Here is a 144179-nt window from a genome sequence, read left to right on the forward strand (position 1 = left end):
GTGGACTGGAGGAGCAGGATTCTGAGGACATCCTTACAGCAGACTACTCGGAAGCGGCTGTCAGCGGGCTGGGGGACTTGTCGAGGCAGCAGAGGAGTCTACTTCTCTCTGATCAGTTCCACCAGTGAAGGGAAAGCCGCATCTCCCCCCTCCCTATTAGCTGCCCTTGTTGGCGTATTCCTCTAATTCACCACACAAGGAGACTGCTTTCTAGCACTCAGGTTGCCCTCTAATGGTTCCTTCACTGCCATGGAAAGTTGTGTTCTGTTCCCAAAGGGTCTCAGTTTCTGATAGATTCATACAATATTGGGGGACAGACATAGTAGAAAAGAATAATAGTAGTTATGTTTCAAATGCCTTGTTTAAGTTGATCTTTGGAAATAAGATCAAAAGGGGGAAATGTGGAGAATTTAAGATTTTATCACCTGATATATAAGAAGTGTTAAGTGTTTTTCAAAAAGCCTTGTTGCAGTTATAGGCCATGAGTTTCTGAGGTAATCATCAAAATAACAGGGGAACTCCAAGAGACATTTTCCCCAGATAGAAGGCAGTTACATTCTTGTAGTTAATGATGCATGTCAGGCAGACCTATAAAAAGAGCCTTGAGAATTGGGTCACACAATTAAGGTCTGAATAAAATGTATGTATTAAATTGTGCTGAGCAATGCCTGTGGTTGCATTATATTGACTTCTCTGTTGTATTCTTTCATGTGTGGGTAAAATGTCTACAACATTGTGTAGTAGTTAGCTTAAAACGTGTTTTATTACTCTGCATAAGGGGGGGGGGGTGCAGTTGTGCAGGACAGGAGACTAGATGGGGGAGGGAAGTCGGAAGAATGTGTGTGTGTGAAAGCAACATAATGAGACAGCGAACACCAGATGTGTTTGTTTTGCTTCAAACTAAGGACTGTTTCCGGATCATCTCGGCTGGCGCGCGCTGATACGCTACGAAAGCCCATCGTTTGTATATGGGCCAATAGATGACCTGTATGGGAGGACCATGCACACAGCTCCTCCCGTTGTTTTTACAATATCTCCTGTTGAGTCCTTGTGTCCGGTCTCTTTTTCTCCTGCCGTCAAGACTGATGATGTTCTCCCGGCATTAGAACCAGGGCTGGAGTAATCCGGATTACTTCGTGATGTTGTGTTATTGTATCTTTTGCCATTAAATCAGCACATTTGTTATAACCTTACCAATGGTTGCTGTGAATTCTTCCTCTGTTAATCTGACCCATTCACAAGGACGCACGGAGGCAGAGGGGGGCCTTAGAGCCCCCGCCAAAGAATGACGTCTGCTACAACAAAGCCAATAGACATGAAAGCCGAGAGACCAAAAGAAATAACGGAAGCTATTGGCAAATATATTTCAACGCCCTGGAAACACTTTCTTATTATTTCTTTTTGTAATATTTTCAAGACATTCTTTTTAGTTTTACAGCTTGATGAAACCTTTTCGTTTGACATCAGCCATTATAGATAATATGGCCATTTGAGTGTGTGTGGTACTGTTTGTGGTTTGTTCTTCACTGTGTAATACAGTTAATTATTCAAAATGTTAGAGTTCCTTATTTTTATACTGAAACCTGCACTACTGTTCAAAATAAATAACAACAAACCTGGAATTATGCATTTGGGACTTTTTTTTGCTTTTTCTTGTTGTACCGAACCCGTACCGAACCGTGACCCCCAAACCGAGGTATGTACCGAACCGTGAATTCTGTGAACCGTTACACCCCTACTACACGTGCTTATTGTAGTTGTAAATGCAATGCCTTGCTGCCTGTAGCACCATCCTTGATGGAGCATATGTGTGGGCTGGACCTGTATTTTACAGGAAAGGAGTGAGCAAAGGGTAGAGTTGTCCATTCTTGTTCTGTTTTCTGTGACTATCTTCCTCACCATGCTGAACACCCTCTCAGACTTTCAGTTAAGAGCGCTACTAAAGAGACGCGCTACCATCGAAACCAGACAATGGTGTACCTGCTGTATTAAAGTCCAAGTGGAAACAGTCGTGAATAAATCAGATTTTGCCAGAAATCGGGAGAAATGCGGGAGAAATATGACCCCGGGAGGAAACCGGGAGAGGGCAATGAAATCGGGAGTCTCACAAGGAAATCGGGAGGGTTGGCAAGTATGCCTATGACGCTGGTTATCAACTCAGTAAATCAACCCAGGGTTTCTCTGTCTGGCCGAGAGCGCGTTCACGTGAAAGGGACGGGGTGAGCAACATTTGACCAATCACAAACAGGGACAAGCGTACTGACAGCGCAGCGTCACACTTCATGAATGTAAACTATAATAGACAAACATGAAGAAGTTAAACTTTAAACATCCATGACTTAAACACTTAATCCAGAATAAAAGCAACATAGCTGCACCTGCAAGGTGAATACAGAACAGCTGGTACAAAAAAACCACAGAGTGTTTGAATGCGTACATTAGTAGATTACCTTCTGTGTGCATGTGTGTATTATGAGACTGTTCCGAGCCCATAGGATACAGTAGCTGCACAAATATTATCTGAGAACTGTGCTGAACTGAAGAGGAAAACAAACCCTGGTTATCGCCTAAGAGATATAAATGGAGACAAAATCCTGTGTGAATTTTCTAGGAAACAAATCAAAGAGCAACACAAGGCGGTTGGCGACGCACTGGATGCAATAACAGACATTTCAACTGTAGAAGTCATGCTTACGAGGCACTTGTTAGAGTGAAAATCCTCCTCACCAGCACACGTACGTTCACACACAGAATCTAACAACCACATCACCTGTCAGTGGGAGCCTCATTAAGCTGACAGGCGCTGGCCTCTCAGGGCAGGCCAAGACGTCAGAGCCCTCTCCTTCCTGTCATGACATGATGGATCTCTCCACCACTGGTTGCCAAGCTGCCACACATATCCACCTTCCTGTAGGCGTTCATCAGGAAACACTTGCTAAGCATCCTGTTCATCTGATGAGAAGCCTAAATACTCACAATACCGGTTTGAGACCAAATCTGACTGCATGTCGAAGGGACGATCAAGATTGCTCTCTTAGGAAGTTCTTCCTTGTGTCTCAATGTCAAAATGTTAACAGGTGTAAATTGGTTTGCACCAATGACTAACTGTAGACTTTACTACTAGCATAGCCTGGTGTCAGGCCCAATTCAAATACATATTTCATGAACTTCTCTGTCACTAACATTACAAATGCTACCGTTGCGACTGCAAAACACATTGGCAGGATGGGTATCGCTCTCTATGTATAACACTGTAAAGGTGCTGAATTATTCAAGTTAAACACACATTTTGTGCTATGTTCATGAACACCTAATGAATATAAGTAATTCCTAACTGTCCTTTGATCATTTGCGAATATTAAAATGTTGACTTTAGCACAGCTTTCTAGCTTGTTCAAGCCATATCGGCAGAATGTTGAACTTAGACAGTTTGTTGTAGCATTGATACTTATCTTTTGGTACAAATCCAAAAGTTCCTGTCAACAGAATTACGAGATAGTTCTTCAATGATTTATTTCATCTTTGATGTAGTGCTGCCTGTCAGGATAAGTGTTAAAATAGCGCAAGAGTAAAAGTTTTGGTGTGGATGGGAGAAACACTCAACAGCTCATCACTAATGACAGCGCCGCCTTTGAAGAATTCCCATACGAGTTTTAGTATCTCAAGACCTTTGAGGAGAACCAATTAACTGTCAGCACCACTAATAATTGAGCCAACTGGAAAGCTGTCAGACAGGGAGAGCTACATGAAGTGAGCTTGTTGGTGGATTGTTGTTGGCAAATAGTTTGCTCGCCACAATAAAGACCTATTGTTGAAACTATTCCATCCCAAAGAGATGTAAAAAGGGAGATTTGGAAGAGCTAAATTAAGTTTATTCTTACAAAATATACCAGGTTTATGAGATGCGAAATCAATAAAACAGATAACGTCATATTTTGGAGTAAGGCTTTATGATTGGTCAACAATGTCACATGATTGGCCACAGACAACATGTTTTTTCCTGCTTCCAACATGCCTTTTTTAATGGATTGTTAATGGGTAAATACAGTATGTCAAGGATATGCATGGTTGGAGAGATGTTTAGTTATTTTAAAGGCCCGGACACACACGATTTTGGCCGTCGATAGATGTATGGCCGTCGATGAGCGTCATGTCGCCCTACTCAGATTGGTGTGTCCCACGCCGTCGTATCTTTTCGGCCGTGCCGACACCTTCCGCCGCCGATTCGACATCTTGAATCGGGAGGCTGTCGGCTAAAGGCCGTCGGCCAAAGAAATCACTCTGATTGGCTGTTTAGCTTAGCGAGTCAGTGCATGAGAAGCGAAACAGAAGTGAGGCACCCAAACAAACTATTAAGAAGGCAAATCTGAGATTTTATTTAACTCCAGCTCTCGACACAGGTTCGGGAAAGCCCAATGAGCTTCTCGCTGTAGAGTGAAAATGGAACGCACACGCTATTTGTTGTTTGTTTATATCACACAGTCTATTCTTCTTCTCTCGGTTATCACGCAGTCTGTCTTCCAGTTGTTGCCTCTTTTGAATGACGAATACTAAAGGTATTCACAGTTTCCAGCTATAGTGTTATATTAAAAAGTTAATTCAGCGTATTTCTATATTCATTTAGAGATCACATGAGATTCCATAAATGATGTGTGCTCATTGCAGTGGCTATATGCTGTATGAGTGTTGCTACTATTTGGCTGCTGGGGTAGTGGGTGATGTAACTTATTGTTTGATTGTTGTACAACAAAATAATAATTGATCAACTATACCTGTTATGTGCAACATATAGTGAAACATCTGTTATGGAAATTGTGAGATCAAATGTATTAACATTGCTGACTGTAAGCTGTATTCTGAAAATGTCATGTCATGTAATGTGGTTTGACTGATTAGGTCAAATCCCTGGAGTGACCTTTGAATGTGTGTGAGTGATCAACATATGTTTTTGCAAGGGGGTTTGAGGACACAACAGGAAGTTAGGATAAGGTGTTATCTGTTTCCCCAACCCAGTCTCACAAAAAAACGTGTAATAACTACGTTGGTCCACGACGTAGGACGTAGTATTTCTACAAAAACGCCTCTGAAATTAGTAAGATCCCTACGTTTTGTTTCACCATTCATTCCAATGGCTGGCGTCTATGTCACGTGATCTTCACATTTCTCCCTGCAGAAAAAAGAAACATGGCCGAACTTCGTTTTATTCTCGGTGTAAAATGCCTATTTTATAGTTAGTTTGGCCATTAAAATGCGTTTTGATGTCATTTGATGCGAGAAATATGAGTTATTTCAGATGATGTGTGCAGTGGATGTACATGATCTTTAGTTTGCTAGTTATTACGAAGATTACTTCAGGAAATTGTATACAACGTTTTCATTGTCACCATGGTGTTTGCTAGGGATGCTGCTATCGATATTATTTCTGTTATGTTGTGTAACTGTTTAATGGTGTTATCTTTATTGCTACCCCCTTCCCCGTCAATGTATAGTGTTGGTCCACAGCGCAAACGTATTAGTTTAACAAAATCCGCATCTAAAATTGTGGCATAGATACGTTATTTTCCCCTGTGCAATTCTCCATTTACTCAACAATATCACATAATTATCCTTGTGATTATTTATTCGTTTGATTAATAAACACAAGTTGGAGTCCGTCAGGACCGAGGGTCGGAGCAGCTCATTTGCTTTACAGAATATTACACCCAGAAGTAAGTATTCTCTCCACTTCACTTGACAAACCCTGTGATAGTCCTCAAGCTCTGTGATTGGAGAGTGTGCCGAGCGTCGAACAGCAATTGAAATGGGATGGAACCACGGCAGACTGTCCAAAACTGGATTTGAACGGGTCCACCGCGTTCCCCCCTCCCCCACCCCGTCCCCATAACTACACATGCTGGCTATTGTGTTTCGCAACATGTTCTCTTTGGCACGTCTCTACTGGGAGTTGTAGTTTTAAAAGACGTTTTCGTATTTCCCATAATAAGAAGTGGCCGTATTAAACTGTGTACATCCCTGGAGGTTTAGGGGATAGGAAACACTCAAATGTAAAACATATAATTAATAAATGGGTGAAAAATGCTTGTGCCCATAATAGGCAGCATTACCCACATGCCAGCTAAGGTCAGAAGAGCTTTATTTAACAGCTGGTCTTATGTTTTTGACCCCTCCTGTTGTTAATTGATGAGCCTGAAACATGCACTTGTCAAGGTTCAGAGGCACATTTTGCAAATATGGCAGTAGCCATCGATCATCTTAAGATAAGATATACTTTATTGATCCCAAGTTGGAAACATTTGCGTTACATCGGCATGTGTAACAGTTGTAAATATGCAGTGGTGATTATTTGTAAATCATTTAGTATAATCACACAAATTCTGTGTTTTATATTTAATAATTCTGTGTTCTTTATTTATTGATTGTTCAATACCTGACAAGGCCGGAGATGAAAAACTTTGGTCGCAGGTTCCTCAACAGTGCAAGTAGTTATACACATACCGTTTCAATCACATTAGTATGCATGAAAAGTGACAGGTGGACACGCCCCCAATTATGCAAATGAGAAAGAAACGCAGACAGCATGCGAGATCAAAGAAGAGTTTTCACCGCTGCCCCTCAATGTGGAGGAAGAAGAAGGAGATGTCTGAAAAACCCCGCATGAAGAGTTGAAATACTCCAAAACAAAATCATCAGAGGGGTCCTTCCCCAGCGTCACCAAACGGCTTGCGCGGTAATACCATCGCCCCGATGGTCCGCTTTTAGTTTCCCAGACGGTGCTTGTCAGGACTCTTCTCACTTCTGGCAGCGGGGGAATATCTCCTTCTTCTGCCTCCACATTGAGGGGCAGCGGTGAAAACTCTTCTTTGATCTCGCATGCTGTCTGCGTTTCTTTGCTTTTCTTTGCAAATATCTTGTACACCGCTGGTTCCACTATGGTTTCTTGATGCACTACTTCTTCCGATACAGTGGTTGCTTGGAGATCTCTGGAAGACACCAGAGTTAACACAGCCCAATCTGTTGTGGTCAGTGTCGCTTTAACACTACGGGGTCCATACGTTTCTCCATTCTTCAGATTGTAGAAGTGCAGTTCATTCTCCATATAGTTGAATACATAACCCCAAACATCGCCATTTTTCAGAGTCCATTCTTCATGAAGTTCTTCGGCTGGATCGTCGAGGCGTCTCTTGGCCATTTTTCTTTTTTTGAAAGGTGACTTGGCGAGTGGGAATGACTGGCTTGTTATTTAGTTTGAGCGTATTTATTTTTTCATCTATTTCCACTCCCTTACTTTTAAATGATCTGGTGAGGAGGGCGGGACTTGTTATGTTGAGTGGGAGGCGGAGCCCTCTGTAAAAGCTGGAGCCGCCATGGAGTGAATGGAGCAGAAACACTTTTCTTTTTTTTTTAAACTTCTCCTTTATGGATACACCAAACATCTAATATTACCCCTATACACCCTCACATAACTTCATATTGGGTTTCCTTATAGTGGTGTAAAGTAATTATAAAAAAAAAGACAAAAGATCATGGGGCAATAGGATATTTTATTATTTCCCTCTTCAGAGAGACTTTCTTATAGTTAATAAAGTAATTACACATTAGTTCCCAATCCCTACAACTAAAGAGAACATCCTTAGTTATCACTATTAAAACCTAAATAAGATATTTTTTAAATGAATATGAATACCCTCTTTGCAAACAGATACTTCCTTGTAGTTAACAGTTCCCCAAAAAACTTGAAAAGAAACATCCTTAGCAAGTACAAATCATTTAAAACAAACCCTGAATCAAATCTAGAGACCACAATAACGTTTTTAGGTGTCTTAGTGAGTGAAAAATAATGGCTGTTTTATTTAGTTTGAGCGTATTTCTTTTTTTAAAACTAACTCCATCCCCTCGCTTCTCACCTCACAGAGAGTGTCTTAATCAACATATAGATTAACATCCCAGGCTTATCTCAAACCCTCACACCAAAGACCAACTCCAACGTGTGTGTGTGTGTGTGTGTGTGTGTGCGTGCGTGCGTGCGTGCGTGTGTGCGTGCGTGTTAATTGTTCTTAAAGGTAGGGGTAGGTCATGTTGGAGAAACCAGCTCGAGTGAGCTAGAATTAGAAAATACACAACCGGAAAACAAAATCTACCACTTCCTCACAGAGCCCCTCCTCCAACCCTCGGCTGTATACGTCTGAACCCCGCACAGATGCTGCATTCGTTTCTTGACTGGCACTTCGGACGGATGGCGGTAAGTTGTCACAGGCTGATTAAACCCAATTCGAGGCGTCTCTTGGCCATTTTACATTTTTAAAAAGGTGACTTGGTAAGTGGAAATGACTGTCTTTTTATTTAGTTTGAGCGTATTTCTATTTTCACCTGATTCCACCCCCCACTATTTGCTGGCGTCATAGCCAAAGGAAGGGGTGGAGAAAAGGGGGAGAGGCGTGGGCTGGGAGGGGGCGGGGGGCTAGACAGTCTCACGCATAACTTCAAAGAGACATCTAGCTTAACATCAAAGGCTTATAACACACCAGTGTGAAATCACACCTGCCTGTTATAACACCTCACATCAAAGGGCAAACATCAAAGGCTAATTAGATTATACAACTCTGAGAGGACAGGGGCCAGACAGCATAACTTCAAAGAGACTGCCTTAATCAACACCTAGATTAACATCAGAGGCTTATATCACACCTACCTGTTATAACACCTCACATTAAAGGACAAGACTACAAAGGGGTGTGGGGGGACAGACAGCATAACTTCAAAGAGACTGCCTTAATCAACACATCAAAGAATTAGACAAAAAAGGCACTACACAGGGGGGCTTTTCACACCTACCTGTTATAACACCCATCAAAGGATCTCGAACAATGGGAGGCGGGACTTAGCTCATTAACATAATGGTACCCAATCACATCAAAGGATCTCAACAATGGGAGGCGGGACTTAGCTCATTTGCATAATTGGGGGCGTGTCCATATGTCACTTGTCATGCGATTGAAACAGTATGTGTATAACTACTAGTGCATTACAAGACATCTATCAATATGTGTGTATACCTCCACCATTAAACTGTCATATTCTGCACATTTCTTATACTATCTACATACATCTTATATAAGAGTACATATAACATCAGTTAAAATAAGTGCTTCAACATAGTTAACATTGCTTCAACATAGTTAACATTGCTGGAGGTATACACAAAGTTTTTCATTCATTGCATAACTACACTGTTTGTGTATATGATATGTCAATAAACCTTAGAAAATCTTGAAATCTTGAAAGGGATGTGCAAAATAGTCATTATATACAGTCTTTAATTAACTATTAGTAGAGAATAACGAGCAATGAATATACTTTATAGGGATCCTATTAATATCTAATAATAAAAATAATGAAATTCAATAACATGCTTTAACCACTAGGTGTCCCTTTCATTTCATTTCAAACCTTTATTTAACCAGATTGGTCCCATTGAGATCATAGATCTCTTTTTCAAGGGAGACCGGCCTTTATATCAGCTGTGCACCTTTATGGTGTAAATACAGCCCATCTACCAATTGGATCAAATATAAAAGTCAGCCGAATTAGTGTTCATACTGCAAGGAGACGTATTGTGTGAAAAGAAATGTAAGATGTTGTTTAATTGATTATATATTTATGATCCACGTCACGTTTTCAGTGTTGGCGGCAGTTCCTCATGTTTGTCTAGAAGTCTTCTCATCAGAGAACTACGGCAGATATGTAATATTTAATGCAGCCGAACTGTGTATTACAATGCCGTTATGTGATGACCTCCAAAGAGAAAAGCAAGCACACTCGGAATAAAGTGTTTTCGGTATGTTTCCGGTATTTGTTTATGACGATGTGATGTGAGATGTGAGACTGGAATTGCAAAGGGGAACATAACGTATCTATGCCACAATTTTAGATGCGGATTTTGTTAAACTAATACGTTTGCGCTGTGGACCAACACTATACATTGACGGGGAAGGGGGTAGCAATAAAGATTACACCATTAAACTGTTACACAACATAACAGAAATAATATCGATCGCAGCGTCCCTAGCAACCACCTTGGTAACAATGAAAATGTTGTATCGACACAATTTCCTGAAGTAATCTTCGTAATAACTAGCAAACTAAAGATCATGTCCATCCACTGCACACATAATCTGAAATAAAAACTCATATTTCTCGCATCAAATGACATCAAAACGCATTTTAATAGCCAAACTAACTTTAAAATAGACATTTACCACCGAGAATAAAACGAAGTTCGGCCATGTTTTTTTTTTCTGCAGGGAGAAATGTGAAGATCACGTGACATAGTCACGTGATCCATTGGAATGAATGAATGGTGAAAAAAAACGTAGGGCTCTTACAATTTCAGAGGCGTTTTTGTAGAAATACTACGTCCTACGTTGTGGACCAACATAGTTATTAAACCTTTTTTTATGAGACTGGGTTGGTCTCCCTGCTGCTCTGTATAGGGTGTGAGTTTTGCATACGGTGCAAGGGGGTCTCAGCTGACCTAATCAAATGTTGTAAATTTGTAATGTAACTAAGCTTTTGATAAGAGAGACTGTTTCACTCAGAACAGGACGTGCTCTTTGGAAGAGACGTCATACTTGCACGCACACGCACGCACGCACACGCACACACACACACACACACACACACAGTAAGGAGATGGGGCGAAACAGATGGAGTCAACAACTGCTGACTCATTGCCTAGGGCTCGCCCAGAAGTGAAATCGCCAATAACAAATAGCTAGGGAGGATCAACCGACACAACCCATCCCACAGAATTTGTATTTAAGCTGTCCCAATGTTCATACTTGGTGCTGTCTTCTGACTGACTGTCCTGGGACGTATCTCACACGGTAGTAGAATTCAGCCCGGAGTGCTCTGTATTGTACTGTTGCAGAGTGCTCTGTATAGTTGCTTTTACCATTAAAGGTGACATGTCATGCGTTTCCGGTTATGACCCGTCCCCTTGTGTGTTATGAAGGTTTTTATGCATGTAAACGGTCTGCAGAGTCACAAACCCTCAAAGTACACCCTGTAGCGAGTAAAACTCTAAAAGAGAAAATACCTCCCCAAAACGCCTCGTTGGAGATACGTCACTGTCCATTTGATTCTTCCGGGGACATCATGATGTCATGTCATCCCCCGAACGAAATGGACCAATCCGTGGAGCCGTTACGTTACGTCCGCGGAGCCGTTACGTTAAGCCCCCGCTGATTGGTCCAAATGGACCAATCCACGGACTTCCTCACACACTCAGTGCATGCAGCTCTGCTGATTTCTCCTCTCTGGCTGCAGGCTGATAACAGACAGTTGGGATTAAGGCGAAATTATCTCTGCAGACCCATTCTCACAGCGTTTATCAACCTTTTTCTTACTCAATATCAAGCCACACTTATTGTTTTTACTTCGGCTGTGACTTTGTGTGTGCTCAGGGTGAGTTTGGCTGTGTTTCGCTGTGTATCGCTAAACAAGGAAATCACACCTCCACGGAGCTTAGCGCGATTCACAACGTCCCGACCAATCGGAGCACACTGGGCTCACAGGGAGGGGGGGGAAAGAGCTGCAACGAGCCGTTTAGTGGAGAGAGTGAATACACATACTTTACAGAGATGCTGTATGCGAAACCAATGTGAGTTTGGAAAATTGCACAGTATAAATCTATTCTAGTAGACCTCAACAATGGAATTATGATCAGTGGAAATGGCCATGACATGTGACCTTTAAAACAGATTATTGTTTAACCTTTATTCTGGTGCTTTGAGTTCCTTCCTTTGTAAATTTGACCAGCTCATCAGTCATCAAGGGACGGCGCGGAGCAGAGGTGAACCTTCCACCACCGCCATTGGGTGGTGCTCCAACAATACACACTACGGCCGCCTGCTGGTAAGGAGAGTTATTGCCACTCACGCATTTGCAGTTCGTACGTGCTACTTGGCCATCGGCTGAAGTCTTAACAGTCGTGTTCCGTCGGGACGTGTTCTTTGGTGTCAGTTTGGTGTGTAGGCCCCTTTAGGGATCTGCTTAGAAAACCAAGACCTATCGACGAAAGTCACGCTTCATTAAATGTGACTTTGTACTCACAGCTTAGATCAATTTCACTACATTGACTACATTGACTTCCCTCCAGTGACTTCTAGTTATAATTATTGAAGTTAGCTTTGTATGTGCGCCTACATAATGTGTGTCAATTCAGTATAGTAATCCACAGCCCAGATCATCAGCATTGAAGAAAATACTAGAGAATAAGAAGGTGTTGCCTTCATGGACATGAATATCAGCTCATACTGCAGTGCTATGAAGATGACAACACATAAGCCTTGCAGTTCATTGTAAACAAATGATAACAAATTAAAAAAAAGAACAGCTGTACATATCAGCATTAAATCTTGATAAAAGCTTCATTTTTTTTAGATATAATTGCTGACAACCAGATGTTGTGGATATCAGAGTTGTACAGCCCCCCAAATAAGAATATATATATATATATATATATATATATCTTTGGCAATTTATTGATGTAGTTAAATTAAATACAGTCTTGCTTTGCAATTATAATAAACAAGATGCAAAAGCATGCAAGTGGCGTAAAGTGTGTGTGTTTGTGTGTGTTTGGTGGGGGGGGGTCCCTTCTTCTTTGCCCTATACTTCTGGTGCCCTTGCTTAAAACACAGCCATTTTAAAATTCACGCTACTGCAGTGATAGACAGAAACATTAAGACTACAAAGTACTCAAAACCCCCAGTTCCTGCTACAGTAGATGTTTCAGAAGCCATTTTGCTATGATGACACACAGACAAGATAAAATAAAAGCATCACTGTCGAGGCTGGAGACTAAAGTAATAATCTTAAAGATTTGCATTAAAATAAATGTAAGTATGCATCCCCAATGAGGTAAAGCAATGAGGATTGAGGCTATGCATCTGCAGTATTAAAAAAAACTGCAGCAACATTCCCAAGAAAAGGCAGTTTGGATCTCTGGGAAATGAGATCCACAAAAACGCACCTGCTATTACTGCTTGTCAAAGAGTATAAAATGGACATCTTTGAGGTAGTAACTAAGCAAATTATTTGATGTGTTTGATTGGTGAAAAACCTCTCTAGAGTCACAATCTGCGTAGTGCCTGGAGAGAAACTATAACTGACTGATAGTAGCGTGTTTATTGGCAGCCTTACACAGAGACCATTAAGCTGTTATGCAAACAGAATTCAACACCTCACTTAAATACTGACAAAGCTCAGAAGCTGAACAAACAAAACACCTCGATCAGACGTTTATATCAGTTCCTACAGAGACATATGGGACATCAAGTTATTGCTGAGATTCTTTCTTCCACACATGTCCAAAGTGGAAGAGCAGAGGCATTGTCAGCTTTGGTGATAACAATCTCAGGCACCTGACACCTCCATCACCAGGTCCCTCCATACAACATTCCTGCATGCACCTTTCTCTGTTTGTATCATCAAAGAGCAGCTGCTGGCAGGAGGCGCCCCGCTGAGATGTTGGACGGAGTCTTTTGACAGCGAGTGCTTGTACCAATTTAATGCTGGCTGCTCTCATATGCGAGTCCCATTGGTGACCTTGTGACCCGGGCACTATAGAGCAGGGGGCTGTTAATAGCTTAGTAGACAAAGGTAATGAGGTTATCAATTAGAAGGAGACTCGCTCTCATTTGTCCCTGTTATGATGTCAGGCTTCTGGGGAAGGGGAGGCTAGCTGTGAATTTGTAATTGTCTCTTCATTAAAGGATCCAGAAGCCGGTGTTCCATTACATGTTGTTTTTTTTTAGAGCAGATGTTTCCAATGCAGCAAAGGTTTCAGGATAAATTACCCAAGACAAGGCGACAAGCAATGATGGCCCATTATCCTAAGAAAGATAAAACTGTATCGTAACAGCGGATCATGAAGTTTCGGATGTTTTATATTCATTGTGGTGTCACCCTCATGCACACGCGGAATATAACTAAAGGTGTGTGTGAATGTGATTCTGCATGGGTGACCTGCCTATAAAAGGTGTGATATGTGTTATTAAAGGATATCACTTAGTATTCCTCTCAGCAGCTGGCCAGGCGCTGTGAGTGTGAGGGTCCCGGGAGGTGAGCAGGCAGAAAAACAGCTCGGGCCAGAGATATTATTCTCTCTCCGCATTCAAAACCTCAGAGGCCAATGTATTATTCACATACAGTACGAAGACAAGGGTTTCTCTTCGTATGAGGGATGGCAAGAAGAAAGAGAGGAAAGAAGGGACAGAGAGAGGGGACGATGACAGCAGACGTGTGAAGAAGAGATACAGATTGAAGGGGAAGACAGACAGTAAGTAACAGAATCAAGAGAGATGAAAATAACTTGGTGGTGGAACAAACCGTGTGCAGTTCAGAGCACCTGTAGCAAACACTTGAGCGTTTCATTTCCCTGATCACCACACCTTCAGTCAGAAGGAAGTAATCAGTGAAATCACCTGCTCTCGTGTTTGGCTCCAACGCTATCCTTCATGAACATGATTTCAATAGCACAGGGATGGAGACCACTGGATTCGACGATAAGTGTTTCTTTGATTGGGGTAGTTTATTTTAAACATTACTTAATGTAAAACATACAAACACAAGAACAGGACCCCTGATTCAAATGTTAAGCTTTATATTCTATAAATCAGACAACTACTATTAAAGCGGTTATAGACATGTTGTTAACAATGGATCACACTGAAGAAACTAGAAGGGCAATTGAAAGATTGTAGATTCCTACCAAAGCCACATTTTTTGTATCCACCCCTCAAAATACAATAGATTATTTTCATTCTTCCATGCTACAGCCGTAGGCTACACACAGTTTTATGAAAATCGTGCCACTTGTTTTTCCATAATCCTGTTTACAGAAAAGCAAACAAACAAAACGATCTACTGTAAAAACATTACCTGGTAAGGTAATAAGAAGATACTTATTACCCCACTCTCAGCTGCAAAGATTTATTGTCTGTTAAAGCACATTGTTTGCTTTCCAGACTGCAACTTTACTGTTTTGGTTTATTCTCACAACAGCATATTTTTATATTCAAGCAAGGTTAGCAGCTAGTTAAACAGTGTAGCGCATTTAGCAGCTTAGACATTACTTTCAATAGAGGCCATACACACAGCTTAAGGTGAGTAATTATTGGAATTACGTTTATCTGGGCCTGTAGGCTATCTGCCGGATGTGTACATACATATGCAACTTTTTGCAAGCAAGTGCGCCATATTAACTTAAGAGGTGACTTGTCAGTGTTGTATCCAGCTCGTTTCCACGGCCCCCTAGTGGGAAAAACACAAATGCATTTGCTTTCTTTCTGGAAGGCCAATGAGGAATTAGATTCTTCCTCTCGCGTCTGAATGCTAAATAAGTGGCTATATTCAGGAAACGGTTAGGTTAGAGCTAGCCAAAGTGACTTCTTCCGACATCTGATTAAAAAAATTATTTTTAGCGCCACCCTCTCATCCTTTGATTGTTACTTCTGGTCCCAACATCTCCAGGTGCAGATGACCAACAACCAAGATGGCAATGACCACAATCCTAAACTCATGGCTTCATAATTTAACTGTACAAACCAATTGGTTGTTCAGTCGTTGCAGTAAATACATTGACTCTAATTACCAACATCTTCCTTTGCTGTTGTCTCAATAAATCTTGCTAAACATTTGTACTGATCCCTCCTTATTGAAATGCTATCAACATCCATTAATTTTGTTTCTCTATCTGCCATTGCAAGCGACTCTATAAACACTAGCTCTATACCCATTGGACACCCAGTGTCTTATTTCTGTGTTTGTATGGAGTTCAGCACAGCAGGGCATTATTTCAAATGTTGCATGGTTGCTTGTAGATACAACTAAGTATCTCAGCTTTGATTGTTCAAGCTAAATATATTAATGTCTCCAAATGAATGTGCTAATGAATATGTTTTGCTGGTAAAAGCTGCATACAGCACATTGAAATTCTGACAGTGTTCCATCCATGTGTCTTTCTCTTGCACCAAAGGCCGCCTACACTAGCTTACCCATTCCCACTGTGTCATGTCTTCATCCTCAGGCTAACCAACAGTGGAGGTCAGTGAGGATTTGTGTCTCTCCACACACACACACACACACACACACACACACACACACACACACACACACACACACACACACACACACACACACACACACACACACACACACACACACACACACACACACACACACACACACACACACACACACACACACACACACACACACACACACACACACACACACACACACACACACACACACACACACACACACACACACACACACACACACACACACACACACACACACACACACACACACACACACACACACACACACACACACACACACACACACACACACACACACACACACACACACACACACACACACACACACACACACACACACACAACCTCTTTTTATTCTCTAATTTTAACAGTCTCTGTGCAGCACATCCACATCTACACAGCTCTCCTAAAAGTATGCACTACACTCCTATCAAATTAAATTAACTTGACTGACTATTCACCCACTTAATTAATCATAATCAGAAAAGGTATATCCGCCTAATCAAAACATGTGTGTTGTATCTGGCATAATCCTCAGTATCCTCATCTGCTCAGCATAGTGTGAAGGGTGAGACGAGGAGACGTTAATTTGGGTTTTACTTCTTGTTTCATTATCCTCAATCACTATGAAACATGACATGAGACTACAGCTATAGATTCCATAGCTCGTTTGATCAGACAGTGTTGACAGATGCATGAATGACTGGCTCCGAGTCCAGAAACGACGGCTTGTTTGTTTGGTTAATGTGTGTGGTGTCGCTGTGCCTTGAAGCCAACTAATATAAACCTCATTAGAAAAGTGTTTTCATATTCGCTGGCTGTGTAGAACATAGATAACCGAGGCGGTGCACACATTTCACACAACATTTCTGGGAAGCAATGCGAGATATGTAGCGCAGTTGAATATAATGAATAATTTGGCTCCTAAATTAGTCAAAACTTTGATTTAAAACCACACATGTCACACTAAAAACTGTTAATTTGGCACATCACTATGCTGTGTTTGTATTAAGTCAGGCTCACACCTGGTCTGAAGGGCAGCTTTAATGACTGCTCGGGCATTAATCGATACTAGTAGCGCTGCAAGCTGATGTTAAATATTTAGCATTCAAAGCTTGTCCCAGTGATGTACTAAGGAAAGGTCTTAGTATATAGAAGCCTTGTTCAAGCTTCCTCCAGAGTGTCAGCAACCATGCCCACCTCTTTTGTCCTCGTCCACACCGTGACTTTGTTCAAGGACTTTTACAACTCCGGTATGATCAACTTCTCCGCACACCAGATTTCCCTTTGTCTCCCTCGTCCTCCCCTTTCGTCAGGCTCCGTTGATCGTACAGATGACAGTATGGACTTTGGCACCAGTGTATCGGAACCAAGAGATGAGGAGAGCAATGAGGGAAGGGGGAGGAGATAGGAGACAAACCAGATGGATATCGAGAGAGATATGGAGAAAGAGAGTCACTCCTTCCCAGAGCCTTTTTAATACCATAATGTCTGCTTTTACTGCCATGCCCAAATTTTTTACAGCCCCTAGGTTAGAAGCTATGGAGAACTTACTAAGCAGTCCACAAGACGTTTTAGCATAGCAGGAGAGGCAGAGATACCTCACAAAGATTGGAAAGGGCCAAAGTGAGGAGGGTTCACCTGGTTGACCCCGTGCAGAAAGGAGGGAAGGAAACAGGCGGCATGTAGAGGAGGCCAGTATCACACGTGTTCAAGGAGAGATTAGGAGGCCGAGTTCATACTTGGTGTCAAGCGGTGTTAAGATTCACACAGAGAAGATGAGTTTCGGATGTCAATGCTTACAGTATGTCATGTCTTGGTAAAACTGTAAAAAATATTTTTAGCTAACCTCTCTAAAGTGTGACCTTCAATCTACATTGTTTAAAATAATGGATTAAAGGTCATGTTGTATGGATTCAAATGTTACCTTTGTTAGGGAATATTTTCCAAGGCTCATAACTTTGACCCAGTTTATCAGTTCAAACTGTCCGCACTGAGCACACGCACCTCGTAACCTTGGCTGCTGTGCTCTCAGTGTTCTGTCTCCCTGTTCCTGCCTGTTGGCGTCAGCTGATAGAGGTGTTATGATTTTATGTTCCTGCCTGTTGGCGTCAGCTGATAGAGGTGTTATGATTTTATCTTGTTATGCAGCATGTTGATGATGCTCTCGGAACTAGCTAAATACATGGGTCTGGGGTAGAGTTCTTCAGAATTGACGTGGTAATACCGTGCAGTTAGATCGTGACTGCTGGGACTTGTGATGTGAATCCTCCGGCCGAAACTCAAAATAAACCATCAGTGTTTGACATCAAAGCTCCTGCTCTTCCCGTGTCTCTTTCCTGAGTCGGTGACTCCCACTGCATTGCTGCTACACAGAAGTTTCCCTTACAACTTTATTTACACAAGTCTAAAAATGTGTCCAAACTGCGAAAGCAAATCATTGATTTTATTGGGTGAGATGCTATAACACTAGTAAGTTCCAAGGCCTATCTGATACACATCCAATTTAATTCATGTGTCCCCGTAAAACATGAAGCATGAAGCTTAGTGATGATGTAGCTACTTGACCTCGCTGTGGCTTACTGTACAATAGACCTGCAAAACGGGAACAAATCTGTAAACATATTGTCACGTCTTAAGTGCAAATTCTACACATCCAGCAAACCCAAGGCAACGTTAGCTTTCATTTGAACACATGTTCACTTCTCTGTCTCTTTAGCTGCTAAATATGTCCACCAACTACCCTTTTCTTTTATCATTTATGCTGCTACTGTAAATAACGTATGAACAGTGAGAGTGGACCAAACATTAAAGGGGACATATGCAACTTTTAAGGATCATCCTAGTAATTTTGGGTTTCTAGAACACGTTTACAAATTGTAATGTAGTTGTTGTTTTTTTTACAATTATTTATGTTATACTGAGAATACATACAATCTATGGAGATTACACATATTTGCCCTTGTATGGCGCAACTTCTGCAAAAGTGATTCTTAACTCTAATGAGCCTGCATGTGACATCGTAAGAGGTTATAGGAATCTGATCGGCTTGTTGATTCCCATTTTTTGTACAACAAACATTTTTACTGGGTTTTCCTATTTCCCAGTTTGGGTTGGTATGCACTACAGAGGATTGACAGCCAATAATATGTTTACTTGCACAGATTTTTTAAATGTCGTATATTATGTCCATCTAAAAACAATGAGCTGCTAGTTGTTAAAAAGCTATTCTAGCTAGAAAGGTTAATATACATTTCATATACAAATATTTGTGCAGTTTTTGTGCAATAATCAATAAGTGTGTGCAGTTTGATGGAGCAGATATGTGCCTTTTACACCCTAGGCAGAACAGGGTTATATAAAACACAGTTTATATGATATCATCCTTCATTTTGAGCTCCTCATGCCATCAAAGGTTAGCTCTGTCAAGACTGTTTGCAATTCCTCAAAAGTACAAAATGACATGTGTTGGCTCTTAGGGAAAATATGCTTTGCCTCTACGAGAAAACACAATGACCACGGCGATTCATTGAAATAAACTGATTCTGAAATATTGCGGTTATAAAGGCTGGTGTGACTCAGCCGTACGAGTACAGCAATATTCTTCTTCTGATTTGCAGTATGTATGAATGATGCAAGACTTTTAATGCCTTCTTTGCACTTTTGATCTCTCCGATTAAATTATTGGGGCTGCAGCCACCTCAGCTGTCATCGCATCTGACATACAGTAAGTAGGCATTAGGTTTCATAAAAGGCTGACATGACACACCCCTTGCTCTGATAGAAGCTGGCACTTACAGTCCGTCTGGGTAGTGTCTACACACAAAAAGCAGCTAGTAGATACTATTACAAATCATCCGCGCAGCTGCCCGTCTTCTCATCCTCACCTATGAATATTAAATTCCTCCTCTCTGGCCTGCTCATCAAACGTCTGTATAAATGGCCACAGAAGGTGTGCTGCGCCCCTCTCCGCCTCCTTCCTCCTCTGCCCTGCTCTCGGCCGATGCATTATGACTGGTAGAGGTGACTCAGGCTGGGCAGAAAGCCACTGGATTGTGGGGTGACATGAATGGAGGGGGTTATTTTAGGTGACACACTGATGAAAAACGAAGCCGCAGACGAAGGACCAGTCATAATGCTGTATCGATTTTGGATAAGACTTTCTAGTAATTTGAATGTAAGTGCCTGTTCACACCAACGTTGTTAAAGGGGCCCTATGATGCTCATTTTCAGAAATTTGAATCTTTGTGATACAGATTTTTGCCGTTTTCTTGTGAATGTGGAAATGTCTCATAACACAACAACTGCTTCACATTATCTGGTTTAAAAGGCTTCCACTAATCCACACTTTGATGGGTAATTCTTATAAGCCCTTAAGGACCCTGGAATCACAGACTGTGCTTCAGAAGTCTTGGTAATGACAGCGATGGATACATGTTGTGAAACAGCTGGTTGCATAATATCAAAGTAGAATGACAGTAGATGTTGTCTTGTCTGAAAACAAAATTCCCAGACAGTTTTATCAAGAAATATAAATAAGTATAGAAAATAGAAAACAATGACTCATGCTTACAGCAAGCTGAAGTTTGTTATGAACTTAGCGATGGAGCTGCTGACCCTGGTGTGTGTTGTTGTTCTGTCATTCCTCAGGTCGCTTCAGACAGACGCTGAGCTCAGTGGCTCAAACTAATTGGCTGCATCTCATGAACACAAAATGCCAAGAGAGGAGCCAGCGTCATGTCACAGATCCTGACAAAAGGCGGTGTATTGAGCGACAAGCTCTCAGATAACAGCCCTCAGCTTCAGAGGAGTGGACACAGGGTAGAAGGGAGGTAGCCCTTCCAGGGCAAGATCCACATAAGCAACATAAGACAGCACCATCTCAAATGTTTGAGAAAAGAGAGAAAAGGAAAACACTTACAATGCTGAGGATAAAATAATGATGGACAAAGCTTAGGACCACAAGTTCACGTGTTAAGGCTCAAAAAATGGAATAATGAACAAGAAAATAGCAGAATTTATTTTTAAAAGACCTAAAGGCAAAGATATTTGAAGCATCTTATTTTCAAGGGAAGTTATTTTAACACATTACTATAATTATTATCATTACAAGAATTGTTATTGGATTCTTGTGAATGCCATGTGAAATGTTTTGTTTATTTACCTAATTAAGATTCACTGACTCATGCACAACAGCATGCTCAGCAGCAGTAAACAATGTCAACATGTCCCATGAGCATAAGCCTTTGTCACACCTTGAGAGCCTCATGAGAAGTGTGACTGTTTATTGCAACAACAAAAAAATACAGGTTTGTTTTCCGTTGTTTTGTTTTAATGCCAAGTGTCCATACCATCCTGTATGCCAATAGCTCAGTGAGCACTGGCAGGGGTCTCTATAAATGTCTCTTTTGCTGTTCTTTCACGTAACTAAGATATGTCAAAATTAGGCCACATCAAATTATTCCAAGAGAGATACATGTGGGGTTCCTCAGTTTATTGTTTTTATTGTATGGGTCCTTGGCTGAAAAATAATTGGGCACCTCTTGCTTAGAAAACCCCAAGAAAGAAAATCCTGTGAAACAGAGGTTATAGTAGAGGGGCGGTTTTAACACTGTAAATAAAACGTAAGCTTTTCTAAAGAATAACAGAAGCAGAAACAATACTATTTTTATTACGATAAAAATATGTTGTTAGCTTATTTTTGAGAGGCATGACAATGGCCAAGGACAGGGTCTTGAGCAGCTTTAGCAAACATGCTAGCACGTTCCTGGTTTGACATTAGTATTCAATCAAAAGTGTCCATGTAGCCTACTGTTGGGTTCAGAATTCCACAAAAGACAGACAACTTCTAAGTTTAACTATGTATTGTAAAGAGAGCAAAAGATATATATTACTTGGCCAAGGACTCATCACGTCTTTGGGAATCACAGGCAGCAAAGCTGTAATCTGTAACCACCAAATCCGTCAAGAGCCTCAAAGTTTCCTCGTGCGACAATACATTATATTAAACAGGGCGTTGCCTGTACATTTATGATTGGTCAAGACCTTATATATACAGTCTATGGTCAAGACTAGCTGAAGAGATACCGCGGTTTAGACTTGGTTCTCTTTGGTTGGTGCGCAGACTCAGATAAAATCTCTTAGCAACACGATCCTCCAATCAGCATTCGGCCGGCCTGTGGAAGTCCCTCCCTACTCTGGCACCATCATACTAATTTGTTTTCTCTAACGTTTCTTCAGATATAGTGGGAAACCAAAATGTTGCTTCCTAGCTTTGCGGGGGGAGCGCGGCTCCCATACAAAGTCAAGGCCGGTGCGATGTGCTGTTCTGACTACCTCTATGTGTTCTCTCAGTTTCTGCACTCGACCTTGCTACTTTCAATATTGCAAGCTAAACACTTTCTCATGTAACTTTTCCGTTTGTTCCTGTCCACCCCATCAAAACTTGGGGGGGGGGGGGTGATTGGGTCCATTTATTCCTAAGTCACAGCACATACAATGAGCACAATAAGCAAATAATGTAATAATAAGAATCTTGTAATGTTATATAAAAATAGACTCCACACTACTGAAGATGTGGCTCCTATTGCCAGCTTCACTGAAAGTTAGCTAGCTATTTTTATTTTCATCTCACTCTTTTTAGAGCTAGCTTGTAAACAATCTCATATCTTTCTCTCCTAAATACTAGCAAACACGTTCAGACTAACCAAGTGTGGGCTAACAAGCAACCACAAAATGCTAAAATTAATATATGATTTACTTACATTCCCAACACAGCCAAGAAACACAACTTCAATGTGATGCTCAAGTTGCTCTCTAACTGGATTTGCTTTAACTTGCTAATACGTTAGCAACAATAACATTGTTTCTTTGAGTGTATTTTAGAAGTCTTTTGTATTATTTCTGGCCCTTGTGGTCAGAAATAGACAATTTCTAAAATGACATAGCTGGAAAGAAATGTGTAGCCTAATAGCTAGCATTAACAAAACTATCTATAGATCCCTAAGCCTTGCTAGTAGGTCAGCATAAAAATTAAGGGGCACAAATTGAAGTCACTGCTTTTTGTTTCACTGCAACAACATGTCAAAATGCCAGTTGCATCTTTTATTCAATATGAAATTACTGTGGTTGTATTGCTGATGAATGCCATGGTGTATAGTTTAGGCCACACTTACCTGATCTAAACGTTAATTTAGAGAAGCTTTGATTTTCATCTGATGCTGTATCTTCAGTAAACTAATGAACTAAGAAAGTGGTATAATGATTTTGTGCTTAGTTAATTAAAATTGTTGCTGTCTGCCGACACATTTTACATTATGAAAGAACAGATGTGAGGCAAAGCTCTCAAAACAGAGTGCAGAGAGATAAAAAGGTAAACTTTGTGTATATAACAACAGCTAGATTTAGGCTTAAAACAATTGCATTGGCCCATTTTAAACAACCTTTCTTCAACCTCTTTTCGTCAACTATCAGCGGGTCCTGGGCCCTATGTACTCAAAAACATGCTATACTATATGAATCAATCTGATATTTACAGATTTTCAACAGGTAGTCCACTTTTTTTTAAATGAAGAACTGAATGTGTATGAGTCCTACACTTTAAGACCCTAAGGATTTACATTTCTTACCATTTTATGATATATACTGTATATATATGCCTTAAGTTACACTGCCCCCCGGAGGCAACATTACACAACCGTTCATTCCTTTGAGTAAAACTTCACTCATATCAAAACGTTTTAACAGATTCTGACCAGATGACAAATACACCCAACTTCCTTTCTCCTCCCTCTCCCCCAAACTGATTACCTCACCCTAAGTGTGGACTAATTGGAAGATCTTTCAACTCAGTAAATAGTCAGTGGCCTTTTATCTTTCAGCTAAATCAGCCTCAACTGTGAGCTGATGAATTAACTACCAAAAATAATTGGGGTCCAAAGTTTTCTCTGTCATTAAACAGCTCAGCCGTTATGAAATTACCATTCTGTCTTTTAATGTCTGTGCCAAAGATGATCCTTTGTTGATCCTTTAATGTTCCCTTCTGTGGATGTAAGTGTTCTTAAATGTAATGTTGCTCTATAAAAACACTTGGCAGACTTCATCTGACAGCTCAAAAAACACAAACTTTGTCTACCCTGGGTTAAAAATAAAAACAATATTCAGTTGCCAGTTATTTGGCATTAGGGCAGGGATATCTAGATACTTTCCAAGGTTTGACATAATTAATTGTGCGACTTTTAAAGCAAGCAACGATGTTTTAAATCTGTAATCAAAAAGCTCCGCCTTCCTGCCATTGCTACGTTTTTCAAACGGTAACAACAGACTATTTTTCTTAGCGGATGCATGTCAATTTAAATCAACACATAGAACTATTTTCTAAAATCAATAAAAACATTTTATAAATCCATAAAAGCATTTCAATTAATATTGGGAGTCATATCGTTACTTTGTTGAGAATGTGGCCATGTAATAAGCGGGATAATGTGCAGCAACGCGGTCATTATGGGGAAAATAACACCCTTCATGCAGATCAAGATCCTGATCTGCCTGTCGGGTGTTCTTTTACCCATAATGACCAAGTCGCGGCACATTATCCCTTACATAAAACTTTGCACAAGTCACAAGGTTTGATAATAATAGAGAATTAAATGGAAGTAAGGCATTTCCTGCCTTGCCAGAGCGATTACGGAGCGTGAACTTCAGACAAACTAAAATTATGAAGAGAGGTTTAAACTTGCAGCGGGATTACTGCTGCTTTTGTTCTGCGTGTAGAAAGGACCCACGTGATAAGGCTGCTGATAAGTCATAATGACATGGTTCCCACAGTTATTTTAAATTAGAAAAGTTCTCCTATATAACTCTCAGTGCCATGTAAAACACTATCACATTTACAAATGGGTTACAGTTTGGACTGGAGAAGTAAGGATATCCTTTTAGTAGAAAGTTCAATTGTCACTTAGTAAACAGTAATTGAGAATACATTCTTATATTATTTCTTTGCAGTAGCTGCAGGAGCTTTTGAAAAATATTCATGAAATGTATCAGCTGATGAGGATTCATAGGTTAATTTTGAAGCTCTGTTTATAAACAAACATAAGCGAGAGATATTTTGTGAAATTGTGGGTATTATCAGAATTGAATCATTGGTGTTCTATCCCGGAGAGGATTTACAAAAGAAGGATGAAAAAAGTTGACAAAACATACTGTAGACTCTCTGCACAGACAATTACAAAGCCAGAAAGAGGAATCAAACACTGATCAGTTGTGCCGGGATCTCATGGTCGCTGTAGATAATTGCAGACCTTTTTTACAAAGGCAGTACAAAGGCGACACACTGGCAGCACACAGCAAAGCAGAGAAGTGACTCAACTATCATCAGTGCTATCTTGTATTTTGTAAAAACATGAACAAGGAATAAGCAGCACATTTCAATCATCTCATTTCATATTCATATAAAACCACACCATTTAAGTAGTAAGAGGGCCCAAAGAGCTATCATTTCAAAATACTCTGGATGATAGTTTGAGCTAAAGCAGATGGAAGAGTGGCTGGTGAGTACTGGGATGTAGTATGTACATTGTATCTTCTTACAATGTGTATTTTTCAACTCCCTCGTCATACTGAAATGGAGACCTTTATTTCTTTACATACAAACGAAATGACATGCAAATGAAGCAGTCCTGCTCAAACTGGTGGCAGGAGCGAGAGGTGACTTTGTATCACCTGGACAGGCCATGTCTAGTTGATTAATTACTTTTCTCCAGTTTTATATTTAGGTAAGCGTGACACAGAACTTTTGGCACAAACACTGTACTCTAACTATGCACAAGGGATATTTCTCCTTACTAGATATGCTAATTCCCGCTATGTTTAGCTAATGAGAGGACAGGAGAAAGAACCTCACCAGGCTTTAAGAGACAGAAGCCCTTGACTGACTCGCTAAGAGGTTGTACACTTTTACTGCCATCTTGGAAAAAACGTCTTTATTTGAACATCTTCTTTAAGTATTGTAGGGGCTGCCCAAATCCTCTTCAAGACATTGGTACTGGCATGCTGCGAGGGGACCGGGTTCTTCCTACATCCAGGACATGGTTAAACCATACACTTCAGCATGTGCCCTTCGCTCTGCAGCAGTGATACAGCTTGCTATTCCCCTGGGAGATGGACCCAGAAACCCCTCAACAAAAACACGCCTGTTTGCTATTCAGGCTCCATAATGGTGGAACGGGCTCCCCATTTATATCAAATCAGCAAAAAGTCTACATATCTTCCGTCTTAAACTGCAAACACACCGCTTTCGCTTATATCTTGGCAAATATATGAATAAAATGAGCACCTGAAGAGTTTAGCCAATTTGAAACTAGTGCACAAGCAATGCGGTTTGGTGATGGTTTGGCTTATTTGAAGGAAAGTGTCTGCATTTGTATTGTTGTTCTGAGTTTGTATCTTTATGGTTTATTGCTCTTTGGATAAGAGCGCCAGGCTAAATGAAATGTATTGTAATGTAATGTGACACAGTAATACAAAAAAAAATTAAAAGTACTAGTTGCTGAAATATATTGAATATGTCACACAAAACCCTTAAAAGCTCCCTGGAGGTTGAGGCTTTCCCTATCTTATATCATTATTATACTATCTGTATCTATCATCCTTAAAGAAAATGCTTAAGAAGGGAAACACCAAAGGCCAATGAACTTGCCTCAGAAGCAGCTGAGTGTGCAGAGGAGCTTGCAGGCAAACAGAAACAGATTGTGTGCATTGAGCAGCGAGTGAGATGGATGCAGCACCAGAAGGTTCAGAAACACTGGCTGAATAATGCGTGCTTCCTGAGAGCTGGTGCTAAATATCAATTATGAACAGCAAGCTGGTAATTACCAATTGATTTCCCTGCAATAGTTGGAGAGTAATTTCTGAATAGAAATGTACAAAAAGTTGGAGGAATCAGTTTATAGCCAATGTTTGACTTGATTGCTTCCATCTTGTAATGTCTCTAATTAACCTTGAATGTAATAAATGTTGGAAATGATGAAAGAATAACGTAAGTTATTATTGTCTACCTTTACCTCCGCCTAAGGGAGACATACCTGTCCTGAACAAAAGATAATACATCCATGTTACCTTGTTGAACAACTTAGTTTGTACTAAAGCACTCAAATCTGTTATATTTCAGCATAACAATCTCAAAACCTAGAAGTATAACATATTTTGAATCTTTTCTGACAATCAGTCGGAGATCTGTTGGCTGTTTTTTAATATTAAAGCAGAAATTTCTTTATATGTATATATCATTTGACTTTTTACCTTCAGTTTGAAACTGTTTTGTTCCACCTTTTTGTTCCATCCTGGAAGGAGTGGGATCAAACCTGGTCATTTATTTCTCTAGAAGGGCATCTAAAGAGAAAGATTTCACAAAAGCAAAAATTAGATGCAGAAATTATAATATTTATACAAGAGGAAGGAATATTGATTTTGAACTCAGTGGGAGGTTAAAGTCAAATGACATGAAATCAAACCCCATTTTTTAACTCTTTATCGTATTCATTTTTTTTTACAAAAAATACCCAAACAACGTATTTAGACTTAATTATGTTCATTCTATGGTGGTTAAGTGGTAGTGGCAGAGTCCACAGACTTCCCCAAATATAATCAAATGTAAATGTACGGTGGCCCTGAAGTGCAAAACGCCACAGCATTTCAGAAAACACTACAGCATTTCACAAAACACAACAGCATTTCAGAAAACACTACAGCATTCCACAAAACACTACAACATTTCATAAAAACACAACAGCATTTCAGAAAACACTACAGCATTTCACAAAACAGTACAGCATTTCATAAAAAACGCCGCAGCATTTCAGAAAACGCAACAGCATTTCACAAAACGCTACAGCATTTCACAAAACGCTACAGCATTTCAGAAAACGCTACAGCATTTCACAAAACGCAACAGCATTTCACAAAACACAAAAGCATTTCAAAAAAAATTACAGCATTTCAGAAAACGCCACAGCATTTCAGAAAACGCAACAGCATTTCAGAAAACACTACAGCATTTCAGAAAATGCAACAGCATTTCACAAAACACTACAGCATTTCAGAAAACGCCACAGCATTTCAGAAAACACCACAGCATTTCAGAAAACATTACAGCATTTCACACAACGCTACAGCATTTCACAAAACGCTACAGCATTTCAGAAAACATTACAGCATTTCAGAAAACACTACAGCATTTCACAAAACGCTACAGCATTTCAGAAAACGCAACAGCATTTCACAAAACACTACAGGATTTCATAAAAAACGCCACAACATTTCAGAAAACGCAACAGCATTTCACAAAACGCAACAGCATTTCACAAAACACTACAGCATTTCAGAAAACACTACAGCATTTCACAAAACACGCCACAGCATTTCACAAAACACGCCACAGCATTTCACAAAACGCCACAGCATTTCACAAAACATTACAGCATTTCAGAAAACGCAACAGCATTTCAGAAAACGCTACAGCATTTCACAAAACGCCACAGCATTTCAGAAAACATTACAGCATTTCACAAAACGCAACAGCATTTCACAAAACGCAACAGCATTTCACAAAACGCCACAGCATTTCACAAAACACTACAGCATTTCACAAAACACTACAGCATTTCATAAAAAACGCCACAGCATTTCAGAAAACGCAACAGCATTTCACAAAACGCAGCAGCATTTCACAAAACGCAACAGCATTTCACAAAACATTACAGCATTTTATAAAACGCAACAGCATTTCACAAAACGCTACAGCGTTTCACAAAACGCAACAGCATTTCACAAAACGCCACAGCATTTCAGAAAACATTACAGCATTTCAGAAAACGCAACAGCATTTCCAAAAACGCTACAGCATTTCACAAAACGCAATAGCATTTCACAAAACACTACAGCATTTCAGAAAACACTACAGCATTTCATAAAAAACGCCACAGCATTTCAGAAAACATTACAGCATTTCACAAAACAGTACAGCATTTCACAAAACGCAACAGCATTTCACAAAACGCCACAGCATTTCACAAAACACTACAGCATTTCACAAAACGCTACAGCATTTCAGAAACGCAACAGCATTTCACAAAACGCTACAGAATTTCACAAAACGCAAGAGCATTTCACAAAACGCCACAGCATTTCACAAAACACTACAGCATTTCAGAAAACGCAACAGCATTTCACAAAACGCAGCAGCATTTCACAAAACGCAACAGCATTTCACAAAACTCTACAGCATTTCAGAAAACACTACAGCATTTCAGAAAACACTACAGCATTTCATAAAAAATGCCACAGCATTTCAGAAAACGCAGCAGCATTTCACAAAACGCAACAGCACTTCACAAAACATTACAGCATTTTATAAAACGCAACAGCATTTTATAAAACGCAACAGCATTTCACAAAACGCTACAGCATTTCACAAAACGCTACAGCATTTCACAAAACGCAACAGCATTTCACAAAACGCAACAGCATTTCACAAAACGCCACAGCATTTCAGAAAACATTACAGCATTTCAGAAAACGCAACAGCATTTCACAAAACGCTACAGCATTTCACAAAATGCAACAGCATTTCACAAAACACTACAGCATTTCAGAAACGCAACAGCATTTCACAAAACGCTACAGCATTTCACAAAACGCAAGAGCATTTCACAAAACGCCACAGCATTTCACCAAACACTACAGCATTTCAGAAAACGCAGCAGCATTTCACAAAAAGCAACAGCATTTCACAAAACACTACAGCATTTCAGAAAACACTACAGCATTTCAGAAAACGCAACAGCATTTCAGAAAACGCAACAGCATTTCACAAAACGCTACAGCATTTCACAAAACGCAACAGCATTTCACAAAACGCCACAGCTTTTCACAAAACACTACAGCATTTCATAAAAAACGCCACAGCATTTCAGAAAACGCAACAGCATTTCACAAAACGCAGCAGCATTTCACAAAACGCAACAGCATTTCAGAAAACATTACAGCATTTTATAAAACGCAACAGCATTTCACAAAACGCTACAGCATTTCACAAAACGCAACAGCATTTCACGAAACGCCACAGAATTTCAGAAAACATTACAGCATTTCAGAAAACGCCACAGCATTTCAGAAAACGCCACAGCATTTCACAAAATACTTCAGCATTTCACAAAACGCAACAGCATTTCACAAAACACTACAGCATTTCAGAAAACGCAACAGCATTTCACAAAACACTACAGCATATCAGAAAATGCAACAGCATTTCACAAAACACTACAGCATTTCACAAACCACAACAGCATTTCAGAAAACACTACAGCATTTCACAAATCACTACAGCAATTTATGAAAAACGCAGCTGCATTTCAGAAAACGCAACAGCATTTCACAAAACATAACAGCATTTCAGAAAACGCTACAGCATTTCACAAAACATACCAGCATTTCAGAAAACGCTACTGCATTTCACAAAACGCAACAGCATTTCACAAAACACAACAACATTTCAGAAAACATTACAGCATTTCAGAAAACGCCACAGCATTTCAGAAAACGCAACAGCATTTCACAAAACGTAACAGCATTTCACAAAACGCTACAGCATTTCACAAAACGCAACAGCATTTCACAAAACACTACAGCATTTCAGAAAATGCAACAGCATTTCACAAAACATTACAGCATTTCAGAAAACGCCACATCATTTCACAAAACGCCACAGCATTTCACAAAACACTACAGCATTTCACAAAACGCCACAGCATTTCAGAAACGCAACAGCATTTCACAAAATACTTCAGCATTTCACAAAACGCAACAGCATTTCACAAAACACTACAGCACATCAGAAAATGCAACAGCATTTCACAAAACACTACAGCATTTCACAAAAGACAACAACATTTCAGAAAACACTACAGCATTTCACAAATCACTACAGCATTTCATAAAAAAACGCTGCAGCATTTCAGAAAACGCAACAGCATTTCACAAAACACTACAGCATTTCAGAAAACGCAACAGCATTTCACAAAACACTACAGCATTTCAGAAAACGCCACAGCATTTCAGAAAACACCACAGCATTTCAGAAAACATTACAGCATTTCACACAACGCTACAGCATTTCACAAAACGCTACAGCATTTCAGAAAACATTACAGCATTTCAGAAAACACTACAGCATTTCACAAAACGCTACAGCATTTCAGAAAACGCAACAGCATTTCACAAAACACTACAGGATTTCATAAAAAACGCCACAACATTTCAGAAAACGCAACAGCATTTCACAAAACGCACTAACAAACAGCATTACAAGCATTTCAGAAATGCAAACAGCATTTCACAAAACACTACAGCATTTCAGAAAACGCAACAGCATTTCACAAAACACTACAGCATTTCAGAAAACGCCACAGCATTTCAGAAAAACACCACAGCATTTCAGAAAACATTACAGCATTTCACAAAACGCTACAGCATTTCAGAAAATGCAACAGCATTTCACAAAACACTACAGCATTTCACAAAACACTACAGCATTTCAGAAAACGCCACAGCATTTCACAAAACGCAACAGCATTTCAGAAAATGCCACAGCATTTCACAAAACGCCACAGCATTTCACAAAACACTACAGCATTTCAGAAAACATTATAGCATTTCAGAATACGCAACAGCATTTCACACAACGCTACAGCATTTCACAAAACGCAACAGCATTTCAGAAAACGCCACAGCATTTCACAAAACGCCACAGCATTTCACAAAACACTACAGCATTTCAGAAAACGCCACAGCATTTCAGAAAACGCCACAGCATTTCACAAAACACTTCAGCATTTCAGAAAACGCAACAGCATTTCACAAAACGCTACAGCATTTCAGAAAACGCAACAGCATTTCACAAAACATAGCAGCATTTCACAAAACGCAACAGCATTTCATAAAAAACGCCACAGCATTTCAGAAAACACAACAGCATTTAAGAAAACGCAACAGCATTTCACAAAACACTACAGCATTTCAGAAAACGCCACAGCATTTCACAAAACATTACAGCATTTCAGAAAACACCACAGCATTTCAGAAAACACCACAGCATTTCACAAAACGCAACAGCATTTCAGAAAATGCAACAGCATTTCACAAAACACTACAGCATTTCAGAAAACACCACAGCATTTCAGAAAACATTACAGCATTTCACAAAATGCTACAGCATTTCACAAAACGCTACAGCATTTCACAAAACATAACAGCATTTCACAAAACGCTACAGCGTTTCACAAAACGCAACAGCTTTTCACTAAACGCTACAGCATTTCAGAAAACATTACAGTATTTCAGAAAACGCCACAGCATTTCAGAAAACGCAACAGCATTTCACAAAACCCTTCAGCATTTCACAAAACGCATCAGCATTTCACAAAAAAATACAGCATTTCAGAAAACGCAACAGCATTTCACAAAACATAGCAGCATTTCACAAAACGCAACAGCATTTCATAAAAAACGCCACAGCATTTCAGAATACACAACAGCATTTAAGAAAACGCAACAGGATTTCACAAAACACTACAGCATTTCAGAAAACGCCACAGCATTTCAGAAAACATTACAGCATTTCAGAAAACGCCACAGCATTTCACAAAACACCACAGCATTTCACAAAACGCAACAGCATTTCACAAAACGCAACAGCATTTCAGAAAACGCAACAGCATTTCACAAAATCCTACAGCATTTCAGAAAACGCCACAGCATTTCAGAAAACACCACAGCATTTCACAAAACGCTACAGCATTTCACAAAACACCACAGCATTTCACAAAACGCTACAGCATTTCACAAAACGCTACAGCATTTCACAAAACGCAACAGCATTTCACAAAACGCAACAGCATTTCACAAAACGCAACAGCATTTCACAAAACCCTACAGCATTTCAGAAAATGCAACAGCATTTCACAAAACGCAACAGCATTTCACAAAACACAACAACATTTCAGAAAACATTACAGCATTTCAGAAAACGCCACAGCATTTCAGAAAACGCAACAGCATTTCACAAAACATAACAGCATTTCACAAAACGCTACAGCATTTCAGAAAACGCAACAGCATTTCACAAAACATAACAGCATTTCAGAAAACGCAACAGCATTTCAGAAAACGCTACTGCATTTCACAAAATGCAACTGCATTTCACAAAACGCAACAGCATTTCACAAAACGCAACTGCATTTCACAAAACGCAACAGCATTTCACAAAACGCAACTGCATTTCACAAAACGCAACAGCATTTCACAAAACGCAACAGCATTTCACAAAACGCCACAGCATTTCAGAAAAACACCACAGCATTTCAGAAAACATTACAGCATTTCACAAAACGCTACAGCATTTCAGAAAATGCAACAGCATTTCACAAAACACTACAGCATTTCAGAAAACGCCACAGCATTTCACAAAACGCAACAGCATTTCAGAAAATGCCACAGCATTTCACAAAACGCCACAGCATTTCACAAAACGCCACAGCATTTCACAAAACACTACAGCATTTCAGAAAACATTATAGCATTTCAGAATACGCAACAGCATTTCACACAACGCTACAGCATTTCAGAAAACGCAACAGCATTTCAGAAAACGCCACAGCATTTCACAAAACGCCACAGCATTTCACAAAACACTACAGCATTTCAGAAAACGCAACAGCATTTCAGAAAACGCCACAGCATTTCACAAAACACTTCAGGATTTCAGAAAACGCAACAGCATTTCACAAAACGCTACAGCATTTCAGAAAACGCAACAGCATTTCACAAAACATAGCAGCATTTCACAAAACGCAACAGCATTTCATAAAAAACGCCACAGCATTTCAGAAAACACAACAGCATTTAAGAAAACGCAACAGCATTTCACAAAACACTACAGCATTTCAGAAAACGCCATAGCATTTCACAAAACATTACAGCATTTCAGAAAACACCACAGCATTTCACAAAACACCACAGCATTTCACAAAACGCAACAGCATTTCACAAAACGCAACAGCATTTCACAAAACACTACAGCATTTCAGAAAACACCACAGCATTTCAGAAAACATTACAGCATTTCACAAAACATTACAGCATTTCACAAAACGCTACAGCGTTTCACAAAACGCAACAGCATTTCACTAAACGCTACAGCATTTCACAAAACGCTACAGCATTTCAGAAAACATTACAGTATTTCAGAAAACGCCACAGCATTTCAGAAAACGCAACAGCATTTCACAAAACACTTCAGCATTTCACAAAACGCATCAGCATTTCACAAAAAAATACAGCATTTCAGAAAACGCAACAGCATTTCACAAAACATAGCAGCATTTCACAAAACGCAACAGCATTTCATAAAAAACGCCACAGCATTTCAGAATACACAACAGCATTTAAGAAAACGCAACAGGATTTCACAAAACACTACAGCATTTCAGAAAACACCACAGCATTTCACAAAACATTACAGCATTTCAGAAAACGCCACAGCATTTCAGAAAACACCACAGCATTTCACAAAACGCAACAGCATTTCACAAAACGCAACAGCATTTCACAAAACGCTACAGCATTTCAGAAAACGCAACAGCATTTCACAAAATACTACAGCATTTCAGAAAACGCCACAGCATTTCAGAAAACACCACAGCATTTCACAAAACGCTACAGCATTTCACAAAACACCACAGCATTTCACAAAACGCTACAGCATTTCACAAAACGCTACAGCATTTCACAAAACGTTACAGCATTTCACAAAACGCTACAGCATTTCACAAAACGCAACAGCATTTCACAAAACCCTACAGCATTTCAGAAAATGCAACAGCATTTCACAAAACGCTACAGCATTTCACAAAACACAACAGCATTTCAGAAAACATTACAGCATTTCAGAAAACGCCACAGCATTTCAGAAAACGCAACAGCATTTCACAAAACACTTCAGCATTTCACAAAACGTAACAGCATTTCACAAAACGCTACAGCATTTCACAAAACGCTACAGCATTTCAGAAAACATTACAGCATTTCAGAAAACGTCACAGCATTTCAGAAAACGCAACAGCATTTCACAAAACACTTCAGCATTTCACAAAACGCCACAGCATTTCACAAAACACTACAGCATTTCACAAAACGCTACAGCATTTCAGAAAACATTACAGCATTTCAGAAAACGTCACAGCATTTCAGAAAACGCAACAGCATTTCACAAAACACTTCAGCATTTCACAAAACGCCACAGCATTTCACAAAACACTACAGCATTTCAGAAAACGTCACAGCGTTTCAGAAAACACCACAGCATTTCAGAAAACATTACAGCATTTCACAAAACGCTACAGCATTTCACAAAACGCTACAGCATTTCAGAAAACGTTACAGCATTTCAGAAAACGCTACAGCATTTCACAAAACGCTACAGCATTTCAGAAAACGCAACAGCATTTCAGAAAACGCAACAGCATTTCACAAAACGCAACAGCATTTCACAAAAGACTACAGTATTTCACAAAACGCAACAGCATTTCACAAAACGCTACAGCATTTCACAAAACGCTACAGCGTTTCACAAAACGCTACAGCATTTCACAAAACGCTACAGCATTTCAGAAAACGCAACAGCATTTCAGAAAACGCAACAGCATTTCACAAAACGCAACAGCATTTCACAAAACGCAACAGCATTTCACAAAACGCTACAGTATTTCACAAAATGCCACAGCATTTCAGAAAACACCACAGCATTTCACATTGGACAGAAAGGGTATTCCTTTAGGGCAGGGGTCGGCAACAGGCGGACCGCGGTCCGGATCCGGACCCAGACGCCGACCTATACGGACCCGGAGCTATAATCAATACATTAATAGGGGATTTTTCGAAGGCTCCCGCTTTTTTAACGCTGATATGGGTGACTTGTGTAATTCGTGGAGAACTGAAGAGTTTTCGTTTTGGGGTTTGGTGAGTCCGTCCGTCAATCCGACTGACGGACAACTTCTCACTTCAAAAAAGAAGAAGAAATCTAGACCGCAAAAATAATTAAACAAGCGAGTACCTGTTTTTCCTGGCCAAGGACAGGTTCCTTGACACAGCACGAGCGTAACGTGTCTTCACGTGGTATATGTCTCGTCTGAAATGAGTGCTGACAGAGAGCACTGGAACGCTGCTCCAGCCCTTAAAATATTGCAATACTCTTAGGAGCCGTACACATGCCGCAGTGTTTGCGTGGCTGTGTCTTTAGTTGTAAGCACAGTGGCGATCTGTTGTTATTAGCATCTGGTTAGCTAGCTATGCTAACGAATTTAAAGAGCTTTTCTACAACCAGGTGGAAGAGAGCTCTCTCCTGAGAGGCTCAAATAACCTCAGCTCAGTGAGGTTAAGGCACACCTTGATATGATCATTATAGTTATTAATGAGACTAAATGAAAAACAGGTATAAAATACTATACGACAGTAACAAAAAAGTTGTTAAAAATAACAAGAATAGAGTTTAAAAGGGGAGTGATTTGTAAAATATCCAAAAAGAAAAATCTGCTTACAGTTCTGTTTCATATGGGTGTTGAGAGATGTATCCATAGATCTCTTAATGTTGCTCTCAAAGTGTACCAGATTGATGCTTTTAACTTCAATATTTAAAAAAAGATGGTGAGATATCTGGATTCAGAGGTTGCTTTTTCTTTGCACAGCATGAAAGAAAGGCCAAATGAATGGGCTGTGATTTTTTTTTTAAGCAGAGGTTGAGTTCAATCATTTGTACGACCCTCGGAGGATGTTGTAAAAATTGAAAGGAAAAAGGTTCCCCACCCCTGCTGTAAATAATAATAAAAACCTTTGATTTTAACTTAACATCTCTGTCTCCTATTGATCTGAGTAGAATAGCCACTTAATTGAAGCATTATAGCACAGGCCTTTGTCAGATGGTATATTACGCTGTTTTTTTCTGCTTCAAATAGTTCTCTCTTTTTTCACCATACCTGTGTTTGCATCACTGTAACCAGTGAGCATAGGGTGACCAGATCCCAACAAACCAAATGTGGGACAAAGAGTATGGTTGTGTGGGACAATGTGGGACAATGTGGGACACCCTCTCAACAGCACCCCCCAACCCCCGGAAAAAAAACCGTAACAAATATATAACAGAGCAGAAAGTGAAGTCAAAATGCAGTTTTTTAATAAAGAAAAGTAAACTAAGGCTAACCAAGGCAGCAGGCATTATTCACTTCAAGTGTTTAGAAATGCATCTTCTTCATTCAACTAGTGTATTACGTGTACAAGTAGGCACAACATAAATTAATAGATAAAATAAAACCAACACTGGCCAGGAGGGAACAGAAACATAATAATACATAAAATAAAATAGCTTTCAGTTTTGTCCATCACAGCAACAGAAGGTGGGCCCCCACATGTGGGGGCCCACCTTCTGTTGCTGTGCTATTTTGTTGCTGTGCTATTTTGTTGCTGTGCTATTTTGTCACCTAGAACCACTGGTGTCTTTGACTCTGTCAAACAACTCTCCACAGAGGCAGGGGCAAGCACATCTGTTATTATGGACGCTGCTTTTGTACGACCACATGACATTTTCGTTACTATCTCAGAGTCTGGAAACATGGTCGGCGCTAGCTTGTTACCAGTCATTTGACCGGTATGAATGGGAGTGTTGCACTGTATGGTAAACACTGGTTATTTCTGCTGCTGTTACCTTGTCTGAGTGGCCATCATTTTTTGGTTTGAGTAGGAATGTCTCCATAGAGTGGGATGTCTCTTTTTGAGCGACACGTTTCTTGTGAGAATCGCATTCTCTGTGTCTTTCGTATTGTCATACTGATATTCTGTACACACTGTGAAGACCACTGAGACAAATGTAACATTTGTGATATTGGGCTATATAAATAAACATTGATTGATTGATTGATTTTGACGTCGTATTTTTGACTGCCATGTGAAATTTAAAAATTACTCTTGCAAAGATTGAAAAAAAATCTCTGAGAGTCGCCCTGCACTGGCTTCACCCACGGGTAAGTGTCTTCCCAGTCTTTGTTGTATGTGCATCTTCTTAGCTGTAGTTTCAGTTTCCTCCATTTTCCATAACCTGCTGCGTCGCCTGCGTTCGTTGTTGTTGTTTGGCGGGTGGGGGGGTGGGTGTGAGTGAGTTACTCTCATTGGTTAACACTGGACCAGCACGTGTGTTACAGTTTGATTGACAGCAAACACAGCCCCCTGGTGATAGCCTTCCCTGCTTTCTCAAAAGCCATTGGATGAATCTGATTTTAAAGAAAAGCGTTTTAGGCAATCAAAATGAAATATGCGGGACATCGTCTCAATTTGCGGGACGCACCAAAAGTCGTGAAAATGCTGTGCAGTCCCGCGCAAAGCGGGACATCTGGTCACCCTAAATGAGCACCTGCATGTGTGTGAGAATGGCCCTGACACCATTTCAGCCCAGATTTACAAACTCCTGGCAGGACAAGCTCCAGCTCAATTCTCACACTGAATTAAAAAAGTGAGTGAGGGACTGCAATATAAGAGGGAAAGAAAGAGAAACTTTAAAACTGTTCAATTGTTATGATGTGTACAGACTGATATTGTTCTATACTCCTCTGAAACTCAGTAGCGTGGGGTGGAGAAAAATGTAGGGGAAGCCAATGTTTTTGGGTCGGGGGGGTGGTCAATAACGTAACCAGATGAGTGATTACAGCGCCCGGTAACATTTTACACACATTTGTATCATACAGATGCAGGACTTGTACACGCCTGTTATCTAAGCGACAGGTCCGCACGCACTCTCCAGCTGAAACTCTCTCGTCTTATTAATTTAAGCATTTTCTTATTAATTTATGCCAACCTCCCCCCACCAATGCAATACCAGCCGCTCAATGCGCAGTGCAGATTCGGTAATTAATAAATAAGAAGCATTCATTCACAAACTAAATCAGGAGACCTTTAAAGTTTTACGTTCACATCAAAGTATCAGTATGCGTTGTGTTGATAATGGACGAGACCCGCCGAGTCAGCGTAAAGTTGAGACGATCTCTGTTTAATGTCTGAATCTGATAACAGATCAAATGATCAGTTTTACATACATTTCCTCCAGTGACTCCTCTCATTGGAACGTTTACAAAAAGGGAAGAGGAAACGTGAGGGACACAATATATACAAAAAGTAAAATCACAAAGAAAGGAAATGAAATTCCTCACAACAATAAACTTCTGAGCACAGCTCTCCGACCTTGCCAGGTATTTAACATTCAATAAAATGAAGAACACAGAATGAAATAATATAAAACACAGAATGTGTGTGATTATACAAGATTAAATTAAATAAACCCCACTGCATATTTACATCTGTTACACTAACACACACGGCAAGTGCAGCAACAGTCCTTGTCTCTGTAATTAGTTCAGTCCGTAGTCCAAAAGTAACACAAAAATATAAACAATCTCATCTATTCAGGTGATCGGGCCCTATGTGGCATGCTATCTGCGGGGCTGATTATCGGATAGCAGCACCCTGTGCTAATTAAACAACTGCAATAAAACAACTACTTCAGACGGAACACCTGCAGCTAAATCCAGGCAAGCAATGCACAATAACCAACAGAACCACATCAGAAATTGCACACATAGCTAGTGCTACACGGGCAGTTCAGGCAACAGGTATGCACAGAGAGAAAGGGGTGTGCATTTCACTCACCCTATTTGAAGAGGAAGGCCATTCTCCTGTCGTTCATGGTAGCGAAGTGGTCAATAACAATGTCATAGAACTTCCCAGCGGCCTTTAGGTCCTCCACAACAACAGAGTCAATGGATATTGTGGCTAGGTTGACAAGTCTGTCCTGTCCACACGTGTTCCTCAGATACGTTTTGATCCTTTTTAGACAGGAAAAGGAGCGCTCTGCTGATGTGCTGGCGGCTGGTATCGTGAGCATGAGCTGGAGCAGCTTGGAGACCTCGGAGAGTGTGCCCTGCTGTAGGTCATCCTCAATAAGAAGCTGTATCAGCTCTCCTGGTGGCTTGTGAAACAACCTGTTGTTGTTCAGCGTGTGCAGCAATCCTGACGCGTCCAAAAAGCTTTAATTTCACAGCACAATCTATATGATTTTTAGATTTACCGTGCCTCTCAATTGCCCGTAACAGGTTGGCAAGGTCGATGAATCCTGAAGTTGCCCAAGGATTGTTCAGGGAGCACGAACCCTTGTCAAAAAGAAGACATGGCCACCAAAATAGACGCTGAAGTTTAGCGCTTCCAGTTAGCCACTCCGTGCGGACATAATTGTCCTCATTGAACGTCCGATTAGATCCCTTATTCCTCTGTGTACACAGCTCGAGTGTGGGCGTTGTCCTGCCATCTGCTTTAATGTTTAGTTGCTGCTGTAGCGGAAGTTTAGTGAAGTTATGCTTAATTAAGTACGCCAAATCTCCTCCCTCCATAATGCTTCATTTGCTTGATAATTTCTAACGGCGGTGATGACAGTTACAGTATTAAAATTGATGTTGATGTGATTGGATGGCAGTGTCCAATCAAATCGCCAGCCGCCAGCCGCCCCTGAAGGGAAGCTAGAGGCGGCTAGCTTCCCCTGGCATGGCCCTGACCAATCACAGGTTGGCAGGGGCATCACGTGGGCCTCATCTGATTGGTTGATCCCTCAATTTTTTTTCACCAAGGGAAGCTAGATTCTGCTGGCCTCCTCTCGCAACAGTGAATGCAATCTACTGTTTCACCATGACATCTAGAGGGGCGCTGTTTCACTCTTTGTAAAATACTCAATGAGAATGGGGGAGAGACGGAGAGACGGTCCGGCAGAAACACACATGAAAGGAGAATTACAGAAACAAAACAGTGTTTTTATTTAAATTATAACTACAATCCGAAAAAACAGGGGAAGCCTGGCTTCCCTTGGCCTCCGGGAGAAAACGCCACTGCTGAAACTGTTAAGTCATGATGTGAAACGGTTAACAAAGAAAAAGGGAAACTCAAGCTGCTGCTACACTTTATTTTATTTATCTAAAATTAAGCACTTTTAAGATGCACACATTTTCAAAAGCTATTTCATTTATTGTCTATTTTATTTGTAAATGCAGCCCGAGAGGAACATTACACATAGCCACAGTATTTAAGTAATGTTAATTGACAATACATATTGTTGTTTATGAATTGTACTTTCTTTATTTGATTGGCAGTCAGTTGCTGATTACATGCAGACGTTGATAAAGCTGCAGCTACTTCAATATATATCACACTAATTCATGAAGCAACTTAGGGTGCGTTCACACCTGCCTTGTATAGTCCGGTTGAATCGAACCCTGGTGCGTTTAGCCGCTTGGTGCGGTACATTTGGGTCGGTGTGAACGCAGTCCGAGACCTCTGAAGTGAACTAAACAACCGAACTCTGGTCCGCTAAAATAGGTGGTCTCGGAGCGCTTGCTTGCGAACTCTGGAGCGGTGCATTGCTGGTGTGAACGCAGTCCGCACCAAAACATAGGAAGCGCAGTATTTACGTGTCACAAGAACGCGGATATCTTCAAAAATCTTTAGCGAAAGAGTCTTTCAAGACATCCGCGGTTGTTTAGTTAAAGAGTAAAGAAGAATTAAGTGTTGAACAGTGTCGTGTAAAGTAAACATTCTCCGTCAGCTACATAAAAGTAAGAACACTTGTCGTCGGTGAAACACCCCTCCTCTGCAGAACGTCTCTCATGGATAAGCAGGAAAAGAACACAGACAGGCTGATCAGGAGCCCAACGTGAAGCGGAGGGATCTAGATCGGCATGAAGGTGTTCTTTTCCCCATAATGACCGCGCTGCTGCACATTATGCCGCTTATTACATGGCCACATTCTAAACAAAGTAACGACATGACTCCCAATATTAATTGAAATGCTTTTGTGGATTTAGAAAATTATTTTATTGATTTAAAAAATAGTTGTATGTATTTAAATGTACATGCATCCGCTAAGAAAAATAGTCCGTTGTTACTGTTTGAACTAACGTAGCAACGGCAGGAACTGCTTCGATAGCGTTTTTGAAGAGCTTTTTGATTACAGATTTGAAAATCGTTGCTTGCTTTAAAAGTAGCACAATTCATTATGTCAAACCTTGGGAAGTATCTAGATATCCCTGCCCTAATGCCAAAGTAACTGGCAACTGAATATGTGTCGCCGTCTGACCTATGTCTGGACCGCTGCGTAAAAAGGAGGGTTTCTGCCCGTTACTTCTCCGCTGTTTTCTTGTCAGTTAGTTTCAGCCAAACTGTATACAGTTAAATCGAACGGACCGATGCTCCATGGCGGAGGCTCCGCTAGAAATTGCCGGGATTTGCGTTTGTACCCCCTTAATGTCTGACCAATGGTTGAACAGCATTTCCGTGCACATGACTTGTGTTTAAAGTTTATAGTCCCTTTGAGTTGTTGCCAGTGTGAACGCAAACCGAACCTTCTGAAAAATGAAACAATGTAACAAACTGTGGTCTGGTGCGCACCAGAGAGCGGACTATTAGGTGTGAACACACCCTTAGACGTTTTATGTTCCGGACCTTTGTATGGGGACATTTTCTCTAAGTGGACCTCGTTGAATTTTAGTTGAAGACCCCTGCTTTAGGGAGAACACTTCTTGTTTGTGATTGGACAGAGCCTGCTGTGATTAGTTGTTTTTGCTGCCAGTCAAGAAATTATGCTTCGTGATTGGTCAGCACCCGACAGCGCAACTTGTCCCAACACATCAGCCGTTAGCTGTTAGAAGTTAGCACACAGAGCTCACAGCTCCTCATATCTGTTCAGAAACTGGACAAAAGTTAAACATGTACAAACCACAGACTGTCTATGTCATGGCAAATACAGTCGCTGCTTTATTTATGTCTGTATGACGTTATTGTGAGTGTGGACGGAGCAGCTACAGGTTAGTTTAGCAACTTTAGCCTGATCGATCCGCCCCCTCTCCAGCACGTCGTGTTTGAATGACAGGAGTAAACACAGTTGACAGCCGCGATGAAACTTGAGCGATTAGAGTGATGCGAAAAAAACATGAATGAATGCTTTATTAATTCATGGTTTTTAAGGGGCTTAGTTATCTCCATGTACATATTATGCTAGACCAGGGATGGGCAACTTTGATGGTGGTGGGGGCCACATAATTGATGTACTGGCCACCAGGGGGCCGCAGATTCACTTGGAACACACACACACAAATTCCATGTGTTGTATGTAATTATTAACAAATATACTAAGTCTGACATCTTCATTGACGTTTTACAATCAAAGGGAACATCCCCCAAAAATGGGAACATCCTCTAATAAGCTCACTAAACAAATATCAGTTCACATAAATGTTATTTCATTTGTACAAGTGGCATGTTTGTATTGAACAGGTTATTAAACAGTGGAATAAAGCTATTTTAAACTATTGGAAAGCACGGAAATGTATGCCATTAGATGACATAAACATGAAGTCATGAACACTAACCCAGACATTAGACCCAGACTCCCCCTCCCTCCTGCGTAAAATTATGAATGAAAAGCGTAGTAATCATAGATAACACGGCAGGGTCCGTGACAGTTTGTTTTCATCTGATTTCAAATAAACAAAGTATTTTTAAGAATATTAAACTTTTTTCGCCAAATTCAGATGATAAATACAACTTTTAAGCTTGTAAAGGCATAATTATAAAAGGCAATTTAACGTCACAGCAGGCATAACAACAGCCGGTGTTTCTTGTGAGGGTTTCCCCGGGAAACAAACACAATACACACAAATGCATCACAGATTATTTTTGCGGTATTTGAAATCATGTACGCAGCTCGCGACGTAACTAGGAGTCTAGTGGACGGTATCAGTACTACATGTAAAACAAATGGAAAAAAATAATATTTTTTTTTAAAAATATTTTTTTTAATTAATTACGTTGTTTATAAATTAATATGAGGGCCGCAAAAAGAGGAGGTGGGGGCCGCCATTTGCCCATCCCTGTGCTAGACTAACCAATATTCGCATCGCTCTAATCACTGGAGTTTCACCGCGGCTGTCAGCTGTGTTTACTCCTGTCATTTACTTTGCTAGCACTTTTGAATGCAGGACTTTTACTGACTCTGGTACTTCTACTTTTACTCAAGTACTGTACATGATCTGAGTACTTCCTCCACATCTGCAGTCAATGCATCAGAGGAAGTACAACTAAGTGTATTAAAGGCTATTTGAAACATTATCAGTGCAGGGATTGACGTATTGACAATAAAACGAAGCTCACAAATATAGTAATACTGCACAGTTCATTCAAAGGTGTTGTACCTGAAGAAGAATCAGAAGCCATTACTGTCATCTCTCTTAGTTCCCGCCTTTGTTTCCATTATTTATTTTTTGTGTATTTCGCGAAGGTCGTCTCAGCTTCACCCGTCTGTTGGAGTTCGTTCGCAGGTGTCGCGAGTTGTTTTCTCCTTTTTATCTGCAGTGCACCCCCCACACAGCCCCGGGAGCCCCCCACCTCAATATGAATATGTTTGTGTCCTATTATCCCGATATTGTACGTTTAGTCGCCCAAGTAAAATGAGTTTAAAGTCCGAACTCATGGAATCTCCATAAGCAACATTAAATGCATAACCGACTGAATGTCAGTTTAATCGACTTCCTCCAATCAGAGACAAGCTGGAGTGACGTCACTTTCACCTATGCTCAGGTGTGCTTTAATGGTGGCTCAGAAGAAATAAGAATGCAACCAAAACCACATTTGAATTTGAAATATTAGTTTTTTTCTTCGTCTTTCTATATTTGTTTAAAACCTTTTTTGTACCCGTGTACCCCTAATGTCAACATGTTATGTGTGTAAAATGTATGATGTTCATTTATTTTATATTTTCCTAAATATATATATATAATTATTTGTAATCAAATGTTGGCTCAGCTTGTACACAAAGAAGGAGCACATTTTTAATAATGGAAATGCCATATTGTGTGTTTTTGCCCCAAAAAGACTTTCATTAATTTAGTTTAGGACATATGTGAAGGTTAATCTTGTAGGTATAAATAAGATACCATCTTGTACCTAGTACGAGATTCATTTAGATTTTGTCCAACAAATAATTGATTTCCAACTTTCCCTTCAGGGCGTCCTATTATATTTTTCAACTTACTTTTCATACTGAAATGTATTAAAAAGAAACACAAAACACCCAAGATGCCAACATATATTAAAGTAGTGTGGGGAAAAACTTCCTTCTAGAGGGCATGTAACAGAGGTGATCTTTGGGGCCATAGATCTCTGCCTCCGTTACGAATTGTGTAGCTTTGTTGGTGGCGAAATGTATGTAGCGTGTGCATCTGTCTGTGTTTTAGTTTGTCTGTCTCTGTTTGCTGGTTTTATGTTGAAAAGTGTTCCCCTTCCCCCATGTCTGTTGCTGTGTTGATTGTGTGCACCTGGTCCTGGTGCCCTGTGTTGTCTTCCCCCCCCCCTGTCTCTAATTGATGATTAGGGTGAGTGAGTATTTAGGCTCTGTTTCCCTGTCTGTTAGGGGGCTGGTAGTGTGCGTGAGATCCTTGTGGTGGCTGGTGACTGTGTTCACGTGGGCAGCAGATTGAGGCTGTGTCATATGTTTATGATGTAATAAATGCCCACACCGGCAGGGGCGGATCTCGACAAATATTCATGGGGTGGCAAGAGAGTGGCAGGAGAATTTCAGGGGTGGCGTCCCCTGGCAGAAGTATATGCTGATTTAATCACAGTCATATCAACAATGTTAACTTGGAAAGCCACACTATTGATATTTTAACTCAATAACATTAGGTGACATTATTGTGGCACATCAGTAAAGCCTATAAATATATAAGGTGTCAGACATCATTTAATGAATTTTAACTGAACAATAACTGAATGAGTTGGTTTCACTCTTAGACCAGCAGGGGTACCAAATCTATGAAGACTGCTGCAATAAGTACATTAATCAACTGTCTCATCGATGTTTGTCTGTATGAATATGATAATATTAACAATCATATTATTCCTATCAGCTGTCAATCACTGTTATGATTCACATATTCAGTGTTATTATTAAATAAACTATATTTTTTGGAGGAGTTAATGATGAATGTTCCTCAAGATGCTTGCTCACCCTCCTTCAAATTTGAAAGACAAGTAATTACTATCATAAATCAAAAGAATCAAAAGAACAGTTCAGCGCCCCACAACTTCATTGCAAACAGTTACAACCTTAACTTTACATCAGAAAGAACAAACATTAAAGAAATGACTAACTGCATCAGTTAGGGTTAAAACACGTGTATTCAGCTAAAACATAAACATCGCTGCAGTTATTATCCAGTGGAAAGTCCTTACCTACTGGCCTAGTTAAATCAAAGTGGTTACTTTCTTTTGGCTGGGCAGTGAAGTTTTACACAACGTCTTATTTGACTTTCTCAGGACTTGAAACAGTTTTTGGGAGCAGACCCCCACAAAGAAGAAAAATATATTTACACACGTAAAGGTCATGATCTTAACAGTTTATTATTCTCATCGACTCATCCTTGAGCAGAGCATCAAGTTGGCATGCCTATAACAGCTGAATGTGGTGATTACCATCTTGTTCAGCAAAACGCCTCACAAACTTATTAAGATTTAAAGCATGGTGCGTTTTGATTCAATGCTGAGTACAGCCAAACTTGACAGGCTCTTCTCTGTCATTGTCGACCGCAAACAGTGGCGGGGCCAGAGCATTTGTGTTGGGTAATCTATGGTAGGGCTAACCCATACAGTGGTGGGGCTCAAGTCAGTATTTGCAATGTAATTACATACACGCTCCCCTTGACAGTGAAACGCCACGCGTGAGGTTTAGATTATTTCCCTGTCTCAATCCAAATTGAACTGTATGAAATAAAAAGGCACATTTGTCTTGTAGTAAATAAAAAGGGCGACCTGGAGCCAATCCTGCAATTTCCCCACAGGTGAAAGAGTTGACATGCTGAAAACCCAACCCCTGCAGGGGGGTCTGGGGGGATTCTCTCCCAGGATATTTTTTGAAATACTACATAAAATACATATTCTGGTAGTCTTTTGAGAAGAAAAATAAATAAATCTATTACTACACTAGATGTTCTATTGAGAAGACGATCACTACATGACAAAAGTTTTCAAAACCGTTTCTAGTCTTCGGTATTTCCAGGCAAGTGGCTACTGAAATCAATCTTACCAACTGCTGTCTGTGCAATTAACTCCGTGCGAGTTGGCGGACTTTATTTAGCTTACTTTAACATCATTTTTCATGGTGGGGCTAAGCCATTTCCACGCTCGTGCCAGGGCCCGCGGAGGGGTTCGCGTCTTGTGCTGCATTCACTTGCACTCGGACATTAGAGATTTTCTCTCAAATGTCCGATGAGCCACAACTTTTCTTTCAAAACAAAGCTGCCAAATGGGGTGGCAGCTGGGGTGACAAGGCCTTTTTCTGAGGTGGCAGCTGCCACCCCGTAGAACCGCCACTGCACACCGGGTTATATTTTTGGACGTTCTGCCTCTGCCTCCTTGGTCGGGCCGCTCAATTGTCAGCATCACAGGACACTTTGGGATTTTAGACTTTGCAGACCATTTACATGCACACAAACCCATATAACATACTACAGGAAAGGGAAATCCCCACGAAGTATAATAGGGCCCCTTTAACTCAGAGGATATACAATTATTACAATGTTTTTGTCATGCCTTAAACCAAGGTACACTGCCCCCTAGAGGTAAACCAATAAAAGTCAATTTCACAACCTTCCATAACTTTATTTATTATCTCAACATTTTTTTACAGATTCTGCTCAAATATGACAAATGTCAGTCTTCTTGAAATTAAGGAAGCTCTTTAAAAAAAAAAAACACTTCATTTGAAAAAACAAACACTTCTGAGAGGCATTCCCCAGCACACAAACTAAGTAATCATTCACATCTGATTAGACATTATGTTAATAAATTAATCAACTATCTGTTATCTGCTATAGCGCCCTACCAACCCACCCACCCACAGAAAAAAACAAAATTCTCTATTCAAACCCAAATTTCCAGCATCTATCGACCACCGCTTTCCTGAGCTGAAACGGACAAAAAGTCGACCTTGCGTCACGCTAAACAACATATAAGAGGTGGAGTGCATGGCAGTAACTCGTGTTTTCTTTTTTAAATATATATAACATGACGGACAATGGTATGAAGCTTGTCCACGTCTTTGGCTGTCTTTTGATGATAGTTATCAGTTACACAATCCCATGTTTGTGATGGAATTATTTAAGTCAATTCAGCTCTATTGAGTTTATTGACAACGGGGTCAAATAAGGGTCAATAAGCATAATTAGAGTAAATGAAATTTGAAAATGAATACAAGTGTTTATTTCTAGATGTAGATCTCAATCATTTCACAAGCTCTAAATTATATTGACCTTTTTTTGTCCTATTTTTTTGTAATATTAAAGTAGACAGTTTAAATATCCTCTTTGTCACCGCAGTGTGTAAATACCCCTGTGTTTCATCTGAATTGACCCACACGCTGATAGGTGACACACGTTACCATCCCTGGTATCCTAAACTCTGTTAAGACTGATATCAAAAGCATTCAAGTGCCTTCAAAACATAAGCAAATGATTTTCGTTGACCTAGATAAATTACAAAGGTATAAAAATGGCTCATATTCTATCACAAATATTAACAATTTTCTTTAGACAATGAGTGCTGTGGAAACAATGGAGGAAAACAACCTGTAAAACTTCAGTCCAGTGAATCTGATGCGCGTCGAGTGGTTTGTGTTGGTCTTCACACGGGGTCAAATCACATCTTTAGCGCACCCAATATTTCTCTAGCATCCTGGGGCATTTATCTTGTGAACTGGGATCAACTGTGAGCCAACCCTCCGTAAACAAGTGGAATATTTAGTGGGCAAAGATGTGGTCTGAGGTGAGCCGTGGTTGGGTCCTTATGTGCGCCGGGCCTTCTGTCTCTTGGCCTGACGTTTGGCTTCGTCCAGAGCAGCGTTGTCCGCGCTGACCTGGGACATGCTCCTCACTCCCTGGATACGGTTCACCAGCTGTAGCAGGAGGGGGATTACCTGCAACAGGAGAGCAAAACATGTTCTTACTTGAAAAATGTAAAACGCACAGTAAGTATTTTTTTGTATTGCAGTGTTCTGGTTAGGATGACTTCAGTTTATCGTTCAGGTTTTCTACCGGAAGCCGTATTGTTCGCAGAGGTCTCCTCTCCAAAACAAACGGACTCAGCTTTTGAATATGGTAAAACATATGAATAAAGCAGTGTCAACTTAGAAATCAGTGTTTCTCCCATGTGGTTTGGACTACGAATGTTTGGTAAGCTTGTTTTTCTGATAACTTAAGATCAAGATGACCGATGATTGAAATATGTTATCATGTTAAAATGTATTGTTAAGAAAGACCAAGCACATTGTCTCTGGAGTTGAAGTATGGGTTATATTTTTTATCGTATACCTCAATATCAGTATTGCGACAATAGGGTTGACAATTGGTGCTTTCATACATTTATAAAACAACAATCATTTGATTGTAGAACGAGGAAAATAGACTATAAAACCACAAAGCGATATATGAGTTATATGGCCCCGCCCTAATGGAGGAGGAGGCCGGGGCGGACTGGCCATCTGGAGAATCTGGAGAATCACAGAACGGCCGGCTCGGTTCGCTGACGGCCGGCACCGCTTTTCATTTTTGATGTCTTTAAACAGCATCATTGAAGTTGCGCTGACAAGCGACAGAGGTCCACCGTTTCCACGCAGCGAGGCTCCCCCCCCCCCTGTTGACAGTTCACTAGCACCCCGCCCCTGGGAGGAGGTGAAGAGGAATAAGTACCTTCTCGTGGTTGTATGCGGCCAACAGGAGCAGCAGGGTGAGGGGCAGAGCGATGTACGAGCCCTGGGCTACATCCTGGTCAGGCACTTTACGCTGTGGGGAAGCACAAACACACAATCTGAGATCAGACAACTACAAGAGAAACTGTGACATATAAGGGCCGACGAAGGAGAAAACTAATTAAATGAAGGGGAATATTCTGAGTAAAAGCTTGGAATAAAGTTGGTTATTTAAATCTCTGAAAGTAAAGTTGTTTTTTACAAGAAGGAACAACATATATTTGTTATTCATCTCCAATACATTTCTTGTATGATTAATGAATCTTATCCCTAAATTGTTAAGTATTGTCTCTGAATATTACCTCCCAGGACTATATCTCGCTATATCTCACTACTAGTCAGGTATCCGGTAGTTAAAAACTGGATATTTGTACACAATATTCTGCAAGTTAAAAATGTCTCCTTACAGTGGGGTTGAAGGTGAGTGTGATGTGCTTGTGGTAACCGTTGGAGGTGAAGGTGACCTGAGGCAGAGTGAAGTCAAACTGGAAGCGGGACAGCGTGGAGTGCAGTATCAGCACGTAGCTCTGTGGAGGAGGAGAGAGGAGACTTTGTAACACACAATAACAACAACAGCAGCATGTCCTCAGTCTATTCAGTTCAGACAAATATACAAACATGTCAACATTAAGAAGACTGAGAAGACTTAAAGGTCACATGTCATGGCCATTTCCACTGATCATAATTCCATTGTTGAGGTATGCTAGAATAGATTTATACTGTGCAATTTTCCAAACTCACATTGGTTTCGCATACAGCATCTCTGTAAAGTATGTGTATTCAGCAGTATTCACTCTCTCCACTAAACGGCTCGTTGCAGCTCTTGCCCCCCCCTCCGTGAGCCCAGTGTGCTCCGATTGGTCAGGACCAGTCGGGACGTTGTGAATCGCGCTGAGCTCCGTGGAGGTGTGATTTCCTTGTTTAGCGATACACAGCGAAACACAGCTGAGCACACACAAAGTCACAGCCGAAGTAAAAACAATAAGTGTGGCTTGATATTGAGTAAGAAAAAGGTTGATAAACGCTGTGAGAATGGGTCTGCAGAGAGAATTTCGCCACGATCCCAACTGTCTGTTATCAGCCTGCAGCCAGGGAGGAGAGATCAGCAGAGCTGCCTGCACTGAGTGTGTGAGGAAGTCCGTGGATTGGTCAATCTCGTTCCGGGTACGGATGACATCATGCGTACCCGGAAGAATCAAATGGACAGTGACGTATCTCCAACGAGGCGTTTTGGGGAGGTATTTTCTGTGTTAGAGTTTTACTCTCTACAGGGTGTACTTTGAGGGTTTTGACTCTGCAGACCGTTTACATGCATAAAAACCTTCATAACACACAAGGGGACGGGTAATAACCGGAAAAGCATGACATGGGACCTTTAAGAAAAATCGGATTTGAGGTTTTAGCACCATAAAACGATCTTGAAAATGTTCATGATTAGATCGTTTTTCAATATAGTTATTCTTGAAGCCAACACTGTTGCAGTTGGTTGTATAACCATGCGTTAATACATTCGGAGTCACAACCCCTGTGAGATGACAGGTTTGACTATCAGAATTTGATCATTTTGCACCAATAAGGTTTTGAATAGTCTATGAGTGTAGCACTATTAAATGTATCCCCAATCCAATTAGCATAGGGCTAACTGGAAGTAAGCCGACTAGGTTGGCTGAAGTCTCTTCTTTGGCTTTGGCAGAATTGACGATTCTGCTAAATTATCAAATAATTTTGGCCAACAGAAAGTGTTGTATATGTTTTTCGCTCATTGACCTATTCTGGTTAAAACAATACAAACCCTTTTTAAAAACCCTATAACATTTATTTCATTCACTTAAATATTTTTTGTACACATTCATTGTTTTGTTTTTTTCTTCTTTATATTGTATTAATTTACCCTGTATGCTAAATGTTTGCACCCCGATGCTGCATAACTAAGTACCCCACAAGGGACAAATTAAGTTATTCGTTTTTTCAGGGTTCAGTCCTAAGAAGAATAATATTAAAACTGTAAATTAAGCACTGTAATGCACTACAAACATTGATCCTGCCCTAATTTCACCTAAGAGCAGAAACACAAGCATACCTCTCCATCTCTGTCCAGCGGAGGGAAGTTGAAGAAGAGGGACTGTCCCAGAGAGATGCTGTTGATCGGGTTGTCCATGTTGTCACTCTTGTAAAGCTTCACCTGGATAAAGAGAAGAAAAACGTCAAGAACTGTAACTGCACATTCCTGCCGTATGAGCCTTGGAGGGGAGTTGCCGATATGTTCAATAAAAATGACCAAAATGCATTAGCCGCTTTCACACCAAGTACTTTGCCGCACTTAGTGCCCCCATGGAACTAAGTACAGATCGCGTTCACACCGGAATAAGTTCCCTGAGGGAAGATTACGCAAATGAAGCCGCTGACGTCACTTCTTCTTCTGCTTTGGGTTTACTGGCAGGCCGCAAATAACTTCACGGCGTATACTGCCACCCGAAGTCCCCGGGGTTGGGGACTGGCTTCAGTAGAAGCTGCTGGGAGTCCCAGCAGCTCCTCCAGCACCTCTTCATCTCCCATGTTTTCTTTTGTGTTTCCATAAGTTAGTCTCTCTCTGTTGGTGCGCGGAGCTAATGCTAATGCCAAGAAATACAATGGCGGCTTCACAAAACTTTCAGAGTTTTCCGGGCGTGGTTTGTAATTCTCCCATCCAATCAGAAATTGGTACTTTTTTCTCCCCAGGATAGTACCACCTCTCTAGCAGGCACTAAAAATGGGGGTAAAAGTTCTCTGAACTAAGTTCTCTTTTTGGTGTGAACCCAAAATTCCAGGTACTATCGGAACTAAACGGGAAAAGTACGGGTAAAAGGGAATATAAGCCCAGCAGTCCTACCGATAGTGTTGCGAGGTGTTCAGGGGACGTGTGGACGTTTCCACTGAGGTCAAACTGATTGATTTGTCTGAAGGCGATGATGTTGACCCCTTCAATGTCATTGCTGCCGACCTGAGGGGGAGACAGAGCTTAGATCAGATACAACCTTAGAAAATGCCAAATGTTAACTGTGGATACAACTTTGCACAAGTCACAAGGTTTGATAATAATAGAGAATTAAATGGAACTAAGGCATTTCCTGCCTTGCCAGAGCGATTACGGAGCCTGAACTTCTGACAAACTAAAATTATAAAGAGAGGTTGAAACTTGCAGCGGGTTTACTGCAAGAAACACAAAAATAAAGCCCCATGTTTTCCACTCAGTTTAAAGTACAACTAATCCAAAAAATGGAGTATATTTCAACTACCCTAAAGCCGTCAGTTATTGCAAGAACACAAAACATTATTTTTCCATGAATCAGTGATTCTAAACATTTAAAAAACGTACAAAAAAACTATTTGCAGCTGTTAATGAGCTCCTGAACATCACCAATGACCCATTATTGTATCCTGACCAGATTATCTCTGTGTACCTTGGGATGGTAAATACAAATGATTGATGCAGTGCTCACATTTCTTTGTTGTTAAATCTGGGAGTATTACAAACAGTTGTGCTTCCAAGCCTTTAACACGTTAGCCTCTCACCTCTACTGCTCTGTATTGTGGTAAGGCCCTCTCTATGTGGTCGTTGCCTTCAGCTCGCAGCTGAATGAGATATTTGCAACCCGGCTGAAAGAAAAAAAATTATAGTTAGAACAATAGCGTCTGGACAGCATTTCAGACATTAAATCAGTTATACGTGCTCAAATGGGGCATACACATTGTGTTAACAAGATTAGCTCACTTTTTGAGAACCTAAGTGTGTTCATTTCGTACTCACCAGCAGACCCCTGAGTCTGAAGCGCCCCTCTTGATCGGTGACGGTGTCCTCGCTGTAGATGCTACAGTCTGCCTGTCCCACCGCCTCCACGGCAACGTCCCTCTCTGCGTCCCCGCTCAGAGACTGCACGGCTCCGTAGCAGCTGAGGACGTATAAACACTCATCAGACTTATGCTGTGGACATGTTAGGCCCCTATTATAAACAGCATCGAGGCACATGTGCATACCTGTAAGCGGTCTTGATGCCAGTGATATCGATACTGAGGTTCTGACCCTCCTCCACTGCGATCATCTGAGACGCCGGCTCAAAGCGGAACTCCTTCATCATGGGCTTGAAGTAGTACTGACCGGGACTCTGAGGAGAGGGAAGCAGAAAAATAAACAGATTAGATTGAGATCCCGTCAACTAGCAGACTGTGAGAGCAGATTAACACACTGCTGGATCCCTACCAGGTTATTGAAGGTGAGTAGGCCGGTGTCCTGAGTCAGCAGGTTGGAGCGAAACTGTCCCCCACTCAGAGACAGGAGGACACCTGAAAGGGGAATACCGTCCTCTGATCTGATCTGCAGCACAGAGGGAAGGAGAGGACAGGTTATAGATCTCACGTCAATTAACTAACTCATCGATTTCTTCAGCACTTTATATTTATACCATATGAGTTTAAATGAATGATAGAAATTGGACATTTTTGGAATCCTAGACGTTTTAGATGTGGTTGACCTAGTCATAAAAACCAATACATCGGTTCAAAGTCAATGCCAAATTTGTCGTAACTGGTAGGTACAATGGTTTTCCATCGACACGGTAAAATCCCAAAAGAAAATAAGCCAATTACAAAGGACAACAAAATGTTTTATTTAAGCTTACAGATGATGTTACAGCAATACAAAAATAGATATTAGAGAGGGAATTACAGCCTGTCGAACCTCCTAACAAAAGAATAACAATATTCAAACTTATCTAAAGAGTGTATGTTGAAGTACATTGGATTTACTGTTTACTGTCGTCTTTAAAATTGTGAAATATAAATACAATTAAAATGTACCTTGAAGGTGACTCCAGCCAGAGCGAACGCCTTGAAGTCTCCCACGGTCCCCTCCACAGGACTCAGGACGAAGCCTTCTTTGCTGGCACTGATGTCGTACTGCCGGTCGCTGTGGAGCGGACCCACACTGAGGAGAGAGGGGAGCACAGCGCTGGTTAGGACTGCAGGCCTAAGATATATTCTATAAGGTCACAATACTTCAAGGCCATCTATGCCACTTAGTTTACGGACATAACTGATACTCTTTTATTAGCCATGGTTTTGTACTGGTGTTTTCTCGTTTAATTTTTTTGTACCCGCTATTGAACTTTTGCTGTACTAGTGTTGTCACGATGCCAACATTTTGGTTTCGATACCGATACCAAGTCAAGAATTGCGATTCCGATTCTTTTTCGATACTTTTCTTAAAAAAAGGGAAACAGTCTTAAATATAATTATTGTGCTTTATTTCACACCATAACACAAACTTTTAAACAATGAGAACAATAAATAAAATAAATGACAAGAATTCGTATTAAATAAAATTAAGCATCATCTCAAACAACTTTTTTGTTTTTCGCTTCTGGCGTCTTTTTTGTCAACAAGCCGAGGCGCAGCGGCAGTTGCACTCCCACTTGCAGCCATGCTCTGCGTGCACGAGAGAGGGGAGGCACTTAGAACGTGCTTGAGAGGGGCGGGACTGCAGGCACGGCTGCAATGCAGGGAGTGGAAGCAGAGCGCTGAACACACACGGCTCTTATTAAAATGGCGCTTTCTCACCGGAGTACTTTCCCCTGTCATTCTTAAAGTACCGATACTAATGAAACGGAGGAATTGTAACGTTTTTAACGGCAGGGTATCACGGTACCTTTCAAGTATCGGTACACCGTGCAACACTACACTGTACATTTCCCCGCTGTGGGACTAATAAAGGATTTCTGATTAAGGTTGAACAGTAGTAATGCATCGTTTGGTTCTCAGACCTGTATGCTCCCATCTCATTGGTGCCCACAGTAATGAGCGGTGCAGCGGCTCCTCTCTCAGTGATTGAGATCTCCACACCCTGCAGCTCTGGAGACACTTTGCCCGCTAGGAAGAGCCCGGCTCGCCCTGCGATGTCCACCAGACGACCCGGACACGACTCTGTGGAGGGAGAGGAAGTACCATTTAGGTATTACAGAATTTGGGATGTTATTCATCGGTTTTCCAACTGATGAGTTACAGTTAAAGTATCTTTAAGTACTTAAGAAGCAGCTACAAACAGACACATATAGACAGTGGATTTACATTGTGTGTGTGTGTGTGTGTGTGTGTGTGTGTGTGTGTGTGTGTGTGTGTGTGTGTGTGTGTGTGTCCTTACCTCCGGCAATGGTGGCCTCTACCTCTGGAGGATAGAACAACAGTTCCTTGGATGAGGGAGTCACTGTGATCTTTTCTCCAGCCCTGCACAGATCAACAGAATATATAAACTCACTGCATCAACGCTTCACATTAGATTCCTGCCTGACCAATCGCAATAGCTCATGTGCCATCTACTATTTGCCAGAATACGAAGAGTGGTGCATAGATTACGTATTAACCCCAAAGTTAGCATTGCAAGGGCTCCCTCGACAAAAAGCAATGGGATCTTCCATTAACTTTTGGAGTGTTGCAAAAAATAAGATCTGTGGCAAACACACGTTTATGATACTTGCATGTTCCTTCAGCAGGATAATGTCCACATATTGATACAACTTTAATGATTTTTTAAGCGTAAAATAAATCTCAAGAAGTATAAAGCTAACATTAGCCTATAAAATATTCAAATGCTCAACGTTTTACTGTGATATATTGTTTCAACAGTTACTTTGTTATTGTTTGTATTATTATTTCTCCATCCATCCATCTTCTTCCGCTTATCCGTGGTCGGGTCGCGGGGCAGTTCCAGCAGAGAGCCCCAAACTTCCTTTTCCCTGGCGACATCAACTAGCTCTGACTGGGGGATCCCAAGGCGCTCCCAGGCCAGCGAAGAGATATAATCCCTCCACCTGGTCCTAGGTCTACCCCTTGGTCTCTTCCCAGCTGGACGTGCCTGGAACACCTCCCTAGGGAGGCGCCCAGGTGGCATCCTAACTAGGTCCCCGAACCACCTCAACTGGCTCCTTTCGACGCGAAGGAGGAGCGGCTCAACTCCGAGTCCCTCCCGGATGACCGAACTTCTCACCTTATCCCTAAGGGAGACGCCAGCCACCCTGCGGAGAAAACCCATCTCGGCCGCTTGTATCCGCGATCTCGTTCTTTCGGTTCTTTATTATTTGTATTCTATTTTATTTTTGACCTTGTGTGAATCTTGTTTTTCACTCTGACCCTGTTGCTGCTATAAACGCCTGCAAATCCCCACAGGGATAAATATAGTTCCATCTTATCTTGTCTTAAACAAACTCCATCAGGTTTGTACGACTACTCATCGACACAGGTGAGCTTAAACCAGACTTGTTTTTGGAATGTTTAGTATTCTCATTTAGTCACTTGTTAGCATCCTCTGTATTTAGACACTGTTTACTTCAAGACTAGGGAATCCTAACGGCCCGTCTACACTACAGGCATCAAAAAATCTTGAAGCTGGGCGTGTCTGAGGCTTGGCGATTTCTCGTGCCCAAGGCGACCAACAACCAATCAGGAATGATTGGCTAGCGCTTGTACTGTTAGATTTGCATACGCATGATTTGATTGGCTGATGCCAAGCATCGAGCCTCAAAAGTTGAACATTGCTCAACTTTTGATGCTCGCGATGCTTGCAAAGCCACGCTCCGCTCCCCACAATGAAGTTCGGCGAAGATTCAAAATCAACTACGTCACCCCATTCAAGTGAATGGGCGAAGCGTTGAAAGCATTTTTCGATGCTTGGAGTGTAGACGGGCCGTAAGTGCTAACTCATAGCCAGCCTTACCTTGCCCAATAGGAGAACTCGTAGTGGAAGGGGCCTGTCAGGTCGTCGGCCTTCTCTTGGATGGGGGGGCTGTCGTCCCTGGCCCCTCCCTCCTCCTCGGCGGCGCGGCGCTCTCTCTCCTGGCGCCGCAGCGTGATCTCCTGCAGCTGCTGCTCGAGCCGCTGCTCCTCCAGGCTGCGCAGGGGCCCCAGCACCAGGGCTGGCTCACTCTCAATAGACGATCTGAAAAGATGGAGAATTTGTAAGAGGATGCGCAGCAGTAGCTTATATTAGCACACAGTGTAGCCATGCTGAGTCATTACTTGATAGTAACGGTGACGTCCAGGATCTTGTCGGTGGTGATGAGCCCGGTCATGTGATGGCGCACTGCAGTGAGGGTCAGGATGCTGGGGGCCGAGCTGTTGGACACAGGTTAACAACAGTCAATTTATTGTATTGCATAGAGGGAAAACACTAAAATAAATACATGGAAATCCTCTCATTACTTACGTATCGTACGTGTAGAAGTCCTGCTCAAACTGATGGCAGGAGCGAGGGGTGACTTTGTAAACACCTGGAGAAACATGTTTAGTTGATGAATTACTTCAGTTTTTATTAATGCTGTCAAAATTATCGCGTTAACGGCGGTAATACATTTTTAAAATTAATTGCGTTAAAATATTTAACGCATGTGCAGAATGGCCCGCCCCATACATCCCACCAGTGGCAGCGCCAGGGTATGGCTGGAGTAGGCTAGACCCATACCAAGAAATGGCTTAGCCCCACCATGAAAAATGATGTTAAAGTAAGCAAAATAAAGTCCGCCAAGAAGGTAAGATTGATTTCAGTAGCCACTTGCCTGGAAATACCAAAGACTAGAAACGGTTTTGAAAACTTTTGTCACGTAGTGATCGTCTTCTCAATAGAACATCTTTGATAATGTCTTCTGGCCAATCAGAATCAAGATAACGGCGTGGTGTTGTTGCAGGAAGTCCCGACGGAGAATACTTTTGCTGTAGTACAGGGGTGCACATAACTGGTACGCAGGTTATGTGCGTAATCTGAAATGCGTACCGTCACTTGTGTCACAAAGCGCATTTGCGTACGACAGAGTTGGTCTCTGTGTGCACAGACAGGGCTGCTGTTAACGTCGGTCTGTACAACGGAATTGTGCCAAAACTATGCCAGCCGGCTGCGGAGGGAGACTCCCCCCCCTTCACTGGAGAACTGCGCGAAAACAGCTGATCACAACGTTCACATTCTGGTCAGGAAGTACTCCACGCCATATCATGGATTATCAAGGATTGTTTCTGAAACAGTACGGAGCTCAAAGGCTTTCTCTCTTGCCAGTTATACCACAAGGTGAGTTCCTTTTTATTTCCTGCTTCTTCACACACATGCTCTCCAGTACAGGTTAGCTCTGAGTGTTAGCGATGCTAATGTAAACACCGACCATATTACGTCCAAAACAGTCAGGCATTGTTTCTGATAGCAACATTTCTGATAGGGCCGTGGGTGTAAAGCCAGCCTGCATTTCAGATATTACGTCATATCGGACGCAAATCTGGATCAGCTCCGTTGTAGCCCCGTTTTTACAGATGTGGGTTCGGAGGAAAAGAGAGGGTTTTATTTTCTGACGCTGCGTGAGTTCCCCGACGCACCGGGGACACATATTTATGTATAAAAGACATCAAAAAGTGCATTTTGCATAATAGGTCCCCTTTAAGCTAATGAGCGGTCAGGGGAAAGAACCTCACCTGGCTTTGAGAGACAGAAGCGGTTGACTCCTTTCGAGAGGTTGTACACGCCGACGTTTTCGGGTTTGCTGCCATCTTGGAAGAACTCCTGTGCAAAAAAACAGATATAATTAGAATAATTGTGGAGGTGTCACCATCTGATACACACATCAGGTACTGATTACTGACCAGAGTGATAGCATGGGAGAGGGAGCAGCGCAGGATGTAGCCAATCTGTCTGAACTCTACCCCCACCACGTCCGAGTCCAGCACCTCCACCTCCACGGACTTATGCTTCCAGCACCACTCCTCGTGAGTAATACTCACTGAAAGGGGAGAACGAAAAATAATCAACACATAGAATAAAAGTAACAGAGACATGTTTGATGAAAGGATTTAAAGGTGCAAATCTGCTCCAAATAAATAGAGGCTTGCATTTAGCATTTTATATTTCCTGCTAGGCTATACATATGCTGAATTCAACTGCTAACGAAAGCTTCTACCAGAGCTACTCATTGATTGAAGTGACACAATATTTGTATTTCACATTAAAATAAACATATCAATTATTTTACTTTCATCTTTTGCCAATATATGAATGAGGGCTGCACAATATATGTAAAAAAAAAAACCTGACACGAGCACATTTGTTTGGTACAATATAATGAAATATGTAAAAATACTGAATCGAGTCCTGACCTTTGTATTTCCCTGGTAAAACGTCCTCAAAGGAGAAGCTGAGGATGTCGTTGCGGCCGGACAGAGCCACCGTCCGCCTCTCTCCCTGCCGACTCACTGGCTGCAGAGTCACAGAGAGGTCATCGCAGGACGCTACAGATCAACCAGGGGACACAGGAGACGGGAAAATATGAACAAACAACCCCATAAATATTTAAGTGGGACGGGAGCCACTAAGACAAAGACAGCACATATAATAGAATTACAAATTCAGTGTATATTATAGGGATGTAACGATAATATCGCGATAACAAGTCCACGGTACGGTATTTTTCACGATATTGAATAATAAAGAAAAAAAATTCAATTTTTTCTTTTTTAATAAAAAAAAAATGTTACTCTTTCTTTATTACATAATAAATCTGATTTGTACAGCATTTTAGTAGGATAGCAGTATTTTAAAGTGTCAAAAACAAAGTGACAGTAACAGACTGGAACAAGAAAACCAGTGTTTTTGTACCTATAGTACTACCAAACAAAGTAGGCATTTTCTTTGTGCCACTGCATCTCACAAATAAACAAGGACATTTAAATCAGACCCTGCAATAAAATAAATCAAGTTTCACTTTAGTTTTTCAAGTAACTCAACTCAAACTCACTAGTCACTCACTCAGCATCAGACAGGTTTTTAGGAATATGAGAATGTCCACATTTCCAGGTATTTATAAGCTGGGATGTTTGGGCATTTACAATATCCCCTGCTCTGGAAAAAACTCTCTCGCTTGGTACTGATGTTGCTGGGACAGCAGTGGTCGCGTTAACAGAATATTTTATTTATCAATGACGGAAAAATCTGAAAGCAGTCTGTCATTTTGACAGATTAGAACAAACTCGGAACAGCGCCAACGTTTCCCCGCAGCGAGGCTCTGGTGTTATGCCGTGGTATGCATGCCCTCCAAAAGGAAATGATATAGTTTCCAAACCGTACTTTGCCATACAGATCAACACATCTGGGAGGTTTTGCTTTACGCTGTGCTCGCTCCCGCGAGGTGCATGCACACACGGCATAACACCGCCCCCCCCCCCGTTGATAGTTCACGAGCGTGCTCTCTCGTGAACAGTTCAGACCCGACGGGTAATAATGGATTATGACGGACATTTTACGATCCTGTCTGTCAAAATGACGGACAGCGAAAAAGTCTAACGCCACCTCAGTGGGACAGAGAGATATGCTTTGGCCATGGGTGCACTGTGCATTGTCTCTCCACCACTTCAAAAACAATACAGTTTTTGCCAAGAAGGTGAGGCTTATTGACAGGGCGAGATATAAATATACTGTTGGTACTTGTCAATGTCTCTAGGTGTGTAAATGTAGCCCTGTAAATACGATGTCCTTTTGTGTTCTGTTGTTTTATGTTCATGTTGTAACCTACTTGCTGCCATGTTGGACAGGTCTCTCTTGAAAAAGAGATCGATGATCTCAATGGGACCATCTGGTTAAACAAAGGTTTAAAACAAAAAAAAAGTGTTTTAAATTAATTAATTTTTAAATTAATTAAAAAAAAAATAATCCCAGTAGATTTTGTCAGTCTCACGACGGTATTGGGACGTTTATTTACCGCGATATTCGGTATATCGTTACATCCCCTTATTACAAAGCCTTTACCTAGACAGTAGACTTTCCCAGAGACAGAAGCCATGAACTGGGTGAAGAGTAGGTCTGTGAGGGGCCGGTCCACAAGAGAGACCTCCAGGGCCTGAGGCTGCAGAGCAAGCCCTGCCTTCATCTCCGCCTCGGGGAGAGACACCTGCAAGATAACAGAGTTACCATACTGCTACATAGGCACTGACATCAATTATATCGCTAGGATACACCTCAAAAGACAAACATTAGATATCTTAGAATCAAGTGTTTGAGGTTAGCTTTGTGTCGATTTACTCCGGGACTAGTTGCTGCGAGAGTCTTACATGGACACTGTAGTCTCCAGGTTTGGCCTGAAAGCAGAAGGCCCCCTGGGGGTCTGAGTCCACGGTCTTGCTCGAGGCTTTGTCTTGGCCCTGCTGAGTCAAGGTGACCTTGTAGCGGCCCTGCTGCTTCATGCCCTCAGGCAGGCGGCTGACAGAGATCTGGCCACACACACTGAACCTGTGGGAACAACATCAGAGGTCAGATCGAGCTAGGAAGAGCGCTGAAGCTGATATTTTTGATATTTCAGGACATGTGTAGTGTAGCTATTTAACATCATTGTTTACAGCGGACAGGCCATGCGTACCCTGCTGTGATGATGTCAGGAAGCTGGGGTGTGTTGGGGGCGATCTTCACTGTGATAGGCTCGAAGAACATGAGCTCCTTGGTGACACGGATGGTGTAGGTACCAGCCGTCATGTTCTCCAGGCGGAAAGAGCCTTCCTCCTTGCTGATGACTGAGGGACACAGGAGCGAAAGACGTAAAGTGAGAACAACGAAATGCACAAATGGAGCACTTCCACAGTTGGATGTTTTATTTATTGCTTTTTGGGAGTTTCTTTGTTTACCTTTGATCTGGTTGTTGAGGGACACAGTGGCATCAGGGACGCCCTCCCCCCCATCACTGTTGAGAACTCGGCCCGTCACAGAGAAGCCCATGACTCGGAAGATTGGCTGCAACAGAAACAGTAAGGCATAAAACATATTCATACTCACAAGATAATGACGGTTATATCTATATGTAGATATATTTTCACTCTTTACCTCCAGTTTCAAACTGTTGTGTTCCACTTTGAAATTCATCCTGGAAGGAGCGACATCAAACGTGATCCTTTCTCCTCTGTAGAAGGGCACCTTAAAAATATGATTTGCATAATTTAGAAGCAGAAATGTGGATATCACCATTTCCAATACAGTTTGCAATGTCCTGAAATAAACCCCAATAATGATACTCTTTATGGTGGCCCTTTATGTATTGCATAATATGTATTATAAATAAAGTAGGGCTGTCAAACGATTACAATTTTTTAATCAGATTAATCACAGCTTAAAAATGAATTAATCATGATTCATCACCATTCGAACTATGTCCAAAATATGCCATTTATTTATGTATATTGTTGTGGGAATGGAAAGATACATGAAAGAAGGCGGATATATCCATTTAACATACAGTATCTATGTTTATTATAACATTTTTCTGCATGTCAAAATGAAAGACAGCCCACACACCTATCAATCATCAAACCGTGGGGTCTTAATTCATTACGTGTTGATTTCTATCAACGGGGGAGTACTTCAGGAAAGTCGACAGAGGGGGGGGGGGCGGCGGCGGCTAGTGGAGTACTTCGTGACCACAGAGTGTGAACGTTGTGATCAGCTGTTTTAGCGCAGTTCTCCAGGGGGGGGGGGGGGGTAGTTTTGGCACAATTCCGTTGTACAGACCGACGTTAGCAGCAGCCCTGTTGCGCACACGGAGACCGACTCTGTCGTCCGGTGATCTAACCGCCTTCTGGAAAGGCTTCACAAGTACGTCGGTACGCAAAAGCGCTTTGTGACACAACTGACGGTACGCATTTCAGATGACGCACATAACCTGCATACCAGTTATGTGCACCCCTGTACCAGAGCCATATTATTACTATTATATGGCTCTGCCCTGTACTACAGCAAAAGTATTCTCCGTCGGGACTTCCTGCAACAACACCACGCCGTTATCAAAGATGTTCTATTGAGAAGACGATCACTACGTGACAAAAGTTTTCAAAACCGTGGCTACTGAAATCAATCTTACTAACGGCTGTCTGTGCAATTTACTCCGCGCAAGTTGACAGACTTTATTTTGCTTACTTTAGCATCATTTTTCATGGTGGGGCTAAGCCATTTCTTGGTATGGGTGTAGCCTACCACAGCCATACCCTGGCACTGCCACTGGTGGCACGTATGGGGTGGGCCATTCTGCACATGCGTTAAATGCGTTAAATATTTTAACGCAATTAATTAAAAAAAATTAATTACCGCCGTTAACGCGATAATTTTGACAGCACTAAAATAAAGTGATTAACTTTCCATTATGTAGATTTAGTAGTTTCACAGCCCTTCAAAATTCTCAGTGGGTGTGTTCAAGTGCACTTTAACATTTCTGACTGTAGCTGCAAAAAAGGTTTGTTGTAGTATTAACAGCACTTGTCAGAGTGAAATCGTAGGGGACATACGTACTAACGTTTTTTCTTTTTCAGTGCTTTTAAAACAAGAGAACAGTTATTTTCACTGAGCTGCCTAGTCGAAAAGCCATTCAGGTCTGGCTCTTCTCCTATGTCTACATTTTGAATACCTCTAAAATAAGAACTTGATAAGAGCTTTTTCCTAGTATCAGTGTAACCTTAATGCTACACAAGTCATTTTAAGGAGGACCTCAGTTTAAAAAAAAGAAAAGGCCCTGATACAGAGGTAATGACTTATATCCAACAATTGTAGTAATTAAAACAACGTTTTAACCTTATAAAAATTAATTAGAGACATATTAGGCCTTTTTCACAAAGCTCACCACGGTGTACTCGCCGCTGGCCAGCGAGAGGAAGACGAAGGTTCCATCTTCCCTGGAGAGAGCGCTGCACAGGTAGAGCAGCGAGCTGTCCCCAGGATCTGCCCCCTCCACTGGGGATGGGTTACAGCCGCCGACGTCCTGAAATCACACGGATAGATATGATGCATTCTTACCTCGTTGTGCCATTTTAAATCCAACCAAAACTTCCATAACATTCCAGGGTCACAGCTGCTCACTGTTTAAAAATGTGAAATGGTTTACCTCTTTCTTGACTGTGGCCGAGTACAGGAGGAAGGTGACCTCTTTCATGGGCTCTCCATCACTGCGGACCTCCCCCGAGACGTCGTAGCCTCCAACCACCAGATTCTCGGCAGCGGGGGCGTTGGCATTGGAGACCACCACTGAGGTGGCGCTCTGTTCAAATAAAACAAATACAAAAATCAGCATGAGAGTTACAGTAAGGGTCTGAATAATAGCGACTACTGCTGTGCGTCATTAGCTATAAACCTGCTGCACTGACAGGGAACCTAATCTGCTGAGCAAAAGGTGATTAATGAAGTATTACATACAGAACTAAAGAGAGCTGATGTGTTCTTCACTGGGAAGTGCCCTACTTTGGTACCCAGTGGCGTTTTAGCACAGTATTTGTCTATTTCCTATGATGTTATTACTGATGTTTATGGAGTTTCATACACTTCCTCAAATCCCCTTGTTATCGTACAGATCTGAATACATCAATTCAAGACAAATAGGCATTATGATGTTATTTTGGAATACTTTTGATCTATTATTTTCGGACAATGACAGGAGGAGGACTTTGTGCCCGATTTATTTTGGAGACTTTTGTCTTTTCATATAGCCAAAATCTGATGCACGTTGCGCAAGGAAAATATTGAAATAAACATATTTGAGTCGAAAAAGCTACTTTGACTTCTTCTGAATGATATGATCATACAATATTAGAGGTTTATGGGGAAGTTGGCTAGTCTATCACTCCACAAATCTACTGCATTGACCAACATTTTGACTGTGTCCAGTAAATTAAGAACATATGAATTCAAAAGCTTCTAAAAAATGCCATGGGAGACATCACATATGACACATTTGTGTTCCATTCAGTCCATGCTGTTAATAGGACATCTGAAGTGAGTGTACAAACCTGCTCCAGAGTCCAAGAAGGATGGGAAGCCGTGATGTCATAATTTCCAGGGAGTACTTTTAAAAAGGTGTACCTGGGTAAGGAAGGAAACAAAATGAAATGTCAAACAATGTAAGAGGGATCAGTTTAGTGATATCAAAATCAAAAAAACATAAAAACGTCAGAGTACTTACTTTCCTGCAGGCTTTGTGACGACACTCTGGAGTTTCTCCTCTGTTCCCACTCGGGTGAGTTTCACTTCTACTCCAGCAGGACCCAGGGGATGGCCTTTACTGAGAACCTGAAGAGAGAGATGCTTTATGCTTTGAATTCATTCCTACAACTGATAATACTAAAAAAAAAAACGTGGTTAATTGATTTTCAACTTGTTATTTATGGTGGCTTCTTTGTGCATATTTATGAAAGGAAGGTGGGCTTAGCAATTGATCGAAATTCGATTAGCGTTAAGACTTCCAGCATTATACAGAGACAAGATAATCGACATGAAGTGATCAGTGTGCGCATTCCGTTGTGCAATGAAGCTATCATTTTGTCTTGTGTTATTATTAATCCAGCGCACCTCTTTCCTTTACAGAGGCTTCTCTTAGAAAGAGGGTCTGAATGTGTTTATGATGTAATTGTTGAAACTCTTCATACATCTGGGCTCTTGATTTTACCCTCAAAGTGCACCAGATTGTCACTTCTATTTGTAAAATGTTTATTTTTTTAAATGCATGTTTTGTGTAAAAAAAGATCTCCAAACTGTACAAAAATAATTGAGATTAGCAAATTGCAAAAAAAAAGCAGAGCCGCCAGCCATGCAGACCTAAACAAAGAGTGTTGGATGTGTGAGGAGCTAATTCCAAGCACTTCTATAATTGTTCTTAAATACCAGTCAGAATTGTAGGTGTTAACCTTTATTTTCATGCAGATAAGCTTTCATAGTCAATAGAAAATTATTCTGATATACAGACAGGAAATCCTTCAAAATGCTCACCGTTCCTGAGACCGAGAAGCCAGTGAAGACAAAGTTGATGTCTTCCTCTTTTGTACAAATGTCACTCACTCCATCCACATGGAGGTCGACACTGGTGGGCTCTGGTGAGAGTTAAAACCCAAGAAGAAAAGTTAATAATGGACAAAAAGAAATGAGAAAATAAATATTGCAAAGAATCTAGACCGATCTGTCTTTGCATTTCCTGGAGTACAAACACATGAATAATATGTTTTGAGCTGTGAGTTTACCGAAGCTCCATCCAAGAGGAGGCTCGATCTTTAAAACAAAGTCCCCCTATGTGAAAGAAACAAGTGTAAAGATTATAATCATCATTGGTAAATAAAATACATAAAATGCTCAAATGTAATGAATATCCTACCTTGTCATACAGGGGGATCATAAAGTAGCCATTGATTGGAGCACAGTCCGTTTGATATTTCAGGGATCCTTGTTTGGTGTACAGTTTAATCTGTGTATGAAAGAAGACATCATTAAATAGTCTAGCATATTTTAACAAATAAATGCCTTAAATACAACTTCGAATGGGAAATTGGTTAATTCATTTGTATCAACTGTCATTCGCACAGACCAGCATATCTGGGATTAAGTTAATTTCACCAATTAGGCGAATGGCTAATCCAATGGAGCCTGTTAATGAGCAGGGATTAGGAATAGTGGCTAGCAACTCCTTGTGCACAGACAAACAGTTTTTTTTTTTAAAGTTTATGAGTGAGAATTGTAACACAAATAAACTGTAATAGGGCTAATGTATCAATGCTAACATAGTTTTGCAGTCAACCACAACTGCGTAGAGAAAACATCCGAATTAGCAGACCAGCATAGCTGCCAAAATGAAAATGTTCCCTTTAATTTATTTTAGTAAGCAACAGAGATACAACTTTTACAAAAAGTAGATTGAACTTGTGTTCATTTCATTCATACTGTCATACAAACACATCTCTGGTTCCGCCTAACCTTTAGCCTACTACGATAAACCAGCTAACGGTTAGCTAGCCGCTAGGTAGCTAGCTATCGGAAGGCTTGCACTCTCACCTCGATCAGAGAGTAATTGATCTCCACGTCGGATTTCACAAATCCCCCGCATGCCACCACTATGTCATCAGAGGAAACTGTCAAAAACTGGGAATAGGTGATACATAATAACACCCAAATAGCTCCCACATCTGCCCGGATCGTAATTCTCAACATTTTCGGCTAACTGATCTCTCGATGAACCAACCAACCAATCAACAGCACGCTGCCTCCGGTTCCGTACCAGCTGAGCTGCTGTCACAGGCGGAGAGCAGCGCCCCGAGCAGCGGCCTCTGTTGGCCGGAGGTGGTATAACAGGTCAAAGAAAGAAAAGTACAGGGCACAGAAGAAAAAAGCCAGTGGAACACGAAGATTATTTCACATCATTTTAAATTTATTTATTTTCCAGTCACCACAGTCATATACAAATGCTTCATAATAAAGAAAAACAGTACTTATTCCAAAGACATAAACTTTATTTTTAGTAATATAGTACCGACACCCATCATCCAAAATATGTTATAAAACTAATTCACAGTTTCGAGTGACCTTTTTTGTTAGATGAAGATTTACTCAAAACCAATGACAGCAATAATTATGCAAGTAAAACATATGTTTGTCTTAGAATAGTGTTTATCACAGCCCTTGGGTAAACTTAACTTGAATCCATTAATTTGTATATTTCAAGATACAAGATTTAGTTGAAGTATCTTGAAATAAAAATATATAGTATATATATATATGCTCCTTTGGTACTTCAATGTATATATTTTTTCTTGTTTGTTTTGTTGCTATATATATATATATATATAAAATTTAAAAAGAAAAATGTGACAGTGATGGTAAAATGAACATGATTACAGTTTGAAATGTAGTCGTTTTTTGCATTAATATACAATCATTATTGATGATAAACAGTAGATGATGACAGACGATGCCCACACTGTTTTGTAAACACGCAAATTAGAAAAAGTAAGAAAACAGTAGTGTTAATACATTTAAAGTGCATACATTTCAGAAAGGTTGTTACAAACTCCAGTGGTTATAATAATGCAAGTCCTTCTCAGAAGGAAGAAATGACAGTACATGCAACAGATTAAAAACACCACAAATCATATTGTTTTAAAAATACTTGAACATTGCATCGTCTTAAGGGTTTTATAATAATCAGATTATCAACGAAAGAACACACAAAAACACACTACATTAATGTAAGCAGGTCCAGAGAAGCTCCGAAGTAGTGTTTTCATAATAAAAAAATAGAAGATATTAATTCAGTTTTCAAATCCAGTCCATCCAGTCTTGTTCTTTTTGGTCTGTATAAGCAGGTAGTGCGTCACACATGTGTGGAGGAGTCAGGAGGTGAGTGTGCCAGGAACACACTTTCATTGAAATTGTTGGAGAAGCTGGTGTGATAGCTGGGGCTGCGGGGCTGGGATTTGGACCCCGGGGATTTGATAGCCGAGAGCCTCTGGGCCTGGCACAGCTTTTGGATCAGGAAACGTTTGTCACGGCCCTCCTGGGATACAAAATGACACAGTTAGTAGTTCCAATTATGGTTATTACTCAAATTACAAACGGCGAGATAGAATAAACCAGAATGGTGAAATAGAATTAGAAAATGTATTTTGCAGAAAACCTACCACTACCAGCTGCTCCCTCAGTTGGTTAATAACTCTCTTGTGAGCTCCAGCTAGTGCAATCACATAAAACATGATCAAACTGTTGGGGGAAAACAGGAAGTTGATTAAACTTCAGCAATAAAGAGTAAAGAACACTTGTTACAACTGTTCAAATGCTGATGGAAACACGCACCATGTGACAACAAAGAAGGAGACAGCGAAGGCCTCTGATGAGAGAGCGAAGAGGAGGGTTTTGATTCCATGGGGTAGCTCGGATACTGTATTTGGCAGCACCTCCCAGGAGGTGGTGTAATTAACGAATGGTCCACAGGCCTGGGAAGAGTTTATTCTGTGCAACAAGGGAAGGGTAAATGAGGATGTATGCCAAACAAAATGGATGCAGCAATGAGCTGTGCTACCATTCTTTAGGTCAGTAAAATGCAGAAGAGATTAATGACAAATATCATGTCAACATGATTACATTTAAATGCACAAGTATACAAGAGAGAAGAATAGACATGATATAACGAAACAGACTGAAAGTGTGCTCTCAAATGTAATACAACAGTTATGTTTCAGAATTTCAGACACTTAAAAAAAACAGAAAAAACAAGAAACGCCACTTTCAATGCTTAGTCATCAGTGGCCTAAATGACCATGTGACAGGCTGCTGAAAAGCAATGTAAAAGGATGTTTTTTTAAACGACGGCTCTGCAATACGGAGAAAATCTAATATTAGTATATTTCTGATCGGATACCCCAATATCGATAGTGCAACGGTATTGTAGGGATGACTATTCGTTCTTTCAAAAAACATTTAGATTATAAGAGTTTTAATAAATATTCATTAGTAACATGAATATAATGGGTAAAAGCAAATAATTGAACAGCTAGAACAGTCCGTAAAGTTCAGAAAATGACCTCACTTTAGTGTAATGCAGCCATTATAACCTGGAAAAGTCACATATCTACGGAGCCCTATGGAGGGTTCATAGAGAGAAAAATAAATAAAACTAGGCCACGTTTTATTAATTTGTGCGCACGAGATGTAATTCGTGGCCTCAATTTAAATAAAACAAGGCCACGTTTTAATTATTCGCACGAGATACTTTCTTATGGTTAGACACATCGAACTGCCCGATTATTACGCCATATTATTGGTTTTATTAAGAAGATGTCCGGTCGCCAGGGCGCGCGCGCGTGTGTGTGTGTGTGTGTGTGTGTGTGTGTGTGTGTGTGTGTGTGTGTGTGTGTGTGTGTGTGTGTGTGTGTGTGTGTGTGTGTGTGTGCGTGTGCGTGCGTGCATTTGTTTTAAGAAGATATTATGATATCCGTTCTGGTGCACTCCGACAGCATTTAGCACTAGCCTACATCGAGATTAGGTTAAACGAACTTCTTTCACTTGGGAATACACATATTGAGTTCGCCAGATGTGTGTAAATTACTGTTCATGGTAATTTGAAAACATATGCCGGTGTCGGACACACACATACACCGAACACACACACCCACACAGAGCTGAGCTGAGCACAAACACACACACATCATGTAGCATTTCCATAGCAACAACAACTTCCTGTCAACAGCGTAAACTCGCCTTCAACATAAAAGCATCTAAATAAAAGAGGAAGTTAACCTAAATTACATTGAAGACATATACAACTGCAAACAAAGTAACAAAAACAATGTAATATCCTTTTCAGTTTCACAGAACACAAATTGGGTTATTTACACATCATGCACCCTGGTGACCGGATATCTCCTTCATAAAACGAGTAATAGGGGGAATAATCGGGCAGATCAATGTGTGTAGAGGTGTGTGTGTGCGTGGCTAAAACGTAGCAGCCTCGATCTCTATTCAGCTGTTCTAATGAAGGTAAACACAGTGAAGGTAAACACAGTGAAGGCGCTGCGTAAAAGACACAGCTCTCTGCGCGCAGATAGCAGATACTGTGAGAGTCGCGGACATGAATTCATAGATCAAAGCAGACTGGTTCACAGACTCTCCCGTTTTGCGAATCCGGTGCTTAAACAAATAGTTCTACACCTCTGGCCGAAATGTCCCTAAAATGAAGTCCAAGTTTGAAATATATCTCAAATAATGTATGCACTGCCATTTCCCACATAAACATAACAGTCTGCGATGAAACGGTTGTCTCCTGTGCGCTCCACTTCCTACTTGGTGCACCGGTTACTTTCTCGTGTGAACGAGAAAGTTAAAAAAAGTATCTTGTGCGCACGAGAAAGTATATCGTTTAAATTGAGGCCACGAATTACATCTCGTGCGCACAAATTAATAAAACGTGGCCTCGTTTTATTTATTTTTCTCTCTGTGAACCCTCCAGGGCTCCGTACATAGCTAATATTACAGTATTTAAAATATCACAGTCCAGCATATTGCCCACTTCACATCAAAATGCACCAGGGATTACACCAGAGCTAAACAGATTCACCAATTGGTTTAACCGAATATTTTTTGGTCTAGCTCAGTAAATCACACTAAAACACAGAATCTGTTGTTCACTACCAAGGTTTTCTGTGTAACAGCATTAGCTTCACTTCCCCTGTCTCTCCTCTGCTCGGCGTGGAGAGGGCCCACAGTTGGTGAAACACGAGAGTAGAGGACATTAATGATCGATGCAGCAGCGATCATTAATCTGTAGTTGATACACTGGTCAATAACAATGCATTACTCACTGTGCAACACTGAAAGAGACAGGCAGGCAGGCCAGAGCCAGGCCTATCAGCAGCACCACTAGGAAGAAGAAGTTGGAGCTGGAGGCTCGGAACGGACGTGTGGCTGGACGGCAGTTGTTCATCAAAGACACCTTCAAACAGGAATCATAAATGTCAGAAAACAATGGAAACTTCTAGAACTTCTGAATATGATCCATGGAATAAAGTAAGAAATATCACCTTTTTAATATAGAAGATAAAGAAGTATTTCATCGTGCAGATGGCAGGCAGCATCGGGCTGTAGAACGTGCCGATCCAGCAGATGGTCTGACCGTAGACGATCTCCAGCACGTTCTGAGGGATGGCAAACTCCTGCTGGCCAAACCACTTCGCCAGGCCGCAGTCACAGTGCTGCACTATCAGTCTGGGTAGCACAGGGCAACACATGGACAACGGGTTCAAAATTACTAAAGAAGAAAGGATGACAATGACTTCAACGTAAAAGTGTTCAAGACATTTGGAGGCCAAAGAATAAAATACACATATATTGTGCCAGCTGTGCAAATAAGACAACGTGGAAACAGAGTTGCACCGATTGACAGAATCCACAAGACTCCAACCAATCCGGACACAATCTTTTTCCAAATTTAAAAACAAACATCCTGAATTTTACCACATGACACACAATCCAAAAAATTCCAATCCTGTTAGCAGAGCTCAAAGAGAGCTGTATGGCAGCAGAATATTGATTTACCTGCTACAAGGTAGGAGCAGTGAGTGACCACACAGATATTTGGAGCATAATAACTGAACGCTGCTTCTCCATGTTTAGTTCTGACTCTGGGGACAGAAAGCTGACCAGTCCCTGAAGACCTGAGAGATCTGGATGGTTCATAATTTAGCAGTAGGTCAGAAATGTATTTTGGGCCTAAACCATTCAAAGCTTTATAAACCAGCAGCAGTATTTTGAAATCTATTCTTTGACACACAGGAAGCCAGTGTAAAGACTTCAGAACAGGAGTGATGTGATCCACTTTCTTAGTGTTAGTGAGGACTCGAGCAAATAACAGTTTTATTTAAAGGTGACTTGTCATGCTTTTCCGGTTATTGCCCGTCCCCTTGTGTGTTATGAAGGTTTTTATGCATGTAAACGGTCTGCAGAGTCAAAACCCTCAAAGTACACCCTGTAGAGAGTAAAACTCTAACACAGAAAATACCTCCCCAAAACGCCTCGTTGGAGATACGTCACTGTCCATTTGATTCTTCCGGGTACATCATGATGTCATGTCGTCCCCGTTAAGCCCCCGCTGATTGGTCCAAATGGACCAATCCACGGACTTCCTCACACACTCAGTGCAGGCAGCTCTGCTGATCTCTCCTCCCTGGCTGCAGGCTGATAACAGACAGTTGGGATCGTGGCGAAATTCTCTCTGCAGACCCTCACAGCGTTTATCAACCTTTTTCTTACTCAATATCAAGCCACACTTATTGTTTTTACTTCGGCTGTGACTTTGTGTGTGCTCAGGGTGAGTTTGGCTGTGTATCGCTAAACAAGGAAATCACACCTCCACGGAGCTTAGCGCGATTCACAACGTCCCGACTGGTCCCGACCAATCGGAGCACACTGGGCTCACAGGGAGGGGGGGGCAAGAGCTGCAACGAGCGAATACACATACTTTACAGAGATGCTGTATGCGAAACCAATGTGAGTTTGGAAAATTGCACAGTATAAATCTATTCTAGTAGACCTCAACAATGGAATTATGATCAGTGGAAATGGCCATGACATGTGACCTTTAAGAATCTATTAAGAGGATAAAGATGTTTTGTCTTTATTGATGAGGACTTACTTTCTGGGAAACTCCACAAAGACGGTGACTGCAAAAATGATGATGAAGTCAAAGATGGTGAGTTTGTACATCTCCTGTCCAATGCGGGTCTCCCAACACTGTGGACAGAAACAGAGGCACATATCAAGAAGATTGGAAGGAATCCTCTGAGACACATCCCAGTATCAGTTCAGTTTCAACCACCAAATAGAATGACTTTTTTATGATCACACATTATCACTGCACCCACTCACATTTAGATTGTACCCATCCTGGTATTAGGAAGGGATGGAAGCTACAATATATATGAAGTGCCCGAGGAGCAGTGTAGCAGTCAGGAGCCTTTGTTTAAGGGCACCTCTCTAGGTACAAGTCCATCCTCTGAACTTAGTACAATTGGAGCTTTGAACCTCAAGTTCTCAAGCAAAGTCTCAAGGGACAGAGCTAAATGATTGACCAAAGAATTACCAAATAAAGTGATCCCTTAGCAATCAAGAGCTTATGTAAATAGTAATATAAATTCAAATGTACTCTTAATAGCTTTAAAACCCCTTTGATAGTTGTAAAAATAACTTTGATCCACAGGTTTGAATGTCGACATAGAGATGCAAACGTGTTCTTTTCCCAAAGAGTCATTGTTCGTTGTGTTGGGATGAAGGGAAATGACTCACAGAGTAAAGCACGTGGTTATAGCCACACAGGCAGGGCTCCTTTCCACATGTAGTGATCTGAGACCAGAGAGAGAAGAGCAGAACCCCGATGCTGGTCAACCGCATGAAGACACACCTGGGGAGAAAGGAAAATGAAAGAATGACGGAACGTAGCTGAGTAAGTGTTTCACAATAGAAACATGTCCACACAGCTACAAATTCTTCCTAAATGCATCGCAATGAGTCAGTTTGAAAAGGAGACGTCACACACACACTCAGGAGGTGAACAAACTATTTTCCAAATCACCAAAGTGTTTCATTTTCCCCCAAGTTGAACACAATCCTGTCATTGTCATTACTCTAAGCATTGGATCCCCCTCTTTGCATCATCTTTTAAAGGCAAATATGCCACTTTAATATAGTGTTTGTCTCCTTATAAAATTACTTTTCAGGCAAATATCTCCATCAAGAGAAAGTAGATGAATGGAAGTCTGCAGTACCTCATGAGAGTGAAGCGGATCTCGAAGGCAGGCGAGTAGTCCTCGTAATTTATTATAGCCGAGAAGAGGAGAGGGGTGATGAAGTTAGCCAAGGTGATGACAATTGAGGGGAGATACTCATAGATGAGATCCACGATGAAATTATCCTGCAACCAAGGCCAAAAAATGATGTCAGATCAAAGATTTTATTTAAATGTCATCAACTTTTTTCTTGCAAATTTGAAAGAAGGAGCTTAGCTTTTACAAAATGCTTTAGATAACAAGGAGAAAAGAGAAAACAGTTAGTTAACAAATGTTTGAAGTGGTGGTCGGATTCCGTTACCTTTTTAGTATCCATCTGGACTTCCTGGGAGAAGATGGTGGCTAGGTAAATGCTGTAGAAGCAACCCATCAGCACACCGATGACGAAAAGGTTGAGGATGAGGCGGATGAGGTAAATCCGGCACCTCTCTTTGCGGGTTCGATCTGCTATTTTCTGTTTGATCCTCTCCTCCTCCAAATCTGTCTGAGGATAGAACAGAATAAGACATTTTAAAGGCTGGCAAATGGATAGATGGAATAAACATTTGCAACAATGTATTAATCAAACTAAACACACTATGTTATAAACTAAAAGCGTCTGCAGCAGCATCCATCCAAAGTTGAATATCAATTTGGTGAAAGGCACTCGACGATAAGACATCCTGAAGAGTCAGATATCTTAGTTGTACTTGTCAGTAGTTTATAGAATAAAATAAAAAAACATTCATTTTACTCAAACACATACCTATAAATAGTACAACCAGAGAAACTGATAATGCTGCAGTGGTCTCTTAAGTTTTTCTAGAGCTGTAGCTTCATACTTTGCCCACGCTATTCTATAATGCTATTTAGGTTTACATTGTACTCTAAGCAGGTCAACGTGATCACCGATGCCCTTATGTTATGTCTCAGTTCATGTTTAAAGGGGTCCGATTATGTTTGTTATTTTGTATTTTTCCCTTTCCTGTAGTGTGTGTAGGTTATCGTGCATGTAAATGGTCTGTAAAAGCTAAAATCCCTGTGTCCCCTTCAGAGGGAGTTTCTCTCCCACACACACTCAGCCCCTGCCTGAAACGCCTCCATTGGACTCCATTGTTTACTTCTGTAACATAGTAACTTCACTATGTAACACTCACGCTTTTATTTGCTAGCACTCCAACAAATTGTATGTGATAGGCTAAGGGGCGGGAGATCTATAAGCGGTTGACCAATCACAACAAAGCCGGCCAGCTGCACAATAATAAAACAAGTTCAACTAAAATGATGAACAGTTGGATGAATCACCCTGAGCTCGTAGAGCAGACTGCTTCTCTTGAGCCTCACTGCGTTCTCGTTGGTGATGCAGAAGTCCCAGCCGGCGAAAATCTTGTTGCAGAAACTCTGGAAACGATCCTCATCCTGAACCAGGTTACGTTTAAATCCTGTGGCAGACCTTGAAGAAAAGTAATCCAAAGTGAACATCACTTCCAGAGACTCAAACTAACTCCACATGTTTAATTATTTAATTTTCAGTACCTTTTAACAATCCAGATGAGACTGAAGAACAGGTAGGCTATGGTGACCAACAGGTAGGCCAGCGGCAAATTGTAAGTGGAATTAGAAAAGTGGATTTTGTCCGCTCTGTAGTAGCCGTAGAAAAGATAAGTCTGTTCCAGAAAGCCCTGTTGATAAAGCACAAAAGAAACGTGAGAAAACAACACATCCCTTTTCTCTCTTCCGGGGGACTTGTACATGTGAAGTGCAATGACTTACTCCTCCAGACAGCAGATCTGTAATGTGCTCATGAAAGATGACCAGCCCTCGCCGAGTGCTTCTGGGATACACACTGCACTCACTTTCTGTAGCAAAAAACAGTAAAGCATAAGACTAATGCCTGCCTTGTTTTAATCTAAACGTTGAAAGTGTCCTCTCACCTAAATTCAGGTTGTAGGTGATATTCGAAACGTTAGGAGCTATGATGATGGGTAACATGACGAAGCTGAACATGAGCACAAAGATGATCAAGTTGAGCATGACCAGGAAGCGCAGGAAGGAGAAGTACGACAGGATCCCTGTGCCGAACATCCCTGGGAGAACCAGTGGAGAGGATTCAATTATCAAAACAAAATTGGTCCATTTTCTGTGAGTGCAATAGTATGTTAACATCATGAGAGGAAATTAATAAAAGTCTAAGGACAATTCATCTGAGAGCTGCCAGAAGGATGTTTTTACAGTTTTCAATTTTATTTTGTTTCGAAAACATAATATTGCCCTGAGTATTTGGAAGGTGGTGTCAGCTGTGTTGGTTTTAAATCATCCTGTTGTTGTTGAATTCATCTCTAAAAGTCTGTCATTGAGTTTGAAACACATTCAAAACAGAGTTGATTTAAATCAGTTTGGATCAGATTCACCAGAACATCTATTAGGATAGTCACCCCGAGCTTTCTTAAGCTTTGGTCAGAAAGAAGCTGGTTTTATCCTTTGTTATTACGATATGGCTTTTAAATCTGCATGTAAGAATGAACTTTATGAAAGATGCAGATCCTGCATGTTCTGAATTTGTATCTTCTTAGTTGCACTAATTGTAAGTAGCTTTGGATAAAAGTGTCAGCTTGATGAAATGTAAGGTAATATGAGCTCCTATTTCATGCCTCACCCTCTATGAGGTGGATGTCGCCCCTCCAGAGCTTCAGGGAGCCCAGCCACTGGTGAACATCGTCCCTCAGCCTCCTCAGGTGCCGGCGGGTGCTGTGCTCCAACTGTTTCAAACTGCTGAGCTCTCGATCTTCCTCCAAGCGCTGTGTGCTAAAAGTGAAACACATTATTGCTATATAATACCCTTTAAACATAGCCAGTAAAATAAGAATGTAAACACTTTCAAAATAGCGTCATTCAAGACAGTGTATAGTGATATTTCTCCCACTTGTCTCTCCGTTTCTCGGCCATGGTCCTGGGGAGTTCCCTGATGGGTCTCTCCTCCGTCTGACTCTTCGGTTTCTCCTCACGCCTGCTGATGGTGCCCACGCCCCATTTCCCACTGCCAGAGGAGCCGATGCGCCCTCTGGAGCTGCTCCTTCGCTTGGTGCCAGCCGTGGACGACTTCCTGCGGTACAGCAGGGACTGGTAGCTGGGGAGCTGGTCCAACAGTGGGTTACTGCTGACCCTTCCACTACGATCAGTGTAGAACACTTGGAAAGGTGGACATAATATGATTGCAGAGTTATTACTTTTGATAATGGTTATGATATAAGGCTGCAAGATTTTGAAAATAAATATTCTTTCATCACTGGATTGAATTAAAATCATTTAGTGACTGACGCTGATTGCTTCAAGATAAAAAAACAATGCTGCAAAACATATTTGTGGGCATTATAAATCCATTGATAAAGCAGCAGTGTTACTAATATTGCTCAAAATCAGGATAGTCCCATTCGTCACAATAATGACCTATCCATGTCAACAGCAATGGGTAATCCCATGCCTTTAATGATACTTGAACCTTCCATAAGTACGTTTCTCGATGACAATAGTTATTAATACAAACATGATGTTACATGGAGGAGGTAGTTTGTGGATTCTTTATTTTTATTCTCTTACAATGTTATATTGTATCCATATAAACTTCAGTGGGATCGAATTTACCTGGGTTATGTGTCAGTGTAATCAATGCTGTGAAAAACTACTACTACTTCTATCAAATCACATGAGGATGTTATAATTTCGAAAGAAAATAAGAAATCTCCAAATGTTAGAAATGACAGGGTATCTATAAAACCAAATCAATGTTTGATTCAGTACAAGATTGTCAGTACTAGCTTATGCCTGTTTATAAGTGAAAACATTAATATTGAGACAAGGTGTTGCATTTTCTCCAGCAACTAACACTGCAGTTAGGTATTTTCCTCCCTTGTTGTGTTTATCCAGCTTCAGAGAATGCCTACCCAATAAGCAGACTCAGCAATAAATGAAAACAACGTAGTTTTGGTAAAGAGAGTCAGACGAAACCAAACAATACTTGAAAAGTCCATAACTTATTCCAAAAACCCTTTAACAAAACATCACCTAGCCTGTCATAGGTGTTGTGCCTGTTGTTAGCGATTATTTGACCTAAATTTGAGGCTAGCGTTACTAGCTTTGTAGCTAATGCTGCGGTATGTTTTAATAGACCCAGCTCACGTATCAGTAGGGATAGCTGCAGATACAAGTATAGCATTAACTTCCAGTTTACCTGAGTCGACCTCCATTGTTTCCTTCTCCGAATAAGAATAGCTATTTGTTGGATAATATTAGCAAACAATGAACCGAGCAGACTTAGTTTGTCAACTGGGAGTTGACTCCGTTGTCAGACTTCCCATAGACCACTTCCTGGATGTGGATACAGGAGCAGCCCGGAGCGCACTCACTGGAACCAGTGGGGCAAAAAGTACTCGGATACTTTAATTGAGTAAACGTAGAAATATTATGGTTTTAAATACTCCATTACGTAAAAGTCCTGAGGTCAACATTTTACAGTAGAAGTATTAGACGTATTATGAGTAGTAGGCCTACTCATTGTCCAGAATGGCTCTTTTAAAATGTTATATTATTACAGATTATTAACCTGTTTTTGTATCACTAACAAATACACATAATATGTTTTCCAATGTTGTAATTTGTCAATGTAGAACATATTTCGGATATTCTGAGTTTTGTGCTACTCTATAAATGTGTGTGTGTGTGTGTGGGGGGGGGGGGGGGGGTACTATAGCCTATACGTACCTCAAAATTGTACTTGAGTACAGCACTTGAGTAAAAGTACTTAGAGACATCCACCACTGACTGTAAATGTATTGTATTTAAATGGCATGTTATTGTATATTTTCTTGTTTCATTCAGTCTTTTATTACTGGTTTAAAATATATATATATATATATTTACATTAAATGGAATCTTTGTTAATAGTTTAAATCCCTCATCTATATAAATGTATGTTATTTATAAAAGAGGAAAATGAATTAACTTGTATGATGTTATTAAAGGGTACTGGGCGTTTTAGTAATGCTCTTATACAGTTGGGACACCCTGAAAGATACATTTAAAATAATAATGGTTCAAACTGATGCAGCACAATGAAAGTTTAACTGCTAGATGGGTAAAAGTCAAACCTCAAAAAACTGCATCGCACATTTCTCAAAATGCAAGTAAATACCACCTTTTGTTATACTATCCCATGACTGTCAAACTCCGTTCCCAACTAAGTTTTAACTATGTCAGAAGTATTCGGGATAATGCAAGTAAACAAATCAATAATATATAGAACATCTTATTGAAGACATTTTACATAATTATACTTTGTTTACGGGAGGGGAAGGAATTCCCCTTTTAGTTAGTGAGTGGGCAACGGTAATAACATCCATTTGGCATGGGCACTTCCTTCTAAAGGACATTTAAGTTGTTGGCAGGTTTCTTTTCTGTCTCTATTCATTTTTCTTTACTATCTTTTTACCACCACATGGGAACTACAGCAGATACAGCATGGACTCTTGGACACACACTGCATGTCCTAATAAGAATGGCAATTACATTTGAACCTTAGGGGGTTTAATTATTTGTGTCACATCACAAAGTGTCCACATGGGATTTACTTAACCCACTCAGAAGCAGTGGACTTTTACCTTTATGAGCTCAGCGAACACTTCCTGGTACCCAGACAGTGCTTGGTTTTGTCTCACGGACGGTGGTGCTCAGGCTGATTCACTCCTCACGCTTGGTCAACAAGGACTACAGAAAAACTAGAAGACATTTATTTCTGCAACTCTCCAGCATTTTGTTCGGACTTTTCTATTGTATTATTTTCCAACATCCCCACACATTAACAAGGTAAGCAGGGTGTGAGAAAAAGTATTTTATCAAGATTTTATTTAATTATCTGGACAGCATAGTATAATCTATGATAAACTACTTTAATTCATACACTATTTGTAGTCCTGCTAGATGAGATTCCAATTTCCATTATTGATGTATCACAATGCAGTTTTCTGTTCATTGTAATTCAGATTTTCCTAGTCTGCCGTCCTTCAGTGGCTGTAGAACCATAGACTTTCCATGTGGTGGAAACCAAACCTAATGTTTGAATTAATGATGATGATGGGACCAGGGGATTAAATAACACATTCTTACCCCCTGACAATGTAGCTGTCACTCTGTGCACAGAAAGGCACTTGGTGTACTTGTTTACTCTGAAGCTGGCATAGGAAGCTTCAATACAACACTCAATGAAGGACTATTCTCTTATTAACATCAACATATCAATAGAGCGACTGCTTCAGGGTGAGCTAAAGTATCGCTGTTGTCTTCACAGAAGAGCGAAAGGATCAATTTGAAGGATCTCATGACAAGTTACAGTAATGGAGGATTATTCAACCCTGCCTACCATGACAGCGAGACTCTGGAAATTGATAGAAGGTTTGTTGCAATATGATAAAATGTGTCTTCAAATGTGCATCAGTGAACTATTTATTCTGAAAAATGTGTTTTTTGGGTGGGTGCTGTTTGTACTCAAAGGTCATATACTATAAAAGAATGAACAGGATGTCTTCAAGGATCAAGCAGCATATGTATATGTATATAACACTCTTCTGTTAAACATTACGGTACACTTTAAGAGGCAAATACATTAGTGTGTTGGTCTCTACTCAGAAACCTTATCCTGCACTTGCTTGTAGGATATTATATCACCTCCTTAAAAAACGCTCAATATTAAGCATATCTATGACACTGATTATAATCATCACTTGGAATTCCAGTTCCTTCCTTGAATTGATAACCTCAGTGCTCTTAAGTGTTATAAACACAAACACTGTGATGTCAATGTTTTTTCTTTATCGTCACACATTTGTGGTATCTAGGTCTTCCAGCAAAACCCCTCTCCACACTAACCCCTACGCCCGGGGTGAGGGTGCAGATGGACATTACTCCACTGGTCAGATCAGCAGTGATGATGCTTTAAGGAGGGTGCCGCGGGGGGGTTGGCAGGAGGAGAGCTGGAGGGGGAGGGAAAGCCTCCCCATGGGCCACATCTCAACACGGCCTAGGAGTCCTTCATGGCAGCATGACATCAGTGAGTGGCCAAGCTACATCTTTTGGACTATGGAACAATAGTAAAGCTGGGATAGGCAGTATGTTTTTTTTGGGTCTTTTGACAAAAATGTAATTATAACCTTGCAGCATATTGTAATTTCAGTGGTCTGAAAGGAAACATAGATTTGCCTTGTTTTCAGGCCTTGACTAGTTTCTTGTCTCTGGTGATGAAAAAGGGTGTTTGTTTTGGCTGTTCTATAAATGCAGTTGCATGTGTATGGCCCTTTAGATATTGATAGCATGATCTAACGGCACAAACTCTTTTAGCAACCTAAAAATTGACAGACTTATCCAAAAGAAAGTCTGACAATTTTCTCTTGCACTTTGAGATAGAGAGAAATGTTGTTAAATGTTTAGCCTATTGCTCACCGTAGCAAAAGACTCAACTGCGGCTAGCACCCAGCAGCTTGTGGCTGCATTTCACATCTAGCTCACATTAGTTTACAGTTGCAATTATTAGAAGGCTTAACAATTAGCAACATTTTCAATCCCACATGAAAGAAGCTAAAACCTCTAAAAACAGATTATCATTTGAAAAGGCTCTGAAGGCCCAAACAAAACAGAAAGGTAGTTCTTATTTAATTGCTGCTTTATAACCCTATTCAAAATCATCTGAATGACGTACAGTTTACTGTATATGTCTGTTCTTGTTAATGGTATGGATGCAAAATACTGCAATATCAATAGAATTACAATACGCTGAGAGCTTTCTTTGGAAATGTTGCCTCTTGACGTCAATAAAAGTCTGCCTATCCCAGCATCAATGTATGACGTAAACACATAATTTGTTGTGCATGACAACTAAGGCTATGTCGTTTTGTTTCTATGTACCTCTTTGTGTTGCTCAGTGACAAGTTTGTTGAAACTTCTACTGCACCTGCTCTCTTTTATTCAGATCACAGTACCTTCCAAATCCCACCTGACTCTCAGTATGATCGATCACTTTCCATCCGCCTTCCTTCCACAACATCAGGTAATGGTTAAACTAAATGTACTCCTTAGATAATAGTTTCTTTTCACAGTTTTGTTGCGCTCTGTTGGCATGGTTTTGTTAAACACACAGTAAAAGTGGTAAAGTGCATTACAAGACAATACTTTTTAATAAATGTGACCTGTTGACTTTGATTATCAATCAAGTTAGCTAAGTACTGGATAATCATTGATGAAAGGTCTGCAAAACAGAACAGTGACAAGGAAGTTGGCAAAGAAAATGAAACAGAGGGAAAGGGGTTGTGGGGAAAATATCGTCTTAATCTGAAGGACACAATATAAAGGTTTTGGAAATGTCTGTTTAGAAAGTGGATATTTGGGTATGTGTGACCGCACCATGTTAATCGCATACTGTAACTAAATCCCTTTAGAATGACTCTTCAGTTTAAGGCAGCCTAATTCTGCCATTGTGATAAAAACAAAAGTCCTGTGACTCATTCTAACGAAGCCTTCTCACAATTTAATGTCATAATATCTTGAAATAACGAGAAACTTATTTCAATTAGCATGTTAGCATTGGAACTGAGAGCATTCTAGCAAGCTAACGTTTAGCTCAATGCATAGCCTAAAGTGTGACTCACAGAGTGAAATTATACTATAATTTAAATGTGAAAGACATAACGTTAACATATTACCTGTGAATAACACTCGTCTCTTGAAATACACAGTTGGCACAGTAGTCAGTCTGCGGTGCCAACTCTGTAGGCTATGATAGGTTTAATCAGGAATAAAGATAAAGTCAGTAGTATAGCACCACAAAAAGCTCACATTGCTACCAGTTGTACTTTGGTGGTACACTATAACTGAAGGTAATAAGTTCAACGTTTGTGTGCTGTAATTAATCAGGAAAAAAATAAACAGACAAAGTAATTCTCAGTCAAGCCGTGGTGGGAGAGTAAATGTTTGCATGTGTGAGCAGCTGCAGGTTTTACATTTAAAAATGCAGACCCTGATAACTGTCATGCTGCTCCTGTTTTTCCCATCTGTCCCGGGAGTTTGCCTGTAGATCTCAAGTTTATTTTGGCAATCACAGCCGAACAACAGAAGTCAATGGGCATCATTCACTAATAAGTATGTTCTTAATTAAGTCCGTATGTCAGATTTATGACATGTTCCTTAACCAAAAATGTGTTTATGCCTGTGTTCTTATTATGATGGATCCCATCGGCCTCTTAAAGTGAAGCGTTTCTAATGTAATGTGTATTTATTTGAAAGGTCCATAATGATTTGTTAAATAATGAAAATAATGATAAAAAAATATAATAAATGCTAAAAAAATATCGTTATTTTAACCATTTATTATACAACTGAATATTTCAAAAAAACACAAAAAACTATTATTTAGCAAACACATGTTGGCAAAACAGACAAATAAATCGCAATAAGAAATTTCCTTTTAGAACGATTGGTTGATGAGGCACATTATTGTCTTCATGTTTGTTCCTCCAGGTAACATGACGATGAGAAGGAGGGGAATATCAATGAGACGGATGAGCATGTTTCCTAACGGTGATCCTAACCACGTAGCCTTCACAGAGGACGCCATAAGGAACGAGATGGAGAATGGTAAGAGCTTTTGAATGTGAAGAGTGACATCTAATCTACATTCATACAACTTTTACATAGAAAATGTTTGTCATCCTGTGTGTGACAGAGGAACAGAACCTGGTAAAAGAGCTTGTTGCCCTATCAACACGAGACAGAATTTGGGCGATTCGGGACCTTCCAATGAGCTTTGATGAGAAGAAACATATAAGGTGGGTTTTTCACTGAGAAGAATATGTTAATTCGCTTCCTTGTTAGACTATGTCTAGGCACAAAGCACAACCTTTACACCCTGCTGGGAACCATAAATATGGAACGCAATGCCAAGGTACACTGTTGGAATATTGATCACTAGAGGAAAAGTGACAGAATTATGCACTGTTCTTGTTTCAGGCCACATTACACAAGAAACTATTAAAATGACAGAAAGTCCAAAGGTTTTTTGGGCACACTACAACATTATATCATTCTGGCAGATCTTCTAGCTCATCAGGAAATATAGATTGTCAAGGCACTAATGTCATTATTGTAACAAATTAACTAGATTTATGATACTTCGTAATCCGCTTATCAATAATAAATAAAATGTATGATAAATAATGAGTAAACATTTAAAGTATGATAATACCTTTCTGTGCAAGATTATGGATTGATTATGTTGAAAAAAACACAAATAATATACGTATAAAATGTTCATGCTACAGAAGAGAACTATAAGGATCAGATTATTACAAATAAAACATCACACTAAATGTACAGACTTTACAATGTTGTTATCTAGCTTATGATTAACCTGCACTGCTAATGTAGAAAGCCCTAAATCATGTTTCCTTTTTATTACTTTAAGAAATGTTTTAATAAAGTTTTATAAAGTAGGTTAAAAAAATTACTTCTACTTCTAACTATATTCTACATATCTTCAACAGGAGCCAAGTGCTGGCATTCAAGTCTGCCAAGAAATCTCGCCAGTTCACATGTTTTGCAGACTGCTCTGAGAACATGTCACTGGTAAGTAAACAACATGCTGAAACGCCTTACTTAAACAACTAAACCATCTGATTCATCACCTATGTGTGTATGCTACACAGTCTTTCCGCAGGTGCGGATATGGTATAAGATCGGCCAGGCAGACCTTGGAGCTGTGGCAGGGCATCATGAAAGAGATCGGTGGCACGTTTGGCACCAGCGTGCTCTCCTACTTCATGTTCCTCAAGTGGCTGCTCATGTTCAACATTTTCTCCTTCCTGGTGAACTTTGGCTTTATTACCATCCCGCAGCTTGTTTACAGCCCCTGGCCCAACATATCTCCAAATGTGAGCTTCAGAGGACTGGAGATACTGACTGGAGCAGTAAGTGGAGGCTCCCACCACAACACATACCTGTAAAGCCACAACTATCCAAATGGTCCCTAAAAAGTTTCAATATTTTTTTACTAAATCAAAAAATGTTATGTTCACATGAAATTATTATGTGTAACGTTACATATGACCCCACAATGATATATAACCCCACAGCTTAATCAAACATTACATTACATTACATTGCATTTAGCTGACGCTTTTATCCAAAGCGACTTACAATAAGTACATTCGACCAGGAAGACACAACCATGAGGAAAACAGAATCATATAAGTACATCAGGTTTCATAGAGCCAATCATTTCAAGTGCTACTCAACTGGCTTTAGATAAGCCAGTCCTTTATTAGTATATAAGTGCTCTGTTAGCAGTTCTTTGTTAGTCATTCTATCGCTCGAAGTGGAGTCGAAAGAGATGAGTTTTCAGTCTGCGCCGGAAGGTGTGTAAGCTTTCTGCCGTCCTGATGTCAATGGGGAGCTCATTCCACCATTTAGGAGCCAGGATAGCAAACCCACGTGTTTTTGCTGATGGGAACTTGGGTCCCCCTCGCAGCAAGGGTGCAGCGAGTCGTTTGGCTAATGCAGAGCGAAGTGCACGCGCTGGGGTGTACGGTTTAACCATGTCCTGGATGTAGGAAGGGCCAGATCCATTCGCAGCATGGTACGCAAGTACCAGTGTCTTGAAGTGAATTCTAGCAGTTACTGGAAGCCAGTGGAGGGAGCGGAGGAGCGGAGTGGTGTGGGAAAATGTAGGAAGGTTGAAGACCAGACGAGCCGCTGCATTCTGGATGAGCTGCAGAGGTCGGATGGCACATGCAGGTAGACCAGCCAGGAGGGAGTTGCAGTAGTCTAGGCGTGAGATGACGAGAGCCTGGACCAGAACCTGCGTCGCTTTCTGGGTCAGCTGGGGACGTATCTTCCTGATGTTGAAAAGCGTGTATCTGCAGCAGCGGGTTGTAGCAGCGATATTTGCAGTGAAGGACAGGTTGTTATCCAGGATCACACCCAGATTCCTTGCAGTCTGGGTCGGGGAGACAACAGAGGTGCCGATGTTGATGGTCAGGTCAAGAGTGGGACAATCTTTTCCCGGAAGGAAAAGCACTTCAGTTTTGTCAAGGTTGAGCTTGAGATGATGAGTGGACATCCACTGAGAGATGTCAGCTAAACAAGCAGAGATGCGTGCGACGACCTGGGTCTCTGAGCGGGGAAAGGACAGAATTAGTTGGGTGTCGTCAGCGTAGCAGTGGTATGAAAAACCATGCGGGCTAATGACAGATCCGAGCGAGTTTGTGTACAGGGAGAAGAGGAGGGGACCAAGAACAGAGCCCTGAGGGACCCCTGTAGTTAATTGACAAGGGTCGGACTCGGACCCTCTCCAAGTAACCCTGTAGGTGCGGTCTTTGAGGTATGAGGTGATGAGGGAAAGTGCAGAGCCTGATACTCCAAGTTCTTGGAGAGTTCGAAGGAGGATCTGATGGTTCACCGTGTCGAATGCAGCAGTGTCATCATCCAACAGGATGATGACAGAGGAGAGGGAGGCTGCTTTAGCAGTGTGCAGTTCCTCAGTGACAGCAATGTGGGCAGTTTCTGTGGAGTGACCTGCCTTGAAACCAGACTGGTGCGGATCCAGAAGGTTGTTCTGATGGAGATAACAGGAGAGTTGTTTAAAGACAGCGCGTTCAAGTGTTTTAGACAGGAACTGGAGGAGAGAGACAGGCCTGTAGTTTATAACATCAGACGGGTTGAGAGTGGGTTTCTTCAGGAGAGGGTTTACTCTTGCCTCCTTGAGACTGTTTGGAAAGTGACCAGAAGTTAGAGAAGTGTTGATGAAATGGGTGAGAAACGGTAGAATATCAGGAGCGATAGTCTGAAGGAGGTTAGAAGGGATAGGGTCCAGAGGACAGGTGGTAGGGCGGGCAGAGGTAACGAGGGTAAGAACCTCACTTGGTGAGAGAGGGGAAAAAGTAGTTAGTGTGCCGGTTGACCGTCGGTCAGGTGATCCAGCGGTGAGTAAAGGTGAGTCAGAAAAAGACGAGCGAATATCGTCAACCTTTTTCTCAAAGTAGTTAACAAAGTCGCTTGACAGAAGGGAGGAGGGGGGAGGGGCTTTGGGAGGGTCCAAGAGGGTGGAGAAGATGGAAAATAGTTTTTTAGGATTGGAATAGGAAGATTGGATCTTGTCTTGAAAGAAAGTGCTTTTTGCCTGAGAGATCGAAGAAGAGAAAGAGGAGAGGAGAGCCTGATATGTTAGGAGGTCGTTGCGGTGTTTGGATTTCCACCGTTTCCGCTCTGCTGCCCGAAGGACGGTTCTATTAGCACGCAGTGCGTCATTTAGCCAGGGAGCAGGAGGGGACTGACGAGCCTGCCGAGATGTGAGAGGACAGAGAGAGTCCAGAGAGGAAGAGAGAGTAGAGAGGAGAGTTTCTGCAGCAGAGTTTGGAGGCAGGAGTTGGAAGGAGTCAGAGCAAGGGAGGGCTGAGAGCACCGAGGAGGCAAAGGTAGAGGGGGAACGGAGGTTACGGCGGACAAGTGCAGGATGCGAAGAGATTAGTTTGTTATGTTTGGAAAGGGGTAGAGAGAATGAAATGAAGTAGTGATCGGAGGTGTGGAGCGGGTTTACAGAGAGGTTAGAAGTAGCGCAGTTCCTTGAGAATATGAGATCAAGGACATTGCCAGCTTTATGAGTTGGTGGGGATGGAGACAGTGAGAAAGCAAAGGTGGTTAACAGAGATGTTAGTTCGTCTATCTTCCCCCGTCTGGAGGTTGAAGTCTTCGAGAAGTACAGCGGGAGGGCCGATTTCAGGGATGTGTGAGAGGAGATGATCTAATTCCTCCAAGAAGTCCCCCAAGGCGCCTGGTGGACGGTAGAGAACAACAATGGTTAATTGTATAGGATGGGTTACTGTGACGGCATGGAATTCAAAGCCCCATAGTGTTAATCAAATATGCAAACATGCAAACAACAAAGTATCTTATTTATTATGTGCTAGTTTGCATGAATTCCCGGAACAGATATCTGAAAGATGAGAGACAGGTTCAAAAGTGTGGTTTCCTTATGTTGACATATTAGAGATAAAGGTTTTTACAGAGGTTACTTTGGATATCTCTTTGTCTTAATCCATAAATCAGAAAATAGTGTCAATGGTTATAAAAAATAAATAAAACGAAAATGTGCCATGTTTTTAGGAATAAAATGTTACACAAAACCGATATATATATATATATTGTAAAATGACACGTATTAGACACTACAGGTTAATAGGCTATGAAGAATAACTAATCCAGGTTCCAATTAACTTCCCTAGTTGATTACTTACATTTGGACAATTATCTTTGTATAAAATATTCTTTAAATGCTAAATATTGGTACATTTAAGAAAAAAATCACAGACAAGTAGGTAAATACACATCGTAACATGACCAGTGTAGGAAAAAACTACTGTTTTTGACTACATTGTCTGGCCTTATGTGAAGATGCTCAATACATATGTATTTTTCCCAATGCAATATAAATGTGTTTTGGTTTCTCCAGGGTTACTTCAACAACACTGTCATGTACTACGGGGGCTACAGCAATGAAACCAAGGTGCATCTAGTGGAGTACAACATGCAGTTGGCTTATTTCTTCACCATTGCAGTCTACATGGTTCTGTGTGGAATTGCACTTATCTTCAGGTCAGTCCAATTGTCCATACAACTATATAATGTAGAGAACATTTTACATTTCCTTAAATTCCATTAAATTACATGAAGTAGTTTCAACTCTATAAAATGTACGTTGTCTATTTTCGTCACGCAGCATGGCCAGCTCATTCAAGACAAACTATGTGCTAGCAGACCCTGCTTCAAACAGTGCATGGCAGCTTCTGTGCAGCTGGGACTTTAATATTACCAACGATAAGGCAGTGAGACAGCGCAAAAACAATCTACGAGTGCAACTCAAGGTGACTATTACTGTGTTAAAATATATCAAGTAGGAGCAGCTCTCAATGCCATGTTAAATATATTAACTAATCTAAGCTTTTAAAGATTTTTTTCACAATAAGCGCTCATCAAACTTCAGACCCTTAGTTATCTCAAAGGTTAATTCCTGTTTTAAAACACAACATGCACCTCGTAATTTTTTCAGGAGTCCATGTCAGAGAATGCCCAGAGGGAGCGCCTAAGCCTCTCTGAAAGTCTGAAGCACTTTGGGGTTTATCTGGGTGCCTGGCTGCTCTCCACTAGCCTGGCTGTCGGCTCTGGAGCTAGCATCTATTATCTCTGCCAATTCGAACAGCAGGTACACAAAACTAAACTGAAACTAAGTTTTATTGTTAAATTGGAATAAGTGTTCTTTGTTTGATTTGTTTTGTTTGATACATAGAGGTTTCTTCGTCTGTACGAGTCTTATTGTTCCATTAAACCAGTATTAACAGACAAATATTCTTACTGATCCCTTTGTTTGCATGCTCTGAGAAAATACGTATCATCGTACTTTATGGCATGGTAATAAAGCAATTGTTCTTTAAATTCAGTATCAGCATGCGTCATAAGATTGCAACTTACTGACAGTTATATGTCGAGTCATTTACTGGCAGTGCAGGGTTTGATTCATTTCTTTGCACACAGTGTTGTCCGTCTAGCAATATGTTGAGCTGATCTAACCCCTTATCCATCTGTTATCTTTATAGCGGGCAACAGATTCTGCCAACTGGTCTCTGCTGCAGGAGGCAGAGACTCTGCTGGTTCCCTTTGTGGTGTCTCTGATGAACCTGGTCGTCCCGCTCTTCTACTCCCTCTTCAACAAGTTTGAGCACTACTCCAGCCAGCGCAAACAGATCTACGCACTGGTAGTCAGGTCAGACAGCAGAGACAAATGAATTTAAAGTGCATACAATTGAGAATTGTAAGTAGTAGTAGAAAGAATTGTTGCGGAATACACTTTTTTGCATTCTTGCCCAGAATTAGACGTGAAGAATGATACCACTCATGACATATTTATCCGTTCAATGCAAAGATGGAGTCAGCAGTTGATTAGCTTAGCTTAGTATAAAGAATATATAGGGGGAGAACCAAAGCTTGTTGTTTTTTTTTCAGTTCTTATGCTTAGCTAAGCTAATAAGCTAAAATAAGCTTACTGGCCGCTGACTCCAGCTTCATATTTACCGTATGCATGGCACAGTTGTATCAATCTTTCTCGGCAAGAAAGTACATTAGCATAATTCCCAAAATGTTCAAGCATCAATCTTGAATAAAATATTTGTTTCTCTTTTCCCACTTACAGAAATGTGTTACTCAAGATGTCCATTCTGACTGTCTTGTGTTATAACTGGATGAATGTGGTGGCTGTAAAGTTTTCGGTATGTTTGACAGGGTTTAACCCAAAAATGTGTTATATCAGTTTCCATCTCTAAAGACAGTCATTCATGAACCTAATGTTTTTCCACAGTGTTGGGAGTCCATGGTAGGACAGGCTTTGTACCGACTGGTCATTGTTGATTTCCTTTTTCTAATGTTGGGATCCTTCTTTGGAGAGTTTCTTAGCAAGTGAGTGGCTTTCTGTTTGTTTGTGTTCTTCACAATCAAATACATGGGGTTGGTTAACCTCACATGTAAATCATATGTCTAATTTCTCCTCAACAGTGTGATTGGGACCAGATTACTTCCACATCTGGGGGTTCCAGAGTTTGACGTAGCCAGAAATGTCCTTGAACTGATCTACGCACAGACTCTGGCCTGGTAAGAGCAATACATTCAACACTTACCAATACCAGAGTCGGGACCAAGTCAAGTCTTCAAGTCTTTGCACTGAAGTCCTGAGTCCTAAACACAATTTGTACTTTCCCAGTTGTACTTTATTAAGAGAGTAATAATATATGAAATATACAAAGTTTGTGAATGCATTTAAAATGTGTATTTATTTGCTCAACCTAAATTAAAGGTGGGGTAGGTAATTTTGGAGAAACCAGCTCGAGTGCGCTAGAATTTGAAAATACACAGCCGGAAGAAATCTGCTACTTCCTTACAGAGCCCTTCCTCCAACACACACGAACGCGCACCTGACCAATGAGGGCACGAGATAAGTTTGTGCACAGATGGAAGGCTGACAGGCAGGTAGGCCATCCAGTTACTTTAGCCGGCCGGCTAAAATGATTGATTGTGCTTTTTACAGTACTACGGCTTCCACAGATGACATATTTTAATGGATTTTTTGTCGAAGTACTTAAGATTTTCATTGCTATCGGGATGTTAAGAGCATTCCGTGCAGGGCCGGCCCTTGGCATAGGCAGTATAGGCGAATTCTAAGGGCGCATTAACCCAACGGGGGCGGACATTTCATAACAACACAATTTCCCGATTTTGGATCAACAAAGTACATCTTATTATCTTAAACTAACAGAACTACGCCTATATTGCGTACAGCGCCAATAAACTATGGCACCCCCCCCCAAAATCAAGTTGAACTGCCCCAGCCTCAGTAAAAACCAGAGGTTTATGTGAAATTGTTTTTTTTTTTTAAATAATGGTTTTAGTGTGCAATTATAGGTTTTCATTTTGTATTCGTGTTAATTTAAAATAAATCAAACTCCCAAAAAACGTATACAGCTTCTGTGTGCTGCGGCCGCAGGGGGGGAGCTTTAGAGAGCTCTCTCCTGAAAGACTGAGAGGCTCTGATAACCTCAGCTCAGTGAGGTAAAGGCACACCTTTATATGATCATTATAGTTATAAAAAAATAAGAGAACAGATGAAAAACAGGTATAAAATACTATATGACAGTACAAAAATGTAGTTATTAATAAACAAGAATACAGTTTGAAAGGAGAGTGATTTGTAAAATATCCATAGAGAAAGAGAAAATCTGCTTACAGTTCTGTTTCATATGGCTGTTGAGCAGTGGCGGTTCTAGACCAATTTGACTGGGGGGGCCAGGCTGGGGCCAGTTATTTTCTGAGGGGGGCACAATAAATGGAGGACGAAAAAGAGAAAGACAGTATGAAGTAATTGCGCGTAAGAAAACAATGCAATACAGTTATTGGTATTTGTTTCATTACACTATTATTATATGCTTAATACCTTTGTGTGCTGTTTGGGTCAGTGTTTACTACAAGATTTTTTTTTAAATGTTGAATTTAAATGCATCAATCTGGTGCACTTGGAGCACAAAATGAATTTATGGATACAGCTCTCAACACTCATATGAAAGGGAGCTGTATACTTTTCAATGATCCAAACACTTTTAGAATATGATCACAACCAATAACAAATAATTTAAACTAGTTTATTCTTATCTTATTTTACCTAGTTAGCATTCTTTATTTTTATTTATGCATATTTTACTAATCACTCCCCTTTTAAACTTTTTTGTTTGTTACTGTCCTATAGTACACATTGGAATGATTTCTTACTTTATTTTTTACAACTATATTAAATAGATAAAGGTTTGCTCTCTCTAGCTCTCTCTCTCTCTCTCTCTCTCTCTCTCTCTCTCTCTCTCTCTCTCTCTCTCTCTCTCTCTCTCTCTCTCTCGCTGGTTCACAGAGGCTGTGTGCTCCTCCGTGGCGATGACGGCTTGCGTTAAAAAAAACAAAAAACATATTTGTAAAGTGGGGGCTATAGAGGGCTTGCGAGATACCAGTAGCTCGCGATCGACGTGTTGGAGACCCCTGCTCTAATGGGTCCGACTAGAATGACAAATATCGTTAGTTACGCCTATTCCGTCAGCCAATAAATCGTTTAATCATAAACCTCGGGGCCACGGGGGTGTCCAAAGTCAGTGTTAGGCCCCCCCCCCCCCCTAGAACCGCCCCTGGTGTTGAGAGATGTATCCATAGATCTCTGAATGTTGCTCTCAAAGTGCACCAGATTGATGCTTTTAACTTCAATATTAAATAAAAATCCTGGGGGAGCATGCCCCCCGGACCCCCCTAGAGGAGGTTAGCCCCCCCCCCCACTTAAATGATAAATCATGTTCAAATAGATAGGAAACTAAATACATTTGCACACATCTTGTGTCCATATCTTTCTGTTTTGGTGGTCATGCCACAACCGTGCATGCGCGACTCGTAGTGAGTGTCTTGTGTACCATGCTGCGAATGGATCTGGCCCTTCCTACATCCAGGACATGGTTAAACCGTACACCCCAGCACGTGCACTCCGCTCAGCCTGCATCAACCAAACGGCTCGCTGCACCATCGCTGCGAAGGGGACCCAAGTTCCCATCAGCAAAAACACGTGGGTTTGCTATCCTGGCTCCAAAATGGTGGAATGAGCTCCCCATTGACATCAGGACAGCAGATAGCTTACACACCTTCCGGCGCAGACTGAAAACTCATCTCTTTCGACTCCACTTCGAGCAATAGAACTATTAACAACGCACTTATATACTAATAAAGGGCTGGCTTATCTAAAGCCAGTTGAGTAGCACTTGAAATGTTTTTGCTCTATGAAGCCTGATGTACTTATATGATTCTGTTTTCTTCAAGTTTGTATTTTGTTGGTCGAACGCACTTATTGTAAGTCGCTTTGGATAAAAGCGTCAGCTAAATGCAATGTAATGTAAATGTGTCTGCATTTTGGGGGGGGGGGGGGGGGGGGCGCCAGCTAAAATCTTGCCTAGGGCAGCAAGTTGGTCAGGGCCGGCCCTGATTCCGTGGAATATAACAAAGAGTGTATCTCGAGCCGGTTTCTCAAACTTACCTACCCCACCTTTAATAGTATTCTAGAGTCAAAAGTCCAAAATTAAGTCAGATGTGGTGTTGAAATCAAAGTCAAGTTACAAGTCTTGATTTTTGTCGAGTCGATATGAAGTCTAATTTTTGATTCACAAAGTCCATATCTCTGCTTACCACCTAACAACTCAATGAATTTAAAGTCAAGATTTGTGTTTCTCTCCTGGTGTCAATGCTCATTTACTATGCATAGTTAGCTAACTGTGAATTTCCCCCCCATAGGATTGGTATTTACTTTTCTCCTCTGCTGCCTGCCATCCAGATCCTCAAATTTTTCATTTTGTTTTACTTAAAGAAGGTAAATGACACTTAATTAATAGCCTTGGTGATTGTAAACTAAACTGCTATGATGACAAACAGCCACAGGGAGATACAAGGCCATCGCTGTCCTAGTTGCTCTTTTTAATGTTTTGCGCTCACGTTACGCTATTTGTGCAGCTGGTTCAATATTTGATTCAAATCCTTTCATCACACTGACAGCATGCTTTATTTTGTGTTTTGGAAAGGACTTAGGTATTGGGATATGTGAAGTAAACAAGTTGGTGTCAATGTCAGAGTAATTTAATTCAGAACGATTGGTAATTTGACTCAGGATGGATCTGGTGTTCTTGAATGTTTCATGAACATGCTGAATGACCTTTGAAGTAATACTATTCAAAGCTCTGATGAGTTCTTCATGTTCTCTATTATGGAGTGAAACAGATATGATGTGGAGGCTGGTTTCGTAAATTTAAAAAACATCATTGTGGTAGTGCAATAATAATGATGGAAAAAGTGTTTTTGTGTGTCATGTATTTGTTCATGTGTATGAGTGTTTTGTTACCACTTCCCCAGGTCAGCCTGACCCAGAACTGCCAGCCTCCGAGGCGGTCAGGCAGAGCTGCTCAGATGCAAACCATCTTCATCGCCCTGCTCTTCTTCCCTTTCTTCGTGGGAGCCGTCTCTATGGTTGCGTTCACCGCCTGGAGGTACGAGGACATGACCTTCAGCCTGGAGTCAAAGGCCCTTTCTCATTTCTCGAACTCCCCTCCTCGACTCCCCTCCTCGACTCCTATCCTCGATACTTAGTCCCGCCCACAGGAGATGCGAGCGGAGGAGCCGAGGAGGGGAACCGAGGAGAGAGGAGGGGAAGCAGCAGGCGGTTAGAGAAATGAGAACTCCTCTCCTCAGTGGTCATTTTAAAGAGACGTCCATTAATGATGACAGGAGGCAGCAGCCCTCTGTCTGATGGACAGATGTGTTCATGATGACTTATATATTTACTTTGATTCATTCACAGTGCGGTATAATGAGACAATAATGGCTACAGATGCGGACACACACACACATATATATATATATGTATCTATTTATATAAATATATACAATTTCAGAATCAAGCAGAGCACTCTCATAATAACGTAACACTATCAGAGACTGGATATATCCCCCCCGCCCTCTCTGGTCGCTACAATGTGGGAAATAAATTACGGGCCAAAAGTTTTATTTACAAGTATTACAAGTAAGCAGAGGACACCAAACCAACTGACACCTGTCTGTCTGCTGCATCGACGCACACACTGTACCACACACACCTACACCACACACACGCATATACAGCTCCTAAAACAGGCTACAGCCGTGGTGTATTTGATTGTGAAGCACTAAATGGTTGTAGAAAAATATCGACTCTTTGTTTGTAGATATCTACTAAACTAAAGCAAAAAGAGTAGGCCTGTTCTACTGAGTGATATATATTATACACACTGCTCTGCTTTCTGCACGGACCTCACAGCTGTTCTCACTGTAAACATCGCGTCGCGATGAAAGCAGTTAATAAAATAATATCCAGGGGATGCATGCAGAGCTGTCATTGGCTGAGATAAGTCCGGCCGTGCGTCACGAGTCTTTGAAACATCTCTGTTGCCGGAAATGCATCCACGAAGCAGCCGTGGAGGACCGTGGAGGACCCATCAGTGTATCCTCGGTTATAGCTCCTCCAGAGAGCCTCCTCGACGCTCGATCCTCGGTCCTCGAAGTGCATTTAGAGAAATGAGATGTCCTTCAACATGGCGCGCTGAAATTCATTTCCGGGTCACTGCCGGAGGAGTCGAGGAGTCGAGGAGGGGGATTTGATGAAATGAGAAAGGGCCAAAGAATATCATTGTACAACAACAACAACAACAACAACAACAACAACATGATAACAAAACAATAACATAGCCGTGGTACACAAACCCCCCTAAAAGTGTTGATTGGTTTTGTCTACCTTGTCTTGCTCTGTAGTCTGACCCCCTCAGAGCATTGTGGTCCTTTCCGGGGACTCAACAGCACCTACAATGTGGTCGAAGTTTGGATGGTTCACCTGAAGGAGACCTCTAGTTCTCACTGGGTGGTTTGGATCTACCAAAATGTCATCAGGAGTGAAATCTTCTACTTTCTTATCTCACTCATCATCATGTAAGTTGATTGTGCAGGTGCCATGTTGCGTATGTGGTGTGTGTCACATTACATGAGATGATGCATAAAATATAAATTAAAAAACAAGAGAGAAAAAATCATGAAAATCATGTCCTTAAAGGGGTCCTATTATGCCAGGTTCATATTTGTATTTTGTGCTTCTACTGTGACATGTCTCCATGCTTTAATGTTAAAAAACATCTTTATTTTTCTCATACTGCCTGTGCTGCAGCACCGCTTTTCACCCTCTGTCTGAAACCAGAGCCCAGTCTGCTCTGTCTCTGATTGGTTAGCTGGCCGGCTCTGGTTTACTAACTTTGCTGTTTAGTAGTTGTAATTATTACCATGTTCACTCTCTCTAATATCAAATGTGGCTGTAATGTTATATGTATCAATAGGACATAAACCAAATCCATGTGCTTAATGTTTTGTTAATAGTAATCTTAATACACTTTCTTTGTAGAGTATAAGCAGGGTGTTACATTTAGCAACTGCATCATACCAGTCACCATTCTGCGGTTGATTTATTTGACTATTTAAACATAGACTGTTACAGACTGGAACAGTGTTTGCATAATGTTATGTCATATTATCATGCTTTCAGGGTCATCATATACATCTTCTGGCAAGTCACTCGGGGCCGCAAGCTCCGTATTCGTGTACTGAGACAACAGATTGTTGATGTGAGTGTTCACTTTTTGATATTTTTCCTTCTTTTTGGTACCGATTCCTTCATTTATTGCTTGGCTGTACATAATTCATCCCTTAACTCTGTCTTTTTCTCAAATCAGGAAGGGAAAGACAAGTCCTTCTTGTTAGAGAGACTCCAAAATCTCCAAAAATCTCACCCTGATAAAAGATCAAAACAGAAGAATCCGAAAAAGGTGTGTTGTAAGGATTCTTTGATGCCAAACTCTCACCTTTCAGCCGGAGATTTGCTATTAATTTCTCTGCATATTTTTTCACATCTTTCAGCACTCCAAACGGAGGCCAGATGACCACTCCTCAGGCGGTCAGTCCACCTCAAACGCCATGGTTCAGGCGTTACTCGCTCGCCAGCAGCTCGAGAAGGAGGAAGAGGAGAGACTCAGCACTGGCGGAGTTCCAGTTCCCTCCGACATCTCCTCCTTCTCTAGTGCTCTTATTCAGGCCATGCAGGCCCGGCAGAGGGCAGAGGGTCAAGAAAGGAATGAACACTATAGCGCAGGTTATTACGAAAGCCCCACAAACACATCCAGCGCTGTCACACAGGCGATGCAAGCCAGACAAAGAGCGCAAGTGGAAGGAACTGATGATGCAAGTGATCCAACTTCTTCTGTGTCAAGTGTTATGATGCAAGTCATGCAAGCCAGGCAGAGGGCAGAGAAAGAGGATAGGCCTCAGTGGGTCCCGGCACCCCCACAAAACCCAGCACCCGCAGGCTCCAGCGCGCTCATTCAGGCCATGTTGGCCCGGCAGCAGGCCCAGAATGAGTATGATGATGGCTACTAAAAAAAGGGCCTTTATTTTACCATGGATAAGTGGGACAGAATTGAAGAGATGACTGAAAAGACACTTTTGATTTGTGTTATCACCCATAGATGAATAGTCTTGGTTGTATATCTATAAATTAGGTGATTTCTCTAGAAATGCAATACATTTTAATAGGACAAGTATAGGTACTGTAGCAGGGCTAGAATATATCGTAGGCCCACCTCTCTATGCACTTTTTTTGTACAAATATATCTTAATAGTATGTTTCTATGACAGTATATACGCCTTGTAATATAAATAAACACTATAACATGTATAGGCCTGATATTGTGCCATTTTGTGATAAGATTTATATATCATACACTCCAGTTGTCAATACTGTACTATATGGATTGAGACCAGATACAAATTCAAAAAGTTCAAAAATAAATGTGTCATAATTGTTTGTCATGTGTTAGTTTATGCCAAAATAAGCAAGTAAGCATGCAAAAATAGTCACCACCATATACAGTTAAATGTAGTTTTTTATTTAAAACAACACTGCCCTCTGTAGGGATTCTGCATACATTGCCACAGATTACACATTACTCTTAATAATTCAAAAATGTTGGCCAGTAGATCAACAACATTTATTTTACCATTAAAATATTTGGTGAAATATAAAAACTTTTACTATTAACTTTTATTAAACTATATTTATATAATATAATAGCAATGACTAAAACCTGTATTTTTAGTGGAGGGGGGCTTTATTATCCAGAATATGTGGCTAAAAAGCTCTATAAAAGAAACATTTCCAAAGCATTAAGTAATCATGTTACTCAGGTCAATACAGAAACATAAAATAAAATGTTAAAAGCCATTCTTTGTACAAAAATACTTCACACCTGTACTTTACAACGTATTTACAATTTGTATATGTAGGCACGTCCTTTACAGTAAGTCTACTGCTTTATTTCAAAATTAATCAAAACTGGGTGTGATGTATGACCAGAATTTATTTTAAAAACATTTACAAAAAGAAAGAGAACAACGTAATGCGTGATATCTATGCATTGAGTCTCAAAGAAATCTACTGAAATTAGCATGCTAACTGACTGTCCTGTTTATGCAACCCAGTCTCACGGCATTTCGTGTTCACCAACACGATTTTTAATCTATTGATTCGTGTTCACCAACACGATTTGCCCCTTTTTTTCGTGTTGCACAGCACGATTTTAAAAGCAATGTATTTCTACTGCCTGCAGCACGACTTTTTCTCCGGTCGGGTCGTGGGAGACCGGAAGCTGTGTGGTTCATAAAAACATGTTCTTACTCAATATCAAGCCACAATTATTGCTTATCGTATCATTTCGGACTTTTGTTGCCGTCTGTGAGGAAAATAAATGGGGCTCAGACAATAAATGGGGCTCAGAGCCTCAGAATACAGAAATCTGTATTTTTAAATATTGTTTTCCTTCTAATTTCACACACGAAAACTTAGATGTCTATATATAAGCTTCTGCAGTGAGGTTCATGGCTGGTGAGGCACTGGCACTGACTCTTCAGGTTTACAAATATTATATTTTGACCTAAATCAAAATATAATATTATTTTCAAAAGCCTCTTTAGTCTGATGCTTCAATTAATTTTAAACAGACAGTTCAACAGAAGGATACCCAAAAAATGTAATTTTATCATTTAAATATTGAATTGTTCTCTCTTAGTAAGATCCCATTTTCAATAAAAAAAATTCGTGTTGCACAGCACGATTTTAAAAGCAATGTATTTCTACTGGTAACGTGTTTCGTGCCTGCAGGCTGCAGCACGTCTTTTTCTCCGGTCGGGTCGTGGAAGACCGGAAGCTGTGTGGTTCATAAAAACATGTTTTTACTCAATATCAAGCCACAATTGTTGCTTTTATTTTAAATCGTATAATTTCGGACTTTTGTTGCCGTCTGTGAGGAAAATAAATGGGGCTCAGAGCCTCAGGATACTGAAATCTGTATTTTTAAATATTTTTTTCCTTCTAATTTGTTATTCTTTTCAAAATAACACACTGTTATTTACTCACCAATAACACACAATTATCCTTGCTTTTATTTATTGGTTTAATTCCATAATCTCTGGCTTTTTTGGCGTCCGTCAGGAACTGAATTTCAAAATAAAAATAACCGGAAACAGACGTAGGCCTATAAGGGACATTTCGAGCATCATTGTGATTGTCAACATTTCTGAGTTTAGGATGGCCGAAGACACTACACTACCCATAATCCCCAGCTATAGTTTAGGACTACAGTCCCCGTAAGGTTACGCAGAGCGTCAAACAGCTGTGTGAAATGGAACGAAACCACGCCAGACTATCCAAAACTGGAATCGAACGCCCCCCCAGAACTACACATGCTGGCTATTGTGTTTCGCAAAATGTTCAATTGGACGTCTCTAGTGAACGTTTTCGTTTTTCTCACAATTAGAAGTTGCCAGTATTAAACACATTGGTGTTATCAAATGTCCATCCATCCATCCATCCATCCATCCATCTTCTCCCGCTTATCCGTGGTCGGGTCGCGGGGGTAGCAGTTCCAGCAGAGAGCCCCAAACTTTCTTTTCCCTGGCGACATCAACCAGCTCTGACTGGGGGATCCCAAGGCGCTCCCAGGCCAGCGAAGAGATATAATCCCTCCACCTGGTCCTAGGTCTACCCCTTGGTCTCTTCCCAGCTGGACGTGCCTGGAACACCTCCCTAGGGAGGCGCCCAGGTGGCATCCTAACTAGGTGCCCGAACCACCTCAACTGGCTTCTTTCGACGCGAAGGAGGAGCGGCTCAACTCCGAGTCCCTCCCTGATGACCGAACTTCTCACCTTATCTCTAAGGGAGACACCAGCCACCCGGCGGAGGAAACCCATCTCGGCCGCTTGTATCCGCGATCTCGTTCTTTCGGTCATGACCCATCCTTCATGACCATAGGTGAGGGTAGGAACGAAAATGGCCCGGTAGACAGAGAGCTTTGCCTTCTGGCTCAGCTCCCTTTTCGTCACAACGGTGCGGTAAAGCGACTGCAATACCGCTCCCGCTGCTCCGATTCTCCGGCCCATCTCACGCTCCATTGATCCCTCACTCGAGAACAAGACCCCGAGATACTTGAACTCCTTCACTTGGGGTAAGGACTCATTCCCTACTTGGAGTGGAGAGTCCATCGGTTTCCTGCTGAGAACCATGGCCTCAGATTTGGAGGTGCTGATCCTCATCCCAGCCGCTTCACACTCGGTTGCGAACCGATCCAGTGAGTGCTGAAGGTCGCAGACCGATGAAGCCATCAGAACCACATCATCTGCAAAAAGCAGTGGTGCAATCCTTAGTCCACCGAACTGCAGACCCCCCCCCCACGACTACGCCTCGAAATCCGATCCATGTATATTACAAACAGGATTGGTGACAAAGCGCAGCCCTGGCGGAGGCCAACCTTCACCGGAAATGGGTCCGACTTACTGCCGAGTACCCGGACACAGCTCTCGCTTTGGGAGTACAGAGATTGGATGGCCCTGAGTAGAGACCCCCTCACCCCATACTCCCGCAGCACCTCCCACAGTAACTCCCTGGGAACCCGGTCATACGCCTTCTCCAAGTCTACAAAACACATGTAGACCGGATAAGCGTACTCCCAGGCCCCCTCCAGGATCCTTGCGAGAGTAAAAAGCTGATCCGTCGTTCCACGACCAGGACGGAATCCGCATTGTTCCTCCTCAATCTGAGGTTCGACAATCGGCCTGACCCTCCTTTCGAGTACCTTGGAGTAAACTTTCCCGGGGAGGCTGAGTAGTGTGATGCCTCTGTAATTGGCACACACCCTCTGATCCCCCTTTTTGAAAAGGGGGACCACCACCCCGGTCTGCCACTCCTTCGGTACCGTTTCCGACTTCCACGCAACGTTGATGAGACGTGTCAACCATGACAGTCCCTCAACACCCAGAGCCTTCAGCATTTCCGGGCGGATCTCATCCACCCCCGGGGCTTTGCCACTGTGGAGTTGTTTGACGACCCCAGTGACCTCCCCCCGGGAGATTGGCGTTGATCCCCCGTCATACTCCAGCTCTGCCTCTAACATAGAGGGCGGAGTTGTCGGGTTCAGGAGTTCCTCAAAGTGTTCCTTCCAACGCCCCAACACTCCATCAGTTGAGGTCAACAACGTCCCATCCTTACTGTACACAGCTTGGATGGTTCCCTGCTTCCCCCTCCTGAGGTGTCGGACAGTTTTCCAGAACAACTTTGGTGCCGCCCGAAAGTCCTTCTCCATGTCTTCTCCGAACTTCTCCCACACCCGCTGCTTTGCCTCGGCCACGGATGAGGCTGCTGCCCTTCGGGCCTGTCGGTACCTTGCAACTGCCTCGGGAGTCCCTTGGGATAACAAATCCCTGAAGGCCTCCTTCTTCAGTCGGACGGCTTCCCTGACCACCGGTGTCCACCAGGAGGTTCGAGGGTTACCGCCCCTTGAGGCACCTAGGACCTTGAGACCACAGCTCCCCGCCGCGGCTTCGGCAATAGAGGCCTCCTGAACTTGGGCCTCCTCCAGACGTTCCCAGTTCACCCGAACTACACGTTTGGGCTTACCAGGTCTATCCAGAGGCTTCCCCCGCCACTCGACCCAACTCACCACCAGATGGTGATCAGTTGACAACTCCGCCCCTCTCTTTACCCGAGTGTCCAAAACATACGGCCTCAGGTCCGATGATACGATATCGAAATCGATCATGGACCTTCTGCCTAGGGTGCTCTGGTACCACGTACACTTATGAGCATCCTTATGTTCGAACATGGTGTTTGTTATGGCCAATCCATGACTAGCACAGAAGTCCAGTAACAAACCACCACTCCGGTTCAGATCAGGGGGGCCGTTCCTCCCAATCACGCCCCTCCAAGTGTCTCCATCATTGCCCACATGTGCGTTGAAGTCTCCCAGCAAGACTAAGGAGTCCCCTTCAGGAGCCCCATACAGGACTCTTTCCAGGGTCTCCAAGAAGGCCGAATACTCTGAACTGCTGTTGGGTGCATAAGCACACACAACAGTCAGAGTTTTCCCCCCCATAACCCGCAGGCGTAGGGAGGCGACCCTCTCGTCCACTGGGGTAAACTCCAACAACGAAGCACCTAACCGGGGACTTGTGAGTATCCCCACACCCGCCCGGCGCCTCACACCTTGAGCAACTCCGGAGAAGAATAGAGTCCAACCCCTATCCAGAAGTAAGGTTCCAGAGCCGACGCTGTGCGTAGAGGTGAGCCCAACCAGATCCAACTGGTACCGCTCCACCTCCCGCACAAGCTCCGGCTCCTTCCCCCCCAGAGAAGTGACGTTCCACGTCCCCAAAGCCAGCTTCTGCCGCCCGGGTCTGGTCCGTCGAGACCCTCCGCTTTCACTGCCACCCTTCTGGCAGCGCACCCGACCCCATCGATGTTTCCCGTAGGTGGTGGGCCCGCGGGACGGAGAAGCGGAGGTGTTGCCCACGTTGCCTTTTCGGGCTGGGCCCGGCCGGGCTCCGTGGCAAGCCCGGCCACCAGACGCTCGCCGACGAGTCCTCCTTCTGGGCCTGGCTCCAGAAGGGGACCCCGGGCTTCCTCCGGGCCGGGTATCCTCACTTCCTGTGTCGTCTTTCATGAGGTCTTTTGAACCAATCTTAGTCTGGCCCCTTGCCTGAGACCAATTTGCCATGGGAGACCCTACCAGGAACACAAGGTTCCAGACAACACAGCCCCCAGGTTCATCAGGGCACACAAACCTCTCTACCACCGTAAGGTGCTGGTTCTTATCAAATGTAAAACATATAATTAATAAATGGGTGAAAATCGCTTGTGTCCATAATGCGCAGCATTAATATATACCCACATGACAGCTCATTGTTACTTTGTAATTCTACTCCACAACAATTCAGAGGTTAATCTGGTATTTTTACTCCACTGCATTTATTTGAGTTACTTTGCAGATTCTGATTAATTATGTGAAATATAAACAACCCTTAAATCAGACTTTAGTTACACGTGACCTGAGTAAAATTCAGGTAAGGTGATTGTCAAGTGCCAACAATCAGGAGAGATATTTGATAGTTTGTGCTTGAGAAGACTAAACATGTATCTGCAATTGACATGAATGGAAACGAGTAATAAAGTATATTCATTACTCGTTATTCTCTACTAATAGTTAATTAAAGACTGTATATTATGGCTATTTTGCACATCCTTTTCAAGATTTTCAAAGGTTTATTGACATATCATATACACAACTACGGAGTAGTTATGCAATGAATGAAACACTTGGGTCACAGGTTCCTCAACAGTGCATTACAAGACATCCATCAATATGTGTGTACCTCCACCATTAAACTGTCATATTCTGCACATTTCTTATTCTATCTACATACATAAGAGTATAATTCATATGTATAATATCAGTTAAAATAAGTGCTTCAACATAGTTAACATTGCAGGAAAGCAATATATTAGACATTAAGTACTTTGTCAGGCTTAATATTTATCTGTAGATAGATACCCCCAAAGTTTTTTTCTTATTTAAAAGAAGACCTTAATCTGTTATTTAATGTTTAAATAAAGGTTAATTCGTTTTTCTGTTTTGCACCTCCTCCTATTAATATCTGTGTACATCCTGCACTAAACTGTTTTATTGTAGAGATCACTTATAGTATCTTCTTGATTTTTTATATTCTATATTTCTATCACAGACCTTCTACTTTCCCCCTATGAAAGTATGTACTCTTCATATTTGTATTCAAATATTCAAATAATATTTGATGAAAAAAATATTAAGAGTACATTATTGTTTTTATGTGTTATATTATAACACATAAAAACAATAATTCAATAACGTGCTTTAACCACTAGGCGGTGCACACAAGGTACACACAGCCATAATAACTTTGTATTATTAGTGTAGGACACGTTTTATTCATGCTTTCACATAATTTTACAGCATATTGCTATACTATTTCAGACTCAGTATTTACATTTTTACATTCAAAGAAAATCAGTAATATCTTTAAAAACTACAGTCCTTTTATATCAGCTGTGCACCATTATGGTGTAAATATAACCTATCTGTGAATTAGATCAAATGTAAAAGTCAGCCGAATTAGTTTTGATACTGCAAGGAGACGTATTGTGTGAAGAGAAATTGAAGATGTTGTTTAATTGTTGAATATATTTATGATCCACGTCAAGTATTCAGTTTCGGCGGCATTTTCTCAGTTTTTCCAAAGGTCTTCTCATCAGGGCTCTATAAATAAAGAACTACGGCAGATCTGTAATATACAATGCAGCCGAACCGTGTATTACAATGCCGTTATGTGATGACTTTCAAAGAGAAAAGCAAGAACACTCGGAATTAAGTATTATTTTATTCTTTTAAAATGTTTTCTGGATTTCATATCATATAAACACCAAATCCCAGCATGCATTGCGGCTAAAACATCCAATAAACGAGCTTAAAACCATAGCTGAGGATCTTGGGTAATCGCTCGAAATGCCGACGTCTGTTTCCGGTTATTTTAATTTTGAAATTCAGTTCCTGACGGACGCCAAAAAAGCCCGAGATTATGGAATTAAACCAATAACTAAAAGCAAGGATAATTGAGTGTTATTGGTGAGTAAATAACAGTGTGTTATTTTGAAAAGAATAATAAATTAAAATAAAAAAGATTAAAAAAATTCAGATTTCAGTATCCTGAGGCTCTGAGCTCCATTTATTTTCCTCACAGACGGCAACAAAAGTCCGAAATTATACGATTTAAAATAAAAGCAATAACTGTGGCTTGATATTGAGTAAGAACATGTTTTTATGAATCACACAGCTTCCGGTCTTCCTCGACCCGACCGGAGAAAAAGACGTGCAGGCAGTAGAAATACATTGCTTTTTAAAAATCGTGTTGGTGAACACAAAATGCCGTGAGACTGGGTTGGTTTATACCACATGTTCCTCAAGAGGTTATAGTGACTGCATTTATTAGAAGAGGAACAGAGGAGGAAGTAAAGCTGACCTGAGTGCTTGTCAATCATGGTAAAAAACAAACGTACCAAGACAGGGTTGCCAACTTCGGGTACCTGGCTAGAGTGAGATTTTGATATCATGGGTTTAATTACACATATGCACACTAAATGACTGCTATCGTGTCAGTAGCGGGACCTTAGCATATATATAGGATATATATACAAATACACAATAAAGGGCACAAAGTTTCATTCACTATTGAAAGTCAAACACATGTTTTTTTCCACTGTTTTATTGTGTGCATAGTAGGGATGCCAGCGATTATTCGATTATTCGAATATTCGTTACAGTCTCCATAATCGAATATTATTTTTAAAAATCGATTTTATTTATATATATTTTTTTTATTATTTAAATTTTTTTTATTATTATTTATGTTTTTTTTTTTTTTTTCTGGCTTAGTTTCAACCAAAATATATATATAAATATATATATGCTAATAATAGTAATAGTATTAATAATTGTAAATGGCCATTGGTCACACCACCAGTTTGTTTTACTGTAAACTTGGAGGAAGCCTGCATGCAGAGCAGACTGCTGCTGCAGCAGCTACACACCGACCCCGCCCCCCCTCTCCCTCACACGTGCGACTAAAGATGAACAAAGCGGCAGGTAAAAAGAGTTCCTCCTTGTGGAACTACTTCGAACTTACAAGTCCAAAGGAAGTTAAATGCAAGCTCTGCGAAAAGACGTTGGTCTATCACAGCTCAACCTCAACAATGCGTTCGCATTTGAGTGCGAAGCACGCCAAAGAGGTTACAGAGAAAGACGCAGCACAGCTGGCCATTACCAACTTCACTTCAAGGCCACGTCGTTGTGATGACATGCTTGTTTGTTGTTTGTGCTGTTAAACATGTTACAGTAAAGACAACAACGGAATTCCTTTTGTCTGATTTTTTTTTTTTTTTTTTTCGTCCTTTTTTTTTTTTCTCCCGTGGGGGGGGGGGGGGGGGGGTCGAATAATCGATTATTATTCGCCAGGGCTGCCGAATAATCGATTTTGATCATGGTCAGTTTCTGGCAACCCTAGTGCATAGGCCTGTCGCGATAAGCAATTAATTGACTTATCGTACGATAAATAAAAATGAACTCGATAAATTGCCATTTACATGAGGATATGATTAGCAGTTTGAAAGGATGTACTTGAATTATTATTATATATTATCATTATGTCAGTGCAGTGGTCTAAAATGGTCATACAACAGTCCCGACAATATTATCGTTTATCACAATAATTTCCGGGAAAATGTATCCAACAAAATTAATTATCGTGAGAGGCCTATACATGAAATACACACACACACAAACAAATCTACAGGCTTACTTTAAACTGCAAAATATATTAATTAACACACTCTCACTCTCATATACTCTATGACTCTATTTTGGCCCAGTAGAACAATAAGCAGCAGACTTTTACTTTTTTATCATTTCTACTGGATCTTAGATCTGCGCATGCGCAATACGGGTCGGAGATTGACCAACCGGCTCCCACTGCTCTGCTGTCTGTTAAAGGTGGGGTAGGTAAGTTTGAGAAACCGGCTCGAGATCGCTAGAATTTGAAAATACACAACCGGAGAAATTCTGCCACTTCCTTATAGAGCCCCTCCTCCAACACACACGAACACGCACATGACCAATGAGGGCACGAGATAAGTTTGTGCCCCGATGGAAGGCTGACAGGCAGGTAGGCCATCCAGCCCGGCTAAACGGATTGGTTGTACTTTTTACAGTATTACGGCTTCTACAGATGAAATTTTGTATGGATTTTTTGTCAAAGTACTTAAGATATTCATTGCTATCGGGATGTTAAGAGCATTCCATGGAATATAACAAAAAGTGTATCTCGAGCCGGTTTCTGAAACTTACCTACCCCACCTTTAACGTTGTTAAGAGTGGTGGGGGCGGATCGACAGCTTGAGCATGTCAACTCAACATTGTAAATAACCATCAAAAACGATCGCCGGTTCATCTTGTTTTTGGCGTGCGAATAGTTTGGGCATCGTGAGAGCGTGAGATTCATCATCATCATCATCATCATCATCATCATCATCATCATCATCATCATCATCATCATCATCATCATCATCACCATCATCATCATCATCATCGAGAGTGAAAGCATGTGTCTCACGCCAGATGCGTGAGAGTTGGCAACCCTGACCAAGAACATTTCCAATTGTGTTGAAATGGGACTGTTTTGTTGCCACTATGGTCTTGCTAAAACTGAGCTACGTGCTAGCTATAACGTAAACTATAGGCAGAAACCTCATGTGTGATGATTGTAGGTGTCTCTTGTAGAGTTACAGCAGTTAGGGTGTATTTTCTGTAAACTTGCTTAGTTAGTGAATGGCTGGTTAGTTGGTATAAACATATACAGTCTATGTCAAACTTTTTGTGCCCAAGGCACACCAAAGGACAAGTAAAAATCTCAAGGCACACCTATTGTGCAAAATAGCCCTTATAACACGTGTTATCACTCATATCATGTAAAATATCTGTATTATGTGCATAATTATTTATTAATGCCAAATAAAATGTGACAAAGACAACTATATTACTCATGAAATATTTATTAACGAAATATTTCAGAAATTAATTTGAAACGTTATCAAATTAGGCTTCATCAAAGCAGCAACACACTCATTTAAACCAGACAGGTCACAACATTAAAAATGAGACAAAGGAAATTCAGCACAGAGAACTGTCAATGCAAGGAAGCTGCATTGTCCATAGTCCTGAACTACAAATTATAAATGTAACATTTCAGCAGAGATGGGGTCGTTACTAAAAAAAAAAGTAATATATTACATATTACTTTAAAAAAAAAGTAATATATTACACTATTTCGTTACTCTCTACATAAAGTAACTCGTTACTTTATTCGTTACTTTACTCGCAGGGCCGGCCCGCCCCTCCCTGCAGGCAGATCACGCAGACTGCTAAAGTTTCAAATGTTCTCTTTAGTTCAGTTTCCATTGTCGCATAAGACTGATCCAGATCCTGAATGTTTTCCTATCTGACCGTGGCTGTCCTCTGTCTCCTGCTATCTGTATATTTTGCGCAGTCTATCTCTGCTCACGCTATTGCGTCGGCGTGTTCTCCTGCGTGTTGGCCATGTGTTGCACTGGAACCAGACACCGCAAAGACTTCAGCCGAGCACGTACAATAACTCTCCTTACCAGCAGGCGGCGGGAGTGTGTATTCGTCATTCAAAACAGGCAACAACCGGAAGACAGAGAAGAAGAACAGACTGTGATATAAACAAACAACAAATGGTGTGTGCGGTAGCTCCACCTTAGCATGTTCTTTGCAGGTGCTTGTTGAGGTTTGACGTGGTGTTACAGCAGTGGATAACAGCTTCTGGCCTGGACACAGTTTGCACCTCACGTCACATTCCTGTCTATTCTTCGGATGAACTCAAAGTAATGGGCATACGTCCTCCACCCCTCGAGAGTTATCGCTGACTCAGCCATGTTTATGCAGCACTGCACGCGGAGATGTGGACGCGCAAGTCGCGCAGATTACGTACATATAAACCTACAAAGTACTGATATAGTAAATTAAAAAATAATTATTTTTGTGTAGTTGTATATTGCAATAATAACGTATGGTTGTCACAAAATCCCACGGCACATCCGGACTTGCCTCACGGCACACCAGTGTGCCGCGGCACACCGTTTGGGAACCACTGGTCTATGAGACTGTATAACGGATGGAACCAAGTTTCTTAAGAGTCACCCACCTGTTACTCAAAACAGCCCCACTCTTACGGCCCGTCTACACTACAGGCATCAAAAAATCTTGAAGCTGGGCGTGTCTGAGGCTTGGCGATTTCTCGCACCCAAGGCGACCAACAACCAATCAGGAATCTCCCGCCCGCCCCCGGCATACAAAGCAATAGCAATGTTAAAACGAAGTAAACTGGATATAAACTCCCCAAACAGGCGAAAACCTACCAGTTTCACCCACTGTATCTACCACCTCCCTCCATGCCTGGTTCCTCCGGTTTGTATCCCGGTAAATAGTTCTGGTCGTAAAGAACCGGGTGATTTGCTACCGTAATTTCTCGTTTGGAATATGAGGAAATGAACTGCGGTCTGGCTCTCCCAGCTTGCACGCGGTTTGATTGGCTAGCGCTTGTACTGGCGGGATTTGCATAAACGGGATTTGATTGGCTGATGCCAGCTTCGAAAGCATCGGGAGCATCAAAAGTTGAACATTGCTCAACTTTTGATGCTCACGATGCTTGCAAAGCCATGCTCCGCTCCCCACAATGCAGTTTGGTTAAGATTCAAAATCTTCTACGTAGAAGCTGCTGCTTCTACTGAAGCCTTCAGAGTAAATCGCCAGAACGCCGACACCTCCTCATCTCCACCGCTCCCATGTTTTATTTTGTGTTGCCATAAGTTAGTCTCTCTGCGTTTCTGCGCTGGGCTAATGCTAATGCGAGGATAATAAAATGGCGGCTTCACAACACTTTTTGGGAGTTTTACGGGGCATGGTTTGCAATCCGCCCAGCCAATCAGACATAGGAACCTTTTTCTCCCACGAAAGTCCCTGCTCTCTAGCAGGGACGGAAAAGGGGGTGAAAAGGTTCTCATTAACTAATTTTAGTTCCGGCTCTTTTTGGTGTGAACGCAACATTTCGGAACTATATCGGAACTAATGTGGGAAAAGTACTGCGGTGTGAACGCGCCTTTTTATACAGGTAAGAAGTTGATATTAGGAGTACTTTTAATACAAAAGAGGACTTATGTAACCGGTCTGTGGAAGCCAGAATTCCTGTTGGTTGCAAGGGGATCAAATACTTATTTCCCATAGTTAAATGCAAATCAATTTGTATCTTTTATATAATGTCAATTTATGGATTTTTTTGTTGATATTCTGTCTCTCACTAGTAAAAATAAATCTACCATTACAATTATAGACTGTTCATTTCTTTGTAATGGGTAAACTTACAAAATCGGCAAGGGATCAAATACTTATTTCCTCCACTGTAGATCATAGACAAAAACTACATTTGTTTTGCATTTATTATTTATTACATTATAGAAAACTGTTTACCTCTAATAATAAACAAAGAACCCTTATAAGGAGAATTGAAAAATAAATAAACAGGCCTTCTTAATTAAACACAGCACTTGGAGAGCACTCTGTACATTTGAAGAAAATAAATACAATTAAAATGGCCCCACTTTGAAATAAATAAAACATATAGCTGCACTGGACCTATCATGCAAAATTCACTTTTGTACGTCTTTTATACATGAATATGTGTCCCTGACTCCCCGGTGTGTCAGGGAACTCACCAAGTGTCAGAAAACACAACCCTCTCTCTTTTCCTCCATACCCAAATCTCTAAAAACGGGGCTGCAACGGATCTGATACAGATTGGAAAATTCTCTGACGTCAGGAACGAGGAGCTCCGGGAGGCCAAGGGAAGCCAAGCTTCCCCTGTTTTTTCGGAGTGTAGTTATAATTTTAATAAATAAATAAAAACACTTCGTTTAGTTTCGGAAATTCTTTGTTGTGTGTTGCTGCCGGCCCGTCTCTTCCCCATTCTCATTGAGTATTTTACAAAGAGTGAAACAGCGCCCCTCTAGATGTTATGGTGAAACAGTAGATTGCACTCTCTGTTGCGAGAGGAGGCTAGCCAAAATTGGCTTCCCTTGGAGAAAAAAGATTGAGAGATTGACCAATCAGATGAGGCTCACGTGATGCCCCTGCCAAACTGTGATTAGTCAGGGCCATGCCAAGGGAAGCCAGAGGCGGCTGGCTTCCCTTGCCTCACAATCCAATCAAATCGCATCAACTTAGTGTTGCAGTGACGCGTCATAAAACCCGGAAGTAAGCTGCGCTCGGGTTCCCTCGACAGAAAGCAATGGGATTTCTCCATAGGATTTTGGAAAATAGCTCGAAATAAGGTCAGTGGAAAACGAACCTGTTAGATAAATGCACGTTGTGTTCAGTCGGATAATATTCACATGTCTACCCTACATTTATAATTTTCGAATCATAAATCGAATCGATAGAAGATAGATAGCGTCACTGCACCACTCTCACCGCCGTTAGAAAGTAGCAAGCAACTGAAGCAAGTGCAATTATGGAGGGTGAAGATTTGGAGTATTTACTCAAAAATAATTGTACTAAACTTCCGTTACAGCAGCAACAACAAATACAATCTGATGACAGGCCGATGCCCAAACTGGAGCTGTGTACAGCGAGGAAAAAAGGAGCGAATCGGACGTAAAACGTTAAAGGTCTCCTGATTTAGTTTGTAAATGAATGCTTATTAGAGTTTCGGCTGGAGAGTGCGTGCGGACCTGCCGGTTAGATAACAGGCGTGTGTAAGTCCTGCATCTGTATGATACAAATGTGTGTAAAATTATACCGGGTGCTGTAATCACTCATCTGGTTACGTTATTATATTGACCACCACACCCCCCCGACCCAAAAGAAAGGACGTATTATTGGCTTCGCCTAATATTTTTCCCACACCACGCTACTGCCTATCAGGGGAATGAGAGCTGCCGTGGCATGGTAACAGCATGGTAACATGACGCTCGTAACACGCCCCTGGTCAGCTGCAGCTCATTTGCCACAGAATCAGCCCTTGCAGAAACAGGGCTGGAATAGAGCAAATAGAGCGAAATGAGCAGTGGCGTTTCTATATGTACAAAAGTGGTGGGGCACAAAAAACTTAGATGTCTATATATAAGCTTCTGCAGTGAGGTTCATGGCTGGTGAGGCACTGGCACTGACTCTTCAGGTTTACAAATATTATATTTTGACCTAAATCAAAATATAATATTATTTTCAAAAGCCTCTTTAGTCTGATGCTTCAATTAATTTTAAACAGACAGTTCAACAGAAGGATACCCAAAAAATGTAATTTTATCATTTAAATATTGAATTGTTCTCTCTTAGTAAGATCCCATTTTCAATACAATTGTGGTCTTACCTTGACTTGAAGATGAAGTCCATTTGCCTATCCTTCTGGACAAAAATCTCTTACTTTTTTGTAAAAGTCCTCCTTATCTTCTTGTAGTTTCAAAAGTCTATCATAAATCTAAATGATGGATTTATGATTCGAAAATTATAAAAGTAGGGTAGACATGTGGATATTATCCGGCTGAACAAAACGTACATTTATCTAACAGCTACGTTTCCCACAGATCTTATTTTGAGCTATTTTCTAAAATCCTATGGAGAAATCTTGTTGCTTTTTTGTGGAGGGAAGCCATGCGCAGCTTACTTCATGGTTTTAGGACGCGTCTCTCTCCTCCTCTTCACAACTTCACACACACCACACTTTTCGCGGCACACGTACTTACAGCCAATCAGCTCTGAATGATGTGAGATGACGTATGGTGGGGATGGCAGCTCTATGCCCCTATGGTCATTATTTTTTGCCACACACATTAAATAGGAAAATACTCTGAGCATGCGCAGTGTAGTTTTTACAGTCACCGTTCACTTAGACAGTGAGAGGGAGGGGCAGGATCGGGTTTTGTCCCACATGGCTCTAAACAGCTCAATAGGCACACACTGTAGACACTAATTAGAAGAACACATACTAAAACAGCAATGTACAGACGAATCAGATGATTAAACATAATCTTAAAATATATATATATTTAAATTTATTTTTTGCATTTTGTTGTAATCATTATTTTAATACTTTCTGGTGGGGCTCCCACCTAGTGACTTGTACCTGCCCCTAATGACCAGTCGCCACTGGAAATGAGGCATGGCTAAAATGCATGATCTGTTTGGTATTTTGAAAAAAAAACGTCACAGACATGTTTTATATAGGTATGGCCCTACAATATATTATTCAAATATAGCATGATAGGTCCACTTTAACTGATTGAATTATGACTGAAGATCGTCAGCTGTCTTCCTCTTCAGTGTTTTTCCTCCAATACGTAAAGGCTGCAGCACCTTTGACAACTTCTCTCCACATATCAATCATACCGGTAAGCCAGCATTATTTGCTGTGAAAGCAGATAACTCAGTCCACGCAGAATTAAATCCTCTGTCGAGCATGAAGATGATGGTGTCCTCTACAGTTTGCTGTCTCTGATGTTAATGAGATAAAATAAGATAAGATGGACCTTTATTAATCCCTGTGGGGAATTTCAGGTGTTTAAACAGCAACAGGGTGAGATTGAAAAACAGCATAGCACAGATTCAAACAACATTAAAGATTAATACAGTTAAAGATACAATTACAATGATATACAGGTAAGTAACTGTTATAATAAGAAATGAATTAAATGAACATACATATTTGAGTCTATATACAGATTAAATATATTTACATGTATGTGTGCCGGTAAAAAGTTATTGTGAAAACAGTGTACATTTTATGTACAGTACTTATGTGTTACATGGTTAACCCCTTGTTGTGCAGCCTGATGGCTACAGGCACAAAGGATTGTCTGAGACTTGGTGCTGTGCCGAGGAAACTGGCAGGTCACCAGTTCAAGTCCCGGCTGGTCCCCAAGACCAAGTACTACCGAGGTGTCCCTGAGCAAGGCACCGTTCCCTACAATGCTCCCCAGGCAGATGGGGCTCATAGCCATGGAAGGCAACCCATCTAGGAGAAGGACACTCTGAATTAAAAACCAGGAGGACTGAGAGGAGTCCCCCCAGTCCTTAAATTAGCATAGTAAAGCCAACCATGTAAACAAAGTCATCCCAAAAATCCTATACAGAGAACCGGGATGACTGGAAGCGACGATGGAGGGCTCGTCTGAGGACGACCTAGAGAGAGAGAGGAGGGATGAGTCTGTGTCTGTGTCTGAACTCCTCATCTTCACTAGCTCTGCATGGAGGGGGGGAGGGGTTATCCAGGATAAAGTCCAGCTTCCCCCTCCTCCTCCCCTCCACCTCTTCCAGATTGTCCAGTTGTACTCCATCTACAGAGCTAGCCTTCCTCACCAGCTTGTTCAGCCTCATCCCTTGTGTTGGTGTTTCTCCCCTAGCACACCACGGCAAAGAAGAGCACACTGGCCACAGACTGTTGAAACATCTGCAGCAGCCTCGTGCACACGTTGAAGGACAGAGCCTCCTCAGGAAGAACAGCTTGCCCCTTCCTGAAGAGAGCATCAGTCAAAGTCAACTTTAAGATGTCAAGAAGTGTATAAAACAAACAATGGATGTCTGATATGAACATTTATCCATGCTGGAAGTAGATTGTAGATGTGTTAGGAGTTAGATAGAGATTATTATCTAATATATGCATCCAATGAGCATTGAATGAAGTCTGTTGCTGATCAGAAGCTGTTGTTGGGGCTGCAAAAACTTTTTTTATTTTTGTTTTGTAGGCAGACCATGCAGAGCAGCCCAATGGTCACCACGGTTCATGTTTTAATAGCATTTTTACAAAAAAAAAGCCCAGATGAGCCTAACATGTGAAAAAATGGCTTAGACCTCAGAGAGCCTTGTATAGTCTGGTTAAATCGAACCCTGGTGCGTTTAGCCGCTTGGTGCGGTTCATTTGGGTCGGTGTGAACACAGACCGAGACCTCTTAAGTGAACTAAACAACCGGACTCTGGTCCTCTAAGGGTGCGTTCACACCTGCCTTGTATAGTCCGGTTGAATCGAACCCTGGTGCGTTTAGCCACTTGGTGCGGTTCATTTGGGTCGGTGTGAACACAGTCCGAGAACTAAACAACCGGACTCTGGTCCGCTAAAATAGGTGGTCTCGGAGCGCTTGCTTGCGTACTCTGGAGCGGTTCATTGCTGGTGTGAACGCAGTCCGCACCAAAACATAGGAAGCGTAGTATTTACGTGTCACAAGAACGCGGAAGTCTTCAAAAATCTTTAGCGAAAGAGTCTTTCAAGACATCCACGGTTGTTTAGTTAAATAAAGAGTGAAGCAGAATGAAGTGTTGAACAGTGTTGTGTAAAGTAAAAATGCTCCGTCAGCTACATAAAATTAAGAACACCTGTCGTCGGTGAAACGCCCCTCCTTACTGCAGAATGTCTCTCTATGTGTTATGTTTTTAACGGACGTTGTCTGATTATATAATCATATGCGCGAGCCGCTAGTGTCTGTTGATCTCCAGACTAAAAGCAGCATGAGAATAACCTGCCGAAAGTGCCGATGCTCCATGGCGGAGGCTCCGGTAGAAATTGCCGGGATTTGCGTTTTTACCCCCTTAATGTCTGACCAATGGTTGAACAGCATTTCCGTGCACATGACTTGTGTTTAAAGTGTATAGTCCGTTTGAGTTTTGCCCGTGTGAACGCAAACCGAAACTTCTGAAAAATGAAACAATGTAACAAACTGTCGTCTGGTGCGCACCAGAGAGCGGACTATTAGGTGTGAATGCACCCTAAAATAGGTGGCCTCGGAACGCTTGCTTGCGAACTCTGGAGCGGTTCATTGCTGGTGTGAACGCAGTCCGCACCAAAACATAGGAAGCGTAGTATTTACGTGTCACAAGAACGCGGATGTCTTCAAGAATCTTCAGTGAAAGAGTCTTTCAAGACATCCACAGTTTTTTAGTTAAAGAGTGAAGCAGAATGAAGTGTTGAACAGTGTTGTGTAAAGTAAAAATTCTCCGTCAGCTACATAAAAGTAAGAACACCTGTCGTCTGTGAAACCTCCTCCTTACTGCAGAACGTCTCTCATTATGTTATAAAGTTTTTTAACGGACGTTGTCTGATTTATATAATCATATTCGACAAGTCTGCAGACAGACGGCAGGCGAAAAACCCTTTTAAAATGCGTGTTTTCTAAATGGAGCTTGGCTAAGCTAACGTTATATATGCTCCGACCGTCCACACTCACAACAACGGCCTATACAGACATAAATAAACCAGCGACTGTATTCGCCATGACACAGGCAGTCTGTGGTTTGTACTTGTTTAACTTTTGTCTAGTTTCTGAACAGATATGAAGAGCGCTAACAGCTAACGGCTGTGTTGTTTTTCTGGGGCGCTCATTGAAGATGATGTCACGGCTCCGCCTACATTCATTACTATAGTAACTACCCCAGTTCCTAAACTGTAATGGAAGCCCAGCATTAAAGTGAGCTGGGCCTAATAAGGCCTAACCAAACCGAGCGAGGCAGAGCGAGGCCTGCAGTGGAAACGCGCCATTAGTCTGTTGGCTCGGACATAAACTCCGTAATAAATGTAGTCTACATTTCATAAGAGGTGTAAAACCTGATCATTTTAAATCGCATTTGAACAAAATTCTTATATAATCTGTAGTTGTATTTGTATTGTTGATTTAATGTGTGAACGAGATCTAGAGAAGTTTATGTCATGATTTGAGTTTTGTGTGTTAAGTTTTGGGTTTATTTAGCTGTTCTGTACTCCCTGTCCTCTCCTGTTGGCGGTCCCGCCGTCACCTGTCTCGCCGGGGGTCCTGCCAACTCCATGTCCTGTTCCATTGGGGGTCCCGAGTGTTTTTGTATTGGTTAAGTGGTCCTTGGTATGAAAAAGTTTAAGAAACACTGAGTTAAGGCCCTGACACACCTACCCAATTTTGGGAGTCAGAGGCCGTCAGAGGCAGTCGGGCATTCGCGACGCCCTACTCAGGTTGGTGTGTCCCGCACCGTCGTCTCTTTATGGCACATTTTCATACAAAAGAAAGTTGGGACAAATAAATCACGCTGATTGGCTGTTCAGCTTAGCGAGTCAGTGCATGCGAAGCGAAGCGGAAATGAGGGATCAAAACAAATGACTAAGAAGGCACACACAGACAGTTAATCTTTTTCACTTTCATCTCAGCCGGATGCAAGAGTTTCTTTTTTATGTTTACATGTTTTCGATCGACGGGTGAGAGTGAAAATGGAACCCAGACGCTATTTGTTGTATGTTATCACGCAGCCTGTTCTTCTTCTCTCGGTGTATAGTCTGTCTTCCGGTTGTTGAATGACGAATACACACTACCGCTGCCTGCTGATAAGGACAGTTATTGCCACTCGTCAACTGAAGTCTTTGCGGTGTGTTCGTAGGCGGGCGGTGTAGCCGACGCAGGCGACGTAGCGGACGTAAAAGTCGGGACGCCTTCGGTACGCGTTCTTTGGTCTCAGGTTGGTGTGTAGCGGCCTGTGTACAGACCATGGGTACAGACAGAGAGATCAAAATACCTTTTACCACAATCCAGAGGAATACAAAATACAAATTTAGATAGAAATGTGGATAAAAGTATGTATATATACATATATATATACTAGGGCTGTCAAACGATTACAATTTTTAATCAGATTAATCACAGCTTAAAAATTAATTAATCATGATTAATCACCATTCAACTATGTCCAAAATATGCCATTTCTTTATGTATATTGTTGTGGGAATGGAAAGATAAATGAAAGAAGGCGGATATATCCATTTATCATACAGTATCTATGTTTATTATAACATTTTTCTGCGTGTCAAAATGAAAGACAGCCCACACACCTATCAATCATCAAACCGTGGGGTCTTAATTCATTACGTGTTGATTTCTATCAACGGGGGAGTACTTCAGGAAAGTCGACGGGGGGGGGGGCTAGTGGAGTACGTGTGTGAACGTTGTGATCAGCTGTTTTAGCGCAGTTCTCCAGTGAAGGGGGGGAGTCTCCCTCCGCAGCCGGTTGGCGTAGTTTTGGCACAATTCCGTTGTACAGACCGACGTTAACAGCAGCCCTGTCTGTGCACACGGAGACCGACTCTGTCGTCCGGTGATCTAACCGCCTTCTGGAAAAGCTACGTCGGTACAAGTATGTCCGTACGCAAATGCGCTTTGTGACACAAGTGACAGTACGCATTTCAGATTACGCACATAACCTGCGTAGTGCGTACCAGACCAGTTATGTGTTACCTGTATTACAGCAAAAGTATTCTCCGTCGGGACTTCCTGCAACAACACCGCGCCGTTATCTTGATTCTGATTGGCCAGAAGACATTATCAAAGATGTTCTATTGAGAAGACGATCACTACGTGACAAAAGTTTTCAAAACCGTTTCTGGTCTTCGGTATTTCCAGACAAGTGGCTACTGAAATCAATATTACTGCTGTCTGTGCAATTTACTCCGCGCGAGTTGGCAGACTTTATTTTGCTTACTTTAACATCAATTTTCATGGTGGGGCTAAGCCATTTCTTGGTATGGGTGTAGCCTACCCCAGCCATACCCTGGCGCTGCCACTGGTGGGATGTATGGGGCGGGCCATTCATTCTGATAATTTTGACAGCATTAATATATACACAAACAGACACATTTGTACATATGCACACGTTAACCCTTCTCTTGTGTTCGGTCATACCCCCCTTCCCATACTATTTTAGGTCAAAATTGTCCGGTGTGTTTTGCACAGTGATATCTCTGGAACCCCTTATCCAATTTAGATGGTTGACATCTCATTTGAACAGTCAAAGCAAGTATAATCAAGGGGTGACAGGCAGAATGTCCAGGGGTGAATTTAATGTTATAATTTTGCAATAAGTTCAAAGATAGTGCTTACATTAGTGTATATAAAAAAAGTGTATATAAAAATTCTTGCCATGTAGGCTGTGTTTACTGGAGATGGAAATGCTTTAGTTAGTGTTGTAGCTGAGATTCTTCCCGTTCCAATAATGTATGGGATGTATTGATTTGATACAATCAAGTTAGTGTTTCATTGTGTACTTTCAACTAAAGTATATGGTCCGGACCAACCAGTGGGCCCATCAAGTTCAGCATTCACTGCATTCATGATACATTGTATCATACAGCGCGAGAAAGTGAGCGGTTCCCAGGGGCGGGTACAGTAGGCTAGGGAAGGCTAAGCCTTCCCAAATATGTTTGTCACTGCATCCTGGTAAAATTTAAATATAATGTATAATGTTTTTGTCTTTGACATTAGCGCTGCTATGCAGCCACCAGTACTGACAGCGCAGCGTCATACTTCATTAATGAAAATGAAACTATAATGTTAGACAAATATACAAGTTAAACTTTAAACATCCATGACTTAAACACTTTATCCAGGATAAAAGCAACATAGTTGCACAAGGTGAATACAGAACAGCTGGTTAAAAAATAAATAAACTACCGAGTGTTTGAATGCGTATAGGCCTACATGAACAGGCTTATGATATCACTGCCTCATCTAAGACACGAGTGATCTGACTTAATAATTAAATAATTAACATAATTACATTTGAGTTGAGTGTTTCGTCAACTTAATGTGTTGCTTAAAAATACTTCTGCATACAGTAGGCTATGTCAGGGCCGGACTGGGACAATAAGTCAGGCCGGGAATTATACACCCAGCCAGGCCACTACCAGTTTTTTTTGGGGGGCGTTTTGCTGGATGTATCGTCAATATTTACAGCGTTGCTGCCCGTAGTGATAGCCCTTAAATCTACCACCCAAATAGAAACATATGGACATAGGTTACTGTTATGCTCCCCCGGGAAAACATTTGAAATTTATTTTGAGTGAAATGCATCAATCTGGTCCATTTTGAGGGGAAAATAAAGAGACTAGATCTATGGAAACACCCATATGAAACAGAACTGTACATTTAAAGAAATGTATAATTTCATTCTTATTAATATCTACCTATAGTGATATCTGTTCAAGCTGCAGTGTTGTTTTTGTTCATTCTGAAAAACGAAATAATATTAAATCCCATTTAGTTAACTCCAGCACTCAATTCAACGAAAAAGGTAACAGGAGCTATCCGTATCCGCTAGTGTATTCCACATATTGGCAAAATAATCACCAAAGCTCGTTCCATATTGACTGACAGTCACACAGCACCACTTTGTTAAACACAACCACAGCCCTCAATGCAGTCCTATTTGAACACTCTTTCCTACATACCATTTAATCTTCTTATCAACATTTGCCCCTCAATACAAGTCACAAAAGGATTCATATAAGAATGCTATGATATTATGCTACCTAAAAAACACGATTATATTATTTGTCTGCAAATGATTTAGATGCCAGCTTCAGCCCATCTATTCAATGCAGCAACATTACAATTCAGTTACTTCATGTTAGCAGCAACTTAAACTTAACAGAAGTCTGAATCTGGTTTTCGCTGATCAGAGCAGTGAACATTTTTTGTACGTATTTTATCATCTAATAATAATAATAAATTGTATTTATGAAGCACCTTTCATTGCTAAAATCAATCCCAAAGTGCTACAGTAGGCATAAGAAACAAATAAAAGTTCTGAGATCTGAACAAACTGATGTAAATGTTAAAATATTTGTTTTTATTTAAGATAAAATAATCAATATTAAGAATCACATGTACAGCACATATGTTTTTAAACTAATTGCAGGCTCTGCAAATCTGCAAATCCCCCTTCCCTGAAACTACATAATGCACCTTTGGAGATGCTGTCTTACCTTAGAAGGTAAGCTGGCGGCGCATCAACTCACTGGTCTCTGCGACCTTGTCAATGACATTGTCAATGTCAAGTCCCATAAGGATTTCCTTCTCTGTTGACATCAGCAAAAAAGCCTCAAGGCGGTCCTGGGTCATGGATGTCCTAAGTCGGTTCTTCACAAATTTAAGGGTGGAGAAAGTCCTTTCACAGGCAACTTGTGTAACAGACAAGGTCAGTAAGAACTTGTATCCCAGTCCCAAGTATGGTTTCGTACCTCAGAAGTGCCTCAATGTATCCTCTGGCTTTGACTCTCACAGTAGGCTTCATAGTGTCATCAAGCTCTATTCTTGTCATGGTGATCACTAAGTCGATATAAAGGGCATGGCCAGGATTTCCAAAACAGCCAAATACTTTGTGTAAGGCTTGGTCCTTTGACCACCAGCGAGTTTCTCCTATCGGAGCAAGCTGTCTGTGTCTGCTGTCCTTACTGACTTCGTCCCACAGGTTCATCCGTTTGTAAGACTCCCTGATGAAAACTGCTAAATCATTTAGCAACGAGAAGAGGGATGCACTTGAAACGACTACTCCAGTAGTGTCTGTTAAAACAAGGTTCAAAACATGTGCATAACACCATATGTGGACTTGGTTGGGAGACTCTCTGGTGATCAATGTAGAGAATCCCTTGTATTGCCCCTGCATGTTAGCAGCTCCATCAGTCGAGTTACCAACACATGTCTTGATGTCGATGTCAACTTTCTCCAGAGTTTTTTTCACCAGCTCCACAAAGAATGCTCCTGTTGAAGACTCACAATCAATGACAGCTATAAGCCTCTCATGGATGACATCAGTCACATACCTCAGGACTACTGCACCCTGGTCCTTGGATGTCAGATCTTGTGTTGTGTCAAGTTGGATCGAAAACATCTTTGCCTTTTTAACTTCACTTGCAACAGTGTTTTGGATTAAAATACGAATGACATCAATGATTTTGTTCACCGTTTGCTTTGAGAGCAGAGTTAGTAACGACCCCCTTCCTGCACCTCCAGCCTCATGCAACCTCTTGCTCTTCTTAATGCAGTCATTGACGTGTTCTTGAAGGGTGGTATCATATTTGCTCAGCAGCATAATAATTTCCAAGAAGTTCCCATGATCCAAGGTCACATTTACAAGGCTATACGCTGCTTCATGACTATAATAATAATAATAATAATAGCTTTGATTTGTATAGCGCCTTTCAAGGGACCCAAGGTCGCTTTACAAGTAGTAGGGCAAAAAAATCAACAAACATAACAAAACAAAAGTCAGACAGACAAAACAACAGATCGATTAGGGGCCGAAAGCCTTGGCAAACAGATGGGACTTGAGGGCCCTTTTGAAGGCGTCAAGTGTGGGGATGTTTCGAATCTCCGCAGGGAGAGCGTTCCAGAGGGTGGGGGCTGCCACACTGAAGGCTCTGTTCCAGAAGGTTCGCAGTTTGGTGCGGGGGGTGGTAAGCAGGCCAGAGTCTGAGGACCGCAGGTTCCGGGGTGGGGCATGTGGGTGAAGGATGTCCGATAGGTACTGAGGGGCAAGGGCATAGAGGGACTTGTAGGTAAGGAGGAGGACTTTGTAGGTGATGCGGGACTTGACTGGCAACCAGTGGAGGTGGATGAGGGTGGGAGTGATGTGTTGCCACGGCTTTGTGTGCGTGAGTACCCTAGCAGCACAGTTTTGGACATACTGGAGCCTGTCCGGGGTTTTGTTGGGAACCCCGAACAGGACACCATTGCAGTAGTCCAAGCGGGTGGTGACAAACGCATGCACCAGGGTTTCGGCAACCGACTCCGAGAGTGACGGTCGGAGTCTGGCAATGTTCCTTAGGTGGTAAAAGGCTGATTTGGTCACAGATTTTACGTGGGAATGGAAGGAAAGGGTGGAGTCAAGGATGACACCCAGGTTGCGGGCTTCAGGAGATGGGGAGATGGAGCAGCCGTCAACCTCAAGGACGAAGTCACCAACCTTCTGGAGCAGGGCCTTGGGTGCCACAACCATGAGCTCTGTTTTATTGCTGTTTAGCTTAAGATAGTTGGAAGACATCCATGTTTTGATGTCATGCAGGCAGTTGATGAGAGACTGAGGGGGGAGCTGGGAGGATGGAGTGGTGCTGAGATACAGTTGGGTATCATCAGCGTAGCAGTGGAAATTGAGTCCATGATGTCGGATGATCTGGCCGAGGGCGAGCATGTAAATGGTGAACAGGAGGGGGCCAAGCACAGAGCCCTGGGGTACACCGTGGTGGACTGGGGCCGGGGGTGAGTTTGAGCCACTGATGGAGACAAACTGTTTCCTGTTGTGGAGGTAGGATGTCAACCAGGACAGCGCTGTGCCAGTGACACCTAGGAGGTCTGAGAGGCGGGTGAGGAGCATGTTGTGAGAGATGGTATCAAATGCTGCAGAGAGGTCCAGAAGGATGAGGATGCTGAGGCGGCCAGAGTCAGCAGCAATGAGGAGGTCGTTGGTGATCTTGATTAGGGCGGTCTCAGTGCTGTGTTGCTGTCTGAAGCCGGATTGGAAGGGCTCATAGAGCTCATGGTTGGACATGTACAGATGGAGTTGGCCGGCGACCACTCTTTCCAGAGTTTTGCTGAGGAACGGAAGGTTGGAGATCGGCTGGTGGTTCTGGAGGTCGTCGGGGTCCAGGCCAGGTTTTTTGAGTATGGGGGTGACTGAGGCCAGTTTGAAGCTGGTGGGGACTATACCAGGAGCCAGAGAAGCGTTGATGATGACCACCATGTAGGGACAGAGGGTGGGTAGGCAATCCTTGACCAGGGCTGTGGGCATGGGGTCCAGGGAGCAGGTGGAGGTCTTGGCCGAGCTGACCAGTTTGGCCACTTGGAGAGCATCCACAGGGGAGAAGGAGGAGAGGTTGGAGTGGGAGAGGCGCGGCGCTTGGGGTGCGTTACCAGGTGAATGAGGTGCAGGTAGGGGAGAAGGGCCAGTCACCAGGAGCTGCTGATGGATGGCCTCGACTTTCGCCTGGAAGAAGTCGAGGAATTTGGAGCACAGATCGGGAGCCCCTGAGGGCTGGAGGGCGTCAGGGGGCCGTAGTAGGCGGTTGATGGTGGAGAACAGTCTTCTGGGGTTGCTTTGCTGAGCACCAATGAGACGGGAGTAGTAGTGAGTCTTGGCATGGGAGAGAGCTTCCTTATACGTTCTGATACCACCCCTGTAGCTGAGTCCACGCTTACCAATTAACTTTATGACATTAACCACACGCTCCATAACTTGTCTTTTCTTCCTCACTTCCTCTCGGTGGGCTGACATTTGTTTGTCTCTCAGTAGGCTACTGATATCAGCTCTGCTTGCTCTCAGGAAATATGCATTTGCACTATCTCGATGCAACCCGCTTCTTTCATGCTCTTCAATTCTCTGGTGAACATGCTTCCATGCCTGCATGCCTCCTTTCACAAAAGCATTGTCACTGGCAGGCTTGGCAAACATGAGACACAGCGAGCAATACAGAGAGTGCGATGATTCACAGTAAGTTAACCATTTCCTATTTGTTTCATCCTTGCTGTGGAATATTTTAGGAATGGCTTTCTTGGAAGTTTGTTGTGGGTGGTAAGAAAAAAATAAGTCAAAATCTTTTGGCTGAGGGCGAGCAAAATAATCGAAAGGCCTCTCTGTGTCAACTTCCTGTACTTCCTGTCGTTCCCTGTCTTTCTCCTCAGTTGCAATTTCCCTGCTGGACCCTGAATCTTCACTTGTCTTTTCGACCTCCTCAGCGTCTGCTGGTATTGAATAACAGCCATCATAAGGATTAAACTTGTATCAATAACTATATGTAACAGTAACTTATTGAGAGAACATGAACATAGCTTGCTTATACTGTTGTCATTACATTTCCTTTGGTTTTGTTCAGTGTTTTCATAGTCATAGCCTATTGAAACAGTTTCCTCTGTACCTGCCAGTTCTGTCCTAGCAGTAGCACTGAGCTCTGCCTGCATCTCTCCCTCAGGGCCATCACCATCAGCATCATCTGATAGTGTTACTGAATAAGGAGAACATGTAATCACATTAACAACTATTTATGAAATAACATTGTTCAAGAACATGTTTCAGGAATATTTTTGTCATCATTTATGTTGTTTTCAACTGTTCATACTGTAGTTTAAATCTCACTAATATCTAACATGTTCCACTGTGGACTGTCTGCCCTGTACCTGCCAGTTCCTCTGTGCTGGTGCTTGGTTCTCCCTGTGAAGGACCGGCACTGCTATTATCTCCACCTTTGCAAAGGAAAAACAATGAGGACCCCAACTTATTTTCAATTGACACACATGTCAGAGTACATTATAACTGTATAATGGCCTATTCAAGTTTACTTCACGTAGGCCAATGCCAATGTTGGTGGTTTTGAAGGAGATCCAGTACTATAGTTAATTATACAACACTTATTTGTATCACTTAGTTCAAGTTAGTTGACCCTGTATTTGCATGGCCTAATAACATACGTATTGTCTCCCCCTTTGTTGCACAGTTATTCACTCACAGTATGGGGTATGTAGCCCCAGTTAGCTGCAATCTAAGTCAGTCAGTCGATGTGCACATTAGGCTACAATATAGAAAGAAATGTTGCTCATAATGTTGGCTAACTTACTTTCGGCTTCGTCATTCTGTACCATTCGGGGGGTTCTGAATAAATCTGTGATTTTAGGACATTTCGCTGCCTCCTCCTTGCGGGCTTTTTTCTTTTTCTCCCTTTCCCTCTCTGCACCACCTTTCCTCCTTTTTTTCGCATAATGGGGGTCCATCCTTCCACAATAATGAAGCTTGCCACCGGCGTCAGTTCAGTCGGTCCAGTCCACACTAAATCAAATGGCAGCGCACACGGGTCTCGTGAGAAACGTCACATCTTCATTATTCTCCTGAAATGTAATTGTGCCCAATCGCTAGTCTGACAGGTGCGTGGTTCTCACTGCGCCTCATACCGGTGCAACTTTATTTTGGACACCTGCCTGCCACATTCATGGATTTGGCCTGCAGTCACTGCATTTGGGCTGAATTAAACACGTATTATTTTAGTCTTTTGTGTTTATTACAGGCCATGTCAGCAGCAGGCCAGATCATATTATGCCAGCGTTGCGTGCAAAAGACATAAAAAAAAAGGCGAGCAGGCCACTTAACAGGCCTGGCCATCGGGAGGACCGGGAGGTTTCCCGATGGCCTGGCCTGGGCTATGTGACACTGAGTGTTGCACGGCCAGATACGGCTCGAGAAGCTGACTCAGATAAGGAAATATATGATATATTATGATTAGTGCTGTCAAAATTATCGCGTTAACGGCGGTAATTAATTTTTTGAATTAATTGCGTTAAAATATTTAACGCATTTAACGCATGTGCAGAATGGCCCGCCCCATACATCCCACCAGTGGCAGCGCCAGGGTATGGCTGGGGTAGGCTACACCCATACCAAGAAATGGCTTTGCCCCAACATGAAAAATGATGTTAAAGTAAGCAAAATAAAGTCTGCCAACTCGCGGAGTAAATTGCACAGACAGCAGTTAGTAAGATTGATTTCAGTAGCCACGGTTTTGAAAACTTTTGTCACGGAGTGATCGTCTTCTCAATAGAACATCTTTGATAACGGCGTGGTGTTGTTGCAGGAAGTCCCGACGGAGAATACTTTTGCTGTAGTACAGGGGTGCACATAACTGGTACGCAGGTTATGTCAATAGAGTCTGGCTGCAGACCGCAGCAAGGTGGCGTTTCCTATAGGGGCGTTTCCTATAGTGAACGACGGGAGCCGGCTCTCGCCCGCGAACGAGCCGTTTTTTATTTTGTTTTTGCGGAGGGATCTAGATCTAGATTTTAAATAACTATAGGCCAATCTCTAAATTGTGAGTTCTGGCTAAGGTGCTCGAACGCTTAGTGAGTGAACAAGTAAAGGAGTTTTTATGTATAAATGATATCCTGTCTACATCAGTCAGGATTCAGAAAGAAACACAGCACCATCACTGCGACAATGAAAGTGGTAAATGACATTACTACTATTTTAGATAATAAGCAGAGTTGTGCAGCTCTGTTTATTGACCTTTCCAAAGCATTTGACACCGTTGATCATCGCATTTTAAAGCAGAGGCTACTCAGTATTGGCATATCCAGCAATGCAGTGGGGTGGTTTGTGAACTACCTCTCTGAAAGGTCCCAATGTGTTCATTTTGATGGACTGTCTTCTGAATGGTTAAACATTTCTAATGGTGTACCACAAGGTTCTGTTTTAGGACCACTTTTATTCTCCATATATATTAACAGTGTAGGTGATAATGTGGATGAAGCTACTTTACATTTTTATGCGGATGATACTGTGATGTATTGTGCAGGTCCCTCCATTAAAGAGGCTGTTGTTAAATTACAAGCTGTTTTTAACACTATTCAGACTCAGCTCTCTGAATTAAAGCTTCTTTTAAATGTGGATAAAACCAAGGTAATGCTCTTTTCAAAAGCTAAGAAGACACCAGAGCCTGTTTTAGATATTGTAACTACGCAAGGAACAAAACTTGAAGTTGTTGCCTGTTACAAATACCTTGGTATCTGGCTTGATGATTGTCTCTCTTTTAAACTTCATGTCAATAGCCTGCTTAAAAAACTGAGGGTTAGGCTAGGTTTCTTTTTCAGAAACAAGTCCTGTTTCTCGCTTGAGGCCACGAAAAGGCTAGTCACTGTGACCTTTTTACCTGTGCTGGACTATGGTGATTTGTTGTATATGAATGCACCTGCCAATTACCTGAGCAAATTGGATGCTGCGTATCACAGTGCTCTGAGATTTGTCACAAATTGTAAAGCGCTTACACATCACTGTACACTGTATACCAAGGCAGGTTTACCATCACTCTCTGTACGGAGGCTCAGTCATTGGTACACGTTTATCTATAAAGCTTTGTTGGGTAAACTCCCGTATTATATCTGCTCTCTGATAACACAGAGAGTTGCAAGCAGCTATTGTCTGAGGTCACATGATGTAGTCTTGTTAGATGTGCCAAGAGCAAGGACTGTCTTAGGTAAGACAGCTTTTATGTGCGCAGCTCCACTTGCTTGGAACAATCTTCAGCAAGAATTGAAACTGAGCAATCTCATTCCTCTGCATGTTTTTAAATCTAGGCTAAATGAAATGCTTGCTGATACAATGGGCACTTGTAAATGTCTATAACTATGTATCCTGTAAATATAATGTATAATGTCCTTTATTGTTTTATGTTTCATGTGGAACCTATATGCTGCAGGTCTCCCTTGAAAAAGAGATCTATGATCTCAATGGGACCAATCTGGTTAAATAAAGGTTTGAAATGAAATGAAATGAAATCGGCATGAAGGCACATTATGCAATGTGCAATGTGGACATTATCCCGCTTATTACACATGGCCACATTCTCAACAAAGTAACGACATGACTCCCAATAATAATTGAAATGCTTTTATGGATTTAGAAAAAGATTTTATTGATTTAAAAAATAGTTTTATGTATTGATTTAAATTGACATGCATCCGCTAAGAAAAGTAGTCCGTTGTTACCGTTTGAACTAACGTAACAACGGCAGGAACTGCTTCTATAGTGTTTTTGAGGAGCTTTTTGATTACAGATTTGAAAACATCGTTGCTTGCTTTAAAAGTAGCACAATTCATTATGTCAAACCTTGAAAGATATCCCTGCCCTAATGCCAAAAGTAACGTAGCTATGATGTCTATGTCTGGACCGCTGCGTAAAAAGGAGGGTTTCTGCCCCATTACTTCTCTTCTTACTTCTATAAGAATAAAACACGGAGGACGGAGATCTCTTTTTGTCCCCCTCTTCTCCCCGCTGCAGCCAGCGGATCTCAAAGCACGCTCCCCTCTCCTGCAGGGAGAAAAACTATATTTATATACTTTATATAGGTTGATACAGTAGCCCCTTTTTTAAAATACTTTTTATAGGTGTTGCCATCTGTTTTGTGTAGCGTGGTTCTACAAGCAAGTCAATGCATTAATTGGGTGGTATCAGAGAGTTACACGGGTCTGTAAATGCAATGAAAACAATTGGCCACAGCAAATAATTTATATTAAACATGTAATTTTTACTTTTGAATACTTTAGTACAAAGGATGTCTTGAATAATTTAAGTGATATATGTGTAGGCATACACATATAAATCATTAGTCAAAACAGGGCTACATTTGATTTAATTAAAAGGTATAATATGTGGTAAACTGAAGAGCCCTTTGGGAGCCGAAAGAGCCGGCTCTTCTTGGTGAGCCAAATGATCCGGCTCACCAAGAAGAGCCGGAATTCCCATCACTAGAACAATGACTTAGTCTGCGAGGATTTATAAAAGCAGCTGGAATCCCTTAAGTTGCTATTGGATAAAAAAAGTTAGGAAACGCCCCTATAGGAAACGCCCCTATAGGAAACGCCTCCTTGCTGCGGTCTGCAGCCAGACCCATCTCGGTTATGTGGTCATCTGAAATGCGTACCGTCACTTGTGTCACAAAGCGCATTTGTGTACCGTGGTAGGCTACTTGTGAAGCTTTTCCAGAAGGCGGTTAGATCACCGGACGACAGAGTCGGTCTCCGTGTGCACAGACAGTAGTGCTGGGGGGAAACGATTATTTTGAAAACGATTAATCGGGCGATTATTTGATCGATTAGTCGACTAATCTAACGATTATTTTTCTGTTGTTCAATTCATAAAAAACGTAATGTAAAAAAAACGTAATGTCACGATACTGTGTCTCAGGGGATCTTAATATTTAAGAACCTATTAATGTGTTATACCAGATTAACTGACAAACCATGTTTACCAAAACAAAACACAAGTCTCATAAGAAGCATCTAAATGACCCCTGAGCGAAAAATGCTAACGGACATTGGCACAGAACTCAAGATAAAAGTACCCTTATTACTTATCGTAGCTGCACATACAAGATATCCGATTAAAACTGAGACTCCACAGATTATGTAGGTATATATAGTATCATCACTGAGTCATCCGAACTCGCGACAGGGGAAGCAAATACAGTCATCACAACACGTACCTTTACGGAGCTTCTAGGGAGATCGTCTCACCACCGTAGCTGTCAATCTGATCAAAAGACGTGTTCAATGGCATTACAATGAGAGAAAACGCGGCTGAATCGGTTAATCCATAGGTTTTTAACGTCTATGTATAAAAAAACGATTGAATTTATAATCCATAATTCCATTTTAATGTAAAAATCGGAGAGCAAATGCTAGCTGCTAATGGTAGCCACCACAGCTAGAACTGCTTGTTGCTGTGGGTGACCCACGTGTGTGTAGCGACGCGTCGACGCGGAAATATGTCGTCGACGATATTTTGAAGTCGACGTTGTCGATGCGTCGCTACAGCACTAACAGACAGGGCTGCTGTTAACGTCGGTCTGTATAACGGACTTGTGCCAAAACTACGCCAACCGGCTGCGGAGGGAGACTCCCCCCTTCACTGGAGAACTGCGCTAAAACAGCTGATCACAACGTTCACACTAGGCTTGTTTGAGACAAGCAAGACCTGCGCAGACCTGCGCAGTTGCGATCAACGTCTTGCTAGTGCGTTGCATGATGGTTAGTCATTTTGTCCGACTTGCTCTGGAGGCTCGCCCACATGAGACTTTGAAATCTCGCGGGACAAAGACGCCCGCAGCCTTGAGAGCGAGGCGAGGCGAGTTGGCGCAGTTGCTCTCCACGAGCTGCGGAAGCGAAATGCTTGATGGGAAACGGCTCGCTGGTATCTCGAGCTGAGCGCTCATTGGTGGTTTTTACCACGTGCTGCTGATGAAACTCTCCAATTGGCTGGCAAATGTTTGTTGTTGTTTTGTGTCAGTTTTACGTCGCCACATCCATTCCCATTTTTCATCATTGTTCCACAATGTTTATGATCATGAAATTAATATTTATATATTTTATACTATACTGCTTACCGTTTTCATACTTTATATATCTTAGCATATTCATACACACTGTCCATACTGCTCACAGGCTGATATCTAGTGTATTCATACCCCACTGTTTATTCATCATTCAATTCATTCTATATGTTATTCTGTAGATTGTGTACATTACTTTCCACTTCACTGCTTGTTGCACCTGGTTAGAAGCTAAACTGCATTTCGTTGTCTCAGTACCTGTAATATGTGCAATAACAATAACGTTTCTCTTTAAGTTAAACCAAATCATTAAAATAAAATCTATTGTAATGTAATGATTTGGTTTAACCTTATTTATTGAATACATCATTTAAAATGGCAAGATTAAATCAAATTACATCCATGTTGTACACATCATAAAGCTTAAAGTGGCAGCTAAAGAATTAACACAGCAGCAGGTCTGTTCAATTCATGCTCATTAAGCTTCATGTGTGCGGATCTGAAGGGACTGATCATTTGTAGCCTGTCCACCTATCAGTTTTGCAAACATAACAAAACATCTCTAAATTATTAGAGGGGGAGTGTCAAATTACATACTGAAGACCACGGAGCAACACTGTGAGCGCATACATTTACGTACACAGCGTGGGGATGTCATAGTAATGCACCTTAATACATGGAGTAAAGGTCACCATCACAAAGCAATTCTTAACAATAACAACAACCGTAATGCTTTAGCATTAAAACACCATAGACTGTAAATATAAGGAAAACACAGACACTCATCACCGAGGTCACAATATCAATCGATCCAGCAGAGGCAAAACACAGAAAATCAACAAAATATATGACATAAATGAACTTACCAAAGCTGAAGGCTCACTTGAAAAGAAAAGCGGCACGGCGGTCCTTCCTCTGACAGAATGATCACTTTGGGGATGAAGTCCTGTAGTTGCTGGATCAACTGGCTTTCAATTGAAAGCATGGCCAATGCATTAAGTCGTGGCTGTCCCATGGTGTTGCGAGTGAAAGTCTTTATCCTTTTGAGGGTGGAAAAGTTCGTCTCTGACTCGGATGTCGTCATCGGAGTTGTTACTATTATTTTGACCAAAATAACAGTCTCAGCAAACGTATCCTCCAAGTTGTTCTCGTGAATGGATTTCAACAGAGACAGGGCAGTGTTTCCAGTGTGAAGGTCACTGTGGCGGTAGAGCGTGGTCAGCTCAGACTTCAACTTCTCCTTGTTTCCCAACGCAGGCCACAGTTGCACGGCGCAGTCAAGCTCAGGTGTAGGAAATGACAGGACATGCTGTGGGAAGTATTAGACCCTCCAGAAAAACGCGGGCAAAAATCCTTGATTATGCGATCAAACATGCAGGGTTTTATGTAATTTTAAGCGGTGAAATTGCGGAAAGTTTCGAAATATGCTAAATAGGCGGAAAGTTGCGAAATATGCGGGAAAAATAAATATTGGGCTGGCTTATTTATTTATTCTCTCTCAAACACAACCTGCCACTAACGTTAAATCCCTTTACTATTCAATTAAACACATTAAATGTTTATTTATTGTAAAAGCAATCGGGCTATTTTAATCTCACACACACACGCACACACGCACGCACACACACACACACACACACACACACACACACACACACACACACACACACACACACACACACACACACACACACACACACACACACACACACACACACACACACACACACACACACACACACACACACACACACACACACACACACACACACACACACACACACACACACACACACACACACACAGCCACATGTATGTGACACACACTTCCAATGCGCTGACTTGGTCACGATGTCACTTGCCACACAGACAGGCTGCCCTTGTTGAGCCCACAAGGTTACCCTCGGTGAACGTGAGTTGTTTGGCTTTCTTGTCCGCAGCAGCAGAAAGCATTTTCGAATGTTTGAATGAATCAAAGTGGTCGTCACCGTGGATTTTCTCAAATGCTTCAACACACAGTTGCACGGGGTGCAGAATAGTTGTTACAGGGTGGTTTAGGCTAGGTTGCAGCTCCACCCTGTGGACGTATTGTGCCTGTGTTATATATATATCTGCCTCACGTGAATATACCTCAGTTGTATGATTGCCTGCTTAATGTGAATACACGGCGTTGAGACACAGCCTGAGTTGCCTTATTCATTAATGCACATACATCTACAAACATGGTGTCAGAAGCTCAAATAGGACCCAGCTGTGGATTGCATGCTACTGTCCGTCGCTGAGACAGAGTGCGTTTATTTGTTTTGGTGAGGTTTAGCAGTTTCAGTTAGCCTGTTAGCATTAGCGTCACGTTGGAACAATGGCATCCAGCATCCCACCTCCGGAGCCTATGAAGATGGCGGGGGACATCCACGGCAACTGGGTGAGCTTTCGAGCAGAATTTGAGGATTATCTGCTTGCGACCGGGCTCAGCGAGAAAGTAAATCCGGTACAAGCAGCTGCGCTCAGGAGGCTAATGGGGAACGACTGCCGACATGTTTACAAACACAACCTGGGACTCACCGCGGACCAACAAAAAGATGCGGGTGCTATACTGGTGGCACTGGAGCAATACTTCACACCCGCAAAGAACGTAATCTTTGAGAGGTACGTTTTTGGCAACCTTAAACAAGAGGATGGAGAGCTCTTGGATGCGTTTGCTACCAGGCTGAGGGAAAAGGCTGCCTCTTGTGAATATGGAGCTATAAAAGATGAACTCATAAGGGACAGGCTTGTTCTCGGGATAACTGACGAGGGTGCTAGACGTCGCTTACTAAGGGAAAATGACCTTAAATTGGACGAGGCCATTAAAATTTGCCGTGCAGCCGAGGTCATGGACAGCAAGTTAAAAACCATGTCACTGGGCAGCTCTGGACCTGGGGACAGCATTAATGCCACACAAGGACAGCGATATGGACGGAGGTCTGGCAGCAGGCCATCCGAGTCCACCAACACATCTGCACAACCACAGAGCATGAGAGACGCTGGCGAATGCAAGTACTGTGGCACACGGCACAAGCGTGGGCGGGACCTGTGCCCTGCTTTTGGTAAATCGTGCCGCTCGTGTGGCACTGCTAACCATTTTGCAAAAGTATGCATGAAAAGAGGCCAGCAGGCACGTCAGTTGAATGCTGTGGATGACCCGTTGCCAGGGGAACTGGAGGACAGCGATGAGAGAGACGTGTACACAGCGGAGAGCGTGGGGGCTGTGAACACTCGAGGTAAAAAGTGGTTTGTCAACCTGCCACTGCAAAGTGGGGTTCAGAGGTGCCAGCTCGACTCTGGAGCCACTTGCAATGTGATGAGCATCAAGGACAAGACGAGACTGGCGCCTAGAACGCCTCTTCTGAAGAGTCTCACCAGATTAAAACTATACAACAGTGAGTGGATGAGCTCACTAGGGGTGTACAGCACACAATGCGTCATTAGGGGTAAGACGCACAGACTGGACTTTGAGATTGTGCATACTGGCCAGAGGCCCTTGCTTTCGGGTGAGACATGTGAGAGACTTGGTCTGATACGCTTCACCATTCCTGAGGAGCTGAATAAGGTGGAGCACTGCAGGAAGGGAGACCTGACCAAGGAGTGTCTGGTCAGCACCTACCACGACGTGTTCACCAGCCCTGTTGAGTCTCTGCCCGGTGATATTCACTTTGAGCTGGACAGCACTGTGGCACCGGTGCAGTGTGCTCCCAGGAATGTTCCAGTGGCCCTCAAGGCAGCTGTTAAGGCTCAGCTTGATCGATATGAAGAGGAGGGACACTTGACCACAGTCACTCAACCTACGGACTGGATTAGCAATCTAGTCATAGTGAAAAAGCCAGACAAATTGAGACTATGCATTGACCCGAAGGCTCTCAACCGTGCTCTGAAACGGTCCCACTACCTTATGCCCACTTTAGATGACGTGTTGTATAAGCTGCCAAAGGCACGTATATTCACCCTGGTGGATGCACGTGATGCATTCCTGCAGTGCCGCTTGGATGAAGAAAGCAGCCTGATGACAACATTCTGGACACCGTGGGGTAGGAAACGCTGGCTGAAACTCCCTTTCGGTGTGTCAGTTGCCCCGGAGCTGTATCAAAGGAAGCAGCATGAGCTGCTGGCCGGCTTGACAGGGATTGAGCCCATAGCCGATGACATCCTTATAGTCGGCTGTGGGGACACAGAGGATGAGGCCAATCGCGACCATGACACAAACCTCATCGCTCTGATGGACAGATGCAGGGAAGTAAAACTGAGACTGGGCCTGAAAAAGCTGCAGTTCCGAGTGAAGGAGGTCCGCTTCCACGGCCACATACTGTCCGCGGAGGGCCTCAAGGCTGACCCTGAAAAAGTCAGGGCGGTTCTGGACATGCCAAACCCCACAGATGCAAAAGGGGTCCAGCGGTGTGTCGGATTTGTGAACTATCTGTCCAGATTCATGCCACGCTTGTCAGCGGTATGTGAGCCGCTGAGGAGACTGCTGGACAAGGATGTGATGTGGCACTGGCTGCCCAAACATGATGCCGCCATGAAGGAAATCAAGGCACTGGTCACGGCGGTGCCAGTCCTAAGGTACTATGACGTCCGCAAGCCAGTCACCGTACAGAGCGACTCCAGTCAGGCGGGTCTGGGCTGCTGCTTGCTTCAAGGGGGACAGCCTGTCGCATTCGCCTCCCGGGCATTGACCCAAACAGAGCAAAATTACGCACAGATTGAAAAGGAGTGCCTGAGCATCGTATTCGCCTGCCAACGCTTCCACTACTACCTATATGGGAGGAGTGATGTGACTGCAGAGACCGACCACCGCCCGCTGGTGTCCATCTTCACCAAGCCCCTCCTCAGTGCGCCAAAGCGCCTTCAGAGCATGCTCCTCACACTTCAGAACTACTGCCTTGCGGTGGTATACAAGCCAGGCCCTGAGATGTACATAAGTGACACGCTCAGCAGAGCCACCACCCCGCCACAGAGAACAGACACACTGTACCAACGTGAGATGGTCTGCAGCATGCAGCAGGAGCAGGGTGACACGGCGGCCATTCAGCAGGCAGACTATTTAAATGTCAGCAGCCAACGCCTGACACAGATTCGGACACACACTGAGGAGGATGTGTGTCTTCAAACACTTAAGTCTGTCGTGCTGGAGGGATGGCCAGGACACAAAGAGGAGACCCCTGTAGCCGTCAGGGACTACTGGGCCATCAGAGATGAGATAAGTGCCCAGGATGGCGTGCTCTTCAGGAGTCAGCGCGTCATCATTCCAAAAGCTATGCGCCCGGAAATGCTGAGACGGATCCACTACAACCACGTGGGGGGCGAGGCGTGCTACAGGCAGGCCCGTGATACACTTTACTGGCCCGGTATGCAAGGGGAAGTCAAGGATTATGTGCAAAAGTGCTCTGTGTGCAATGAGTATGCACACGAACAACAGAAAGAGACTATGATGTCACACCCGCTCCCCACACGCCCCTGGCAGCTAGTAAGCATGGATCTGTACAGCTACGCAGCACAGAACTTCTTACTCGTGGTGGACCATTATTCTGACTTTTGGGAGATCGACCTCCTCCCTGACCTATCAGCGGACACCACGATCCGTAGATGCAAGGTACAGTTTGCACGCTATGGTGTCCCAGACAGGGCCATTTCGGATGGTGGAGGCCAGTTTGCCGGTGGAGAGTTCCGGGCGTTTGCGAGAGAGTGGGGTTTTGAGCATGTCATGTCCTCACCGAGGCACCCAAAAGCTAACGGCAAAGCGGAGTCAGCAGTGAAAATTGTAAAGAGCCTGTGCAGAAGGGCAGACCGTGCCAAAGAGGACCCCTGGAGGGCCATATTGCATTGGAGAAATACGCCCACTGAGGGTATGCATTGCAGCCCAGCACAGCGGCTTATGTCGCGGAGACTGAGAACCCTTCTCCCTGTGGCCGATCAGCTACTGGTGCCTCAGGTCGTCATGGGTGTTTCTGACAAGCTGAAAATGAAACATCAAGCAGCAAAGCTGACATATGACAGATCAGCCAAGGATCTGCCGGAGCTGAACGTCGGCCAGCCCATACGGATGAAGCCACTCCCAGGAGACAGGACGGGCAGATGGAGGAGAGGTGTGTGCCTTCAGCAGTTGGGACTCCGGTCCTATCTGGTCGGTGTGGAGGGGACCACGTATCGGCGCAACAGGGTTGATCTTCGACCAGCAGAGGCGGCCCTTCTCCAGCCGTCAGTTCTCCCAGAATCGGCCCCGGAGCAGCCTGCGAGTGGGGGGAGCGCCAGAGAGGTCGTTGGCGTCCCCGAGGAGTCTCCAAGGCCATCACCCCCGGGGTCGTCGCGCTCTTCCCCGCAGACTGGGGATACACCATGCCGTGAGTTACAGGGCCGGGCCATCTCCCGGAGCGGACGGCTGATTAGACCTCCTGACAGACTTGACCTCTAGGTCACGCACACATACACACACACACACACACACTTGGACTGTGCGCACTCCAACACACATGGAAGATAAAGATTGAAAAAAAGTAGAGAGATTGTAAAAGAGATTGTAAAACAAATGTGATTGATTGTTCTGAGTTTATTGCTGATGTGTTCGGATCCGGCTATTATTGAAGTGTCTCTGCTATGTGCACTATTTGTTGTTGAAATCATTTGATTAATGTTCTGATTGAAGGTCAACAGTTTAATGGCAGTATTGATCCTGTGTTGTTACTTAACAAAAGGAAGGGAGATGTTACAGGGTGGTTTAGGCTAGGTTGCAGCTCCACCCTGTGGACGTATTGTGCCTGTGTTATATATATATCTGCCTCACGTGAATATACCTCAGTTGTATGATTGCCTGCTTAATGTGAATACACGGTGTTGAGACACAGCCTGAGTTGCCTTATTCATTAATGCACATACATCTACAAACAATAGTTTCCCCCCACTTTCGTGCAAGACATCGGGGTACTGCTTTGCCCGGTCTTTAGCAGAAATGTTCGTCGGTAAATGAGATGGATTAGATTTGTTCATCTTGGTGTTTTCTCTCTCGTGTGAGCTCCACACGTTCACTCTACGGTGTTGTTTACCTTCTGTGATGCGCGAGCTGATGACGTCGCGTCATCATCATCATCAACTTTGTGTGGAAAAATGCGGGGATTATGCGGGCTTTTGATAAATATGTGGCCTTTTAAAAATCTGCGCCATTTAGCTGATTATGCGGTAAATTCTGCAATCGCAGAATCGCGTTTTTCTGGAGGGTCTAAAGAATGAGCTGTCAACAAGCTTTGCAGCGATCAAATGGTCACTCTGTGTCACAAGCCTCCTTCATCACCGGCGCTGTGCTGCTGACTCGTCGGCCTGGCTCGTCTGTTCCATCATGAGCGGTGGTGGCCAATGCATCAGTTTGCTGCCTCATTTTCTGGACATTTTCCTTGAAATGGCAGAGCGCGGTGTTGATCCCAGGTGCATCGATGCTTCGTTTTTGCAGAGTGTTGTATAAAACATCCACTTCTGGCATAAGCAACGAAAAAAACTCCAGGAGCTGCATAAATGCTCGGTTCCGCAGTTTCTTTGACAGGCCGTATGGCATGCCTCACTTATGGTGACCGCATCCCATCCTGGTTGTGCGCGTATATGCTCCATACACTGAAGTAGTGCTTCTCGGGTCTCCCAAACCGCGTTCACAGTTCTGCTTTTAAAGTTCCATCTCACAGCCGGTGGCCGTGGTATGCGTCTCTGTGTTGCCTCTGCAAGAGCTGCAACACGTTTTGGAGCACCGGAGAAAAAAGTGGAAAAAGCAGTTAGATCTGCAAAAAACACCTTCAGGATGCTCATCCTTGCTGAACAGTTGCTGCAGGGTCAGGTTCAGTTGGTGGGCGTAGCAGTGAACAAACTGAGCGTTTGGGTACGTCTCCTTCATCACCGTCTGTACCCTGCGCACGTTACCGCTCATGACGACCGCCCCGTCATAGGTCTGAGCGATTAGCTTTTCTTTCAGCTTCAGGGGTTCCAGAACAGCCTTGATGCTGTTAGAGAGACAGAGACCTACACCAGTTTTGTCCTTTACTTCCACAAACTCCAAAAAACGCTCTGTAACTGTGAGGTCAGGCATAATGTATCGCAGCACAATCACCATTTGCGATTTACAGGAGACATCGGTGGTCTCGTCGGCCTGACCGGCAACAAATGATGTGTTGTCCACTTGCTTGGCTATTTCCTCCCTGTAGGCCTACACATCATACATGCAGTCCAAGAGTTCATTCTGTATGGTGCTTGATGTCCCTTTGAAAACAAGCTGAGCTTCGTAGTGCCGTCGAAGCCTGGAATCGCCCTCACACATTGTCTCGAAAATTGACCTGAATATCCAACCCAGTCTCATAAAAAAACTAGGGCTGTCAAACGATTACAATTATTAATCAGATTAATCACAGCTTAAAAATGTATTAATCATGATTAATCACCATTCGAAATATGTCCAAAATATGCCATGTATGTATGTATATTGTTGTGGGAACGGAAAGATAAATGAAAGCAGGCGGATATATCCATTTAACATACAGTATGTATGTTTATTATAACATTTTTCTGCATGTCAAAATGAAAGACAACCCACACACCTATCAGGGGTTAAATTGGGCCGGGGCTGTCCGGGGCTAAGCACCGGCACATAGGAAAATGCTCTGACGTCATGCCCCTCGCATATTTTAACAGTGAATGCAGCATGCCTATATCATATGTCTACACAAAAAATATATACATGTTAAAACCTTTCTTTCTATATGTTTAAGGTTCTTAATAATTTGAAAAATCAATAAAACACTCTTTCTAGCTGTAGGGAACATAAATAAGATGACACGACGATGACTTGCACTTTTCAAATTTTTCGCGGGTTTCCCCTTTATTTTCTTCAAATCTACTTGGCTGATCGACGACCTCACAGTCTCTTCCGGCAGTCACACAGACAGCCAGCAGAGTGACAGGTGAATCCGGGAAAAAGTGTGGAGAAAAATAGGTAATACGCTGACAGGTTTCTTAACATGAATTCGTCTGATATTCTGGTTTTACGTTCGACTACCATTAAGTTAAATAACGTTTTTTTGTTTTAACTAACTTTTGATCAAATCAAGCGTTTCTTAAACTAAGAGAAAGACACCAGTCAATGGTCGATATTGTTGACTTTATTTTAGAATAGCAGATCTCTGCGACCAGCTACAGTTTGTCGGCTTTGTCAGTGAACGTGTGTCTCTGCTCCGATCGTGAGCTTTAAGGCCCTGACACACCAACCCGATTTTGGGAGTCAGAGGCCGTCAGAGGCTGTCGGGCATTCGCGGCGCCGTAGTCAGGTTGGTGTGTCCCGCACCGTCGACCGTGACACGCCTTATTTGGACTGCCAGACCAAATAATCACTCTGATTGGCTGTTCAGCTAGCAAATCAGTGCATGAGAAGCGAAGCGGAAGTGAGGGACGTAAACAAACGATTTAAGAAGGCACACACAGACTGCTATTCATTTTCATCTCATCATGGCGATCTGGAATGATGCAAACGAAGACGTGCTCATCACCTTGATCCAGGAGAGGCCAGCTCTGTATGATATTACGGAGAAAATATACTCTTCTTCTTCTCTGTCTTCCGGTTGTTGCCTCTTTTGAATGACGAATACACACTACCGCCGCCTGCTGGTAAGGAGAGTTATTGCCACTCATGCACTGAAGTCGGTGCGGTGTGTTCCCGTGCGACACATGGCCAAAACGCAGGAGAACACGGCAGGCAACAGCCGACTTCAGTGACTGCTTGGTGTGTCAGGGCCTTTACACCGCAGCACCTCCCGCGGGACTCTGCTGCGGTTCCTCCGTGCAGAGCGCCCGTTTCCTAAACCATGCTATGCAGGGGCGGTTCTAGGGGGGGGGGGGGGCAAACAGGGGCCAGTGCCCCCGTAACACTGACCAGGTACCCCCCTATGGCTCCACTCCAAAAAAAGGTTACAATATTATGATTTATTGGAATTAAATCAAATCAGAGACCCGGATGTACAGTGGAGATTAAACTGTTCATTACCTTATAAAAGCAAATACTGTTTATGTTTTTTAATGACATTTTCACTTACATTTACCAAAACAAATACCAATTATTGTATTTTATGTTTATTTTACAAAATTACTTTATACTGTCTTTGTCAATTTAACCCGCTTTTATTGTACCCCTCTCATGAAATAACTGGCCCCAGCCTGATGCTATGTATGTGAGTGCATAAAGCTGAGATATGCATATATTTATTTCCTTTCTCTTTGAAAGTTTCAGAGTTTAAAGTAAGGCATGATGCAGAAATGAGTGAAGCAAAAAGGAGGAAACTTACAGACTTCTTTAAAAGGTATGCAAGACATCACTGCTACTTAGCGTGTCAAAGCCATTTGTATCTTTTATTTATTCACCATAAGTTCCTTTGTTACTTATCCTACATTTACTTTAAGGAGAATGCCAGTGTGCCGATGCACATGTCCCTTCTAAAGCTTAAGAATGCAGTGAACCATTGCTGTGAGCAGTGCAGAGTGTCAGAGGGGTTTCTCAGAAATGAATGCAGTTGTAACATCAATGCGCTCACAACTGAAAACTCAAAATGTCTCTGCTCTAATGTTCATTCAAATGGTTGGACCTCCTCTTACCTCTTGGGACCCCACAAAATATGTGAGGAAGTGGGTAGCTACCAGAAGGTCTGCAGACCATTTAGCCTGTAGACAAAGATGCACGACGACACAGGCTTCCCCCTATCAGCCCATCGGGGATTTGATGAAGTAGCTGGTCGTACATACAGTAATGTTGTTGAACTGCTTATATTGATGTGGACTTTCATTCCTCAATCAATTCAGATAATATGTTTCTGTACTCACATAGTTGTTTTTTAATGTTCTTGAGTAAGTGTGCAGATAAATGTTGACTTAAAATGGAAATTTTAAGGTCTGTAATTTGTGAAAAATGTTTGTGTATATATTAATAATTTCAAATGTAAATTCATTCCAGTTAAATAATACTAATAAAAAGACGGTCTATTTGACATACTTTCTATGTTTACTTTCTCGATTGGTGGCATGAAATAGTGCATCTAATACAGGAGCAGTTGCTTTAGGATTGGGCATCATAAATATATGAAAAAAACACAGCCCCCCCACATATCAAATCCCAACTTAACCCCTGCCTATCAATCATCAAACCGTGGGGTCTTAATTCATTACGTGTTGATTTCTATCAACGGGGTGTACTTCAGGAAAGTCGACAGAGGGGGGGGGGCTAGTGGAGTACTTCGTGACCACAGAGTGTGAACGTTGTGATCAGCTGTTTTAGCACAGTTCTCCAGTGATGGGGGGAGTCTCCCTCCGCAGCCGGTTGGCGTAGTTTTGGCACAGTTCCGTTGTACAGACCGACGTTAACAGCAGCCCTGTCTGTGCACACGGAGACCGACTCTGTCGTCCGGTGATCTAACCGCCTTCTGGAAAAGCTTCACAAGTACGTCGGTACGCAAATGCGCTTTGTGACACAAGTGACGGTACGCATTTCAGATTACGCACATAACCTGCGTACCAGTTATGTGCACCCCTGTACCAGAGCCATATTATTACTATTATATGGCTCTGCCCTGTACTACAGCAAGAGTATTCTCCGTCGGGACTTCCTGCAACAACACCACGCCGTTATCAAAGATGTTCTATTGAGAAGACGATCACTACGTGACAAAAGTTTTCAAAACCGTGGCTACTGAAATCAGTCTTACTAACTGCTGTCTGTGCAATTTACTCCGCACGAGTTGGCAGACTTTATTTTGCTTACTTTAACATCATTTTTCATGGTGGGGCTAAGCCATTTCTTGGTATGGGTGTAGCCTACCCCAGCCATACCCTGGCGCTGCCACTGGTGGTGACGTAGTATTTCTACGAAAACGCCTCTGAAATTGTAAAATGCCTACGTTTTTTTTCACCATTCATTCCAATGGCTGGCATCTATGTCACGTGATCTTCACATTTCTCCCTGCCGACATTCGTTTTATTCTCGGTGGAAAATGCCTATTTTAAGGTTAGTTTGGCAATTGAAATGC

The 144179-nt window shown here is 41.9% G+C and overlaps 3 protein-coding genes across 3 annotated transcripts; 1 reads left to right on the forward strand and 2 right to left on the reverse strand.

Annotated features, from left to right (window-relative positions):
• Positions 1-47954: 47954 nt before the first annotated feature.
• On the reverse strand, positions 47955-68164 carry nomo (nodal modulator). Its single transcript, XM_034094405.2, has 31 exons — positions 67955-68164; positions 67281-67370; positions 67150-67195; positions 66902-67002; positions 66099-66205; positions 65926-65998; positions 65028-65180; positions 64767-64904; positions 62984-63073; positions 62788-62893; positions 62526-62676; positions 62221-62398; positions 61919-62060; positions 60274-60405; positions 59764-59900; positions 59596-59683; positions 58349-58412; positions 58162-58257; positions 57860-58081; positions 56291-56373; positions 55914-56073; positions 54952-55078; positions 54356-54469; positions 54133-54260; positions 53906-54047; positions 53671-53754; positions 52988-53098; positions 52199-52300; positions 50526-50645; positions 50060-50152; positions 47955-49287 (listed from the first exon to the last, which is right to left on the reverse strand). Exons 1-31 carry the CDS (start codon positions 68108-68110, stop codon positions 49156-49158), a joined length of 3666 nt encoding a protein of 1221 aa, XP_033950296.1. The 5' UTR covers positions 68111-68164; the 3' UTR covers positions 47955-49155.
• Positions 68165-68306: 142 nt separating this feature from the next.
• On the reverse strand, positions 68307-79566 carry LOC117455104 (transmembrane channel-like protein 7). The gene is made up of 16 exons (XM_034094512.1): positions 79439-79566; positions 78134-78398; positions 77867-78015; positions 77145-77297; positions 76984-77069; positions 76747-76892; positions 76516-76663; positions 75533-75715; positions 75211-75356; positions 74732-74846; positions 74082-74179; positions 72472-72655; positions 72253-72383; positions 69749-69904; positions 69577-69655; positions 68307-69452 (listed from the first exon to the last, which is right to left on the reverse strand). Exons 1-16 carry the CDS (start codon positions 79452-79454, stop codon positions 69270-69272), a joined length of 2238 nt encoding a protein of 745 aa, XP_033950403.1. The 5' UTR covers positions 79455-79566; the 3' UTR covers positions 68307-69269.
• Positions 79567-80916: 1350 nt separating this feature from the next.
• Positions 80917-99266, forward strand: tmc5 (transmembrane channel like 5). Its single transcript, XM_034093384.2, has 21 exons — positions 80917-81069; positions 81551-81654; positions 82098-82309; positions 83225-83302; positions 84769-84885; positions 84974-85076; positions 85791-85872; positions 85953-86213; positions 89753-89895; positions 90020-90164; positions 90350-90502; positions 90894-91060; positions 91487-91562; positions 91652-91749; positions 91846-91941; positions 95155-95230; positions 95767-95900; positions 97198-97371; positions 97976-98054; positions 98163-98255; positions 98347-99266. Exons 2-21 carry the CDS (start codon positions 81581-81583, stop codon positions 98860-98862), a joined length of 2877 nt encoding a protein of 958 aa, XP_033949275.1. The 5' UTR covers positions 80917-81069; positions 81551-81580; the 3' UTR covers positions 98863-99266.
• The last annotated feature ends 44913 nt before the right edge of the window (positions 99267-144179 follow it).

This window comes from Pseudochaenichthys georgianus, chromosome 1 (genome assembly GCF_902827115.2).
Source record: "Pseudochaenichthys georgianus chromosome 1, fPseGeo1.2, whole genome shotgun sequence".
NCBI classification, from domain to species: Eukaryota; Metazoa; Chordata; class Actinopteri; order Perciformes; family Channichthyidae; genus Pseudochaenichthys; species Pseudochaenichthys georgianus.

What these genes read in the sequence shown, in the direction of transcription:
- nomo (XM_034094405.2), bottom strand. Translation starts at nt 68,110, where the DNA reads ATGTTGAGAATTACGATCCGGGCAGATGTGGGAGCTATTTGGGTGTTA. An exon ending in TGGGAAAGTCTACTGTCTAG is followed by an intron (nt 60,406 to 61,918) that starts GTAAAGGCTTTG and finishes GTTGATCTGTAG; the next exon opens with CGTCCTGCGATGACCTCTCT. An exon ending in GACTTCTACACGTACGATAC is followed by an intron (nt 58,258 to 58,348) that starts GTAAGTAATGAG and finishes TGTGTCCAACAG; the next exon opens with CTCGGCCCCCAGCATCCTGA.
- LOC117455104 (XM_034094512.1), bottom strand. An exon ending in ATCCGCTTCACTCTCATGAG is followed by an intron (nt 74,847 to 75,210) that starts GTACTGCAGACT and finishes CTTTCTCCCCAG; the next exon opens with GTGTGTCTTCATGCGGTTGA. An exon ending in TCCTTCTTTGTTGTCACATG is followed by an intron (nt 69,656 to 69,748) that starts GTGCGTGTTTCC and finishes TTCCCCCAACAG; the next exon opens with TTTGATCATGTTTTATGTGA.
- tmc5 (XM_034093384.2), top strand. Translation starts at nt 81,581, where the DNA reads ATGACAAGTTACAGTAATGGAGGATTATTCAACCCTGCCTACCATGAC. An exon ending in TCTGCCAATTCGAACAGCAG is followed by an intron (nt 90,503 to 90,893) that starts GTACACAAAACT and finishes TTATCTTTATAG; the next exon opens with CGGGCAACAGATTCTGCCAA. An exon ending in TGGTGGCTGTAAAGTTTTCG is followed by an intron (nt 91,563 to 91,651) that starts GTATGTTTGACA and finishes GTTTTTCCACAG; the next exon opens with TGTTGGGAGTCCATGGTAGG.